The following is a 143,551-nucleotide window of genomic DNA, read 5'->3' as shown; positions in this document are numbered from 1 at the left end:
AACACCGGTACTGTATGTACTGTAGAACTATTGCATGAATCACTAGTATAGGGAATTGGGGGATCTGCTGATGGAGCGTTATATCCAAGGCACATTATAACTGAGAGCCTTACAGCGAGGGAGCACTGTACCGCCTTTCATTAAACCTCTGGTCGACACCCAAGAGAAATCATCATTTTACACCAGAGTCAATGCAGACCTAATGAGCAGTTCAGCCTAGGTGAGGAATTCATGAGCTTGTTCCCTTGAGGACAAGTGTCCACTATGAAGTGGCAGAGGCTCGAATTAATCCATTTAAGCAGCCTTTTGACACATTATTGATGAGACTGTCTGGGAAGGGCATAAAGTAGAATCCAGGTTCAGACCTCACTTGACAAAATTTCTAATATGCATTAATTTCCGTGTCATGTTAGATGCCCTCTTAGTAACAGGCATATGTATAAACAAATACCGCAAGAGTATCAATACTTCATTACAGCAGTGTGTTAACTAGTTTACCGTGTCTGTTGCAATAACTATTACCTATGCCTTCTTCACAATAACAACTCATTTTAATGCCATTCATAATACAGTATGTGCTTACTAATTGCAAACTGTCGGTGACCTTCAATTGCCTTACATCATTCTAACTTTGTGCAATTTAATAGTGTTCCTCCAAAAAAATATACAGTGATTGACCAAATAAATTGCAAAGCACCACAATACAGTTAATAGGGCCACCATGGGCAACCAGGCAGGTCCTGGTTTGACAGGCATTTACATTTTTCTGAAGGGATATATAATCATTCTAGAATTACAGCTTTTACTCAACAAAATGCATGTCAGAGATAGTACTTGGATAACAAATAAATGTGAGGGATAGCCCATTTACACAAATGTATGTGCTTAAAATGTGGCCTACAGTTCAATCAAAGCTCACTAAACTTAAGTCAGGGCCAAAGTGGAGGATATTGTGTAATTTTGCTTGGGATTCATATATAAAGCTAATTATTAGCCACAGAAAGAAATAACACAGTTTAACTTAATAATAAGCATTTATTTGTTCAGAAAATGCTGCTTTTTTGCAAAAGCTGCCTGTCCGTTTTTTTTTTATTTTATTTTTTTTTATTATATGAACTGTCCTGTGTGGCTACTGGCTTGCTGGTGACTTCTGTGCCAACAGTGTCGGAAAGATGTTTTTGGGCAAACAGCTTTACTGTTCGGAGAAACGCAGCTGTCAACACTGAAACCGCATAGAGAGCAATTCAACGCTTGGCAGACACAGGCTGCAAGATCCCCAGCTGGGAAATCAAACCTCCACACTGGCAAACCAGCCCAATTACCAGCAGCCTAGATTTGATTCAGGCCTGCGAGGATGTAGCTCTCTGCGCTGAAGGCACTGGGTTTTACCGCTACGCCATGGGACCATTTTGTTAATTTGAATAGCATATATTCTACTCATTTTAACATAAACAAAACTCTGAAATATCGTTCCTGTGTGTAGCATACAAAATGCTAAGGTGCTGTATTGCATTTATGAACTGAAAAAAATGTACTTGAATCATAAGATGGACAAATAATGATAACAAACACTGTAATACAATATAGAAAAGTATTTCCTACTGTCTTGGGGATAACTGCAATTGAACCATGTTCAAGTGAGTTAACGTTTTTTTTTTTATAAAAACCTTCCAAGTGGTTTTCTACGCGCGGTAGAAATCCATGTGCGTGGAAGAGTAGTGTTTGCTGTTTGTCGTTTTGTTTGTATCCGCTGAGGCAACTTAACTACGCAAATCAAGTAATTATGTTATTGTTTGGCTCCATACACTTCCTAGTTTGGAATGTATGGGCGTCTCCAGTTGCTGTAGCAACAAGGTCACTGCGGGCAAAATGATAGTGAATATACATACATTTCGAGGGGCATGCGGCGACTGAGAAAGCCACCCACGACAATCCCTGCATGGCCAGCGTTAATTTTGTACGTATCAAACATTTTAAAAAATAAAATTTCAAACCGCTGTACAGAATTGTATATAAAATGATGTGTGCATCCCCCCCAATTACTTCAAAACAGGATCTAGGATGTGGCAAAAAAAAAAAAAAAAAAAAAAATACCATGATTTAAAATTTGTTATTAAAAATCTTTCACTCATAAAGTGTTACTAAACCCACAGCAATGTTTAAAAGAAAAGCATTACTTGTTGTTGTATCTTGTGCTGTCCGTACTGCAGCAACATATAGTTAAATATAATCCTGATTGTTTTAATATTAGTATTTCTAAAACACATAGGGAATACATTTATCAACCTTTTTATGACAGATGATGAGCGATTAAAAACAACTAAACAAAGACAATGTAAGATGTAGCCAATGTAAAGTAATGCGCTTCTTGCAGACACTGCAGGGAGTTCTGTAACACTATGTGGAAAATGATCTGGATTCACTCCTCTCACCACACATACTGTCAGTATAATACCACCATTCCTTGACATCAGCTAGTTGGGTTCAATCCAATTTGTATATCTGACACTCAGCAGGATTCTGTATTTAAAAATAATTTCAATGGAAATGACTTTCTGTAGTTTTAGTTTATATTGCATAATTACAATATAATACTTAATAAAACGTACAATAATCTAACAAAATCATGTGGTTAAAATACTATACAGGTGCTAAATATGGTTAGAAAAGTGAGGAAATCAAAAATATCAGCAAGTTAACTAAGCCAACGGAGTCAAACTGAAAATAAAGTCTGGATAACGACACCATCTACAGGTCCGGCAAAATGATAAAGGAGAGAGAGAGAGAGAGAGAGAGAGAGAGAGAGAGAGAGAGAGAGAGAGAGAGAGAGAGAGTTCTTACTTGTAAGATATACTGGTAGATGATAACAAGACTGACAGCCATGGAGATGTTGGCCAGGAATGACAGCACTGCCAGGTTCTTTAGGTCCTGGATGAACACCAGGAGGATCATGAATGGTAGGAAGCAGAGCATGTACCCTCGCAGATCCATCTCCCAGCTGTCCAGTATTACAGCAGTGGAGTCGTTTCCAGGAGAGACAGTGGTCTCAGTACTGTTCCTCAATAAGGCCTCAACAACCTAAAGACAGATCCAGAGGCAGATTTGATCATTCGTGCTTAAAGAGTAGGGTGCTTCAAATGTAATTAGAATTTCTTCTTTAGGTTTCTCTTAATATTTTACAGTGTGTATGGTGAGAGTGGTTCTGGGTTTTGTTAATTTCTCTTTAAATCTGAACTCAGCTGGTTTTGAGCTACTTTGAACAGCCTTCTTCATTCTATTTAAATCAAGTGACCTTTCAACTCTGTCAGCCCCACCTAGTCTGTCTATATAAATGTAGAGCGGGTGGGGCTGTTTTTCAATTCATCTAGTTTTTACAGTTTTTTAAACAACCGGTACTATGTAAATGCTGGTTGATATATAATTATAAAGACCTGTTAGGTTATTTAATGTATACGTAGTCAGTACTCGGGCAGCTCAAACCTCAATGTGTTTTTAAGTGTTTGTTTTTAAGAAAATTCCTCACTTGAAAACCAGCCAGACCAAACACTTTTTGACTACCTGTACTTTAAGCCAACAACAACATCTCACACACAAGATGCTTTCTGTGCTGTCTTCAGAGTGAAGGTATTGCACTGTTTCTGAGCAGACACTGAGAGAAGAGTCTTTGTCAAATCTATAGCCAACAGCACCCTCTAGAGAAAGCTTCTGGTCATTGCACCTTTGAAACTGCACTACATTGCAAATAAAAACAACATTCCCCTTTAATAAAAGGATACAAGGCACGAGTACTATCTACTATACTTACCATCTCAGAAATAAGAAAGCAAGAATAAAGGAAGGTGACTTATGTAATTGAGATAATCTTTGACATTATTCATAACGACACTCACTGTTCAGCTTTACTAACTCAAAGATCACAGACAGAAAAGACAGCAAGTCACGTACATACACATTTTAGCTAGTGTACTGTGTTTGCAATATCCAAAGGTTTCAAAATGGCAATACCTATATTTCAGAATTGTATTACATGAGAGCAACTGTTATTTACGTCATGCTTTCGTCAAGATAAAATTAGATATTAGTGGTGGAGACCAACTGAAGTGGATGGATGGCTGAAGTGGAATGCTGGCTCCAAGGTTTAGCCTGGTTGTGGCCTCCCTGGTGCATCAGCACACACAACGGTGCCGATGCTGGCTCCAGAGATCAACCAAAGTGCGGCCTGCCCAGCACCTCAGCATGGCAACCATCTGGAACAGGCTGGGTAAAGCACTTCTCAGGGGTCATCAAGTGGGCACCTCTCATGTTTTGTCAACTAGTCCACGACACCTCGGGAAGGCTCAACAGTGAGGCTGGTGTTCCAGCCCCACTACCCTCCATTCCCCACCCAACCCTGCACAGTTAACTTACCTTAGCCATCCATTCCTTTTTTATTGATGCTAACTTCATCACCTCTCTTCTGAGGTCCCCAATCAGACTTGTTCCTCCTCAACCAGAGCCAGTTGCTACTTCTCTGCCTGCTCGGACAGAGTCTTCACTATATGCCGCAAGTCCCGTCCACTGAATTCAGTATCTCTAAGAAGCTAGGTCAGGGAGTTCAAGACGAATCCCTGGCAACCCACCTCTACTGGATAAGCCTAGACTCTCCACCCCCACTGTTCAAACTCAATAGCTAACCTCAATGCCGGACTGTCTTCCACTTGTGTACCTCAGTCACAGAATCCTCCCAGGGCACTGCTAGCTCCACCAAGAGAACAAGGCGTGCTGAGACTGACCACAAGTCAATATCAGGTCGAAGGGTGCTTGTAGCAATCTCGTTTGGGAAAATAAGGCCCTGGCCAACATCTGCCTGCATTCTCCAATCTCCAGCTACCTCCAATTGTCACAGGGAAATCTTAGTTCTAATTAACTTTCCTGTTGGTTGCTTTCCTGGACAGAGGAATATTGTTCTCTGTGTTCCCGCTATCGCTGATATTGGCGGCTGTTGATCTTATTACAACGTTCTTCCAGTGCCAATGCCAAGCATCGCAGTACCTAGTCATGACACCAAGTGAAGCGACTCTGGCTCAGAACCACCTTACATCCTGTAAGAACATGCTTCAGGGTAACCAGTGATGAACACAAAGGACATGCAGGGTTCTCTCCTAACAACACATTTTGGTTCTGCAGTGCTGGAAGAACATCATACATGGACCAGATTAGGAAGCTGAACCTCCCCCCCACTGTCCGCAGGTCTCACCAGCCAATCTTTCAATGTTCCAGATTCTTCCATCTCATCCATTCTCTCTGCTTAGCCTGGGACACTGTCACAACACTCCTTACCCTCTCCTCCAGCTTTTGCACTTAATTACAAGTTACATTTGTGCTTTTAACAATTACTTTTAAGAAGTATGGACAGCCTTTAAACCATGCATATCTGTCACTTCATTGTTTCCCGTTTCCCAGCACACTCTTAATTGATAAACATCATCTTCATGCATGACCAGATATCTATTTAATTAAATAAGCATTACCTGTTTTACATTCTCTGCCAGGAACAGAAAATACACACAGCAGAATCCAAGCTGCGTTATCACAAGAAAGAAATTGACTAAGTGCCTAGAGAAAAGAAAGCACAATTTAATTCAAAATCAGATTTCTCCCAATATTATGTATACACACAGTACATGTCCCTGAACTATGGCAACATTGAGACTAATTTGCCAGATGGATGTAACTTCTTATATGAGTTGTATATGTTTGAAATCACAGGGGTGGTAAATAAAACAGGCCTAACCAGTTCTTTAGGGGTCAAGCATGCCTTCTGGTCAATATGGTAGACAGTAAAAAGTAGAAAAACACAGTTATGAGAACAATTGGCAGTCACAGTGTCTCACCTTCCAAAAGTGGCGCCCTTTTTAAGGCACTTCAAAGAGCTCTGCTCCATTGCAAAAGCAACAGTGTCGCTGTACCCTAACGAAGGTCTTTTCAATCTGAAAATGGAAAAACAGAAAAATATCAATATTATACAATGCAGAGGCCATTACCTGCTAGATAACTGACCGCAATGAGAGATTGCGAAAGCTCGTGGCCATGGTGGAACGCATAAATGTTATTATAAGCCGAGCTTGTATGAAGACATGTTTTACTTCAAGTATTTTTACGTTATATTTTGGACTGGCTCTCTTCATTTGCTTGAAATGTATGTACCCGTTGAAGGTGGGTTTCAATATTGTAAAGTTCTTTTAGCTTTTGTAAGATAATGACAACTGTACTAGAAACTTGAGGACCCATAAGTATTGATGAGCATGCACTCTATATTTATAGATAGCTATAGCTTTTTTTTTTCAAACACAATAGTGTTTAAAATAAGCATATTTGTTAAAGGAAACAGTCAGTACGTACTTCCATTTTGAAATGTTGGATCTATTTAGATAGGCTCGGTTCTGGTCCTGGGTAAGAATGCCCCAGATAAAAGTGCTCAATACACTATGGTTTACTACATTATTACTATAGTATAATGTTTGTAAAGTGGTCAGGACAGGCACAAGGGTTGTGGGCAAGGCGAGTGACGCACAGATACCAGTGGTTGCAGTTAAGTGCTTGTCTTGTGCAAGATAGAGAAAAAACACAGGAACAAAACAAAAATACTTCAAATCTGAAAAACAAAACAGGGTCACCTCCAACTGCCAGAAAAGCAAGCCATGTAAGAATTAGGGGTGGGAATTTCAAATAGTAAGATATTCGAATATATCAAGAATAGAAGTTTTGAATAGTCAACCTCTAATTACTCATAACAATGACAGGTTCTCAGAACGCATTAGCAACAACAACACATAGCGACGCATAGATAAATGCACCTGTATTGAAAGTAAAAAAATGATTTAAACTGTAAGCAAGAAATAAGAATACACAGCAGAGGGATTTAACTATAAAACAAGGAACTTTATAAAAAGGACCTTCAAAACATTCACTGCATTTTTAACACCCCTTGACAACTTGTTATAAAACACACAACACGGCTGCTTACTAACAAAGCACAACACAATATGTTTGCTCAATAAAATCTATATTCTTAAAATATAATATATATTATAACATAAAAACCAGATGTAGTGCACCCATACTTGCTGATTCCATAATATAATAATCAGGGCTAGTTTATTTTAAATGTTCTATTTATTTTATTTATTTTGTTTGTTGTGTCAATACTAAAGTGCGCCTAAAGCACTTTTTCAACTGCAATCATATGTCTCCTGCCTCTGTTATTCCTGCCCCTAGACTTGACCAACCACAACACTACCCTTCCAAAGTCCTGAAGTAAATATCTATTTAGTGTAAGACACAGGCACTATGTATTCATACGTGTCCTTACTTATCTAATCAACAGGAACAGGCTGATGTAACTGCAGATATTTTGCAGAGATGTATTTCCTCCAGCTTGTGAAAGAGATATTTAGGCATGAAAAGAGAATACTGTTAAGCTTTAAAATCACAGAAAGAGGCAACAACCATCCCTTTACTTGTACATGTTCTTACTATAAGCCAAGTGTACTTGCAGTAAACACATTTCTAAAAGGAAGGCATTCTTCATGTACACATGGCGGTAAACCTGACTTCAGAAGTACAAATACAAAGTTTCAGACACATTTTCAAATTGAATATACCTCTCACAAAGACAATGGCTGCACCGGACTAGAATATGCATGCAGTGAACAGCTACAACTCCCATCAGAATAAGGCTTATTGGTCCCACCTGAAATAAATATAAAAAAGGGATCAAACAAACATTGCACAATCCTGCTGAGATATCATTCCTGGTGGCTTAGCCCTCAGTTAACTATTTGGCACAATTGCCTATTAGAGAGAGGCCCAGAACTGAATGGCCGGAATTGTTTGGGTATAAATGAAGGTGACCAGTGCCATAAATCAAATCAGTCTTAGCCCTTGTTAAATAATTTTTAACCCTGGCCACACAACGGTGCTTCCTGTGGTTTCCCATCAAAATTCAATTCAGTTGTCTTTCAGATTGTACCAATAATTACCATGCACCAGTATGTTCACCTCGTTGTTCTTTGTGCGTTGTAAGATGCTCTGCCATGACAAACAAATCAACAGCTCCGAGTCACACTTTTTCACATGAGTGAAATGTAAGTAAAATAAAATTTAAAAAAGTAAATCCGTTCTGGAGTAGCTAGACTTTACACTTGTGAATTACTGCCCCAGGTATTAATTATCCCTGACTTTACAGGACATGCTATTCTTACATGAGTAAAATGCCAGGGAGAAAAAAAAAAGTAGTACAGTAAAATTAGGGAAGACTTAGATTAATGGAATTGTCAAATCTCTACCAGATATCTCCAAGAAAATGGAACCATGCATGAAACCCTTACAGATGCACTACAGTATAATGCCACCCAGTTATAAGGATAGTAGTCATCCTTGTGTGCTCCCAAACGATTGGTTCTTACCACAATCCCTGCATTCTTTATTGCGAGAGGAAGGCTGAGGAGACCGGTGCCAATGTTTCCCTTTAACAGATGGATCAGGGTTTGTGAAAACCTGCAAAAGAAAAAAAATGAAGCACAATGGAGTCAAGACAACATGATGAAGCCTTCCTCCAACTAGCTCCAAAGTTTCCTTCAAAAACATGTAACAGATGACTGACCACTACAGTACCTGGAATTGTATCGCGACAGTTTGAAGCATTAGAAAACCATCCTAAAACCTCATGGATCATCGCAGCCAATCATGTTCTGACTACAACGGTCATCATCCTACAGTAGACGGCATCTTAAAGCTAAGAGGACTTTTGAATCTTTAAATGATGATCCAGTCCAAAATCTGATCTAAAAAAATGTTCTCATACACAAAAATGTGTTGTTTTCCATTGTGAATATCTGACCTCACTTTTCTGTTTGTCACAATATCAGTATTACATATACTGAGCATCAAAAGAAACTTATCACTTATATTTGGATAAAATTCACTAGATGTGATTGAAAAATGACAAACTCTGTTTTAGAGCAGGTGCAGTGACTTTTTATTGTACTTATTAACAACTGACATCATGAAGATAATGCAAAATGATCTGTCAATCTTGGGGAGGTGTTGTTACTCCTGGTCTCCCAGTTCGTGGCCTGTCATTGACGGAGCGTGTCTGGTTATACCATCTCGTACACTGCCTTAGTCCAGCCTCCAACATGCCAATTGCACGAAGGCACTGCTCTCTTGACAGACGTTGCATATTGTTTTTTTTTTTTTTTTTTTGTGATTTTCTTTATTGCTTTTATTCAAGCTTGCAATTCAACAGCTAAAACCACTCCATATTCAGTGTCCGATCAACTGTCTCACTAATTAGATAAGTGCATATGCTTCATGTCATAGTCACTCAAGCGTGTCATGGTCAAGGATGACTGGTCAAGAGATTAAAAAGAAACAAAAACATTTAGTCAACGTCCATCATTTATATACCTTATTTTTTTATAATAGTGATAAGTTTCTTTTGATGCGCTGTATATAGCAAGTTAAAAAAAACACTTTATGACAGCCACCGCGGAGGAGTGGCCAGAGGCTGTAGTCGCTCGGAGACATGTTACTGAAGATCTTTTTAGCCCTTTACTGTGAAGAACATTCAATTCCTGACTTTTTTTTATTAAATTTTAGACATTTGCAGACATATTGTAAAGGCAAAGGTGCAATTTCTGAAAGGAATAAAAAAAACCTGTAACAACTACAAACCTAACAAGGAGGGCAACTTCACTTTGGAAGGGAAAAGATGTAGTTTAACCTAGACAACTGTGTACTATTAAAATTACATTAGTCCTCCCTGAAAATGTACCTTTATCTTTGCCTCAAAACAGACAACACGACTGCTTACTGGGCCCAATTTTTCTGGAAACAAATGTAACTCAGGAAACGTAAACACCCCCACCCAAATTGTGTACATACGTAGTGCCCTGGCGATTACCAGCAAGCTCGTAATGTCTCTGCACAGGGAGCAATTCAAAATCCTGGTCATCATCCGAAATCTCTTCAGAACTACATCCTGCTCCTTCAATGAGAGGTGCCATTACATCCATATCTGGAAATCACATGACACTTGTAACTGGGGCAGTGAATGACCTGCTTTCTTTTGAATGCAGAGGTAACTGGATTTATACTTTTGTAATGCAGTCATTTTCTCAATGGATACAAGGGCCTTTCTCAGTTAATTAGCAACATTAAATTGTAAAAGACAAATGTGTGTGAAGCTGTGAATTGATTTTTTGTAACCCTCAAATCCAGAACTAGGTGACATTAAAATGAAGGGGTATTTGGAAAAATCTAAAGAAAGCAATTTGTGCTGTTAATTGGCTATCTTTGACAGCCATTAGACTTCTGTCAGACTCATTTCTTATAAATGATAACAGTTCAGTTGTGCAACAGTATCATAAATGAACATATCAGCTTAAGACACCAGGCTAAAAAGAGCTATATAAAAAAGAAAGAAAAGTTCACTCTGGCAAATTACATTATTTTCTTTCCAGTATCAATTAATAATCTTGTTATGGTATGGTATAAATGGAAAAGACACGTCTAAATAAAGCCCATGCAACACCAGGCAACTTGCACTGGCAACCTTTCAAGCAACTCCAAGGGGCATATTCAGGTACTTTTTACTAAGTAGTTCACATCAAGATTTTTAGATATTGTGACAATTTTAAAATGAAAATTGCTTAAAAATACCCCTAAAAAAACTTTCCCAAAAGTTGTCCAGTGTTTCATGGATTCAAAAACAGTGAACTTATTACAAGTGAAATTTGTAACAGTTCTATGGTGTTTAGTGAAACAGTTCTGTGGTGTTTAGGGATACAGTTCTATGGCGTTAAGTGAAAAGTTTTTGTCAAAATGGTTGTGTTAAACTATGAGCTGTTTTAGTTGCACTCAGATTTAACCATAGTGTTTAAAGTTATAGCTGGAGTATAATTATCTTCAGTTTCTGCCCTTTATAAAAAATACCAACCCATTATACACAACCCCTAAAAAACGTCACTGATGACGATTACTTTACCTAGTTCTTCTCTTGCTTCCATTTTCCGGTGGACATCAGAAGCAGAATGTGATTTGTACGTCTGGTTGTACGGCGGATGAGTTGCTTATTAAACTGCAAAAAAAAAAAAAAAAAAAAACATTTTTGTAATGGGAGTTTATTTGTCATATATGTACGCAACACCCCCCCCCTCGCAATGTTAAGAATATCGTTTGATATCACATTTAAGAAAATCTTAAATTTTTGGATGGTACACATTTGCAAGGTAAATCGGGATTTGAATAATCAAAATGAAATACTCTACCAAAACAGTCTCTTCTGCTGTAGGTAAGACATATATGGTTTACATTTGGTCCTGTATTTGTATACTAATACTCTAGTGTACAGTTGCTATTACAGTACCTGACACGACCAGACGATGAGCTAAACTCCCCGATGTTATGTACACTGGTTCAGTGTTTTGTATAACTGGCAGTTATTTGCGATGGAAAGTTCCATCAAAGAAGAGCCCGAACACAGAGATCGCTCTGTTTGGAATACAAATGCCAGGTTGTAGCTTTGAGGAGTAAAAGGCAAAGGCCTGGACTGTTTTTTGAGCCGATAAAAAATCTAAAATGCTACGCCTACTCTGCATACAAAAGGAAGTGTCTTGGATTTAAAGGGGACGCTTACATTTTGTTGTACTGTATTATTTGTTTATTGTTAGGTACATTCTTAAGACAAAATCGGCATTGATTTTGAGCAGTCCTAAAACCTACTTAACAAATAATCATATATTCTAAAAACATATTTGCGTATTGCTGATGCCGTGCTGGAAATTACAGTTAAGCTAGTGACCAGCAAGTGTCGGGATTCGCAGCATTACTGACTTCATACTGCTTAACATACCTGTTATTTAAAACCTTGGCACCCGTTTACATGACTTTTGAATTATTTTAAATGGACTGTTTTTTTTTTATAGTAATTCTGTTCAGTGGTGTGATTTTTATTATTATTATTTTTTAACATAGACTAGTCTAAATCCGTTGTTAACCGTTTTGCCTGTGACGACCACCCGTTGGTCTGCGGGTTCATTTGGCACATTGCTGGTTCCTCTGTGTTTCTCTGCTCCAATATGTGTGATTCGTGTAACAGTTTTTGTCAGTATTGTGGGTAAACCAATAAAACAAAAATGCATACTGTATACCATTGTTAAAAAAAAAAAAAAAAAAAAAAAAAAAAAACTTCAGTAGTGTAAAATACAATAGAATAAAACCGATCACATATTTACATTGTTGATATAATACAGCACTGGTCTCCAACCCTGGTCCAGGAGAGCCCCTGTCAAGCAGTTTTATAGGCGTCTTTACATCCTCAGTGGCGAAAGATCTGGAACACCTGCTAATATTAACTAATTAAGCCATAATTGGTTCAATTAAATAACTGAGAGACTGGTTGAAACAAAAGCCACAGTAACTGTACAGGACCAGGCTGGAGACCCCTGTGGTGCAGTAATGTAGAGCAATTATTATTATTATTATTATTATTATTATTATTATTATTATTATTATTATTATTATTATTATTATTTTTTTTTATTTTTTATCTGTAGTGCTGTCTTTAAAATATCTGCTTATTCCAAAAATGAAATATACAGTAGTGAAATGTGTTTAAAACATTATTATCCCTGATTAATAGTAAAAATTTGTATAAATAAAAAAACAAAACACCACACAGACATCTCATTTCATCATAGCTGGGACCAACTCAAAACTTTGACAACCAGCTAATCGCACGTAACAAAACTGTATTTAATAGCGTTTTCTTTTTATGAGTAGAAGAAATAAGATACTTACTACAAAAAGCTATTAAATACAGTTTTGTTAAGCGTGGTTAGCGGGTTGTCAGAGTTTTGATTTGGTACCTGTTTCTGTCACTTACCACACCTAACCATAGTATTCCCCACATTTTCCCACATACTGTATGTTCCTTTACCAGGGTACATTTTCACACGCATGTGTGTTTTGATTCACTACTGCTACTGCTCTTGAAGCTGGCAGGTGACATTCAAGTGATTTCCAAAAACACCCACACTGATCAGCAAATGCTGCAGGTTTTTGTATTAAAAGGGAGAGATAGTGGCTGTATTTCTAGTATGTCTTTAATATGAGACAAACACAACTTGCCCCAATGTTCATGAAGCTTTGATTTATTCAAACTGTTGTTTATTCAAGCATGGTTAGTTCTGCTAGATGTATTACAATATTTAAGCCACAATGCTGTTGCACTTTTACAAAAACATCAAAGTAACTTATTTTCATAATTTTTGTTGTTCTTGTTGTTTCTTTCAAAAAATGGTGTTAGGATTTAATATTTATCCCAGAGACAAACCAATGCCTGTCTCTTCTTTTGAATAGTAGTTAATTACATCCCAAAGGCAAGTGAAATTTAAAAAGTAAATAGGACAAGCTGTAAACCTTACAAGATACAGAATTACATTTACATACGGAATTAATTGTGTTTGATTAAAAATGCTCCAGCTCTTCGTCCTGGTGGGATTTTAATTAAAAACTTTTTTTTTTTTTAAAAGCTTAGTTTGTGTAATATCAAAGAAATTGTGGATATCAGTGAACTGCAAAATTAGCTTACCCTTTCTATTTGATTACTTTCTTCTATTTGCAATAAGTGACACTGTATAACTTTTTTTTTTTAATTTCCATTTGCACATTGTATACCACACATTCCTTACAAACCCATACCACTTGGAAGTGGGACATAATGAGTGACCCCATTGCATCAGCTAAAGTGACAGTACATGAATGATCAAGGTTAAATGCAATTTCTTTTCAAAAAATATTTTGAAAAGATCCGCTATCCCAAGAGCCAGGGGTGGTGCTGCTACTGCCGAGGTCCGAGAGAGGAGAGCCATGCTGGCCCCCGCTGGTGCCTGTTTAGGGAGCCAGAGCAGCCAGCTCAGTGTGAGATAAATCAGCCATTGCCATCCCAGGAGCTGTCCCATCAGTTGAGCTACAGTGCGGGACCCTGCTGCAACAGCTGCATTAGCAGCTTGAACCCTACAAGCTGGGAGTGGAGCCACCAGCTCTTTCAAAGTCAAGCAGGGTTCATAGAATGTAGTCCTTCTGTAGGGGATTTGGGTTTTTTTAGAGGGTCAAACAGTCCAGGAGCAGTATCACATATTCTATTTAGTATGCTTCTGGAAGATACAAAGCAGATAGAAGTAAGATCTGTTTCGGTAGCTATGACCTTGAGGAGATCAGGATCGAAGTTGATTTACTACTAACTTTTATTGGCTTGGCTGCTTCTATTAGGCTTCTTATACTGTTTCAGCAAATTGACCTTTTTATCATTAATTTTGAGTAATATAATCAGAAAACTACTTTTAAAATACAAGTCAAAAACCTTAGCAGACCCGAACACAGCATTATCAGCAATGGTAAATATTCCACATATTGTCTGAGTAGCAGAGTGCATTGTCATTCTGCCATGGTATTGCATTTTAATTCCAGTGGGTATTGTTATTCATTGCTACAGTATGTAAAAATATAAATATAATACCACAGTACCACTGCAATATAATTGAAGATCATTTGGTTAATGAAAAATGCTCTAAATCAATATCTTTTTTTTTTTTTTTTTTTTTTTTTTTTTTTAACTGGTCTTCTTTCAATTTAATAAGATAGATCAGTAGGCCTGTCTTATGCCCCCTGAAACACATCAGTGACACTGAAGCATTTGGGTAGGTGTTCCATAATTAAGAACCCACCTACACTTCTTATAAAATGCTCTATGCTTTAAAAGCACCTGGCCCTTGGCATTGAATCTCCTCCTATGGTGTTACTTACAGTAGGTGTTGTGTTCATGATTCAGACCATTATTACCATTATACCATTACAGGCAAATCTGTAGGTCAGAAAGAGGGTGTGAAGGAACCAAACCCTTTTTTTTTTTCTTGAATTGAGTTCAAGACACAATTAACCCTGTGTGTCGCAGCATGCAGCATGAAGGATATATACTGTAAATAACAGGTCAAATTATCATTTAGCAGTACATTTTGCTGTTTAAAAAAAAATTCAGATGAGTAGGTTTGTTTGGTTTGTTTTGTTTTTTGGTTTATTCAGATGAGTTTAGGTTTGTTTTTGGCACAGCCTCAGGATTGTCTTTGTCGATCCTTCTGCATGTCATTTCTGCTTGGGATTAGCTTGGTTAAGCTGTTGAGTATTTGTGTCACAATGGCACAGTTTATCAGGGTCTTTACATCAAAGTGAAATTTGCAAATCAGAAGGCTGGTTTTGGACACATTGGTGTTTAAAATTGCAAAAAGTAAATAATAAATTACATAAATAGAGTCTCAGCAGCAAATGTCTTTTTTTTTATATATATTGTTTCAGGTAATGTAATGGCACATGAAGGACACAAGATGTCTGTCTCTTAACCCCTAAACGGTCTGCCAAGAGTCAAATACCAACAATAAAAAAGCTTTTAATCTGCAAAGTATTGTGCAGTCAACATTTCTCACCTATAAAAAGCATTCATTTAAAGATGACTTTAATTAGTTTGTCAACCCAGAATTATGCAAATCAACTTGTTTAAGTTTTAAATTCAAGCATTTACTGTATATTATAAAAAAGAGACTTAAAAAAAATGTAATATTAAAAATATATACTTATTTTGGATTTAAAAATTAACCCAGAAACAACTAAGGGCACCCAAAGACTGTGAAGCAAATATTATGAATACAATAAAATTGGGATATATTGGTGTCATGTCTTATTTTCCTCTATCAGAAACAGATGGGAAATGAGGCGGAATTTGATACACACTAGAGGTACTAAAAATAACATTTTTAGAAGTAAAGCAGTTAAAACTAATTTTGAGTTAGCACCTGAGCTTGATTGAAATCTATGCCTTTGAAGCTTTACACTTAGCAATGCTCTCCCTACAAACCAAACTGAATTATTTTAATATTCAAAAGAGAGCTTAAAAAAAAAAAAACATCTCCGAGTTTATACTTCAAAGCAAATGAAACCTCAGTAGATTTTGCTGGAAATGTCTTCAGCTTCATAGAATGTACACCCCAAGAGCAGCATTGTTTGATGCAATTATGAACTAGAACATTTCCTGATAAAGTAAAAACAATACCCACTTTATTCAGTTCTTTTTTTGTGTGATTAGTTGAAAAGAGCTAATTAGATTCAGATTAGATTAAGCAATAGAGAAAATGAATTAAAAAATAACACATCAATGTTAGAAAAACATAGCATTATAAAAAGGTAGGCAGGAAAATGCATGTTTTTTTTGCATTTCAGTACACTATCGTTACTGCGTAATTAATCAGATCATATATTGTAAAACCTTACTTCAGCCACATCTATGATTTGATAAATAAGATGATTTGATAAATAATTTCTAAGGTCAAAGTTAGGTCTAAAAGCTTTTGCAGATGTTTGATTCCATTGCTTACAACCTGATGGACCCTGAAGTGGAAGCAGAGCTTATGAAACTACCCTTGGTAATTTTAGTACACTATGTTAACAGTTTTATCAGGCTTTTTCCAGTTATACTATGCATTTACCAAAACTTACCCTGGTTTCCAATGATTATTAATATGCTTCACCGTTCCTCATTCTTTGTAGTGCTTACCTATGCTTTGCCATGCTTTCACTATGCTTTATTACACTTTGCTAAGGTTTTACTATAGCCCGCTTTTATAAGGGTATTGAGAGGATCAAGAGCCAAAAGTTTGATGTTAAACTGTCACTCCCTCATAGCTCCATGGAAAACCCCAGGCACAGTTGTGACTTGTAAAATTATATATATATATATATATATATATATATATATATATATATATATATATATATATATATATATATATATTTGATAACATGACTCATACAGTTATATTCTGTTGGTAATACTGTTTTATACTTTTGTTGTGTTTAGCAAAATAATAAGAGATAATTTGACCCTTGTTTGCTGTTCTGGTTTGCCATTTAGAAATAAAAGGCAAGATGATTTACCCAGAGCAGTAATGACACGCTCAGCCCAAATCTAACCTGGTATATAATTCACGCTGTTCCAGCTTCATTTCCTTTTTGTAAATATACGTGCCTTTTTCATCCTGTTCTTTTGTGGTGTCTGTATAATACCTTATACAATACCAATAACAATATGTGCATGTGGCATCTGGAAAATCGGACACAAAAAAACCACACCCATTAACTATGTTAGGGATGATCAGTCAGAAATAAAGGCTGTGTTTGCATCCCCTGTGTTTCAAGTGATTGTGTTTTTAGAGGACAATTAATACAATCCCCTTTTGAGGACTTTATGTTCCAAAAAACATACAGAACAAAATCATTCTCTAGGAATTGGGCAAACGTCACATTTCCTTTGTATTTATTATGAAAGGTGTACTACAGCTGTGACCAAAAGCTTGAGACATCGTTTATATATATATATATATATATATATATATATATATATATATATATATATATATATATATATATATATATATATATATATATATATAATTTAAGTAATGTAATCAAAGACACTACCAAATGAAATTGCTGTCTACCGGAAGCCATAAAAGTAGAACAGCATTTCAATGTCACATTTTTCCTTCAGTTCCAGCAGCAGAGACTAGGTGCTTTGCCTTGGAATAAATGATCATTTTAAATCATGTCACCATTAGAACCTATTGGTAGCAAGTATACTTCGATATTTTGCAAAGCATTTCAATGCATTGATCATTCTGTATGCAGAAGCACTCTTCAGAATTACACATATAAAAAGCAAACAATTTACAGTTTTGCTTAAAAAACTGCAAACGATTTGCAACTTGCGTTAATTACTTGCCTGCTAGAGAACTTGTACCACGTTGACCTTGACTGATCCATTTCATTAGGAAATTATATTTTGTTCTCGTTCGTAATATTAACTTTTGCTTTTTTTTTATTTTATTTTTTCAATTTAATGGTTTACAATTTGGGCCAAATTGTTCATGTCCATTAAAGCAGCCTTTCAGTACATTCAGTAAACACATAGTTAACATGTAGTGAGCATCAAAAGAAACCTATCACTTATATTTAGATAAAATTCACTAGATGTGATCGAAAAATGACAAACTCTGTTTTAGAGCAGGTTCAGTGACTTTTTATTGTGCTGATTAACAATTGACATCATGAAGATAATGCAAAATGATCTGTTGATCTTGGGCAGGTGTTGTGACTCTTGGTCTCCCAGTTCATGGCCTGTCATTGACACAGTGTGTCTGGTTATATCGTCTCACCAGGTTTGAAATTGCTGGCTGTGAGCACCCAAGAGGATGACCCACAGTATACTGCCATAGTCCAGCCTCCAACATGCCGATTACACGAAGGCACTGCTCTCTTGACAGACATGGCATATTGTTTTTTGTATTTTTCTGTGATTTTCTTTATTGCTTTTATTCAAGCTTGCAATTCAATAGCTGAAATCACTCCATATCCAGTGTCCAATCAACTGCCTCACTAATTAGGTGATTAAGTGCATATTCTTCAGTCATAGTCACTCAAGCGTGTCATGGTCAAGGATGAATGATCGAGTGATTAAAAAGAAACCAAAAACATTTTGTCAATGTCCATCATTTATATACCTTATTTCTTTTCAAAAATAAATGTGTTATAATAGTGATAAGTTTCTTTTGATGCTCGGTATAGATACATGTTTGTTTTTGGGGTTTTTGAATTACAGTATTTTTTCCCTACAGGAAATTGCCCCTTTTAAAAATACAGTATGCAATACATTACTGTATTTTTTTTTTCAGCAAAAACAATGGAGCCTTGATGACATGGTGGAAGGTGTCATCAACTATAGTGTTTTAGGAAAATATATGTTGTGGTTGGTAATGATACGCAGTTATTTTATTTTTTTTTTTTTTTTTAATCAAATACAATTCAAGAAAGGCTATAGAATATTCATCTGCCGATTTAACTAAATTACATTTCATGTTCACAGCACATACAAGATAATCTGTTATATAACCCCATTTAGCTTTTAATTGAAGAATAAAGTACATATTTATAACATAAGTGCCATGCAATTAATTTACAATGGGTTAGGAGCTCTAACGCTAGCCAAAGTGCAAACTTCAAAAACAACAGCTGAAGAACATTTTACTGGTACTACAGCTTGTCATTTCCAGTGGTGAGTCTGACACAGTCAAAGTAAAAAAGGGCATTCTGAGCTGTGCTCTGTATTTGACTTCTCCTATCTGTGCAAATAAGGGTGACTCGTCGGACCACATCGCTTTCCTCCAGACATCAATAGTCAAATGGCTTCCCTACTTGGATTGTAAACCTTTTTCCTGGATCAGACTTGTGTGACAGTTTTGAAATGCAAGTCAAGAGAAACCACAAAATTCATCCACCAGTTTATGTGTTTCATGCCATATAAGTCAGCATTGTCACTATTGCATAACACATACCAAAAACATAAGTATAGACCATTCAATCACACATCTGCATACCAGCCATTTTATCATTTTCAATGAATTTCAAAACTGTTTTCAAAACACTAAATTCATAGATACAAAATGTTAAATAAAAAAATGACAACATTGTTTTGGCATACCTAGGGGGCTGTCCACACATTTAGGACAACAAGGGACCCTAGACTATGTGAAGCTTAGAGAGCTGAGAGAAGCAAAAACTAAAAATCAATTAGAAATTGCATTGCTAGTATATTTTAATGTGCTCTTTTATAGTGCTACCGCTGGTGTACAGTAACAAATATACATAAAAACATCTTAGGCCCAAGCCTTGCAGAAGAATTTATTTGCGCTCCGAACAAGAAAGCAAATGGACACAATTTATCTAATTTTCACTTTTTACCCCAGAGTGGTACCAAATTCAATTAACTGAAACTCACCTCTACAGGTCACAGATATCAATGTTTCCAATAATACCTCTATCACGGTGGCATGATAAAATAAGCCAACGGATGCTTAGAATTCAAAGCTGCAGTGCAGGCTTCCATGCCTTTAGGCTAATATTATACAAATCCATATCTTTTGGTGCTTCACAGTTCTTCAGGTTTAATATAACTGTTACAGGTCAGCTCAATACAATTCACATCACTTTGATACAAATTCCTGCATGCATAAATAGTATCTTCAAAGACTCCCAGGGTATGAAATGGCTGATTTAAAATATAACGAATGTGCAACGGTAGTGCTTAATTAAACCAGGTGAGAAATGAGTGTGTAGATGTTAATGAATCTCAAAGTAGGAAATAGATAGTGCTTCCCTGTGTGTAAAAAAAAAAAAAACAATGGGCCCTTTTCACAAGAACTTTATTTTTGTTGAAATTGAACAAATAGTGAGGCTTAGATCCAGCAAGGTTCCTGTAAGCAGATTTAGTGGAGAACACCCCCCCCCCCCCATTCAACTCTCTGAAGTGTTGTGTCAGAGATGCAATGATCTGTGATGTACTGCTGACCCCTGCAGGTGAAATGAGCGGGTGTGCGCTTTAACACAATGGGTCTGTTGTGCAGTGGATAGAACACTTGAATGGGGAGGTCCTAGTTCTTACCTAGCCTCCACTATGTTACATCAGAAGTCACTGGCAAATTCAACCCTGCAGCTCCTTCCACAGATGCTCAGCTGGATTGAGATGTGGAATTGAATGACAAATGCAGAGGAATAACTTGCCAGGACCTTGCTAACAAAAACATCTCCAAATGATTAGTCAGTAGCATGGACAGCTGGCATAAGACAACCAGGGCAAACTGATTACTGTGGCTGTTGCTATCCCCTTACTGTAATCAAGATATGAAACATACAGAGCCCCATTATGTTCTAATATTAAAGAATGGCATATTACACTGCAATTATATAGTTTCATAGTTCCTTTTAATTATTTTTTATTTATATTTCTTTTAATATTGTATGCCTGTTAAACTGGGTTATTTAACCCAAATGAAAGGGAAAATGCAGGCCTCTGTCTCCAATTCTTTCTACCACCTCACAGTGAAGTGTTTACCACAGACTGTTTTCCCTGTCATCCAGTGTTAATTAACACATTTAACTGCACCACAGTGAGGGAACTGCCATGTTGTTGTTTTTTATCTACAGCAAAAATCGGTATACCCTGAATTATAAAGAAGTACCAAAGAAAACAAAAGATCCTCAACACAACAAAAGAAATGCCAGTAAGAACTGTGTTTCACGCAATAACAACAGGTGTGAAAATTGATTTTTAAAAATGACACGAGCAGTACCACAGTCCACCACTAGAGTGCAATATTGCACTGATCCAAAGCAGTAGGTTAAAGTCAGTCGCTTTCTGTCAGGCTTGCGATTAAGCAGGCAAGAAAAAAGGTGTTCAAAAGTTGAACTTCCACTGTAAATTAGACAGCTTCAGGTAAATAGAGCTTGATATTTACTCGTTTTTGATTTATTATTATAACAGGAATAAGTCATTGTCTGTTTTCTGTGGAAGCAGTATTGATGTCTATCAGACTTTCAAACCAAATTCCGCTGGTAAACTGGCACTTTGCCAATTGTGTCAGGGTGATGTTATTAACTATACTGAGAATCTGCCAGAGCTAGTATAAAAGATATGAGCCTATACTAGACCTTGATGCTGATGTGAAACAGCCATCTGACGTGTCACATCAGTAAATGTATAGTTTGTATCAAATGGAAATAAAGTCACATTTATAAGAATAACACTATAGAATTATGACACACTAACCTCATCTGGTTTCATTATTTACCTACGCAAGCACCATAATACATAAAATCATGTTGTGCAGAACCCGCGGATAGCAATGCTGTGAGTGTTGGGACTCGGGACCTCGCGGAATACTGAGGCTTTGTTCGAGCTGTTATATTGGTCGATGCTTCTTTGTTTCCAGCGCCCTCTGCTGTGGATCATGTGTATTTTTTTATTTATTTTTTTGTTAAAGTGGCAGCGCCAAGAAGTGCAGCAACAGCGGGAAATTGAAAGAAGGCAGCGTATTATTAACTTCACAAACAGATGACTTTTTATCCTCACATCAGTTTAAACTGACCAGGGGTCTGGAGACTGAGTTCTGCCTCTCAGAGGTGAATACGAAGACTGTTAACTGCGCACGGGAAGATTTTCAAGAAATAACAGTGATCATTTACTGAGTGACAGCTTCGTTGTATTGTCCTTTAAATTCTGCCGCAGAAGGTATCTGTAAGTACCAGTAAAACGGTGGAAGTTTAATATTTTGTTTCACCTTTGTGTTACAGTTTGCAACAACACGTTTTGTATTTTTTTTTTCGATTTCCTATCCATTGTTATGCTGCAATCGTGGGAAATTAAAGCAACATCTTGTCAGTACCGTACACACAAAAGTGTATTTGTAGGCAAATTAACAAATATTATAACTTGATATTGTTTTGGCTGTTTATTATAAATAGAAATACGAGTTAGATATCAATACCCAAGCTAAGTACGTTCAGGTAATATGTCGGTTACTGTCTCAGTTAAAAGTATAGTGTTGTGCACAGGTACAATTTTCGTAGATCTTTGAGTGGTTATTACAGTTTGTACAGAGGTGTATTTGTAGGCAAATTAACAAATATTATAACTTGATATTGTTTTGGCTGTTTATTATAAATAGAAATACGAGTTATATACCCAAGCTAAGTACAATTTTTGTAGATCTTTGAGTGGTTATTACAATTTGCACAGAGGCCACTTGGTTGCCCGCAAGAGACCTGCAAATATGATTCGGCTGCTGCTGTAGTAGGACTTCCTGAATTCCTTCCTGACCTTCTTTGTTCAATTTACGTAAATCATTTATCCATGTCAATAATACAACAAACCCTTTGTAATTTTCCAAATCCTAAAATGCACCCTATATGCTATGGAATATGGACAATGGTGCGTGAGCATTATAGGAAAACCCACAGTAGAGAAGTGAGGAAGTATTGCTTGAGAAGTATAGCAGGGGGGTTATCGTCATTTTCTGTTCACCAAGATTATTAATATTATTAGCATCAATAATAATAATAATAATAATAATAATAATAATGAGAAATTTACAGAATGCCTATCAGTATTTAACGTTTTTTTTTTCTTTTTTTTTCCCGTTACCTCCACAGCTCCTGACATGGACCCTCTGATTGAAGGTGTTGCACAGCGTGGCCTTCAAGGGTATTACACATTATATTTTTCACACATGAAATACACATGTGTTTTATTACTGTTCTGCAGTAAAGAGAACCAGCAGCATATGTAGATAGTCTACCAAAGGGCTTTCTAATACACAGTTACTGTCCTCGATGTAGATAGTAGCTCCCACAGCCCTGTTTGTAATCATGAAGGATATGCTGTACTACTGTTCAAGACAAGTACTGAGTAAGCATCGCTCTCTGCCATCTGGGCCAGGGGATCTCAGCTTCTTTATAATGTATTGTTGTACCTTTTTCTCGCTGTTTGATAGGGGGATAAATAACAGTAAATCACACATTGAACACACATCTAACATGACACAGAGGAAGAAAAGGAAATGCAGAGAGGGGGAGAGATAGACCATCAGTCAGGTGGAGAGAGAGGCCTGGGAGGGGAGGGAAATTTAAACTGGGTCAGAAGTGAAGTAGGTCAGAAAGAACTGTAGAACGCACTCCTGTGCAGCTTCAGAAAACTGGCATGAACAGGTAGTGCATTAATTATTGAAAGCAGCATTACTGTTCTGGTAGTACTTGTGTTTGCTCCTTCCTAAGTACTGTATAGGTCATCGGATATGTGTTTTTGCGCTGGCTTTTTTTTTGTCATTGTAATGGCGTAGCTCGCGCACTCACATCACAGCCCTTTAGTATGGCCAGTACTGGAATCTGGTGTGTGATTAGGATCAACACTTCCACTCTAGTTAATTGTAGATAATGATTAACCTAATGATTCCTTTCTAGTGTTGATAAGATGCACAGCATGTTTTCAATAAACCTGACCCAGCTTCTCACAGAGTTTCTGATCTGCGCCTTAAATTTATGAGAGAGTGGACCCTTCTCACAGAATTTTAACTCCTGAGTTAGGTCTGTTTTCATAAACAGTCAGCTTGACTATGCAGGTAGGGTCAGTTGAACACTTGTTCCATTGCATTGTTATAAACACCAAGCAGTTGTTTTTCAAGCCTCCTGTTCCCCTTGCCCCAGGATTATCCCCTGTGAGGCGGAGCTGCAGGAGCTCATGCACCAGATCGACATCATGGTGAGCCGCAAGAGGTCTGAGTGGGAGCGGCAGAGGCAGGCGCTGGAGGCCCGGCTGGAGGTGCGAGAGCAGGAGCTGCTGAGCACTCGCTACTCTTTTGACAGCAAAAACCAGGAGGTGAGACATGAGCATAACCAGTATGGTTATTTTTTTATTTTTAATATTAATACAAGTTCAGATGGGTTTTCTTCGGTATAGTACACCTGATAGTCGCCACACTCGGTTATCAAGCTAGCGATGACCACATCATCAGACACAGCATGGTAATACCTAGGGAGCTACCAATGGTTAATATAATTACACTGAAATGGCCTGCACCACGGTGTAACCATGGAATTACATCAGGTAACAAGTTGATCACAAGCCAGTTATGATGTAATTACTGCATAAGAGAATACATCGTTTGGTAATAATTTAGTTATTACAATGTAATTAAATTACTCTTGTCAACGTAATCTAAAACACTACTAAAATTGGTATTAAATATTCTGAAAATGTAGATGGTATTAATTATCCCTTGTAAATCTGTAATGTAATAAGGTCTGAGTAGCAGTACCTCTGTGCTAAGAGATTAAACACTTTACCAGCAGCTTAAAGGGTGCATAACAACCTTTTTTTAAATTTTATTGTGTTACATGTTCCCATGTGTTGCTACAACTGTTTACGTAAGGTGTTATGTTGTTTTTTTTTTGTTTTTTTGCTTGTTTTTTGTTTAACATTTTGACCACTTTTTTAAAACTTTTAAATTGCAATTATATCAACTGAGTAGACTCTACTAGGCTGCCACTTGCTCTCACTGAAACCGGCGGTGTTGTTAAACTTTTTTTCTTTATGTTTTTCAAGAACTGAATACAAACATATATTGTACTGTACTGCAGTTCTTAAACATGGTAGTTTTTTTTTTTTTTTTTTCTGTACAGTGGTCATTTTATTTTTGCAGCATTCACTGTTTCCCGCCACCCTTGTTCTGACTGATGAGCCTGTATTGTTGTCACTGCATCTCTGGTTGAGTTACTCCCTGAACTCAGTTAGGGGTTACGGTGGCTGCTCAGAACTTACTTGTCCTCTAGTCTGTATCAAATGCATTATATTCATTTTGTTGTACCTGGAATTACAAACAAGTGATCAAAATATTTTAAATATATCACTATACAAACTAAAATAAGACATGGAAAACATTAAAGTCTAAAGAAAGCAGAAAAACTACAGTAAGTTACTGTAAAAAATAAAAATGCTAGTATCTGAATTTATGTCACCGAATACAAAGTATAAAGCATACCACACAGCATTGGAAAAAAAGAGATCCTAAACAGTACAGTATATGCACAGGAAAAGCAAGGCAAACTGCAATATTGCTATAACATAGCAAACGAATATGTCGAATTCAGGTGTTGAATGGTTGCTGAGGAGATGTCTTGAATAAAGGCAGTGATAACACGATTGCTTTATTTTTATATGAATGGGGTTAGCATTAGGCATTGCAAATATCACAGCAAGTTAAGGAACTGTATCGGTAGTTAAGGCTTTTTAAAATATCAAAACACATGTGTCAGCATAGACAAAAAAAAACTAAAGCAAAAAAAGCGACTCTGACACAAATTAAAACATTTTTTTTATGAGACAATATTTATTTCTGTAGTAGGTTGGTACCGACCAGCTGACCTTCCTAAGCAAGATCCATTCAGCCAGGTAAAGCAATCAGCATACAGGCTATACACCTATAGATAGATACGTACAAATACTTTATCATGCTTACTTCAACTTGGCGACACCAACTTTAAGGTCACTAGGGTTACTTTTGAAAGTTTTGCCTCGCAGCTTTAATTATGTAGAGCGCTTTGTGCAAAGATATACACAAATACAGCAAATCCCAATGGACCACTTTGGTCGCTTATTTGATGTCACTTTGTCATGTGATTGCTGAGCTCATTAATGCTCAGAGACAATGGGTCGATCCCCAAGGCAAAGCACTTGTGTCAGTACCCTTCTACGACCCAAGTAAAAACTATTCACCACATATTCCCAGAAGTGGTTCAAAGTTTATCATGTGTATGATTTAAACTCAGCAATTGCAAATACTCTCATGTTTGTATATCCCTCTAAAACCAGGCAGCACTTCTTGTCTACAGAATAACATTATTGGTTACTCACTGGGGAGATCAAAAGCCAGGAAGAAGGAGACCTCATTTTCATATCATAACCTGCCATTTGATTCTGCTGAACATGATCAGTAGTTTCACGTGAAATGAATTGTGGTCAAACTCAGACAGGTTCTGCCTTATCAGTGCACTCCTCCTCCAGCCCCCTTTGTAGTTGCCCATAATCATTTTGCAGTTCATAATGCTTTCTTTTCTTTGAACACATGCGTTTACCTGCTGTTGGACCATCTGAAACTTAGGGAGCATCTTCAGTGCTTATACTACACTACACATAAACACATAAACTGGCTCTGTTCTTTTCTATAACAGATTTCAGATAAAATAATCTGCCAGGTTTTGATCTGTGGTTGTGATCTTTTTTTTTTTTAAATGTTTGTTTAACGTCCCTTGAATAGTGAAGGGCAGGTGCGTCGAAATAAGTAAAAAGTGAAACAGGGAAAGCCTATGCTTTATCATTTTGTTTTTGTGTTTTGTAAACCAGAATTTTTAATGGGGAAGTGCAATTCTACAAGGCCCTGTTAACCTTTAATGAGTTTACAGCGTTCACTGCGCTTCACAATATAGTCTTCGAGACGTCCTACAGCACTTACACAACAGGAAACAATCTGAAAGAAAAAAAAGAAAAAAGGATTGGGCATCAGTGTGGGCCGGGTTTCAAAGGGTTAAGACACTCTGACACTAAACAATAAGCCACCACTTACCAGGGGTTAGTTCTAAAACCACAAGGGACACTGAGCTCAAGGTTTTCAGAGCTCATCTATTTACATGTAAAAACTGCAGGCCCCTGGGGACGAAGCTAGAAAGAAAATCATCATGTTGCAGTGTTCTTTGGGAGTTTTGATTGGCTCTGAATTGTACATCCCTATTTTGTTTTGTGATGTTGGAAGCAATTTTGCGTCTCGGGCACAGCTGTTCTGTACTGGCCTTTAGATTGCAGCTGTAATTGATATTTGTATCCGATGCTACCTTATTCCACAGAGGCTGGTTAGTGTAGCTCTCTCTGGAGGGTCAGAGGGCCAGGTCTCTAGTTAATTGAAACATTATTGTTCCTGTCAGTGCTGTCCTTGAACAACCCAGCCCCTTTGTCGTCTTTCATTTCAGGCTGTAAAGTAAGGACCATTCATAACAAATATCACGGATAGAGTCGTGGGGAATTTCAAGCACTTATTTTATTTTGTTGGAAGTAAATCATTTGATTGGGACTCTAGCCAGACCGTTTTTTCTTCTTCCTAGTTTTAATAATGGTGAGCTTGTTTTCAACCTCAACCTAGTCTAGCTGAGGGTTTTCAAATGGTCTTTTGGTATTGAGGAACACTTTGAGACAATTAAAGTAGGCCAATTAACACCAATTAGCCTTCACTTGGGTAATTGTATTAATAATACCATACGAACAGCTTGATAAAGTCCAACTAACTATTGAGTAAGTCGCCATAGTTGCCTCCACAGAAGGTAACTGTGTAAATCATGGAGGTGTAAACATTTCCACAAAATTTCCGTTTTATTCCTGCTTATTGAACAACTTACTCACAAGACTCTTTGATGACTCAGTTTTCATATATGTTTCTGTACACACCTAATTTGCTTTGCTCTGCCATTTGTAATCGCTTGTGCTTATGTCTTTGTAGGTTGGCAGGCTGCACCATCTGCTGGAAGAGATGGACAAGTCTAATAAAGCGACTGTGCAGAAGTATGAAGAGCAGCTCAATGGGCTTCAGTCTGAGGTATCCCCATTGCAAGAGGTCCACTGGTTCCAGTCAGTCAGTCCGTCAGACAGTACCTTTACACAGCAGGGGAATTAGGTTTCTATTCTGAATTTCACTAAACAGTCTTGAATTCGGAAAACCTGGAAACTGGAATACACAATTCACAATAGAAAAGGAATACCTCTCCTTATTAACACTGTATTCAGGGAATTGAAAAGGACTTTTATTGTTGAGACCTGCTTGTTTTAGTTAATGCATTTCAAGACTGGTTGCAAGTCAAGTCTATTACATCATTCATGATTTGGTGACAGAAGAACGTGTAGGTGCATCTCCTGTTACCTGAAGAACTCAACTTTCACTAAATTGATTTAAAAAAAAAAAAATTGTTATGTAATAAGATTAAGATTTGAAGGTTTGAAGTTCTGGGTGAATATCAGTACCTCTGTGCTATTATAGGTCAATAAATCATAACATATCTCATAAAATTGAAAATACATCTGATTACTAATGTAATTCAGGTGGAACATTAATCATTAATTTTGGTATTCTCAGTTAATGTGGGGTGTCTTAATTATTTATTGTACTGAAAAATCATTGTTAATCATAGTGTCCCTGATAATCTTGTTTCAACTAAAGCTAAAAATGATAATCACAGCTGTTACCAGGATGTTCAGTTTCTTCTCCAAGCCAGAGAAAAGGAACCCAGTGTTACACACTGCTGTGTTTTCTTCATACAGCTTGACAAACTGAAGAGCAGCTACGAAAAACTGCAGCGGCACCATATAAGACATGCGAGAGAGAGCAGCAAGGAAACAGAGGAGGATTCTCTCTTTGAAACTAGCAAGCTGAACGGAAAGCTTGAGGTAAATACATGTCCAATGAAAAAGCTGCAAGAAGGAAGAGCTGAATAGTTTGACTGTGTGATTAGAACTCACTCTGTTTTCCTTCTGGGTATTTTCATTTTGGATATTATGTGCTGGCTTCTCAAAGCTATGCATTCCAAACTGTCATGAGCGCAAGATCAGTTGTAACCTGCAAGACCCTTAATGAAATGTCTGAGCTGTTTATTTCTGGTGTGGCTACTTTACTAGATTTTCTTTTATTAAAAAAAAACAACTCAATTCTCAAAGTTTGAGGATCTAGCCCTTACTCTTTTAATTAAAGATCTGATCGATCCTCTCAGCTAACGAGGTTCCCAGCAGTGCGGTCAATATCCCACCAGTAGATGCCTTCTAAAGCTAACAGAATTGAAGAATCTTGAAACCTGATTTAAATGGATCTAGGGTATTAATACAGAATCAGAGGGTGCCAGTGTTTAAATACCTTACTCGTGTCTCCTGCTGTATATGAATTTCTTCAGCTTCGAACCGTGCTGGCGCTTCACGGTTCTGCTGCCCATGAAGAGACACCTTGACGTCTGTCACGCTCCAAATCCTCGAGCCAGGGAGAGACTCCCGGACTTTTCCAAAAACTGTTTCGCTCAAAAATAAAGGACTAGAAATTTTAAAAAAGGACAGTGTCATAATTTGCATTTGTGTGGACAATTAACCACACACATATATAGTGTCAGGTGATGCCAAACTAGTAGAAGCAGGCTTCAGTTAGAATAGAAGAGGAAAAAACACCAAAAGCAAAGCATTCCTAAGAGTTACAAGGACAATCAAGTCTGGTCTCGATAAACAGTATAGTCATTGTCCTCGTCTCATATTTCTTTTAAATGTAGTTAACACTGGCAAGCACAGCTTAATCCCACTTGAAGGAGCTTTAAGAATTGATCCATGTTTCCTTGCAAGCGTATTAGGTAAGGCTCTTATTACAAACAGCTTGTCTGAGTTTCAATCTGACTAACCATAACCAGCCTTCATTAAGATGCATCTCTAGCAGCATCCTACAATAAGAGCTACATGATTAACATATGTTTTTTTTCCATCCCTCAAAATCATATTTGCAGTGTGGGGGAATTCAGGTATTTTATAAATTTTGAGGCTTCCTCGCATGTATATATGACAAATACACACTGGTCATTTCTGAGTGCTAGTTTGTATTATTATTTTGTTTTTAGACAAATTCAAAAATAATCATACAGCACAGGTGTGAGCTTGGTTGTTTTACTTAGGTGAAGTAACGGCCTGAAAAAAGACTATATGCTCGAGAGTTTTAAAGTGTTTTCTTATTTTTCCATCGCTGTAGTGTTGAAAAGCATTCCATTTCTCATGTTTTTCTGTTGTGTAACAAACAAACCTTCCAGAGTGCACATCTCTACAAAGAAGAGGCTGCATTATTAAAAGCATTGCTGTCTGTTTGGAAAGATTCTGGTTGCCAAGTACTCTCTCTGCTCAATTATTATCATTATTATTTATTTATTAGCAGATACCCTTACCCAGGGTGACTTACAGTTGTATACAAAATAAAATACATACTAAGAATTACAGTACAATTAAGAGCAAGGTACAAAACACAATGACTTCAGTCCTAGTAAGAACAAATACAAAACTCAGTATGATTTGATATCGGGGCAATTCACGAGCAGGTGGGTTACTTTTGTGTTAAAAGAACAAGTGTAAGAAAATCTGTTAATAATGTATTTTATTTAATATATATGTTGTTGTTGCAGAAATTCAGGGCTAAAGCAAAAGAATGGGAAAAGCAGAGAGCCGTATATCAGACCGAGCTGACCTCACTGGAGTCCCATCGAAGAATCCTGGCAGACAAATGTGAACTTTTTCAGGTCTTTATACTGTACATTATAAAAAAACAAGAAAGAAAGAAAATGACATTTCAATATCAGGGCAATAGATTTCACACATCCTACCGATACTGAAAAATAACTCCTAACCAGTGGGACACAGGCACTTAATTCTGCTTTTGTCGGACTGGACAAAGGAGAATATTGGGCTGCCTCAAATAAGTGAGGTTTGTAACCTGATCTCTGTGTCCCAATGTTTTAACATTTGGTTTGGAAGGAAACTGTCTCTCTCCATGGTTTAAGGGAGTTGAGCATGAGGCAGTTAAAGTGGAATTGGTGGCCTCAAACAATAGTTATTTCTGAGCCCCAATGCTTTATTTTAAACAGCAAACTTGTCTGAACTACCAGAGCCAGCTGTCCAATCGGGTGGAGCTACAGGAAGAGGCAGAGCAGCAGCGGCAGTGTGAGGTCAGGGAGCTGAGGAGCGAGTTGGAGACGGCTCAGAAAACCTTGTTGAGCAATGAGGTCACAATCGACCAACTGAGAAACGATGTGCAGGAGCTGACCTCCAGGAGGAGAGAGCAAGCCGAGGAGACACAGCGCCTCCTGCAGGACCTGCGGCAGTCACACACACAGCGCCAGGTACAGTGCCATGTGCTTAATACAGGAGATCCAATTCTACGTTACCCAGAACTCTAGTACGGTCCTAAAAATAAACTTTGGCTCGGATTACATTTTAATTATGACGCAGCTATAGTCTTTAAATAAACTACCAAAAATCATAACCAGCAGTTTTGTGTAAGTTGGAGGAGGGGGAAATATTTAATGGTGGAATTACAACATCTCATTCAGTGTTATTGTGTTCTGATGAGGATGATCAGATACATTTAAATATTGACTTACATTCCCTCCATTTTATAACTTGCTGTAGTGGTTTTTTCATGAAGGCTGACCTGTTTCAAGTGGACTAGGTTATTTACATAAGAATTTTTGACCAGGGGAGTCATGTATCCTCTAGTTGTGAATGAATCCCAACACATTGCTTCTGACTTGTGTTTAGAAAGTGGAGGAGGAGCTCTCAGAGCTGAGGCAGGAGCTACACACGCGAGACGACCTCCAGAAGGCTGCCGACCTGGAGGAGAAGAAGCTGAGGAGGGAGGGGGCAAAACTCAGGGAACGGCTCACCAAGCAGATGAGCGCCATCAGGTAAGCCAGCTGACCCAACACAGGGAGGTTAAGGCGGATTTTAAGATCATTTGAATGGTTTGCTACAGATATTACCGCACATCTTTTAATGCATCAACCATATGCATTATAATAACAGAAATCTCAAAAGCTAGCACGAGTACCCCGATATGCCATGTAAATGTCTTCTGAACATTTGGCATGGTTTTTTTTTTTTTTTTTTTTTTTTTTTTTTTTTTTTTTTTTTTTTTTTTTTTTTTTTTTTTTTTTTTGTTTTGTTTTTTTTGTTTTTTTTTTTGGTGAATACATAAGTTTTGCCATTTTTTCCATAAACAAAAATGAAAAACTTTTATTTTTCCTTAAAAAAAAGCACAGGGACCTGTTTAGCTGACCTGCAGTCTTTCAAAAGTCAGAGAGCTTTGCTGTCATCAGAATTGATTTTCAGAGTTGAATATAGCGGCAAACCTAATCTTTGCAAAATAAATTGCAGAGCACAATAAATCTAGTGCACAAACAAGCAGTTACGATCCTGGAACAGAGATATTCCTGACCCTCTGTGGCAATACTTTTAAGACTTTGTACTTGGGAGTGTGACTAAATGTAATACTGGTGGTGTGAGTAATGACATATTAAGCAATGCAGTCTGAGAATAGAATCTCGCTCCTCTGCTGTCTGTAAAACATATTGTCTCTGCTCAAGTGCACCTGCCTGGTTTGAAAGGTCAGTGTGCAGTCCCTCACACTGGGAGCTGTGACTTCTCCAGCTGCAGCACATGTTACCATATTGTGGGGCTATAGTGTGAACAGTTTTAAGAAATCGCAATATCTTTGTTATAATTCTAGATCAACCTATCCTCCCTTCCTTTGCTGGAATGTTTGTCCTCTGCTGGTTGCAGCCTGGTGCTGATATTCATGTCGTTCCCAACATTTCTTGTGTTATGTAATTGCGCAGGTGGTAAACTGTGCTTGTAAAAAAAAAAAGACGTCTCATCTTCAGTGTTGATTTGATTACAGGATGGAGGAGCAGAGTTCTAAGAATGTGATGGCCACCGAGATGCTGAACCTGAAAGTAAACCTTGAAAGCACTTGTCAGCAGCTAAAAGCTAGCCAGAATAAGGAACGGATACTAAGAGCAGAGGTGACAAGGCTTCAATCTGGGTAAGTACAAAGTCAGAAAATGGGGTTTGTTTTCAGGAGCACACATTTAGTGGTTTAAGGCTGTATTTTTTTCACAGTTATCACGATTTTCATGAAATGTACCCATTGCCATGTAATATGTAGTTCCCCATGAAAATTCAAATTTCTGAAAGAATAGTGTAAATATACATGTTTATTACCGCTATACATCAATCTGTCCACTAAAAGAAGGGGACATTTCATGTGTCTACTGTTTTTACATGTGTTTATGTTTTTATTTTGTTTGATAATTCAGTGATGGTGAAAGTAGAAGCTCTTTAAAAGGTTGACATAAAAAAAACCAAAATATTCTACAATTTAGCATTTTTACTATTTTTCAGGTAAGCACTTAAATATTTAGGAACATTTGTTGAATAAAGAAAATGATACATTCTGAATGGGCCAATGCTATTTTTTGCTTTAATAAATATTATGTTTAATCGTGAAATATCTTGAAATACCTATTTTTAGACTGAAATGCTGTTAAATAAACATTTTTTTTTACAGTGAAAAAAATACGGCCCTAATCAAGTCCAGGGTTCAGCGCTCGCTTATGCTAGGGAAAGTGTACTTTTTAAGAAATAAAGCATCCATAAATGATGTGGACAGCTGGGCATTATTCTTGTGCAACACAAAGAAACAGCCTCTAGTAAGTAACTTATTACAGCAAAAACAAGTACCAATCACAGAGGAGCTGTACTCAATGGGGGAATATATGCTATTCCTCAACAGGAAGAATTGAAATCTGTTGTGGGATCTTGTCCCACCTCTGCCTATTTCCTTTTCTTGTCTTTCATTCCCATCGGATCACATGAAACCGAAACATCAAGCACCCTGGCTGCCCAGCACACGCAGAGCAGCCCTCATGTCCTGTGAAATAAGCCAAATGTTTTTAAACATGTCGTGTTTTTTTTTTAAACCAGCAAATTAAAAACAGGAGACAGGAGCCATTCCTGTAAAACTGAACTGTGAAAATATATATTTTTTTTTCTAAGGCTCGAGGCGTCACACTCCCATTGTATGCAGCTCAAAGACTATCTCAGAAGGACAGAGAAGGAGCTCCACGGGCTAAAGGCTGTTGAAGAGGACAAGAACAATGACATTATCAAGGTACAAAAATACATTAACTGTGTGTTATCACAAAGAGTGGGCACTAGTCATACTTCATACTAATAGCACAATGGCAGTTGGCCTTGCGGACTGTAAGGTAATCAACTGTGAATCTCCAAGTTGCTTTGTCGTGTGGAGGCTGTTTTTGCTGCGCAAGTTTTATCAAACAAAACACTTTTCTAAACAAAAGCAAAACAAACACAAAGCTGTGTTTACAGCTGATCCTGTCAGCTTCTCATTTTCTTTATGTTTAAAAACTTTAACTGGAGTCTTTCTAGCACTCCAGCTCTCCCTTTTTATTTATCTTAACAGGATAATTAAACACTAATTGACTAAAGGACTTTCCCATTTTCAAACCACTACCAAAACACCATCTATGTAGGTATGGAAAGGATTGCACCTTGTCATAGAAATGAAATTAACTGTGCTGTCTAATCATGGTTCCATTACTTAAAACATTAGCCAGCAAGTTGCATTAGTGTTTGATTAGGGGTCAAATAATAGCATTGTACTCAAAATGTTGAAATATTTGTCTAAATCAAAAGCCACAAGCAACTGTACGTCTGCTTTTACAGCTGAGGGATACAGTGCTGCAGCTGGAGGAGTCACACAGGCTGCAGACTGAAGGACTGCAGGCTGAACTCACAAACCTGAAAGCAGAACTTGAGCAGAGAGAGTTTGCTTTACAGACGGCAGTGGAGAGAGCTTCCTCTCACGAAAACGAACTGAAGCAAAGCAAAGGAAAACCAATCGACTATCAGGTGTGGAGAAACGACACGTCACAGCATGGTTTGAAATTAATTGCCCTGATGGGTATAACATAGTTCTACAGAAGTGCTTGTTCATTTGTGATGAAAGTTGGTTAGGACTAAGGTATTTGAGAGTATCAGAATCTGGGGATTTAGGAAGACTTCTGTATTTAGTCTTTTTATACAAGTATATATTTTATTATCAGTTTCACGGCACAAAGCTCGCTCAGATATATTCCTCTTTTTCCGAAGAGGGTCTTAATATCAGACTAGCAATCGGATTAAAAGCATGGTAAATGCATGGATTGTGTATTTGTAGGATACAATAAGGCAATGGGGAATGTATCCTTGCAAACCTTCATAAAACAGTTGGCATTTCACCATTCAACAATGAGTAGAAAGAGATGACATCATCACAACGTCATTTTTTTGGTATAACATTCACATATTTTTTTCACTCGTGACAGATGTCTGGCGGAGCTATTGAAGTCTGTCATGGAAACTCCCTGTCTTGGTTTTGATATGCAAATTATGCTTTGGCATACATATTCCTGTATTTTACTAACCTACCTACTTTCATCTCCTTAGGTGGCCAAAATTCAGCTTGAGGCTCTTAATTTGGAAAACAAGCATTTGAAAGAACTGATTGCAACAATGGAGGCAAAAACAGATATGGTAGTGCAATAGTGTTGTGTATTTTTCTTTTCTTCTGTGTCCAGTTTAAAAAAAAATAGCAAATTAAAAAGCTTTCAGACCTCTGTTATACCAGGGATAGATATTGTGGATGAAATGACATTCCCAGTTTAAGGAAAGTCACTGTTACTCTAACCTGGCTCACAGGAAGGTGTATTGTATTTGCTGTGATTGTGATTGTAAGCTTCATAGTAAGCAAACCTTATCTAAGAAGTACAGATACAGAAATATGGAAAATAATGTGATGAATATTGGTTTTCATCCATTTAGTATATTTCTGTACTGGAAGTTTGATCATTTTGTAGCACCTGACATTCGTTGAGACTAAAGCAGGTGTAAAGCAAATACGTAATAAGTAACAATCAGCAGGAGAACCCATCTTTTATTGATTCATGATTAAGGAAAATCAATTGATCATGGGGGGTTGTTAGTGATGAGAACAAGTTGTTGTTGTTTTAAGACTGAAATTATTTACTCACCATTATAACTAATGCAGCAGTTTCCAGACAAACTTTGGAGTGATTCTGGCTCTTGAACCCAGAGGGTCGCATATTATTTTAAGCATAGAGTCAGTCTTTGGGTTTAAATGTTTTTTTTTAGGTTAAAGTGTGCTTTGATGAATCCAGTCTAGAGGACTTTTATTGAACACATAAGATTATTTCATTGATCAATTGCAGTAGAGTACATTTTGAATTTCTCCATAGTAACTGATACTTTCATGCTGTGTCCTTGCGACAGTGCAGCGTATTAAGATATTGGACTTCTTATCACAAGCCCCTACACAGGTTTAATGTGTTATACCGGTAAGCCTGGCAAAGTTTATTATAGCAAAGTAGAAGCATTGTGAAAGCACTGTCAAGAACTGTGCAAAATGTAGTAAATATAAAATATACTTTCAAGAATGCTATGAGGATCTTGAAAGTTGATTTTGAAATCGTAATCTGCACACCTGTTGATGCTAAAAAAAAGTGTTGTCCCTCCTCCCAATAGCAGACCTTGGGTAACTCTCTGAATGAACTCTGGGGCGATATTCCTGCCAGCAGTTACGCAGAGAAGAAAAACAAGACACTACAGAAAGACCAGGCGCTGCTGCAAGCAGAACCGGACACACCTTCACGAGCCACCCAGGGGAAACACGGTGTGGAGCAGGGAGCCGTAGAGAGGAGGGAACAAGAGGACCGGTAAGTTCAAAGTTTAAAGGATCCATGGTTCTGACACAGTAACATTTACACACTGTGCCAAGCTTCTTCAATCCAGAAAATCAATCAAACTCTAGTAGAAAACACATTTACTAACACAGCTATGGACTGATAATAACCCTGTAAGAATTAACACAATAACAGTTCTTAACCAGGAGATCTGTTCTACCTGATTTTTTTCATCCCTCGTAATCATTGAGAGCTGTGTTTATTTCACTCATAAAAGAACTCCGTAAACAACCTGCTTTCATCCTTTAAGGTCTCGTCTACAGGACTCCTTGAGCATTCACGGAGAGGCCTCTGTATTCCTACACGCTAGTCTATTAAACAAAGTAACCTCCACTCTGATTGAGACAATATTCATGTTATTCAAGAATGCAAGCAGAATCCTGTCCTTCAAGTGTTTATTTGAGTGGAATTTGAATTAGACTCCCATTAAATCACTGCAGACAACAATATGAATACTAAATATCTAATAAAGAGAGTAAGAATTAGAATCAACCAGTTGTACCACTTGGTGGTATATCAAACCTTTTCCCTGAGTCACAAAACATCTCAGTAAAACTGCAGTCCTCGTTTACTTAAATAACTTGTATCTGGTGTCGAGTGGAGCTATGAAACCCCCCATTGATCATTTCCGGGCAATTAAATTATCAACCACATTGTAAGTTTATTATCTATGTAAGACCTTATCTGTTAGACGTTTGCTACACATAGCAAGAGCGTGATCCTGTTTCAGAAGGAGGGGGGAGGTGTCTCTTTCCCTTGGGGAAGTAAACTGAGAAAAAATTAAACACATACACTCGAAATCCATACCTGATAATAGAGCTGCACAAACAGCCTAAGAAAAGCAGCAAGCGTCACAATTCCAAGCAGCTGTTTCTTCACTTGTCTCAATTTGAATGGTAAATTGGCCAATCAACACTAACCTCCCCCACCGGATTGTCAGCACCTGATTTATGTGGAACGTCAAATAATCGCAGCACGACCTGATAAGGCAAGAAACAGTCACAAAAAGTTTTCACACCTATTCTTTTAAGATAACAAAGAAATACAATATTTAAGTCTTTAATCACAGTGTTTGGGTATTTCTAATAAAAAAAAAAACATGTTTAACACTCTTCAGAAATGAATAACAGCAGGTGAAGCTACATATTCAACGAATCAGGTTTCATTTCTCGGCTTAAATACATTTTGCAACATTTCATGTAAATGTTTACACATTCCCAAATTGCAGTAGAAGAAAGCTCAGAGCGGCAGGCGAGGAAATGTGTTTAATTCCTTAACAGCAGCAGCAGCAGGTGGCTGTCGGATCACAGGGAAGTCGTTTTTGTTCTCAGTACGAGACTTGGACGAGGGGAACCATGTTTGGCATTTTCTGTCTTTTGAAATGGTCAAAGTTCTGGTGAGACATTCTCAAGAGTAGTTTTGTTTCACTTTAGATCAGTATTTACCATGCTTACTAACTACTGTTAACCAACAAAGATTGAATTTTTCAACCATGAAGGGGGTGCTCCTTTAAATGATACCTTCCACCCAAATGTATATATTTTTTTTCTTTCATTCAGTGAGAAAAATCTACCTACCTACCTACCCAATGTTAGTCAGATGCCTGCTATATTTATATGGATTACACTGCTATATTCTTTTAAGAAAACACACTGTTTATCTATTCTGTGACCCTTGATTTTGTGGTGTGTGTGTTTTTTCCATTAGTGAAGACACAGGACCCCAACAGGAGAATGAAAATGAAAGGAAGATTGCAACATCTTTGAAATCAAAATTAAATCAGGAGAGCATACCGAGGAAGAATGAAGGAGAGATTGGGAACATGCTGCCCTGGAGTGCCAGTCCACTTGATTCCAATTCCACACACTCACAGTCCTGTAGGCCCACAGATAGACCCAGCAGAGACTTGGCCATGAAAGAGTCAACACTTTGTGAGAGGCTGGTTCTACCTGGGGTGGTGCCCCATCTCCATGGCAACAGCTTAATTGATGAAGAGTTGCCTGATGTGTACATGTTAGGAAATTCACTGGGCTCATTAGAAAGTGAGGAGGAATTCATGTTGCTGGTGAGTTTTCTTACACATCTTTAACCCCTTGAAGTGGAACTGGAATGCAGCAGAATTGTGTCTGTGCTAGAAGGTAGAAAGGGTCCAGGGTTTTGTCTGGTCAGATTTGGGGGTCAGCAAGCTTGTTGTATTGATGTACTTAGCTAATCTTAGACTGGGACTGGTCATAGGTGGTCAATGAATTAGATCAGTTGTGATCAATAATGCAAGAAGAAACATCTTAAAGCTTGCTGTAGCGGTGTACAATTCTGTTGAGGTATAACAGCTTTATTCAGTATATTACACTGATAATACAAATTCAATAACAACGTGTTTGAGTTCCCTGAAGGCATGTTATCTATGACATCATTCTCTTTTACTGTATGAGAGGTAAATGTGACAAGCTATGGATATCCCAGGACAACTCTGCTAGACAATCCTAACAGAACAAAGAAACATGCCCAGAGGGCAGTTACAAAGCCAACAACTGTATATGTAGCTTTGTTATCTGTGAGTAGTTCAGGATTGGAGCTTAGCTCAAAGGTGTTTCCTGAAGTAAGCGCAATTTCTGTCCTAACTGCTTTTTTAATTGCATCTTCTTTTTGTTGGAGGATACAGTGCATCTCTCTCTATGTCCCACTGTGGGACAGAAGTTACACAGTCAGATAATTTTCTTGTTTCTAAAGGTGAAACTGATTCAAACACTAATATATATATATATATATATATATATATATATATATATATATATATATATATATATATATAGAGAGAGAGAGAGAGAGAGAGAGAGAGAGAGAGAGAGAGAGAGAGAGAGAGAGAGAGAGAGAGAGATTTAAGGTGGACAAAATCTGAAATTGAATTCTTACACCTTGGTTAAACTTGATCAAGGATCTATTAAAACAGGTCTTTACTCAAAATCTAGTACCTTTGTCATCTGCACATCCTATCTATACTAAAAGAGCAATTCCTAAAGGACTGGGTATAAGGATAAAAATAATCTGTTCTGATGAAAAGGACTACAAAAAACAGAAAGAAATGTAATAAATCTTAAGAAAAGAGAATATGTAGAACAAATGAAAGAGATCATTGAGAAAAACTGACGAACTCAATAGGAATGAACTACTTGATTATAAGAAAAGGGAAGATAGGGTTAAGAGAGTACCATTAACAATTACATATTCTAAATTATTACCCAGCATTTCAGAAATAGTTTGGAATCATTTACGTATACTTCATAATTCAGAAAAAATGAAAAAAAAAATATTTCTGAAAGCACTTTAGAAGGGATGCAAATTTAGCTGACATTTTAGTCCACAGTAAATATAAAGGGGTTATAGATACATTAAGGGACATCGCAACCTGTAAAAGCACATGGAAAGTGTGCAAACATACTGGTAAAGATAAAAGTCAAATCACAAATAAAGAAAATATTCAGACTTAAAAAAAATCTGTCATGTAAAGATAGCAACCTGGTATATTTTGCATAAAATGTAATAACATATGTAGCAGAGACAGGTACATCATTATATAAAAGAATACAGAACCACCTATCAAATATAAGAAATAAAAAAGAATGAACCAATCAGTTCAGCACTTTACAAGGCACAGACACCCCATGGATGACCTAAAGTCTGTGGCTTTAGAAAAAAAATAATTAGATAATGTACAATATAGAAGAAAATAAATGGATAGAGTAGATACCATCATGCCTGAAGGTTTAAATAGAAAGGAACAGGAGATCGTTACATCATTAGCTACGTAAAGACATTAGATTTGAGGACAAATAAACATGTGGTTACCATGGCATCAAAATGCCAATGTTTGTTTTCAAAAACACTTTCCCTCAATAAAGGTATGTTAAACATACCGAAACGTTTGGAAGTTGGCTCTTTGAGCAAAAACCTTATATATATATATATATATATATATATATATATATAGTTTGTACTTGTTTTCCAGTCTCCATGTCGGAGCTCAACTGCAGCTGAATGGTTCCTCCAGGAAGAAGAGAAGCAGTCGAAAGAACTTGAACGGCTGTTTGATATCTATGTTGATAAACTGAACTGCGACACACAGCAAGCCCTGCAGAAGTATGCTGCGCCTAAACTGAGCTGACAGCCTGAACGCTGCAGCAACACCTTTAACAAACAGCTCTCCCTGGAGAGACCCCAGCACTGGATTTTACTGCACACCTCAGAGCCTCTTAGAAGCACCATAGGAAGCCATGACACCTTTTTATACTCTAAAACATGTGCAGTGTGAACATGTAATGCAGTATGCATTTTCCAGATTTCTTATGTTCCAGTAATTAAATCCCATTACTAGCTTTCTATTTGTAATTGTACACGAAATTATATATATATAAAATCAGATTTGATGGTTAACCATTGCAAGAACCTCCAATGCAGTATTCATCCACCTTGTGGCACTATGTACAATCACATTGGGTGCAATTTCAGCCAGAATGTTTTTTTCTTTTAGAGAACAGCAAAAAAACTATTTTTAAAAGTATAATGTTTTTACCATATTTAATATAATGTTATTTTAACGTTGCAATTATAACATATAGTGTAGTTTTTGTCATTTGAAATATAAACTGTCAGATTGCTTTTAGAAGTTTAAAATGGTTCTCAAATTTTCAAGTTGTCTGTTTACTATATCTAATGGTACATTTACCTGGTGGGTACATTTCCAGTCGTAATAATTTAATATTTCAAAAACATGTATAACTAAATACACAGAATACAAAGTGACCAAGTAGTGTCTTCAATGAAAACTTTGGATTTATTCACAAAAATAAACATTTCAGATTACACTCATATTTCAAGAGGCCGCATAATGAAGGAAGAATCCTTTGGCAGGCATGAATTTGACAATTCTACCATTCATTAAGCCAGTTTAATACAGGCAAGATGATTTTCTCTGTATAAAATGTTAACATCATGGGATACAATATACAATCTTCGCACAATACACAGATTTATTCTTCATCCCATCTCCCTCCCCGAAGACAACATCATTCATTGGAAATTTCAAAAGGCACGTATGAACAGAATGATATACTGTGTGGTAAACTCCTGGTGGTTTTCTTCATTTTTTAAACCAATTAGAAAAAGCATAGGTTGTAAAAGATTGCTAGATGACAGAAATATTAGAGCAATAATGCTTTCAAGGATTTGAAATATTTTCTCAGCGAACTTTCAGATGTATAGGAACTTTGCAATGACTTGTTCCTTTTAGGGAAATGATGAGTTTGTGTTTTGGGAGTATCTTGGCATTACTCAATAGCACCAGGTCTGGTCGCCACGTACACAAACACCACAATCAGAAGCACCACCACAGCTAATGTTGGAAGTACCACGGTGCCAACCTGCTGGCGGGCTTCCTGCATTGCCTGCTTCCTCTCCTTCTTGTCTTTCGAGGTTTCCTTCTTGGCCTTTCCCTTTAGCTGCCTCATTGTTCTCTCAAGGGCTTGGAAAGAATCCTCTGCTAAAACAAGTGGCCGGGCGGGCAAAGCTGTCACCTGAGAAGTGGTGGTCTTGTGTACAGCAGGATTGAATGGTCACTTTTGTCACCTGCCAATGACAAACAAATCTCAATGAATAATAGATAACAACAATAATCCAGATAATGAAAAACTCTGCATCAACAGCAGTGCTAACATTTTAGTGCAGTGTTATTCTGCAATATCAACACTTTGTCTTAATTGGCCTAGATTATGATTCTTATTTTTTTTTAAAACAAACATTTGTAATTGTGTCATTTTGAAAAGCCTGCAAGAACAAAATAAAAAAGTCTATTAATAGACTATGCATCCATTAAAGCTACTCCCAATGAAATAGAAAATAAAAAAATTAAATTTCTGAATTAATGATCATGTATTTTACTCAAAACAAGCTTGTTAACTGAGCCATGTAATAGACAAAAGAGGTGAAGGTTCATACTGTAGCAGTGTTTCGGTGTCATTCATAATAGCACAGGTCTTGTTTTATGGTTACAATTAAGCACTAATGGTCAGGAAGGTGGGCCACTCCACTAAAAGCTACCTTGACAATTACTCATACAGTAATTGAAACCACAACACTGTATGTGTTTTGTCCAATCCAGTAGTGTTTCAAACAATTTGTAAGGGAGGTTACTGTAGTGAAGTTTAATACATTTTGAATATGAAAAAATAATGCCACGTTGTGAATTCACTTTGAAAGTAAAAAAAAAAAAATCTTATGTTCCCCTTAATTCAAAATGGGTCTCTCCATTTTCTCAGCACACACAGTGGGGAAATTGATTAATGACCCTGCCTGTTGTCAGCAGAACTTTTCCAGTCCAACAGAATAGCCTTCTGTGTTAACTGGCATCCAGACAACCTTTGAGTCAAAAGGATGGGTGCGGGTTTAGGCTGTGCTTGTTAAAATTACACATTTGTAACAGGGCTCATATCAGACTGTGTCAGTCATTAATCACTGTCAGCAGCCACAAAAAAAAAAAAAAAAAAAAAAAAGTCTTAAAAGTAAACTGACATATTGCACTGCATCAGCTGACTGCTTCTGAGGATCAATTACAAGATGTTCAATTCCTCGACAACTCATTTCACCTTCGCGACAGTGCAGTACGCAAGATGTTAACACTAAAGTTAGCACAGAACATTATTATTATTATATGTTAAACACTTCTAAACCTTAACTTAGGATTACATTGTAATCACAGATATGAAATATGACAGTTTCATGAAATTGATCTGCCAGCTAATAATGAGAACAGTTTAAACAGGTGGCAGCTCAGGACCCAGGCATTCTACAGGAATTGATCTTTCCCAGGGGTCATAATCACATAGGGAATATCACATCAGTAATTAAAATGAACTGCCCTCACCTTGGGATGCTGATCTACCTAAAAATGAGCATGACCATATCAAGCTGATGTAATCATAATTAAAACTGAGTTGAAGTCTCTTTTCAGTCCCAAGGAAATTGTTGCTTGCCCACAGTACCCCTAATTGAAGAAATGGATACTGTTCAGATAATAAATCACCCAGGGTTAGTGTCACCATTAATACTGATTCCTCTCTCTCTTCTCTGTTTGCAGTTCGATCTCTCAGCCAGACCTGCAGCACATGTATGACATTGCTTTTCACACAAATAAGATCACCTGTTCGAAATAGACAGCACTGTTGATTAGCGTGGGCAGCAAGTTACTATACTGACTCCACCCACTCTCTTCCTGCTACTTTAAGCTGGGATCCGAGCTACTGAAATGCACTAAAGAACAGGTCAATCAACTACAGACACACACAGTAACTAAACTTGTGGTATACTACCTACAGTATTTAGTTCAATGTATATTAATTCTGTAGTCACCTACTACAACAAACATCTCACAGAATTAAATATTGCACCTACACTATTTACCACAATTCATTTAATAACCCTGCAAAAATAAAATGAGGGCTTCATGCAATTATCTAAATTCTTGCCACCGCAACTAGCAAGAGGCAAATGCGAGTGCTGTACAAACGTCGTCTTGGAATACAGTTTAAAATATTACTGTAGCTACAATAAGATAATATACTGAAATAAGCCATCTATTTCTTTAATTCAATGGTGGTTTTTACTGTACCATCTGCATTTCAGCAAAAGTCCAAACAAAATGCATTTCTCGTAGTCTATTTTGAGAAATACTGGATGCAAGACGCTTATACAGTACGTATTAAATATTGCACAAATATAAATTCATAGGTACTGATCAATCTGTCTGATGAACATGCAGCACACTACACTGTTGGGCTAGAAAAAAAAAAATCTACATTTTTTATTTCAAGCAAAAAATGTACAGATCCTCTCTACATGGTGTCTTATTTCATCACAGCGGGAACCTGTAAACTCCGCTAGCCTGGAGAGATAAACTACTGCATTTAATAAACAAGGCAAAAAGAAACCACAGCAGATCATTGCAGTGCTGACGGAATGTGAGAGAGTAGTCAAAGAGAGATCTGTAACTACTCACATTTACATTCTCACAGGGGCAGATACAGCCAGCTTCATCAAGAGGAAACCTCAGAGGTTCAATGCCAATTTCTCAGCTTCTCTGGATTTCTGCACCATACGATTAGTGCAGCATTTCAGTTTCTGGGGACGATCTGTGTACTCTGCGCACTCAGTCCAGAAGATCTCTCGCTTGAGGAATGAAGAATGACACTCAAACTTCACTACATGGCAGCAAGTTCCGACTTATAAATAATACCACAACATTTCATTTTTATAAAATGTTTTGTATGTAGCGGTCAATTTGACAGCTCCTGGTAGGAATAGGTACAGTATGACGGCATTTCATCTCCCTAATTTTTGCAGTTACGAAATTCTTTGTCAGGGTAATTAGTACATATATTATTTCGGAAAAGTCAGAAAAGCACAGCTCCGTATCTTACACATCCACCATAATTTAAATTTTAAAAAACCTCCAATATGACAGCCTTAGTTGTTCTAGTGTTAATTGTTTTCTTAGTTTTAATGACACATTTACTATAAATATTAATTACATTTTTAACCCTTACCAGTCCATTTATTCAGCGCTTGTCAGGTGCGTCAGTTCCAATTTTATTCCACACGCGCTGTTTATTTATTAATTTTTTTCTGAGCAAATCAGGTTTAAAAGGCACTGAATCGCAAAAGGACACTCAGTACTGCATCTGCAGCCAAGCCCCACCCCTTGTTCGCTGTATTTTTCACATACCTCTTCATAGATGTGCATACTCATAAATCCTCTCCTGATCACTCGTTTTATCACCAAACTCCTCAATAATGCGATCCAAGTCATTATTTTATTACTATCATCTCAAAAAGCTCTGCAAATGTCTGTGATTCTTTCAGCGCTGGATGCGGAAGCAGATATCTCCTTTGTTTATCTCCGTGTTATCTCTGTGGTGCATGGGGCTATCAGATACAACCTTTTTTTTTTCGGCCTCATTCATCCTAATGGTCTCACTAGGCCACTGTAAGGTTTTCTCTGCTTTTTCTGGAGAAAAAAATGACTAGAGACCTGTGCTTTACGCCTTTTTGATGATGTCAGACAGGGTCCAACATCGGACTGGAAAGGGAAAATTGTAATGGCGGACTCAGTGTGTCTCCAGGATGATTGACTATCAACTATCCAGGCAGGGATCACGTGACCAACACCCGTCCCCAGACATCCTGTCGTTTCAGACCTATCGTAGCTCAGCGATTCTACTGCCTAGCCCTTCTTCATTTGAAAGCGTAGCGGAGGCAGGTTTTATACCCAGATACCTAAAAAAATCTAGATTTAGATACAGCTTCAGTTTATAAATAGGGAGGGGCTTAGCTTTTAGTTTAAATTTACGGGATTTGCCGCTAATACAATCTTAAAATTGTAATAAAAAAATAAGCTGGACAAACATTAATTACTATTCGTAATTGCATTAAAATTAAAGACTAGTCACAGGTACACTAATAACAACAACGTAATAACAATACAATCTGTTTCATTTACAGGGTTTTGCTGTGAAATAAATCACACAGGCTTCTAAATCCTCCATGTCCTTACTTTCTCACTGATGAACGAGGAAACGAGAGCGCAACATTTTAATAAGCGACTAGATTTTTTGTTTGTATTTGTGTTAATACAGTTATGAACAGCGATTGCAATAAGGTGTATCCATCTTAAATCTATATTATCATTTTATTTGACTATTAGAAGGGAGGGCAGCAAAAGAAAAAATATTATCCGAGTTGCAGGTAAATTGATTGAACAATGCATTCTATTAGCATAAATTTGTACCATGTCAGTAAATTTACAGGTATAGCCTAAGTCTGTCTTAATTATGGCACATCAGCTAACTAAATTATTCTAAGAATAGCACTGCATTCAATAAATTACCTGTTAATTTCAAGTTCATAAGAAAGACGGCCCAACATATCCAACACAGTATTCACTGTAGTACCACTGCTAATTTACAGTAATGCATGGCACAGCATTTTATGTATTAGATTATAAAACTTGCTTTGGCTAAATTCAGATTGCACGCAAGTAAACATTTTCATTTATTGTCGATGTTAAAAGTTGCCTGCAAAACATTAGGTGTCATTAAATAGCATTAGTACCAAGTGTTACTTTTAGTTGTCTTTCACTACAACTGCATATTACAGGGTGCGATTAATCGATTAGTCATCCAGACGGGGTGATTAATCGATTAAAAGAAAATTCCAAGATTAAAACCCCTAATCAAACCTGGGTACAACAATACATTTTGGCAACTGGGTATCCAGATAGTCGTACACCTAGCCTCAACAAAAATATGTAAGGTCTGGTAATTCACTGGGCTGTGGATAACTGGCCAAGCATGGACCTCAAAACAGTGTATCAAAACTATCCAAATGCAAAGCGCTCTTTTAAAGTCTAGTTTTATCATGCACATGTTCTGAATACAGCTGTTAGTGCCAGACATAGCATTTTATTAAGAGAAAGCGGTTAGACTTGAGGGAGGAATAATCTGTAAATGACGGCCGTAAATTCAAGGCAATTTTCATGCTGGCAAACTGAAGAATTCTAAAAAAGGAAAGCATGTGCAAACACAGTCTGTTAGCTTGCAATCAGTGAGCTACTCCTTTGCACACAGAGATAGTCCTGGAGGTGGACACTTGACCAGTACTGACAGCGATTTAAACCAAAAGGGAACTGGAATAAGAGTCTTATTAGTTTAGAAAGCAGAAAAGCTAGAGTAGAATACACAGACACTTAAGCAGAGTTTCTCTTATAAGCATTTATATATTTGAAAGCTACTGAATAAGCTTCTTGCTGGAAAGAGAGAAAAAAAAGCATTATACTGTATTATCCTTTTTCCTGGCTTAAATAATGTACAGCAAGTACAGGTTGTTAACTTTACTCTAAGATTATTGTATCTGCTTCATGCTACCTTGAGCCAGGGAGAAAAAAAAAAAAAAAAGCATCTTAATATACATTTAATCATGAGAGTGAAAAACACATTTACAACACTCACACAATTTTGCTGGGGGACCATAACAATGGATGATCACTAGCCATGTAAACAGCAGAACACAAAACTGTCTAGGTTTTCAAACTTAATAAAAATGCTAGGATGAAATAAAAACCATAAAAGTGGAATTTGAAACTAAGCCCCTTAAAAGATCTCACAAACAAAATGAAAAAGACAAAGTGTCACGTCAACCTGAAGCAACCTCTTTCTAAAACTGAACACTCAGGATTTGTGATTGTTCTTACAACTGTTTTTACTTGTATTTTATATTAAAAAAAAAAAAAAATAAAATAAAAAAACAAGAATGTAATGCACTAATGATGAATTGGTAGATTGAGTTTTAAAATAACAATTAGGCATAGGTTGTATATGTTTCTTCAAGAGCTCAAAAACCAGAAAGGGTTGCTGGGGTCTGCTCTGCTGAATGGAGGAGAAGAGAAAGCCATTTCTCTGACAGCCTACAAACTGCTGCAGAGATGTGGGGAGATATACAGTATCGTGGACCAACTATTCACTTCAGCACCAATTTGCAAGAGGCTATAGATATTAACACCGCAAAACAACGCTGTACCTGTCAGTCAAGCTGAAAACCTTTTTAATAAATCACACATTGCCTTTGCCAAATATATGAACACAATACAGGTGCCAGCTCCATGACTTAAATATTGAGCTTTAGGCCAGCAGCCTTCAACAGCCAATCAGTTCTCCACACAGAGCATACGATTTTCAGTACAAGTCAGCAGCCTCCTTCTCATCCAAGTAAAAATGACAATTGGAAATGGCAGGCGCCTGTGTCAGCTGTACAAGCTGATGCAGCAGAGGGAACTCAAAGAAAAGAGCATCGGCCTTGAAATACCAGAAAAGGTATCGCAAGCACGATAGCATCCTGTCCTTGGTTTTTAATAGCACTAAAACACACCACAAAAACAGACAAAAAAAAGCTACTGAAAGGAACAAAAAGCAATGCACTGCTCATAGGTTCTGAGCTCCTGCTTCTTTCCAGCAAATTCCCAAAGGGTGACTCCACTTAATGACAACATATTCTATATTTAACTACAGCTAAACAGGTCACTACCCACAAAAGGAAGGAAACGCATCACACTTAATGCATATTCAAGCACCACCCTTACATCTGTGCCAAAGACCAAGTCTAGTTTATGATCACATTATGCAATGATAGACATACCACTAGACTGTACTCTATATTGTGACCTATTAAACTATGACAATTTAAATCTAAATTAAAAGAATCTTTGGATCTTTTTTCATTTATATTTTTCTGTGTACACTTCTATTCTGAAAAGTATCACTATACTGAATAAAATAAATCAATTATTATAATGCCCTCCAATTACCCTATAAAACAAAGAAACATTCTTCAATAACGTAAAATGTATTATTTGAGACGTCAGTATAAAACCTGGTGATTGAAAGGGACCAATTCCATTTCTTCTATTATATGTTTTTGTAGGTGTTTGTATTTCTCATTTAACACTTTAGGCATGGCAAGTTTAGCCTATAAAAACATTTCCCTCAATATTTGTTTATTCAAAAACAGTACTTCAATATATATTCTAGCACTACTTGTTATGTGCTTCCTTCCTTGTCTGGGTGTTTGAGACTATTACAACTTGTAAATGGCGTGTTGGATTCACTGGAAAAGGTGTGTAGGAGGTCTATATACCTTCATAATGCAGGAGGGCCGAAACACACACAGCGTTCCCCCCGAAACACCTATCCACTGGCTAGCAATTAGATTTATGAGCATACAGTATGTGCACCATTCGCATACACTGGTTTCAATTTTCTTTTACTACTGAAAAAACTTATGATTGGTGTGAAAAAAAAAGTTATGGGATGCAGTTACAAAAGCACCTACTGTAGGTGGATTTTATTACATTATACAGGGAACACAAATTAAGCCAATATTGTTAACAACCTTGCTACGAGAGGCAATATAGCTCACTGCTCAGTTAACAGGTTCTAAGCTCTCACCCAAACACATTATTATTTTTTTTTTTTATTTGAAGTGCCAGTAAGCAGCAATCACAAACAGCTATAACTTACATAAGCTCTGGCACTTGACAAACATTAAACCAATTGACTGGCAATTCTCTCTATGGTGACAGCTTGAATAGGCAGTCAAAGCTAGTCTGGCTCCTAAAAGTGATTTCTCAAAGAGAAAAATGACACTTTAAATTGAACAGGCCCAGTATATTTTTTATTTATAAGTTGAAGTATAATTTTTTATTGTGGCAACTACTAAATATACTACACACAATTATGTCACTATAGTACTGCCAAACTAACAACGGTTCTAGCCATAATTACTGTATTCATACCTTATCGCTTTATTTTCTAAGAAATTATATTTCTACAGTGCACACACCCAGGATAACTAAGTGGAGTTTCCTTTCCTATACTGCGATACTAAATTATTAATATATACAGTTTTGATAAACAGTTCTAGGTCACAGATGTCGTAGGGAAATAAACTGATAGGCCTTGTGTGACTAACCGAAGATGGTTGGGTTTACACTCACATGAAAATCGACTCCACATTCATGACTATGTGACGCTGTCATGCGAATACATCGTGAAACGACAAAAGAACGTCCTTTGGTCAGTGCGACTAAGGGCAGGGTCAATCTCATGATAAATAAAAATAGCTGTCAAAACCCATGCAAACCAGAGCAGGAATCGTGCTTGTGGCTCACGTGATTTCAGCAGTCAAGATCCCGTTTAACTGCCTGAATCTCAAGTCATTTCCCAGCAAAGCTGTACCAAACCACACACACACACACACACACACACAAGAAAGAACGCATAAGACACTGCAAATGTAAACCTCTCGTATAACCTATTAATGTTTGTATAAATGCATGTTGTTAAGCACAACTAACCAAACTTTTAGCCTCGTAGTAGTAGTCGTATTTTCTTTCTATAATTATTTTAACATGCCCCAGGAACAACAGAGCTCCGCCTCCTTTTCCACCATACAGAACTGGAATGAATTGTTAGCATCAATTGGCATATTGTGCAATAAGTAATGGATATAGTTAACAAAAAACACATGTACAGTATTGCTTTAAATACAGACTTTTGTGTGAATGTTTATAACATTACAAGACATCCATGTTTTATTATAATGTGTGCGTTAAGCACTGTGCTTGGCACTTCTACCACAGCTGCAGACCAGCAGTCACTGGCTTCTCGGAGCAGAGGCAGGGTATAGGGACCAGCAGATGAGTACAGGAACATTAGGATGCTCAGCCTGGTACTATGCCTATAGAACTATCAGTACATGAAGCTGCTCAGGAACCTTGTATGTATTTTTACATATCCCCCTGTTCTCACTCTTGCATTCATGTAAGCCTAATATAGTTTTTTTATTTTATTGTAGTGTAACACCCAGTGTTCCCACATACATTTATAGACTAATTAAATAAAACTTTTACACGTTACGCATATCTTTAAGTAGCAAAACCTGTACGTTTTATTTTATATACTTTTCTGTGTGTGTGTACGCACGTGTTGGAAAGGTAACGAGACACAATCAAGTCATGAATCAATAGGAAATTATATACTGCAGGAGACAACTGCGCCCATTCAAATCTGGAAACATGATAGCAGAAGAGGTATTTGCTTTGCATAACAGTGTGATAGCACTTCAGTGCAATTGAACTAAATGGACTGCAGCCCAGTTGGTGTGCCCACTTGTTTAATGCAGGTGCAATGATGGCAGGTCACGTGTGGAAGGCAATTACAAATAATTCAAACAGTTTACCCAGTTTAAGGAAGCAGAGTCTTTCAGAAAGCAAGGTCATTGTCACTTTTAAACTGAAAGTAAAGCGACAAGAAAGTAGAACAGAAACAGACTTGGGTTATTTGTTTTCTCACCATAAGTGACCAAATGCAGGCCTACATAAAAAATACATTCCTGATTTATTTCATATGACATTCAGAAATGGATTCTGTCAACTACCCTTATGCTTGGTTGGTACAAAGCAATTGACCTTTATTAATGCCTAATTTAACCTTCAGTTCCTGAAGCGCCAACAGAGCACTGTGCAATGCCTTCCAAAGTATATTCCTTCATCGGGATGTTGTAACATAACAATGAATGCAGCTGAAACACTGCCGTTCCATTCAAACAAGTTTGGACAGCAGTTCACACAAAGGTGTGAGCATTCAAGCCAAAGCAGTATTGTATTTTTCTGTGTCTTCAGCTGCAAGCACTATTGGTCTTTCACCATTTATGTGCAATGAAATTTAAAAAAAATATTTTTAAAAAATTAATGCATTCTACATACTGCTGTTTCTATACACAGAGACTTGATTCATGAGGAAATGTGAAGAATAAAACTTGGATTCCTGAGGGTTATCAAAAACAAACGGTTTAAAAAAAAAAAAAATTAAAAAATAATGTTATTGCTTCCCATCTCTCATTTAATGGTGGAGGTGATGATTCCAAGCACCTTCCTAGGTAATTTCTCATCTCTATGTTTAACATTTGATGGCTGTCACATGATGTTACTCTGCTGTTAAGATGTCCAAATGTCTTAACAATCATATTCAGCCACCTACATTAGCCAGATTGTGGGATACAGATGAGGAAATGCGGATTTATTCCATTATCCAAGTGTTAACCTTTTGTTTACTGGGTTTCCTTAAGCTTGCATTTGAAAACTCCAATGTGCGGTTGTGTAACACCCTGAGGTGCTCTGCTCTTGACATTCAATATTACTGAAACTAAAAAAAATCTAAAAACAAAACGAAAGTATGGTAGTTTTTTTTTTCCTCACCAATTACACAGTAGTTCCCAGCAGTTCCCAATTGACACACTTAAATTCCCTGTAAAAAACCAGAACCAGCATCACACTTTATGAATCAGTTCTTCAAAGTGCCTCACTGAATTAATAGATCCTCTGTCTTTCATCAGATTTGCTTGAGGCACATAGGTCATATCATGTTTCACAAACTGTAAAACTGAAGATTTCAATTAAAAAAAGAGCAAGTGGCGTTATTCAATAGGGGGGTTATGTTTTATTCAAACCCAAGCCAAAACTTTATTTTTGTAACTAGAAAAGCCTGAGTCTCAGCAACTGCTAAATACCTGGGTGAATGATATGACACAGCACACAAGCTGCAGGGAATGTGTCACCTTGCCAAAACCTTTATGCTGGGTTTGCTGTGCACCAAAGCCAATGAATATGGTAGTTAAATTTGAGGGCAACAGTGCTGGCATTGGAATCATTTAATTGTCACTGCGATTCATTAAAATCGGCAGCATTCCTAATCATGTTGTTTTACACAATGCCCCTTGCGCTCAACTTTATCCTTTCCATTGACACTTCCTGTACCACTCTGTCACAGTGAAGTACATATACAATTATACTACTGAGAACAGCAAAATGTTATTAAAACATGGGATTACAAGGCAAACAAATAACACACACACATTATATATATATATATATATACACACACACACCACTACCTTAAATAAACTACATCTTTAAAACAACAATACTTTTAGTCAAAGATATATCTTAGGCGTTTGGATGGGCAGATAACAAATGCACACGCCTGGTTAATAAAAAAATAAATAAACACATACAGCAGCAAATAAATAAGTTGTGCTTCTTGGTCGCTATCAGCACTAAACCCCGACAGCCGAGCTGAGCAATGCAAAGGCGAGTTTTGCAATCGTAGCTTTCCTTGCAATAGCCAATGCCAAGCAGTGCAAAAAGACGAGTAACGCAATTCTTTGCAATAGAACGCTTCGTTTCAGCAACGTGCTGCACATAATGTCTTTCTCATCCCTGGGAAATTACCTACACAGTACCCCAAAAAACAAGCAAACCGATTAAATCGACAGTATGTTAACCTGTATATTTTTAAAACTGTTCCCAAATTAACCACCCGCTTTCAGTTAATATTAGTAAATTTAAAACTAAACCCATAGCAACACAAAGCTTAGTTTCACTGACCGTTTGTTGTTATTGCAGTACAGTCTCTTTCTATATACAAAGTACTTTAAAGAAAAAAAGTCATTTGATATCAACTAGTTACCATCATTTGTTACATATATTCCTGAGTTAGGAAAACGTTAATCAAGAAACTAATTCCCGTTTAACCGTGTTTAAACAAGTCACGTTCTTTGTTGGTTTACTTTGAAAAGTCGAAATGATAAAGTCAATATAATTTTAATTTAATGTATTTATCGCACCCACACCTAACATAAGCACTGGAATCTAACCTGTTAAAAAAAAAAAAAAAAAAAAAAAAAAAAAAAAAAGTTGAGGCTTGCCTGCATGTAAACGCAGCTCCTGTGCTTTGCCAAAAAAATTAAAAAAAAATACGGTTCCGATAGTTAATTCTTGGAACTACTGTTGTGGAAATACAAACCCACACAATTCTACTCACCTGCAGCAGCTGTAAAAGCGGGCGATATTTAAATGTATTCCAGGCTTTTCTTTTTTACAACAGTTTCCAGAAACCCTGTACTCTATGGCTTCTTCCAGCTCACTGTCTGTCTTCCTTGGGCTGCAGCCCCCCCTCCTATCACTGATCTCCGGGATTACGTGGCAGCCGAGCAGCCAGTCTCACCCGCAGCGAGTGAGGCCGAAGTTGACACCGGAGCAGCGCTGTCTACCGGGCAGGAGCGGTATAGATCCTGTCTTTTCCCTACATGGGATAGAAGTTGGAGGAACGTACAGTGATGCCAATGTCTGAATGTTTTTAGTTAGAGCACCGTTTAATTTACCAATTAATTTTGATAAATTGTGTGGGGTATATATCAACACGTTTTGGTTTGTGATGCTTGTTGAAGATGTATTTGGCAGCATAATATTGGCGCAGATAACCTTGATTTTTGTTAATATTTTGTTTTTTTATATTCTAGTCAACACGTACCCATCAATTTTTTGGTATATGTGGGTAGTTGGTTACATAAAGACTGCCATCTTACTCAATGTTCTAGTTTAACTATAATTACCAATACAGTATAGCGCTGCACAAAATGATCTCATTGCAGTCAACTTGCGAAACTGCAAATTCATATATATATATATATATATATATATATATATATATATATATATATATACACACACACACACATATTATCATATCAATTACCTGATATTTCAGTTTATGCACGTATGTCTATTTGACATATTTTACCTTTGGCTCTCCGGATAAACCTGAGCTGGATTGTCGTCATGACGCCAGTATAAAAATGACCGCTAGGGAATTACGCCGTTAATTCTGGAATTCACTTTTTAATTCGCCATATAACTGCACACACATGCTTAGCATTTTCAGAATAACAACCAGACACCCACAGCATGCTCCATAAACTCAAGCACACACTTTGCATTATGCTCAGCCCCCAAAATCAGTCACCTATTGCTTCATCCATCAATGATTCTGGACAGCAGCATCCATCAGTCTCCCTCCCTTACACCTTTCAAATCAGAAAGGAATGCACAACACCATCCCGTACTTCAGTTTCCATGTCAAAAGAAGCAAGGGAATAACCATAGTTTACAAACCGGTCTGTAATTTCAAGACATTGTCTGTGTTAAATTTTATGTGAATGATGGTATGAAATGTGCATTTAAATTTATGTTATTTTAGGTTTTAAGGAATTAAAAAAATAAAAATAAATACTTAAATTGGATATTTCTTCCAGCTTCTGATTTCAGAGGGTTTATCAAGGATGGACTGACTGCCAAATCAAAGCAGCAAATGTCACTCTAACTTCTGATGTGAGTTTAATTAGATACACAACTCACATTTTGTATCATGGTATGTAATTAAGACTGGCAGGAGAATCTGGAATGGCTCAAATTGCTATGGGGTTGCTTTGTGAGTTTTCTAGTCATTGACATGTAATAGCTTTTAATGTCTTCCCTCAATCCGCCTTGACAAAGGATCATCATTTTGTTTTTCTTCTTAAAAACTACATACAAGTTCCATATGCATTTTCTACTGATCTTTTTGATTTGGATAATTAAAATGTGCCACACAAATTAACAAATATTGTTTTGTTGAGCCCACACTGTAAAAATGATGACCCACTTCCCACATTTGTTTTGCTAAAAGGACATGGCTTTAATGTATGAAGAAAACCAAATAAATGCAGTTGTAGTACATTTTTTCACAGGTCACATACTCTGCTATAGCTGCCAATCATTTATATCTTTGATTCCCAAAGCTAAAATCATTACTATATTTAAGGTCAATATGTAGTTGGTTTCTAATTCTTGACATGGCGGTACTGATGTTTCTTAATTCTATATCTACTATACTTTGATTTTTAACATACTTCAGGATTTGTATTCTTATGCAAGGTGGAAGGGAGAACTTTAATGAAACAAAATGTAAACTTGCGATTTAAGATGGACGTAAGTACAGTTGTGTTTGCAATTTAGAACTTTAATAGACATAAAATTTAAAAAAAAGCAGAGTTTTAAAATATAGTGCACAAACACTAAAGTGTTACAAAACAGTAGTTACTGTGATAGAGCATTTCTAAATATTTATATATTAATTTTATTTTAAGAGTGGTGACATGTATCGAATGACAATAATCATTCTATCCCTAGTAGAAAGTTGTACACAGTGTGATAATGTACTGAACTAAAAAGACTCAGGTATGAATAACAGTGCAAACTGGTTATTAGATTTGATAAGCTGCACACTTCACCTTCAAAAAGAGCTTAATCACCATTGAATCTATTACACAATACCAAACCACACAAAATGAGGTCCTTATCTTTGACTTTTAAGCTATTAATATAACTGTCTAATGCATTAAGCCACTGTTAATGCAAAATACAACTGATCTTAAAAGATATTTTAGTAAAATAAAAAAAAGCAGTCTAAACATTCCAGCATGGCAGCACTTTGGATAGAAAGTATATCCAAGACAAAAACTAATGACCGATGTTCCACTGGGATAATATGCATCAATTACAATTTTACATTATGCCAAAAATCACTGAGAAGTAGACCAATCTACACCGTCATCTATTTTTATTGTACCACCTAAAGCTTTTTACATCCAACGAGAGTTTGAAAAGCACATGTTTAAGCAAGCAGCATTGTAATATTGGATTTTCCCTTTTCATCCTGGACTTGGTCCAAATGGATTCATTGATCCTCAGGTTAATCACTCCTGGCTTAATGAGGACATATTTGGCAAGGCACTGGCTAGGTTTACAACAGAAAAAATTGAATGGTACACAGTTGGCGTACCTTTGTAATACGATACATTTCCTATTTGCCTGGTCTGTGGCCTGAGGGGAGTGTATTTTAATTGAGGTGGGGTTGTGCTAATATGGTAGAGTTTAAGTTCAAATACATTTGGGACATACGGTATAGTGAACCCAACAGGGTCAAGCAGACAAACTAAATATATATATATATATATATATATATATATATATATATATATATATATATATATATATATATATACACACACACACACACACACACACACACACACACACACACACAATAAGCAAGTGAGTGTTATAGATACGATATAAAACCAAAACTATTAAAAATGCGGGTGATTTTTGGATTATTTGAAACAGGCAGGTGATGTGGGACTTTTTTTTTGGTTGTAATATATAAAAACTCATAGGACTCATTTTCAACTTTGTTAGTATTTATTCTACTACCACATTACCTGAGAAAATATTCAGAATATCTTCCTCACACATGGAATTTATAAATATGTACCCAAATTAGAAAAACAGAAACAAAAAAATCAGAACAAATCAAAACACAATAATTAATTTAGTACACATTGGCATTTATCAAGCAAATCTACATACACTATTGAGAATTAGTATAAATATTACTTAAAATAGTTATTTACAATGCATGACTATACACAAACAAATAAATTGTGATCAAACTAGATATTTTTGGACCCACTAAGTTTCAGTATTTAGCAACAGCCATTCAGTATCTGATCTTTAACACTTCATCTGTTTAGCTCTTAGTTTCTGTAGAGTTTTCTGTTGGGAGGAAAAAAATGTTAGAAACTTGATTTACATCAAGCCAAAAAACTCCTGATTATCAAATAACACACAGCAAACTTATTACTACAAGCGTTACAACCCTTTAGGATCATCATCTCACCTCACAGTCATTTTACTTTCTAGAGGAATAAAAAGGGATTCTTACAGTTGATTTATAATACATAAAATGAGCATTTCTAAAGCGAACATATTAAATACGTACTTTTTGAAATTCCTTTGCCTTTTCACGGTTTTTGGCATATGCTTCTTCTGTCATCTTAATGTGTTTTCTGTGTCTCACCTCATCCAATTGATTATACAACCTACAAAACCAAAAAAAAAAAAAAAAAAAAAAGTCAGTGTATCTTCAGTACATGCAGAGTTACACTTGTACAGTTCACTGATCTTATTACACATTTAAAAAACAAACATGTAATGAATGACACGTTTTAATGTTAAAATAAAATTAACTATTGTTAAAATAAAACTAAACTGCTTGTACCAGCCGTCTGTTTGCCACACAAGTGGTAAGCATTTCACTGTAAATCAACAGTTGATACAATACAGAAGTAACATTTTAAACCATGTATTAAATACATTTTTACTACTGAAAGACAGACATTTTTCTGATTATATAGACTTGATAAGTTTGCTTACATCGGTGCATATTTGCTTCAAATTTTGAAGTCATGTAAACAGTATGTGTGTGTGTATATATATTTTATTTCAGGCAGTCTGGTACAAAATTTGTGTAAAACAAACAAATAAATTAAAACACTGGGATGCTGGAATCCCAAGTTAACGTTTGAAAGTAAAAATATATTGAAAACTAGTACTGTAATGGCCACGCCAAAACCTAAAAAGCGATTGAGGTTGTTCCCTTTCGTTTCGATTCAGCTCCTCAATCATTTGGTTGTATTAAGCCTACACAACCAAACCTCACAGCAGGACACCAGATATAGTCAATCACAAGTTGGGACCCCCCAGAGGACAACTCAGTTCAGGAGAAAAATTGATTACATGGCTGTAAATAAATGGAACACAATACTTCTCTGGCTTTGGCATGAACACTGACTAGCAGAGTAGAAATGTGCGTCTCTTGAGTATATGCTCTGTTCATTTGTCATCATTGTCTTGGCAATACAGTATGCTCCAAGTATTGCAACTGAATTTAATAGCCCCAAAAGATACATTTTTTTTCTTAATCTGCTCAACAGCCCTATCAAAAAAAAAAAAAAGACTCCTCCACGTTGATAAGACCCCATTAATAAAACTCCAGGCAGGTCCTATTTCTAAAACAAAAGCCACTTACCTCTCTGTCCTTCGGTACATTTCTGTTTCATTAGTGTTTCTTTGCTCTGGTGTGCACACTTTCACTTCCCCCACTTTCTTCAACTGACAAACCTGAGCTAATATAAGAAGAATAAAAAAAAAAAAATAAAAAAAAAAATCAGAAAGTTAGTTCAGTGACGAGCAGTCAATACATTGATGATGTAAATCAAATATAAAACCATATTGCTATAAAATCAGAATACAACACATTGTTTAATTTATTCCACTACACTGGCAATTTATCAAGATAAAATGCAGCTGAAGTAACGCAACACACCACAGTTGTTGCCCTGCATTCAGACAGTGCCAACAGCAAGAGTACAACACAAACATTAGACACAATGAAGTAAAATAAAAGAATGGTACCATAGGAAGGCACTTCTGCCCTGTTTTGAGAGTTCTGACCCTTTGGGAGACTTTCAGGAGTCTTTACAGCCAGTGGTCTCTCTCTGGTTTTAATCATTTCTACTCTTTTAGATGATTTCTGAATGAGGTCTTTTTTTTTCTTGAGAAAAATCTCCTGCAAGCTTCCAGGTGAGGAACTGAACTCCACCAGCATCACTAAAAACAGAAAAAACACTTTAGTTCCTAAATCAAAAGCACATTGCTATTTCATCAAGTTTTAATACTATAGCTAACATCAAGTACAACAGAGATTTAATTATATGCTACTTGAGATTATGAGAGTGTGAAAGCTAACAAACTGCAATAAAATGATTCAGTCTATAAAAGGCTTCCATCCGTTTTATTTATCACACCATAAGTTTTGTATTTGAAGAGACACAATTTCCTCCATTCCCTAAAGTCAAAGATTTTCAAAAAACGTCTTTACCAGCATGAGAGGTTTTGCTTTTTGAACTCTGAAATCCTTCTGTCAAAGGTTTAGATTTGTTTACCTGAAAAATAAAAATGAAACCCAGTAATATTGCTGCTACTAGACACAGTGTCAGCATGAGCCAAATCAAACTTCAAACAAACAAGCTGAACTTGAAGGTTTTTTTTTTTTTTCAGAGTAGTTTGTAAAGATCAAATTCAACAACGGTTATAAATATAAGTGTGAATGCAGCATAAGAGACAAAACTCCACAATTTCCCATCATTTGAAAACATTATTCCTCAACTATCAGGTAGTAATAAAATATTATGGGGGGGGGGCGGGTGGAATAAGGTGGTATTCAAAACTTTTTTAAAAACAAGAGAAAAGAAAAAGGGAAAAGACTACCACAGCAGAGACCATCTCAAAAGAAGAGATACACACCTCAGTATTTAACTGTAGATTCTCACTCATGCATGTTGGTTTCACACTTCTATTCCCTGTGGTTTCTTCCATATTGCTGTTGGATAGTTCCTGTTCTAGCATAGTGGTTTCATTTAGGCTCATTAGAGTCAGCTCAGGTTCTTCCAGGATTCCAGTCCCAGACTCAGTCTCCTACAAGACAACATGTAAAAGACATCAATACCAAATCAATAATCCCTCTAAAACATGAAGACAACTAGAATGCTGCAAAGGCAAATACTATCTGCAATCTACTTTGAACCAAACTGAGATTAATGCCAAGTGCAAGGTGTGCGATTAGAATTTGTATTGAAAAATTGCAATTTGACCATTTTACAAAAACAACAAAAAAACAAACAAACACAAATAAAACACACTCTACACTAGTGAACATCAAGTAAGGCCATAAAAATAAATTATAATAACAAATAAAACAAAACAGTCAACTTGGTGATGGTCAAAAAGCAGGCAGGATATTATTTTACCTTTGACAGCAGTTTAATGCACCCTTTTACTTGCCAGTTTTTCCAATACTGAAATCCACACACACACACACACACGTAGCAGAGTGTCCTCATTCATAGTAAATATTGGAAACTGCAGGGTGGTTGCAAGGTTAGCCTGCTTATAATGGAACATACAATCACATAGTTTAAAAAAGAAAAAGGATACAAGCTATGTTAATTACCCTTGACTATTGCCATCCATCATGGAAAACTAAACAGATTTAGGGCAATTTCATAAAATGAAGCTTCAGCCATATATATCAACTACTCACATATGGCTTTCTGAACCAGTATTATGGAATGGTCCCTTGAGTCCAATTGAAATTACTAGAATGCTTTGTAAAACTTGTCCAGTTTAAATCGTTGTAGAGGAACTCTGATGAAAGCTGGCACAATGCATTATGAACAAATGACTTATAAAAAATACAGTACATCTAATTTGGACAACAGAATCTGTAATAAACTAATATTAACTGAACTGAGTGGTGACGGCTAGTGACCTCCGTCAGAGGAAGAACGAGTGGCGTTTAACAAAAGAAAAAAAATTCAGTGTGCAATATCTATATTTTTGCAATAATAATAAACATTTAAATAAAAGCAGTTTTTCAGTATTATTAGCATTATAGACATGGGGATTTTTAACATGATTTCTAACACGATTTTCAGCCTGAACATCACAGATTAACATTGACAGAGAAGTAAAAACTGGTTCATAAACAACAGCTAGGGCACTATGAAATCCGTTTTATTATTTTCTGATTTCAGGGTTTACTTTTGTAAAAAATGTAATTAGGTTGAGTTAATTGAACTTATGTACACCGCAGACACAGTGAACACCACAAAACTGGAAATCTACAAGCTTCCGACCCCCCCGTTCGGTTTCAGTGTGTGAATTGGAGTACAGTAAGAGTATTTTTTTTCTTTCTCCACTCCAACCAAAAAAAAATACATATTTTTTTGGTTTCTCTGTACAAGTCAGTCATTGCAGTAAAAAATTACCTACAACAGGGAACTAACTTGCAGGTTAGTTTTTATTTTCCCAAGCCTTTCAGCTGAGGATTTTCCAGTTGCAAATCATTTGACATTCTGAAAGGCTGTTACTGCATTAGTGAGGTAACTTTGCTTACAAAGAAGAAAAAAAACTAAACAAAACAGTATGTTGTGTCTCATCTTACCATAGCAACAACTAGCAATGTCATTTTATTTTTAGCCAAGACTCCCTGCCTTGTACTCTAGTATGCGTGACAATTAAAGTTTCACATTTTCCCTTGAAATGTGTGATCTCAGAACGCACTGCCAAATGAAAGGACCTGTTATTAGCAATTTAAATTGTTATGGCTTCCCTTCACATTTTATCTGGGAGTATAATCTAGCATGGCCAATGGAGTCTTAAGCAGCCAATCAACTGCATTATCCTGCATTTCACATTGACCCCTTCACAAGACAAGCACCAAAATAAAACATTTACATATATTGCGTTTCTTATCACTGATGATATGCAAAACAAATTCCAATCCTCACTAATACATTAACTGCAATACAGCAGTGCTTTAGATGGGGGCGTTCCTCCAATTAAAACCTGTGCTCAAATCACTCAATCTACTAGTGTTTCAGACAGGGAGTTAGTTATCGGAGGCAAAAAACCAACAACTCTGATCTCCTCCAATTAAAACCTGTACTAAAATCTGCCACTGCTAACAATGTGTTTAAATGGGAAAAGGGAGGCTTGCCTCCCTTTGTAAAAAACCTAAATAAATACGCTCCTCCAGGACCAGAACACCATCTGGCACTGCTAATACTATAAGCAGGTGTCTCCCAGCTGCTGTCCATTTAGAAATGTTAAAATCTAAGGTTAGGTTAAAATATTTCTTACATTTTAGCCAATAAATTCTATTTTATTGAACATTTTTCCCCCCTTTGAAAAGTTGAGGAGGCTCTGCATCCCTTGTCTCCTCTAGGAGCCTCTACTGATTGAACTTGTCATCAGCTTGGTAAGGAAGGTTCTTTTACAATGAGAATTAACCAGAAACAAATGAACTACAAAATGTGTTGAGCAAATTTCTGGCTCCTCAGTTTAAAAGAGAGATGTTGAGGTTTTAGACCACATGTATTAAAGATCATAAACATAAAAATCACAGCTGGGGGGTGGGCCAGGGGTGACAAAAGTGATATTTTACAGTTGTGCCATCTAATAATTCCTAAGGCATGTTATTTCAACTGGTACATGTTCTCTAAAGCATGTAGTAAACATTTTTAGATTTATTTTGATTGGAATACTTACCCACACAGGTATGCTGAAGTTTGACTTAAAAGTGCCCAAATCTTTTGACGTTTCTGTGATGGAATGTTGCTCTACCAAGTCTTTCAGTTTTAATTCATCATCATTTGCTGCTTGTCCAACAGTTTTCTTTGAGCTAGTGCTATGTGGACCACTCTGCTGAGAAACAGGCTTTCTGCAATCATTTGAATGCAGGTCAGACAGGCCACTCTGCAAGCCATTTAAACTGTGCAAGTGGTGTTTATCTTTGACTTTCTCTGCAAAGTCACATTTCAGGGAATCGGCAATTTGGGGCTCACAAAGAACTGAATCGCCTATTGTACTTTGTGTTGATGCCAACTGGTAGAAAGACTCCTGCTGTTGGTCATGTGGGCATTCTTGACTTTGTCGTCTCAGGTGCTCCAAAGATGTTTCAGAAAGCCGAGAGAACTCTGTATCATTCTGAGATATTTCTGCCAGGGCAACAAATTCTTCATCCTGGACCATACCTTGCTGAAGGTATTGACTGCTGGCTGAAGATATCATGTTTCCAAGCCTAACCTGTTCAGGTAATCTTTCTGCTGTTAGGCTTGCAGCAGCAGGGCACTCAACATTCTGGCTATTCTCATTTAGGGCGGAGTCTGACTGCAGACAGGAGGAGTCTGAAGTTGGGTCCACTAAAAAACAAAAAAGGAGATCCAACAGATAATACAGACTTTGCAGATAATAACACTGTGCGAGATACATAAACCACATGGAGATGAGGGTTCCAGGGTAGGTGTCCTGTGATGGCAAAATAGCTTTGTAACACATGATGAGGGTGTGTCTGAAGCTTGCAAAATGGATGTGGTGTACAGCAAGACAAATAACTTATTTAAAAGCTTTTAAGATAGTCATTGACTTTTAAAAATATACATAAAAAAATTAAATGTACATCCAACTGCGAGAAATACAACATATACTGTACCATATATACAACACACAACTACAATTTGAGCTCAGTTCAAGTGTAGAAACCATCATGAAATACACTTAAAATGTATTTCAGTCACAGTATAGTTTACATCACAGCTCAGTATATAACAGACCTGAGATTAATTACAATTATAATTGCAGTTGAAACTTGGCACACCTACATAACTGAAATTATATAATATAAAATGATACAACTGCGTTCAATTACACATTGATTTGTCATTTGATCATTATTTGTCTTTTCAACCACTTCTGGTGACTCCATTTGTTTGTGGAAAATAAAAAAAGGAAGTTATGTAGTATGCTTCTGTATTTGTACCTGCGATTATTGCTCGGTTATTTAGAATAAATTTAGTAAACATGTTAACGTGTGTAGTTGTTTGTTACTTTTTCATGTAATTGTAATAATTATAATTGACCTCAGGTCTGATACACACACTACAATTTGAGCTCAGTGATCATCACAAGAATTGTGTACATAATTTCAGCAACAATACTGTTTACATCACAGCTCAGGAATATGCAATAACTGCTGACCTAGCTACGCGCCGGTTCAATGAAATAATGAATACGGAAAGATAAAATGTTTCAAGGGCTTTGCATCACAAATGATTTATGTAAGCCAACGATAATACCTCTTGGTCCACTTAACGTAGAATGACCCTACAATATATACAATTTTATATACTCACAACAAACACTTACCTAGACACAGATATTAGGGTCATTCCGTATCAAGTGGGTCAATATCTGGGGAGTTCTGCCTCCATCTGTTCTCAATGCGTAAACCATGTCAAGGGCAGGTTTGCAAAATGCCCATCCAGCGATCTCATTTTTAACACAAGAACTCAATGCACAACACAATTATTGAACTGCGTTCAAGTGTTCAACAACAACTGTGTATACTTAATAATAATGTTAACTAAAAATATTTAAACTTACCAGCAGGAGTGTCATCCTGAATACTCCCCACTGTTAATTCACGGCTTACTTCTGGGATCAGAGTTACTGGCCCTGATGGCAACTGCTCTGCATTTGACCAGATTAAGCATCTTTGTACAGAGATATCCGAATCCTAGGTATAACAAATACAATTGTGATGAAACATAAGTAAAAGTTCCTTTCTCTTCAAACTAAAAGAAACACAACATTGATGTAAATAATTTCCAGACTAGTGACATTACTGTAATATTTCAGATATGACCGACATGAGGAGCTAATGTAAACGTACCTCCAAGTGATCCTCGCAGCTGTGTATCCCAGCGTGTCTTTGTGATTGCTGGGATGATGAGAAGGTTGCAATAGCAAAATCTGGTCTTGGTTCCAAAGCCTGGAAAAGCTGTCTCGAGTCATGTGGGGAATTAAGATTGGAGTAAGGTAAATCAGAAATGCGCAGTTCACCTGGAGGGGGTAGAAGGAAGATGCAAGACGAAGGTTACTGTCTGTTGAACAAAATAAGTTTAAGGTCTCACTACAATTGTTTTATAACATTCTTAGATATAGCTAGTCTTTGGATTTAATGTTAAAGATTTTAAACCTATAACAAATTGTTTTATAACAGAATTGAACTACAGAAACATAGTAATAGAGAGCTCAGTTCAAGTGTAGAAACCATCATGAAATACACTTCTATAAAGCATACTTCAGTCACAGTATAGTTTACATCACAGCTCAGTATACAACACACATCAGACCTGAGATCAATTACAACTGTAATTGCACAAGTTGTAAATGCAATTACAATGGAACCTTGGCATACCTATATAATGGAAATTCTACCATATAAATTAAGAGCTCACAGTTCAAATACACACTTGATTATTCTTGTATTTTCAACCACTTATGTGCCCAATTTGTTTTAAAAAAAGTTAGCATGTTTCTGTATCTTTAGCTGCGATTACTGCTCAGTTATTTAGAATGAATATAGTAAACGTGTAGCAGTTTGTTACTTTTTGGTGTAATTGTAATTATAATTGACCCCAGGTCTGATACACACACTACAATTTGAGCTCAGTTCAAGTGTAGAGACCATCATGATAATTATGTGTACATAACTTCAGTGACAATATTGTTTACATCACAGCTCAGGAGTGTGTAATAACTACTAATCTTGATACCTAAAAATTTTTTTTTTTATTTTTTTAAAAAGCTCAAATCATCAATACAAAATAAAAATCATTTTTCAGCTTACCGAGCGTATTGTTATCCTGAACACTGCCCAACGTCAGTTCACTGCTTACATTTGGGGTCTCGCTTGTGGTTTCCTGCTTTGCATTAGAGCCAGTTAAACTCCTTTGAGAAGTAGTATCTGACACCTAATAAATAACAGAATAGACGTCGAACTTTTATTGACCATTTGAAGACTAATTTCTTTGAATAATTATGTTGTAAATAATAGAGTAATAGAAACAGGGAATTCTATGGTTTTAAAAAGTATGCTCCACAAAAACATGCAATGAAAAAAAATCTGTGTACACCAGTTATTTTCCAATATTACTTATGTACTGAATGATATTATTCTGAAGACAATATTGCAAATTGAACCTTGAGATAATGTACTGTACCACAGAGTGCCTTTGCGACTGCATGGATGAAGAATCAAAATCAAGTCTTGGTTCCAAAGTCTGGAAATTCTGGCTGAAGTCAGGTGGGAGATGAAAGTTTGAGTCCTCGAAATCAGAAATATCCAGTCTAGCTGGGGGTGCTATTAAAACAGAAAGAACTGTTGCTGTCTGTATTAACAAATAATAATACAACAACATTGGCATGAAGAAAAACTTCAGTAATTGATCAATGATGTGCTAATGAGGGGCCAGATAATAAACTTCTGACCCCCCAATTTTTTTGTCAAACAAAATATTTACAACTTACCAAAAGTAATATTTCCTTGAATATGCCCCACTGTTATTTCATTGCTTACATCAGGTGCCTCTGCTTCTGGCCCAGTGGGACTGTTAACACGCAACTGTTCTGCACTGAAGACAGTCATATTCCTTTGAGTAGAGGTATTTGAATCCTGAAAAAAATATATAAATGAAGACAGCAAAGACAGATAGATATAGATCTAGATATACAGATATAAAGTAAAAAGGGACATGCCCCAGAATGGAGTACGCAAGGTCAAAAAACAGTTGTACCTCAGAAAGATTCTCAAAGATCCTAGATTGCCGAGATGAAGAGGACATTGAAATACTATAATCTGGTCTTGGTTCCAGAGCCTGAAACTGCAGACTGGAGTCAGGTTTGTCAAACCGCAGTGGAAGATGAAAGTCAGAGTCTGAAATATCCATTCCAGCTGGGGTTCCTATAAAACAGACACAAGAAATGTATGGTTACCATTATTTTAAAGGAGCTGTACCCTAAATGTGAACCTGTATTGCATTTGTTGACAAAATATAATACAAAGCAGCTGGGTGCTAGAAATGAAGTAGTTTTGACCCAGTATGACCACCATTGGTACAAATAAGTACATTGAAAACCTTTCACCATTACCGCCACCCTATCAAATATGTGAGCAATATTCTCATTCCCAGCATCGAGGGATTGACTCAGTTCTTGGTCTATTTGCCAATAATGCGCTGAATTCTACTCCCATTGAGCCTTGATTCTGTTCCATGCGACATAGGAACAGAGGTTTCAATGGCACCAGGACACGCAGGAGAGGAAGTCATGAATACTGAAGTGCTGCTGTGGATTCCTGCTTTACCCGCCCAGTACCTGCCTTGCATACATTTTGTAGCTTGACTCAAAATAAGTTTAGCGTCTCTCCAGAATTGTTTTTATAACTAGTGAGCAACTAATTCTAACTAGAGAAATTTAGTAATAAGAGAGCTCAGTTCAAGTGTAGAAACCATCATGAAATACACTTCTATAAAGCATACTTCAGTCACAGTAGTTTACATCACAGCTCAGTATACAACACACATCAGACCTGAGATCAATTACAATTGTAAATGCAAAATGTGTAATTGCAATTACAAAGCAATTGTAATTGCAGTTGAAACTTGACTCACCTGCATAATTGAAATGATACCATGTAAAATGATACGATTACAGTTCAATTACACATTCATTTGATTAGATCATTCTTGTATTTTCAACCACTTTTGGTGACCCCATTTGTTTGAAAAAATGAAAGCTATGTAGTATGTTTCTGTATTTGTACCTGTGATTGTTGCTTGGATATTTAGAATAGAGTAAAACGTGATAGTGTGTGTAGTTGTTTGTTACTTTTTTGGGGCAATTGTAATTTCAGCAAAAAATTCTGATGTAATTATAATAATTGTAATTGACCCCAGGTCTGACACACACACACTACAATTTCAGCTCAGTTCAAGTGTATTGACCATCACGTTAATTCTGTATATTATTTCAGCGATATTGTTTCATCACAGGAATGTCCAATAACTGCTTATCTTAGTACCTGAAATAAATATAGAAATGTGTCAAATAACCAATGTTCAACTTACTGAGCATATCGTAATCCTGAATACTGCCCAATGTCAATTCATTGCTTACTTTCGGGGTCTCTGTTGTCAACTCCGTGGTTGCCTGCTTTGCATTAGAGCCAATTAAACTCTTCTGAGCAGTGGCATTTGAAACCTAATAAAAACAGAATAGATTTCAAACACATTTGAAAAAGAAAATTCTAGACAGAATTGGTTTATAAAACTTCAATTGGAGACCAAAACCTGGAGAAACCACACAATGAAAGACTGAACATGAACAGACAGCTGTGTACACCAGTCATTTTCCAATACAATATCTGCGTACTGAATGATAGTATTCTGAAGACATGTTAGTCTAACTCTTGTGAAATTAATACTGCAAATTGGACCTTGAGATAATGTACTGTACCACAGAGTGACTTTGCAATTGCGTGGATGAAGACAAGGCTGGAATATCAAAATCGGGTCTTGGTTTCAACGGCTGGAAATTTCGGCTGACGTCAGATAGGAGATACAAATGTGAGTCTTCGAAGTCAGAAATATCCAGTCCAGCTGGGGGTGCTATTAAAACAGAAACAACTGCTACTATCTATATTAACAAGTAATATTAAATTGGCATGAATAAAAAATTATGCTTATTGTAGAGTAGTTTATCAATGATTGTGACTTGCTAATAAGGGGTCACATAATAAACTTCTGGCCCCTGACCCTTTTCTTTACTTCTTCACCACCACCGCCCCCCAATTTTTTGGTCAAACAATATAACATTTACAACTTACCAAAAGTAATATTACCTTGAATACGCCCCACTGTTATTTCATTGCTTACATCAGGGGCCTCTGCTTCTGGCCCACTAGGACTGTTAACACGCAACTGTTCTGCACTGAAGACAGTCATATTCCTTTGAGTAGAGGTATTTGAATCCTGAAAAAAATATATAAATGAAGACAGCAAAGACAGATATAGATCTAGATATACAGATATAAAGTAAAAAGGGACATGCCCCAGAATGGAGTACGTGAGGTCAAAACACAGTTGTACCTCAGAAAGATTCTCAAAGATCCTAGATTGTTGAGATGAAGTGGACATTGAAATACTATAATCTGGTCTTGATTCCAGAGCCTGAAACTGCAGACTGGAGTCAGGTTTGTCAATACGCAGTGGAAGATGAAAGTCAGAGTCTGAAATATCCATTTCAGCTGGGGATCCTATTAAAAAAAAAAAAAAAAAAAAAAAAAACAAACAGGATGTATGGTTACCATTGGTAATTCATGCAGCATTAAATTATATATATATATATATATATATATATATATATATATATATATATATATATATATATATATATATATATATATATATATTTCTTTTTGGAATGCCCTCACCTGATTTTCTCCCAATTTGGAATGCCCAATCACTTTCCCTCGCGGCTCAGAGACCCGTAGGTTCAGTGGGCGTCCTCCAATCACTCGACCAAGCCAGCTTCACCCAGGAACTCGAGACGGATGTCAGTGAGCTACTGACCTCTGGAGGACAAAGCCCAGCCCTGCAGGTGTCTGCTCTGAGCTCACTGGGTGCCTGGCCAGCAGGGTTCGTTGTTGAGTGATGAGGAGAAAGTCCCTGCTGGTTTTACCTCCCGAACTCACAGGAGCGCCAGAGCCAATGCAACGGTGCCTTCCGAGTCCCCAGCAAAGACGGGTCTACTTCGCACAGCCAGGATGCAAACCTGAGCTGTGCGACTCACCATGCGCATCACGCAGCTGCACTTCTACCAAGTGAACTACTCGGGGGGGGGGGGGGGGGGGATGACCCCCCCCAGTTCATATATTTTGTTACAATATTTTTAAGGAGCTGTACCCTAAATGTAAACTTACATTGTATTTGTTGACAAAATATAATACAAAGCAGCTGGATGCTATAATGAATTAGGTAGTTTTGACCCAGTATGACCACCCTATCAAATATTTGAGCAATATTACCATTCCCAGCATCGAGGGATTGATTCAGTTCCTTGGTGTATTTGTCAATGATGCGCTGAATTCTACTCCCATTGAGCCTTGATTCTGTTCCATGCGACACAGGAACAGAGGTTTCTATGGCACCAGGACATTCAGGAGAGGAAGTCATGAATACTGAAGTGCTGCTGTGGATTCCTGCTTTACCCGCCCAGTACCTGCCTTGCATACGTTGTGTCGATTGAAGAGAGACATCTAATAAAAGATAAACACATGCATGCAAGAGTTATACCTGACAATTAAATCATTTTACTTTTATGCGGATACAAGTATGATTTGTAAATCAAGGGACCAGCAAAAAAAACAAAAAATCTAAAGCCAAATGCATACCAGCAGTTTTTATTGAGGTTACAGAACAATGAAAAGTAATATAGATATAAAAGTGTCGTGTGTTTTATTAAATAAGGCTGTAAGTGAACTTTTAAAACTAGCATACATTGCAAATGAACTGCACTTGAAACCTGCTTGTCACATCCTGATTGCTGGCATTTTTAAACAAAAAAGCAACGAGTCCTCAACATCATGATATTGAGCAAATCAGAAACATAGATGACTCGCCTCCACAGTTTGCTGTTCAAAAGCCTGGATTACTATTAAACAACTGTGTTTTTAGAATGGTTGACAAAGCGTTTGTGGGAATGTTGAAATCTGTAGCAACGTCTTTTCTTGTATGGTGGTGCATTATCCACGGCTTCCAAAACATCCCCTTTTGTCTGCAAGGATAGTGCACATTTTTGTGTGAGCATTACAGCAACTCGAAATGCATCATAGACTCTGTAGTTTCCAAACAGCACTACAATACAGTAGAGAGGCGCTAATGTGGATGCAAGTCAAAACATTTCCCCCAATATCCTTTACACTCAGCTGTTCTAAATTCCTACCAACAGAACATTTGTGTTAAGTGAATTTGTATTATAAGAATATAACAACTTGCCGGTACATATAGAATTGACTGTACATATAGGAAAGTGCATTTTTTGAACTGTACCAGTGGAGCTGATATCCTGTTCATTGGTGGAAAGACTTCCAGTAGAAATTGTAGTAGATGACAAGCAATCTTGCTCAGATGTTTTTTGGAACGATATGAAAAGAGGATCCAGATGAGACCGAGGATGCATCACCTACAGTGGGTTTCAAGAAAACAAGATGATTTGTATAAGAACATTGACTTTCTAAATCAACACAACTAGAAAAAAGAAAAACTGAGCTCAGTTCAAGTGTAGAGACCATCATGAAATGTATATATATTTTTTATATACACTTCAGTCAATATTATTTACATCCTAGCTCAGTACAGAAGAGACTGCAAGAACACACACACACACACACACACACACACACACGTGCAAGCACAATCAATTCAAATACACATACACAAGCAGAGATAAAAGGAAAAATAAAGCTTCTCAGGCTCTTTTTGAATCATGCACATTGCTCAGATTTGGCTATTTCTCATCACTGATCCACAATTCAAAAAAGTAGATCTCAGAGAAAACCAAAACATTTCAAAACTGACTTCAAACATTAGGCCAGGCATACAACCAAAAAGCAATTGCTGACCTTATTACTTGATTTAAACCTTGAAATGACGGGTCCAGGGTAGCTTAATACACCTCGCCCAACATCAGCGGAGTAAGATGGCAGATCCACAGCCACTGAATGTGTGGGGTCACTAGAAGGAGCTGAAACATTAAAGCAAACAGCATTGGATAAAGTTTAAGAATAGGAAACTATTACTGGTTTAAAGGCCTGTGGAGGATACAAGCCATTTCTTAGAAGAAGAGAACTGAACTTTTTACAGGGGAAAGAACAGTGGACGTTATCTGTATCCCATCTAAGAAAATCAAAAGATACAATGCCAGAAAGCCTGGAACACTTCCAAAAATACAACAGATCAGTACAGTGGCTTGGACCATAAGCATTAGGTCACACGGGTTTTAAATACAGTATAGCATTCTACTACTCTTTCCTCCAACCTTGGTCTGAGAACGTGCGGGTTTCCATCATCAACATCTCCCTCCATGACAGTCTGCTTAAGCGCCCAGTATCTTTGCTGCTCTCGCTACAGCTTCCTTCTTTGCTTTCGAGAGAAAGCTTTGAGACTCCAGTCTCCTCTTTCATACCTCCATCCATAGCAACACTGAAATCATGTTTATCATCTCCGCCTGTTCAAATCAATTAAGTGTGATTCAATGAAGAGAATATTAAATCATTGCAGATACAATGAATAGTTAATTACAATCCTGGTTTGCTATACAATGTGTGTAAAAGTTGGGTGCATTTGTTCCAGTAACTCTCAGACAGGTGAAAACTGGGGTGAATAAATGAAAATGCAATAAAGATGTTTTAAAACTAACTATAAAGCTTTCAATCTAACAGGAGTTATTTAAGAAGCTCCATTAGTGACCACTGCAGAAGAACCAGAAATATATAAAATGATAACCCTAGCTAAAAAGACACACATTGTTTGCACCTTGTATTACCTATGAGAAGGCTGTCACTTATAGGCGTTTCAACCTCCTGTATTGCACTGAGCTCATGTTGTTCAATGACCTCTAGAAGTCCTAGCCTGGGTTTTGCAACTGGTGGTTTCAGTCGTCTTGAGAGTTGATGGTCTTGGCCATGACAGATATTCTGAGACGTGGTTCCTGTAAAGAAAGAAAGGAGATCAGCTTGTACTTGCACTGAACTGTTCCATACCTTGTCATATTCTACTACTGCTCTTAATTGTAACTACTTCCTGTATCTTGTATTTTAATTTTACTCTTACAGGTATCCGTATTCATGTTTTTGCAATTGCTCTTTTTTTAAATCGTTCTCATCCATTGATCGTACTAACTATGTGCTCTTACTGGACTTTACCCATAAGCAAATATTTTTACTAGTTAAAGTTAAATGCTCTTATTCGAACTCGCTCTTCAATGCAATTATTTACAGTATTCTTTATTTTGCTCTTATTTGAATTTGATCTTATTTGCTACTGATTTTATTGTACTTTATAACTGCTCTTACCTGTAATGTGATATTTAACAATTGTAAGTTGCTCTGGATAAGGGTGTCTGCTATGAAATAAATAAATACACATATCCAAATGCAGTAACTTAAAGAAAGCAGTTCACTGCAATCAAACAAACAAACAATAAACTATGTTTAAACTGCTCTTCGTCTACTCAATGACATTGCATGAATGTGTATTAAATGCAATCGTAAACTTACCACTTTGCATAAATGTCTGATGGTAGCATGAAGGCATTTTATTTTCATTTTCTTGTGAAGGCATATTAGACTGGTGCTCAATACTGTGTGACTCATCAAGTGTGCAATCAGCTTTCTCCAAGGCTTGCAGCATGGAAGACATCAGATTGAACTGTTCTGCTTTACTGGTCTTTGGCATTGCTGCCGTCTGCTTGAACTAAACCAGACAGGATAAGAAAGGCTAAGTATGCCCCAGGAGATTTGCTCCCCCCCCCCCCCCCCCCCCCCCCCCATACACTTTTACATATTTCACTACAACTAAACTCCAACTAGACAGCCTTAACACCAATTCAACTCACAGTAACAGACAAGTTAAAAATCTAAAGGCTACTTAAGACATTTCAGAAGTGCTGCAAGTGCTGTTAAGATCAGCAATGCACCAGATGTTTTGCACAAGCAAGTGGTGAATGCTTGCCAAACAGCTAGGGGAAATTAGTTATTGCTAATCCTTGTGCATCCCTCACAGCTTGCAGATAAAAAAAAAACCAATACATACATAAATAAATAAAGAGCAAGCAACAGTACACTGCTTTGACAGCAGTACACATGGCTATGAATAAATTTGTGCTATAATGGCAACTGAATGCCAAGGTCAAAATTACAAGAATCATATCTAAAATTGGAAAAAAAATATAAGCGGCACACATGAATATAGAAAACTTTTCTAAACCAAGTGCCGAAGAGACAACATTTTCCTTTAAGATCCTTACTGCCAGATGGCACCATGCATAAATCCTACAAATAAAATTTAAAAAAAAAAAAACTGCATTTACAATACAACATTCAGTTAAAATGCCACAGTCCGTTAAGGACCAGATTTTTTTTAAATATACATAATTTAAAAAGATACCAAGGCCCATTATTTTGAGTGTACCAAAGCAGGGTATAAATAAACTACAAACATGGGGAATTAATTGCAACACTACAATATATCTATATTGACATCTACAACACATATGGAAATACAGATGCGGATCTTCTATACCTGCTTGTCAGTGAGAAACATTTTCAGGGCCTCTTGTTGTCTCTTCATGTGTTCCTTCAGCTGGTCCTGTTTGTAGGTCAGCGATTCCTCCTGAACTCTCTGCCTGCTTTGCAGCGCCTCTCGCTGCCTATTGAGCTGCTCCTGTAACTCCCGGAGCTGCCCTTGCCGAGCCTGGATCTCCACCAAGGATGCCAGCTGACTCTCCTGATCACCGGGACTTTCCGAAGGCTTGGGGAATGAAGAGTCCTCAGGATATACTATCAAGCTTCTCTGGCACTGAGGTTCAAACGTTCCCATCAGCAATTCAGGCGACTGAGCTTCAAGAAGCACCACATCGTTCTTTGAAACCTCAATAAAGCGTCCGATGTCTACCTCTGTCATCTCACTGTCAGATGTTCCTTGTATGGCCATGTGCACTGGTTCTGCTTGGGATATTGGAAGCATGGATGGTTCTAAATGCCTCTCTGTGTGTTGCTCCATACCAACATCCTTCAAGGCTCTCATTTCAGTGTTTAAATGAGAGAGATGGGTCTGCATTTGTTGTGAATCTGACCCCAAGGCACCATTGTTAAAATGAGGTGTGGGAATTGGGTGTACGAATAGCATTTCTGGCTGTAAATTATTTTCTGTTTGAGATAAATGAATGCCTCTTAATTCTCCACCTTTTAAGGAACATTCAGAACATTTTTCTCCAAGTGCCGTGAGCCTGCTGTGGAGCGCCTCTCGCTGCTCCTGCCATTCTGGTTTCTGTAAATTGAGAGGGCCAGGAGGCAAATTTGGCTGCTTTCTTTGCAAGGTCAGTTCTACTTCTGCTTTAGATATTAAACCGGAGCTAGTATAAGCAGCACTGAGTTCTAAGGGTACTGTAGACAAAGATGGATACCTTTTCTTCAACATTATCTGGTACTCCTCAAGTCGCCTTCGGGCTTCTTCGACCGACTGTTTATGCAGCCTGAAAAACATCAAAGCATTACATTAATAGAATAGATAATACTACAAAAACTAACCACATAGAAACTGGACAACGGTCATTCAACAAGTCATACAATAAGATAACCAACATAACCTGGTAGCCTAACTTCATTAGGTTATTTCAATGATGACAGCAGAAGACCTACATTAAAGGAATGAGGCGGTATGAAAAGCTTTTATTTAATGTTATAAAATTGCATTTTGGATCGAAAACTAAATTAAAAGAACCAGAGGCACCTGTTAATTAAATGTCTAATATATTTATAATTTAATTTATTATCCCATTTAGTTTATGAATTGTAATACGGTTCAATCAACACATCAATTGCACTGTACCAGTCTTACCAGTCTTTATAGTTAAAAAGGCTACAATCTAGTTATTGTGCATCCCTTTCTTTTCTTGTTTCACTGTAATTGTAAAATTAGCCCAATGAACTGCTTGTCAGGATCTGATTTCTGTACTGAGCTCAATGCAACTAAACCAGCTCACTCAGCAGTATTTAACATACTTTCAAATATTAACATTTTTGCCCAAATAAAATACTTTTGTAAAATATACCAACCGATTTTGCTCCAAGAGACGCTTTTGATAACGATGAATCTTCTGTAAATGGTCATCCTCTAAAGATGGTGGGAAGGCCTGGATTTGCTAAAAGGGAAATGTACAAAATAAATGTATTTTGCAAAACAATAATTGTGGATTATTTTGACAGTGGGTTACACAGTCACATACACAGATATACTGTAGTTAATGATTAGCAGAGTAGTGCAGTGGTGTCTGTTCCATTGTAGTAACTGTGCCTTCTAGTGTTGAATACTTTCCACTGTTTTGAATCATTTTTTATGTCTTGGTATTGAATGTTTCAGTACAGTTTTGCTAGTGCTTTTGAAATTACTGGTAATAAAAATTGGAAAACCTGTCCTTGCTTAAAAGGATGACCCTAAACTTCAAGACTAGGACAGGTACTGAGTGTTGCTCTTTCAGTCCATTCCAATTTAGGACCTTGTTCCAACCAGGTCCTTAAGAAACTTAAGTGCACGCCTTGGTTCATGTAAACAAGTAAAACGAGCATTAGATAGAACTTTCTGCAACTTACTTCAGGAACAACAACAGAAGGGGCATGTTCCTCTTCATAAGGAGCTTGGGAATTAACATTTGTCTTCCGATTGTCCTGCATCCGAGCCTGTATCTGCTCCTTCTCCAGCTGAGCCTTCTGTAAATGAATCTCCAGGCTTCGTTTCTGTGCCTCTAGCTGCTGAAGCAGAATGATTTGTTGTTGCTTCTTCAATTCTAACTCTTCCTCCTAAAATAAAAGGCGTTATTAAACTCAGAATGCTAATCATGGATTACAGTCTCATTTTAGTTAGAGGCTTAACAAGTTTGACAATGATAACCATTTCAGATTTGATGTTAAACACATCCTTAATTCCTTTTTTTTTTGTTTACCTGTTCTTTTCTCTGTGCCGCTGATCGGATTTGAATTGCTTGTTCTCTAGGATGTAGCAGGGTTGTACTGCCAGCAACAATAGGTTCCTCCTCCATTGTTTCAGACACTGAAGTAAAATAACAAAGATGGCAGAAATGTACAATTTTATAAACTATTGTGAAGATGATTATCCTATTCCTAATGACAGACTGTTTAAATAATATACTGCTTTTGCAAACGTGATCAGTCAAATCTCAAGTTGGCAAAGAGTAGTAAAACCGTGCCGGCTTGAGCTTAAATTAACAACTTGCTGTTTGCAACCCACAGAACGGCTTAAATTGGATCTGAATAATAACTCTATGGAAAAGAAGGGTTGGGTGCAAATGCAGTTTAGTAATATGGTACTCTGGCAAAATATATAGATATATAAAAAACAAAACAAAAAAACAGAAGCTTATATTCTCAGGAAAACGATTCCCATCGCCCCTGGATACTTACCCTCAGGATGGTGAATAAGAGCCTGATGCTGTAGCTGATCATCATTCCTCAGAACACTGGAAGTTGGATGTTGTACCACTTGACTAGCTAGTGACCCAGAATCAATTGTCATGGCCTCACTTGCGGTCTCGGATTCCTTTCTGGATGTCCACTGGTCTCTCTGGGTCCTGATCTTGCTAAACAGTTTCTTCAATGCTTGCTTAGAAACAGCTTGGCGAGTCAGATCTTGTTCTGGACCGACTGTTTACAGAAGAAATGAACAAACCTTTATGATGCTTTCAGAAACAAGTTATTACCTAGATAAGACGATAATATCAACAAAGAAAGGTAACAGAATTAGAACTTATAATGTGCTGTAATAGTCACCCATTCAACAAATACTTGGTGAAGGTTACATTCATGGTTAAGCCTGGAAAAAAATCAATGCAATATTATATCTTCTGAAAGAATTTACAAGTTGTGCTTGATAGCTTTAAAATGTTTAAATTCCTGAATAGCCTTGTTTTCTACCTTCTGTTCTGCACGGAAGGCTGACTGGTTCACTTTCCTCACTGCCCTCTTCAGTACCGACTGCTGCCTCAGGTTCCAGTGTCAGATCCAAGTCCTCATCCTGGGATCCTGTAGAAGGAGCTGGCAAAGGCTCGGGCTCCAAGCGCAGAACCAGGTCTCCTTTCAGCTCTGAGGGGGGTGGATAGGTAAAGTTTAGAAAGTTTGTTAGCACTTTTAAAAAGTAGGAAGGAAAAATACTGAAACAACACTCTGTACTACAAGGATTTAGGAGTAATTTAACTGAAAAGATGCAATTAGCTTGTAACACTTGGCATAAAAGTTGAACAGTTATTACAGCATGCATTTCCCAGTTACATTTCACATTATAAATCATAAGAAATATTTAGAAAATTGATACTGTAATTACTTTTGTCCCCAGCGTACATGTCTTCAAAGGCAAACTCCAAATCTCGCTGCCAGTCCTCTTTGATTTCCAGACGTCTATATGGTGGTTCAAACAGTTGTAGAGGCATCTGTGCCACGACCTGTCTCCGCCGGTTCAGGTCTGCATGTTGCATCTGCTCCAGCTCCTTCATCAACCTCTCCCTGTCCTGACGCAAAACAGCAGAGGGCATAACATCACAACCGCTCCTACACAACTGCTGAGACCTAGTTAGTAAACATCTACATCATATTTAAAACTCTTTACTACAAAGAGGCTCCAGTAGTCATTTCAGCTGACAGAGCTGGCAACCAGCTGGGTGTTTGTCTTATTGGTCCAACAGCATTTAGAATAGAGAAAGTAGGGGCCATCCATATAATAAATTTAAGTGGTAGCCAGATACAGCTGAGCAAAGCCAGAACATTAGAGGGCCAGCTGGGTTTGGACACCCTAATTAAATCAGGAAAGATCAGATTCATTCCTGCGTTTACCTGAGCCAAATGGACCATTCGAAGGGCATGACCACCTCTTAGCCTGGCCTTCTCCAACTGTTCTCGTCTCTCTTGCTCTTCTTCCTTCTGCAACTCATCTAAGCGTTTACTCTCTTCTTCTGCTGCTACTCGTGCATCCAACTACGAGGGAGAAAATGAAACCTTTAACTGCACTTCATCAAGCTGATTAATGGTTTTTGAAGAGATGCACTAATATGGCAAGATACTGAGTTTACAAACTTTAAAAAAAAAAAAAAAAAAAAAAAAAAAAAAAAAAAAAAAAAAAAAACACAAGGAACTTATCAAAAGCATACATGAATTCAAAAGTCTGACCTAACACAAATCAGAAGTCCCAATTGTGACACTCCAACATATGAAATTGAAAATCTCAAAAGATTAATATACAATATAAATAACAGATACATTACCTGCTCTGTGTCAACCTCCCTGTTAACACAAGGCTCTGGCAGATGGTAGTGTGTGACAGAGAAACTGTTGACATCGTACATTTTTACAGCAGGATGCTTCTTTACTTCAATATTCTAGGAACAAAACACATTCAGCACTGACTACAGTGAAATAACACTTAGAGGTAATCATTCTTAAAATACAACATTTTCAAGGCTTTCTTTAAACTACTGTTTAGAATTAAAATGCTTTTCAACCGCAATATACACGCTACAAACATTTGGATAATCTTCAGATGATATTGCTTGATTCAATAAATGATACATAACTCTCTGCATTTATTTAATGCACAAAACTTACTTCCAAGGGGTCTTTTGGAGTTGGTAGACTTGCAACTCTTGAAGCTCTCTCTTTTTCCAGAAGTAATGCTTGCTTCCGAGTTTTAATGTATCTATTTAAAATTACAAATAAAAATAAAAAAAATTCATATTCATACATGTTTTACTTGGCAAAATAAAAGGCCAACTGTCTAAATAAATCAATGTCTAGTTATTTTTTTTTTATTGGATGATACCAGAGAAACATAAGCTATTTTCACACTGGCATGCTCTACTCAGGTCATGACCTGGTGTCATGTAGGTCGGCTATGTGATTTCACACTTCTTTTTAAAGAAGCAGTTTTGACCTGGGTGACAGAAGCAAGTAGACAATGCACATACTCAAAGAGTGTGATTATATTATGCACAAGGAGTTTCCAGAACATTGAAAATAATAAACGCTGACATTTTATCAGTGTATGTTCCAGCTCACCGAGTTTGTTCTTCCAGCTGTTTTTGTCTTTGTGCTTTTAAGTCTTTTAGCGCTTCTTTGTGTCTTTCCTCTGCTTTCTGATTGCTTGCTGCCACATTCCGTGCAATGGCTGCCCAGTCTGGTTCCTGCAGGGTTAGTCAAAGAATTCAGGACTTCATAATATAGGATTGTTTGGCTCCCGAGTGGCACATCCAGTAAATGCATTCTGCGTGGAGTGCAGGGTGCGCCCGATAGACTGGAGATCGCAGGTTCAAATCTATGTCATTGCCGACCGTGACGGGGGGGTTCCTAGGGTGAAGCGCACAATTGGCAAAGCACCTCGCAGGTAAGGAGGGATTAGGTCGGCAGGGGAATCCATGGTTCACCACGCACCGCACATCAGCACTTGAGGGTCTGCAGTGGAGCCATTCAGATCTGTGTTGTTCTCCAGCACTGTAGGTCTGGTGGCTCCGCTGTGGATCCGCAGTGCGAAAAATGACAGATTGGCAGGAACACGTTTCGGAGTACCCGTGTTTCAGCCTCCGTTTCCCCTGAGTCGTCTGGGGGTTGCAGCGGTGAACCGGGATAAAAATAATTATTGGGCATTCCAAATTGGGGAGAAAACCAGGGTAAAATTAAATTATCCATCTGTTTCAAGAAGCTTTATTATCCTGCATTTAAACAGCCCGCTAATAGAGGTGAAATTAGCTTCATGCTTACTGGCTTAAGTGCATCGAAATACAAGACAGTTGCTTACATTTTCTTTGGCTCCCCTGTGGCCCTCTCCCACAGCTTCCAGACTGTTCAGATAATGAATTTCCAGTGCCCTGGCTTTCTCAGCCTGTTCTCTCTGCCATTCCACTCTCAGCTCCTCTGCTAGATTCTGGAGCTCTCGATCGCGACGCTGTTTGACCTCCTTCCTGACCTGCAGCGCAATATACCGTTCCTGCTCACGAACCTAGGAGAGAAGCCATTGGGCATATTAAACAACTGTAGTACACTGACATAGTGCCAACATTCAGGTGTATTACAGCACTAACATAAGCAAAGACAAATATTTTACAGTGCTGCAAACAATAAAAAGACTTACAACTGTAGTGTTTTCTGTTATGCCTACCTACTGTACCATACTCAACATATTCCTTCTACCATTGCAGTTTCAGGTTTACATTAAGGTGACAAAGCACGCATTTTTTTTGGAAACATGCACATTCACTTTATTGGTTGGTGCATCAGCTGCACTAACAATATATTTTAAAGACTGAATTTGTAGCAAAATGCAGAATAATACCACCTTCCATGATGGCTGTCTGCCATGTTGACAAACAACAAAACAACGTAGGAAAAATAGAGATTTTCCTGGTTGAATAAAAAAAAAAAAATGAAACTTTAAAAAACCCTGTATGCTGCATGTGCATAAAGATTTTATTAAAAATGTCACCCCTGTTGTGTTACCGAGTCCATATTGATATTGCCACACTCTCAAACTGTTCAACTGCTAGACCACATCCAACACAATCTCAACAACACGCCTACATCCACGTTGCTATATTGATCATTTAATCGAGAACTACATCAAAGCATCTGTATGTGTATACTGGTCTTATCGACATACTATAGTATACTAGCCTGTACAGGCCATGGCTGTAGAATCTTGATTCTCAGACAACAATGTCGGGGACGTGCAGTGCAGCTCGCTGCTGTTTATGTCCGCCTGTATGTGACAACGACTCTTGCTGGTTTTTTTTTTTTTTTTTTATAAAATTACAGAATGATATAAATCTGTATTTGATGTATCCGTCTCACCTGTTGTAACCTCAGCTTTCTTCGTCTTTCAAGTTCTTCTTTTAAAATCTGAGCCTCTTCGTTGGGACTCAAACGTAATTTCCCTACTTTTTTCGCCACTTTCCTCTTCATCTTTGCTGCTGCAGTGAGGCAAATACAAAAGATAAAAACAATCATTTAACTCCAATGCCAACTTCATTGAGATAATATACATTACCGGCTTGTAACCGTATAACTCTACCACACACTATACTGCAATATTGTATTTATTATTGTATTGTCATCGTGCTGTTTCTAGGTCACACACTTTAAACATTATAATGAAAATGAATCCCAAGCTAAACGTAGACTTAAAAGACATAGGTCATCGGTTCTTATTTTTTCCAGAACCACTCACCAGGATTTATTCCGATTACTTTTGTTATTATTATTATTCAGCTTCAGCAAATCCAACCAAACACATCAATCAGCAGCTCATGTCTTTCAATAATATGTAAACATACAGCATTTCCCAAACGCACACCCTGAATTAAAACTGTCTAAACAGACTCTACCTTGCGATCCTTCTCTGAGTTTCTGTGTAGTTTTTAAACGGCAGTTTGTCGGGGAGACGTGATGTCACATCCTGCATTTTAAACAGCCCGCTAATGGCAATGAAATTAGCGGGACGCTGAAACTGTTCCGTAGTTCTGAGATCATATAATTTAAATGCGTCTCTGTGACTACTGTAGTGTAGAAGGAAAATATTTTTGTTATCTGGCGCTGACTGTTCAACTAAATATTTTAGAGATCGTAGCTTTACTGTATTTAAAAGTTACTGTATGTGCGCTGCAGTTTATTGCGGTCGTTTCCTGTAAATTAATTTGCAATTTGAATGGGTTTTGAAGTTATTATTTTCCCGAAAGAAAGATCAGTATCTTTATTTTGTATGTTCGTAATGTATTCGCTTTTATTTTACTTGTTAGTTTGTTTTCTGTCTCACAAAATACTGTCGATAATAAATCTGAATTATTGAATTCATGCACAGTTTGTAAAAATTATTCTGGAACTTTAAAGTTCAGTTGCTTGAATTCGCACGGAGCGCGAATGACTGAACACACATGAAAGCAGTAACAGTAGAGCATCATGGGGGTTGTAGTCCTGTTGTTATTACATAGATCTCCTGGTCATCAAATGTAGTAGTTTGGAAATGGTTGTTTGAGTACAGTATGTACATTTAAAAAAAATGAACGAATAAACTCCTGCATCATACAAAAACCTCTATCAAACCCACTAAATATACCAATCTCGCGAGAAACAGAATTAACGTGTTACGCGAACTTCTCGTGAGATTAAGCAGCGGAGTGTCTGTGAATGTGAGTACAGTGTATTAATGTTAACAGAGTAAAACAACTGCAACATTCAATTAGTATACATGGAAAGGGTAAACTGCGCTGCATTTAGTTATGGGGATAACATTATGCGGGTCATTCCTTCTTTCTGTAGCCTTTTTGTTAAACACCAGATTCGACGAAACTGCACATACAAGCTCTGATGTTTTGCATGTTGCAGCTTAGGCTGTATGTATTTACAAATGTATATGTTTATGTTTTGTAGAATAACACTTCAGAAAACGCAAACAAAAGAAAAATACACTATAATATTTGCCAGTATGCATTGCTTGTCAGTGCGATATGTCATTGCATTTCTTCGCGGAGTAATTTCGCTGTGGTATGGTGGAATCGGCTTTTTCATACTAGTTCTAAAATTATAAGGAGCAAGAATACAAATACAATAAATTAAAGCTTTTAACAGTGATGCAAATTCACTTCCACCCACTATTGAGCTGATTATGGGACCAGTATTATGTATGTATTAATCTTTACAATACCTCTTACAAAATTGTTAGCATGCTGTGTGATGTGGGACTAAATTTAACATCAGGACTGAAGAAAGAGAAATAATCAGCTGCCTTCGTCCATTACAAATACTATTTATGCCAGTATAGTGTTTTGTGTGGGGCTGTTTATTTCTTTAGTTTTTACTTAAGTTAGAATAAGTCCTGTTTCTGTTGCTTTAAAGACTACATTGTGTAATTTATTTACTGTCTTCTTTTACAGTTTAAAAGTATAATTATATAATCACCAGACTGGTTGAAGATGTCTGGAGGTCCTGCGGTTCAAATCAGCATCGAGTCGGCCTGTGAGAAGCAGGTGCAGGAGGTGGCATTGGATGGGACGGAGACATATGTCCAGCCCCTGTCAATGTCTCAGAACCTTGCCAAGCTTGCCCAGCGAATTGACTTTGGACAGGGATCCGGCTCGGAGGATGAGGGAGGAGAGGGGGAGGCAAGGGGACAGGAATGGGGGAAACAGGAACAAGAAGAGGATGAAGGTGAGGGTTGTCAGTTTACAGTAGTTATTAATATTTTTCTAAAATTTCAGTTCTCTTATTACTGGTCCCCTACCTCCTAAACACCTCCATGTAGTCCTGAACTACTGCCAAGCTACCCAGTACCTGTTTAGTAACTTAATGATGTGCTTTCTGATGATTCTTTATAGGGGTTTCTGCGTCGATCATTATCTGCCATGCTTGCTAAGAATTCCAGAAAACTATTCCTTAAGTCTAATATAGAAAGCACATAAGCTTACCGTTCGAAGCATTTTGCACTAGTCTGTGCAACATTAATATGCTCCCATCTCACTTAGCCATTGCTTAAGTCTCGGTCACCCCTTCTTTTAGCTTAATTTGCCTGCCATATTTTCAGAATTCAATAGTTTTTTTTTTCACGTACCGCCTTACACTTCTGATTCCTAGACCGAAAGCGAAGTCTTGCTTATTTTTGTTGGTTCCCCAGCAACAGTAAAGTTCCAGCCTTCACTCTGGCCCTGGGATTCTGTGAGAAACAACTTAAGGAGTGCCCTCACTGAGATGTGTGTGCTGTACGATGTGCTCAGTGTGGTTAAGGAAAAGAAGTACATGACTCTGGATCCTGTCTCCCAAGACAGCGCTGTTGGAAAGGTTCCATATTTCTGTTCTCTTGTAACATGTTTAAAAAGATAATGTGGAAGCTTAAAATACATATATATTTTTAACAAATGCACAAATAAACAAGTGTGTGTTTAAAAAAAAAAAAAAAAAAAAAAAAAAAACAATAATACAAGGTTGTCATCCTGTATTATCATTTCATAATGAGATATTGCAATAACTAGCCTTGTGTTTGTTGTTTACTCCATATCATTCATGGTCTGTGTTATTTTAGACTCCCCCAGTTTTGCAGCTTCTTGGTAAGAAGAAATCCTTAGCAACAGCTGCTCAGCTTCTCTTGAAAGGAGCAGAAAAGCTGAACAAGTCTGTCGCTGAGAACCTGGAAAACAGGCGGCAAAGAGACTTCAACTCTGAGCTGCTCCGGCTGAGATCACAGTGGAAGCTGAGGAAGGTCAGCGACAAAATCCTTGGGGATCTCAGCTACAGGAGCGCAGGTTTGTAATTCACTGCAGGTCTTTATCGTTGCTAAAATACAAATGTAAAGATGCTGGAAGCAGGCATTGATAGTTAGGTATGGTTCTGTTTTCCAGGGTCGCTCTTTCCCCACCAGGGCACTTTTGAAGTAATAAAGAATACAGACATTGACCTTGATAAGAAGATTCCAGAAGATTACTGTCCACTTGATGTTCAGATTCCTAGTGATCTGGAGGGATCGGCTTATATTAAGGTAAGGGCAGGGTTTGGAGATCGGGAACTGGAATCTAATCTTGAGTTGTTTTCAGGAATCGAATCTTAAGATAAACTTTTTTTTTTTTTTTTTTTTTTTTTTTTTTTTTAAAAGGTCTCCATTCAGAAACAAGCTCCTGATATTGGGGATCTTGGCACCATTAACCTTTTCAGAAGACAACTAAAACCTAAATCAGGTATTGTAACCAGTCATGGTGTACGAACCTTTTAATTCTTAGATTTACTTTGCAAGTGTAATGTCGTGATTATTGTTCACATAGTGCCATGGAAAGATCTATCCTGGACCCACGCCAATATTGGGATAAGAATAAAATGCTCTCCAAGAAAAATATAAAAATATAAATCTCAGTTCATGAAACAAACCAAAAAAAATCAACATTTATTTTAATTATGTATCCATTTTAATAGGGTATTAACACATTAATAATTAATTAATTTGTTGAGCTTTCATACCACCAAATAAGTACATTAAAAATGGTAACATCAGTAAGTAGTATTTTATTTTTTTATTTTTTTTTGCAATTTAAAATCAAAAAAGGCTTTATTGAAAATCAAACTGCACATTTTTTTCCTTCTGAGTTGAGATAAATAACATTGTTGCTATAATATTGACAGGTAAAATGCGCTTCTAGTCATGAACGCTTTTGTTTTGTTTTCGGCAGGTACCCAGCCCTGGCATTTGAAACTGGAGGCTGCTCAGAACGTCCTTCTCTGTAAAGAGATATTTGCACAGCTTTCCCGTGAAGCTGTACAGATCAAATCCCAGATCCCTCACATTGTTGTGAAGAATCAGATTATCTCCCAGCCTTTTCCAGGTAAAATGAATAGGCCTGGAAGCTTGCTTTCATTAATAAGTATAAGAATATGAATAACGTGAATATTTTGAGAAACTGAAAATAATTTAAAAAAAAAAATGTAAATCCCCAACGTACATTTGCACTATTCAGAACTAGAGAGTACTGGACCAGCAACCTGTATAAATCTAAATTTCCAGCCACCAGGAGATAGAACCCATAGATCTTCCATAAAAGTTGGTGGTACAGATTTAGGTAGCTTTGTGGCCCCGACCAGATTAACTTTTGTTTTCCGAAGCCAAGAGAAAAGGTGTTTTATAGCATATTCAATAGTGTTTCTGAAAATGGAATGACATCATTAAACAAACAAACAAAAAAATTAAGGATATTCTTTTTAAAATACATTCTTTAAAAACCGTATTCAACAATTGCAGATGGATTTTTTTTTTTTTTAATTTTCAGGTTTGCAGCTCTCCATTTCCTTGTGCCACTCAACTGGGGATAAAAAGAATCAGAAATCAACTCCAGAAAAAAACAAACCAGACGATCACCTTTATGTGCTTGAACACAACCTTCATCAGCTAATGAGAGAGGTAAACTATTCTGTTTGGCTGAAAAAAATTGTACAGTCAGATCTACTACATTCCTTGTGTTATTCGTAGTTACTCCTTTCAGACATAATCCATACTTCACTGACATCAAGGTTTTCTGTTTTTTATTTGTAAACTGCCTGTCCTTTTCCCTTGCAGTTCCACAAACAGACATTGAGCTCAGTTGTTATGCCCCACCCTGCAAGCGCCCCCTTTGGAAATAAGAGAATGCGTCTGGCGGGGCCCATGGCCTACGATAAAGCTGAGATCACTTCTCTACAGCAAAGTGAAGGGCTTCTGGAGAAGATCATCAAGCAGGCAAAGCATATCTTCCTCAGGAGCAGGTCAGTGGTCTGGATTTGCGGTTGATTTGCTGTTTGCATTATAGAAAGAGAACACATGGGTGATTCAGTTGATCCAGCATGTTAAGGATCTAAATACCACCACAGTTTAGAGCTTTCAAATTAGACCCAGCTTATGTAAGTCAAATATCTAACTGTAAATGTGAATCTCTTGAGAGCATCACTGTCTTTTAAATCTCTGTAGAGTTTTTAATGATTTAAACATCTGCAGAATTTAGATCCGCCATAGTGTATTTCAATTCAGTGGACTCCGTGGTGGTCAGTTTGACATAACTGTAAGTACTTGCTGTTTTATTTTCAGAACTGCGCGTACCATTGATAGCTTGGCAAGCCGCATTGAAGATCCCCAGATCCAAGCCCACTGGTCGAACATTAACGATGTGTACGAATCCAGTGTCAAAGTATTAATTACTTCCCAGGGTTATGAGCAAATATGCAAGTAAGTCATGAGTGAATATCCAGGACTTTATTAATCGGTTTTGAAAAGGGATGAGAGAATGGTATTTTGATTGGCATTTGACTAAAAGTCATTACACACATTTATCAGAAATACTGATGCACCTTGTATACTTTTTTACTTTTTATTATGTGTTCACATAAACAGGGCACTTAGCATGTCTGTACTAAAAAGAAAAACACACATTTAGAGGAATTAACCCAAACAGTGCATTATAATTAATCAACACTAAAAAGAGACTTTGTGTCGTGGTTTCTCTCCAAGATAGTTTAAATAGAAGCTTGTTTGTAACTTTTTTCTGGAAGGTCCATTCAGCTGCAGCTGACCATTGGAGTGGAGCAGATCAGGGTGGTGCACAGAGATGGACGGGTAATCACACTGTCTCACCAGGAGCAGGAGCTGCAGGATTTCCTCCTTTCCCAGGTAAGCACACTTGCATCTTGGCTGCATTGTTCACGGCTCCACCCAGTGTGGGGTTTCAGAACTTTAACTAGGTAATTGAAATGACCAGGTGGCAGGAGTTTGAACAGTAGACCCCGGATAAATCTGCTCTGAACATATCATGAATAAGCCATACCTGAGTCTGTAGTTTTACCAGTAGAAGTTGTTTTTGCAGGTATAAGGGAGGAGTAATGTATTTACATCAAAACTCATGACTTGTGTTCATTATATAATGTAAATGGTCTTTCTTTGTAATAGACAATTAATAGAACTCATGCCACAGAGTGGCTGAGTGTTGTAACTACATTTAATTATTTTTAAAGGGAAAGAAACATCTAAACGTTCTGAGCACAGCAACAAAAATCAATCTCCCAAACAAACTTATTCACACACACACACACACGTTTTTTAAATGTATGTTTTGTACAGATGTCACAGCACCAGGTTCATGCAGTGCAGCAGTTGGCCAAAGTGATGGGATGGCACGTGCTGAGTTTCAGTAACCATGTGGGTCTGGGTTCAGTGGAGAGCATTGGAAATGCATCAGCAATAACAGTGGCGTCATCCAATGGAGAGTATTCTATTTCAGGTAAGAGAAGAGAATATAAAGAACACCTCCAGATAAATAAATAGTTTTGGTGTCTTAGAAATATTCTATACAGGCATACCTAGGACATGATTACCTTCCAGTTAGTCATGGTGAGTGAAGTTATCTTTTCACGATAGATTCCCTTGGGTAATGATTTTTATCAAATGTTCTGACATTTTAAACGTTTGTGTGAACTCTATGGAGTTCGAGAAGTTGCCAAAACTTTGAAAAAACATACATGCATTATAAAATAGATCCATAGATAGGAAACTTTAATGTGGTACAATTCTGCACTCAGTGACTGAAAGGGATGTTGAGATTTTATTTATTGAAGTTTATTATTGGATTAATGTACATTGACTAGCAACCATCTTTGTATTTCCAAACAATGACGTGCTAATCCTCATCTTGTTACACTTGTCCGATTACAGTGAGGAACGGACCTGAAAGTGGCTGCAAAGTGATGGTGCAGTTTCCCAGAAACCAGTGCAAAGACCTTCTGAAGAGCGACGTCATCCAAGATAACAAATGGAACTACTTGCGCGGGCCACACAAAGAAGTGCACTGGAGTAAAATGGAAGGACGCAACTTTGTGTACAAAATGGAACTTTTGATGGCTGCTCTTACCCCTTGCCCTTAAAGCAGGCTTACACTGGGAGGTCACAGCACCTGAGACATTGTTTATACCCAAAACCATCAAAATGTAATGTAGGTGTGATAAAAGGAACATGTATCCAAGTGGGTAGTTCGTTTGTTTACACAGTATTGTGTGCCGTTTATATGGTTGGGTCTCTTGGCAGCTGTAGTTTGCAGCCACTGTAGTGTGTTTGGTTAAGGACCGTGTCCTCAGAAACATACTTCAAGAGTTCAAGATTTTTGCCTTGATGATTTCCAAAGTAATGTATAACTTTACAAAGCTGCCTCTGATGAGGTTCAGTTTCACCCTTTACACATCCAACATCAGAATGTATTTAAACTATTGCTTTATCACTAAACAAATATTTTACTGGCAGCTCTCCAAGCTGTTTCTGTTCCTGCCTTCATTCTTGGATTAATAAACCTGTACAGTGTTTAGTTGATTGAATTAAAAAAGGACATGGATGGAATGAAAAGCAGGAATGGAATGGCCATGTTACTTAACCTTTGTATAGCTGACCATAGTTAAGTAATATTTGGAGTTGTACTTGTGTTTGTTTGTTCAGTTTGACCTTTACTGCAGCATTCATCATTCCAAAGTTATTTTATTCTTAGTCCAAACTTGCGCCCTTCTCAGAAAAAGATCCACATCGTTCTAAGGACATGTGTGGGTGGGCTTTTAAGATTCACCAATTCAGGGGTCTCCATCCTTGGTCCTGTAGAGCTACTGTGGCTGCTGGTTTTCCTTTCAACCAATCTCTGTTACTTAATTTAACAAATTATTGGCTTAATTAGTTAAGATTAACAGGTGTTCCAGATATATAGCCACTGATGATGTAAAGATACCTACAGTCTAAAACCTGATGGCTAGGCGCTGTCCAGGACCAGGGTTGGTGACCCCTGCACCATTGTGTGAGAGATCACCAAAATATTCAAAACTGTTGAAATACTAAGCCTGGCAGTTGCCATTGTTCCACCACTGCCACCAGGCTTGTGTCCTGTTCATAGCATTCCCTACAAGATGGGTCATCCAACTGTTTGTTTGTTGACAAAACAGACTAAAGTCTCAATTCAATATAAGCACAGTGTTTCCTGACCACTTATACTTTAGATGACCAAATACAACGACTCATTCTCTTTCACATTTCCCTCATTTTCTCATTACTCTCTTTACCTTGTCTTTCTTTGCACATTTCTTGTTTTCTCCTTTTTCCTCACAACTTTTATTTAGCTAATTGTAACATGTTTTTCATACAATAAACTTTTTGTGTAAAAAATAAATAAAAACAAACTCCTATATAGCTGTAAAGCTTTATTTTACAGCTGTAAATGAAACATCACAAGCGTAAAGTATTGACAACTCTACATGCTATATTTTGTTAAGGTAAAATTTCTTTTTTTCAATATAAAGAATGTAAACATCCAACATGACCACACCAGGAACGAAGTGTGCGTGTTTACAAAACAGCAGTGTGAAACTAACCATGTTTGATCAGAAACAAAACAGGAAGTGACCCGGTAATGAATATTAGCTGTCTTCAAGTTGGATGTAATTCATTCTCTTTCAGTCATTTTCTGAAGTCCAACAAATAACCCATCCCTCCTCACATTTGAGGCAAATTAATTCAGTTCTTTTTGCCCCACTATTTTAGTTCAGCGTGTGTGCTGTCCCTTCCAGCTCTTGTCTGTCACAACGATATCCTTTTATTAATGTTCTCTGCCTTTGTAAGCACATCTGGGTGAAAAAAATAATTGCAGACTTTGAAAATGAAAACAGTGTCAGTTTGATCAAACAGACTGCAGCTCTATCTCTTCAGCTTCTGGAAATAATAGAGAAAACATTACAAGGATGTTAGTGAATACAAATAATACTGTTTAATATTTCAATCTTGAACCAGTCTTGAGCATAACTATTAAATACTGAAATTTCAGGCGCTGATCCCGGGGGAACGGAGGGGACAAGTACCCTGCACTTTTTTTCAGGCTGAAATACTCAAGGAAGTTAAATTCAATGGCCATTCGACTAGCAGTCCTCAGACAAATTGAATAATTTGTTAAAATCCAGGTCATCCAATAAAAGCCCCATGAGGTTGTTTGCAAGTTATAAGTCAGCAAAAAGAGCAGAGACATTAACCCTGGGCTCATCGATACGTTTCAATAGTGGTGAAGCAAACGTGTGTCTGGTTAAATGCCTCTCAAAAGCAAATCCTCCCTGTTTGTGTCTGAAAATACCAAAACAACAAAATACCTTTTCTTATTTTGTGTTTCCATCTCTTCCTCTTAATTATCTGCATACATTTTTCCAGCAGCCACACTAAAAACATAGAAAATCCTGATATGGCTACCAGAACTGTAAGGATAGCAGCTACAAAATGTAAATCCTCATAGATGTGCACTAGGGAGAGAAAAAGAAAAGGGTTTATTTATTACTGGTTACGATTACCATTGTTATGCACTCATTCTCACATGATTGACAGATACTGTTATTAGAAAGTCAGCTAGAGAGGGCTGGATTCAGTGTACTGTCATTTATCTGCACTTAGGAGGCTACACATAGTGTCCTATTTGTCCCTCAGCTAAAAATATAATAGAAAAACAACTTTGGCCTCCATTGGAAGTCTTTTGAACCCAAACTAAATACATCATACATCAGTTTTACAAGGATTCTTTTAGTGGCTATATCTAATCAAATTGATTAAAGGCAGCCACCGAACACATCAACATTTTTAAAGTCATTAAATCGATGATATTACCATACTTAAATGTGCTTATACAGAAACTGTTGTGGTTTAAATGTTTAGAATGCTTTTCAGTGATATTCTGAGTGTGAGCTCTACAATCTCAGCAAAATATATTCCAGTGGGGATGCGACTTATAATGTACTTTAACAGTCTATGTTATTAACTTATAATGAAACAGATGTACCATCAACTTTCAGAAAAATGGCAGCATCTTTGCTTGTTCCAAAATGGTCTGTCACAGTTATCACATAGTAACCAGTGTCGTTTTCACGCAGGTTTAAAATCTGTATGGAGCCATTATTGTATGTGCAGAGTCTGTCTTTATAAGACTGCGAGATGTTCGGTTGTTTTTGTGGCTCCCAGACAACAATGTTTTGTATCTTCCATATTGACAGAACGCTCCACTGGACTGTGGGAGTCCCTTGGCATAAGTATTCAACAGACAGCAAAGCACTTTCCTCCACTGTGGCGTTGATAACCTGGTTAGGGATTGCTATAGTGACTCCTCGGGCTGCAAAACAGAATCAGTATAAACACTGTTACTAACCTGCAAAAGCAAACAGTGTAGATGTATAGGACTGAGGACTTGTATTACAATGCTGTTCATTTATTGAATATTTATTTTTAAGAAATATTTTTCTTATCAACAGCTCATTCTTAGGCACAAATGTTGGTTTGTTGTTAGAGACATAATGTTTGCAGACTACATGGAAATCTTCAAACAAGCAAATGAAAAGCACAGGCTTTTTTTTTTTTATGTAAACCTTCTGACCTGTCAACGGTAACACTGGAATACAGTATAGGTAAATAGGTTGCATTAATGGAATTTCAAACAGATATGGTCTCTACTAAACTCCTTAACAGATTATTGCAAAACAGCACCTTTTGGACCATTTATGTTTGATTGTTGTAATAGTAAACCACATTGAATTACTGCACTAGTATTATAAATACCAGCATATTGACAAGGAGAGTACTATGCTGTGCATCGTATTATGATCATTGAAGTATACCAGTACAGTAAGAAACTTTATTTTTAGTAGAGAAAAAAAAAACTTTATTTTAGTAGAGAGAAAAAAATAGAATCACTGAGTTTTTGCTGTAGGCTGTTCGGTGAAATTGGACTTGTAACCCCTATTACATGAAATCTCTTCAGAGACATGTATTTTACCAGTGTACAGATAAACAGTGCACATACAGCTTTTATAAGATTAAAAGCGAAGAAGCTTTTAACTTCAGTAGATAGGAATTTCTGCATTTATACACTCTTCAATTCAGTTCAATTCATTTGCTTCTTACACATGATATTTAGTTTCGCTCCAAAGACCTGCAGGTTTTATTGAAAGGATAGTGGTTCAGGGCTCCCAAGTGGTGCATCCAGCAAAGGCACTCTGCGTGGAGTGCAGGATGCACCCTATAGCCCAGAGATCGCAGGTTTCAATCCAGACTGTGTCACTGCCGACCATTACTGGGGGTTCCCAGGAGGCAGCGCACAATTAGCTGAGTGCCGCCCGGGTAAGGAGGGCCTAGGGAGCTATCAGATCTGTGTTGTTCTCCGGCACTATAGGTCTGGTGGCCTCGCTGTGGATCCGCAGTGTGAAAAACGACAGATTGGCAGAAGCACGTTTCGGAGTACGCATGTTCCAGCCTCTGTTTCCCGAATTTTAGCGGTGAACAAGGATACAAATAACAAACTGGGGAGAAAACCGGGGTAAAAAAACCACTGGCAACGACTAAATTAAAAAGAAAAAGGATAGCGGAGGTTATAAAATACTGGTCGGTGGCAGTAATTCAAATGTAATCATCTACAAGTGAAGTGAACCTCTTTTCACTGCTCATTATTACCCAGTTATAGTTAAACTTTTATCCCCGTTAATTTGTCACGAACTTGCACCAAAATTAAAATGTGGCCAATTATAGAGAATACTTTTTAAAATGTTACAGACGGCACTACATCTAATCAGTATTTCATCCTATTTGCATTTCTTTTTTTTTTTTCTTCTTTTCTGGTTTACTGCAAATTCTGTACTTGCTTTATATAATGGCTGATTCTTTAAAGCTGATCTTCCAGTAATGCTAGTTTATCTTCAGTTTTGGCATGTTTTTTTTTTGTTTGTTTTTTTTAATACTCATCAATCACCAGTCAAGATTGCAACTTTATAGGTTTTCATTTCTATAGCCCAAGGACTGGTTTGGTAAGATTATCGTGTGAATGCATATGCAGCAGAGTATATAGAATAACATATACACTTACCCTGTAAAGAGTAGTCCACAAAGAACAGGATGAACAGCAGTACTGGTACACAAGTGTCTTTTTCCCACTTACTCATCAGAATCAGTCCATCTACAAACACCTATATACAATTACTGTCAGTGCGCCCTGCAGCTTTTACAATCTAAATCCCCTTCTAGAAATGCAAAAAAAAAAAAAAAAAAAAAAAAAAAAAATCATACTAGCTTTCCCTACCGAACAGGTTTCTCTGAAATCCTCTTGTACATTTGACAAGTGGGAGGGGACCATGCTTAGCAAGTAAGTTACAGGACAGCTGCCAGTGTCACACCCAGTAATGTAATATGAATTGGGCAGGTCAATGAAAACCAGGAAACTTGACTGGAGTTTGATGCTTAGTGATGCAATTACCCCTGTGTGCTCCATTGAAAGCTAAACTAAGTTGCAAAATGAATTTCAAATTAATGAATGTATTGGTTGATCACTTTGTTTAAGAATTCGATCGCACTTTCCACTTTTTTATTTATATATTGCGCTTTTAAATGCAGTAGTCGCCAATTGCTTTTATAATTTTTTTTGGAATAGCCAATTATTTTTAGTCTCAGCTCACCGCTACCACCCCTGCGCTGACTCAGGAGCGGCGAAGACCAACACACTCCGCCGTGCGAAGCGTGTGCTGCAGCCGATTGCTTCTTTTTCACACTCCAGTCCCAACATACAGCCACCTCAGAGCTACAGCATCGGAGGACAACAAAGCTCTGGGCAGCTTTTCAGGCAATCCGAAATTCAATTGTGACGTTGTTTGACGTTTTCAAAAGTCTGTGATTTGTCGAACTCAAACCAAAGCATTTACTGTAATTTTGTAAGAAAGACTCGGCTGTGCCCCACAATCATAGTAATTAATGTATGATGTTAATATGGTTTTAGTAGCACAGCTTTAAGTCCTGCGTTGTGCATGTCACAGTGTCTGAACTGCAATCACAGAATTCATTCAAATAAAGATTAAAAATACTGTTGAATGGAGCCGTGTTACATAATTTGTCACTGGACCCCCCAAACAAATTTAAATCAAGACTGAATTACACATGCATATTATTAAAAACGAATACCAGTACATTTAATAAACATTGCCTATCTGTTTCAAACATTATTGAAAGGCTTCCAATATGCAAAACATCAGCAAAACTATGAGATCAGAAATACTTTAATTTCGAGTTTGTGGAAAAAAAAAAAAATGATCAGATGATTTATAAAAAATGGATATGTGAAGGAAAAAAAACACAAATGTCCCAAATGTTAAATGTGGTAATAAAATGGTTAATTTTTGCTGGACACAATCTATAATGGATCTTTATTATGAGAAGCATAGAAGACAGCAGTATATAAACTGTAAAGACACCGATACAGTATGATACTGTACATTTATATTCATCCAACTGTAATAGGAGACAGTATGATGGGTGCATTCAATATGAGCACTCTCCCATGGAGGCCTGTGACAGATGTTATCAGTTATAGAATGGTCTGTTAAGTTTTAAAATGCCAGACAAGACATCCTTGGATTTAAAAAGTTGCTTTAAGCAAGGTTTTGCTATTATTCATTTAAAAAAATGTAATTGCTATTTCTGTATTTTTATAATGTAGAGTTAGTTACACCCCCCCCCCCCCCCCCCCCCCAAAAAAAATCTTGAGGCATGAGTCAGATTCCTCAAGTTATGTTTTTCTACTTCAATAGTTTATTAGAATCCGTTTTTAAAAATCCAAAATGATAACGAAAATATGACATGACCCTCACTGAAAGCACTCCAGATTAGTCAAAACTGGAATACAAAACAATAAGTAAGCATTAGATAAAGAGACATAGACAACCATACATTGGTTAAGGGTCAGGCCACTGTTTTACCAACAATTTAAACTTATAGGTAGAGCTGGCATAGTGTGTACATTTGCAACAACATAGAAGCAGATCTGTAGTCTAGTCACAGACTAAAAAGGTATATTTACTTAATGTCTTTTTTTTTTGCTTGTTTTAAATTAACTTTTAATGTTTGTAAAGAAATTACAAAATGAGAAACAAAAATAAAGATGGATTATTATTATTTTTTTTTTAATATGAAACTTTTCTTCATGGTCACTATCATGGAATTGCCCATGTAACTCTTTCTGTCCATTAATGCTTTATTTTTCATCACATCTCACAAACATCTTTATTGGAATTACTAGAGTAAAGTGAATCCAAAACAGTCTCTTGATACATGAAATATCCCGTGAAAAAATGACAGTCTTGAAAAGGACAGTTCTTTGGGTCATTTTTGACAAATGTAGTTGACGCATGAGTAACTACACTTGGAGATTTACCATTAGGCCCACTGTATCACTCCCTTTATGCTTGATCTTCATTGTTAATTGGTGATAGTTCAGTTTCTTTGTCTGATTCTTTCAGAATCACATCTTTCAGAATAACATCAGTTTTTTTATTTGCGTCAAAAATATCCCACTTTTCGGGCAACAGGCCCCGTTTAAACAGCAGTGATGTGAGACAGGAGACAGCAACAATAGTCAACAGGGAAAGCAGCATAGACAGGGTTTTGAATGGAAAGAGCTGCACATAGCCGCCATCTATGAGTGTGCAGCCTGGGTAGTGAATAACAGGGGGGATGTTGAAGAATGAATCACCCCCTAAAAGTCTCAACGTCACTCCCACCAGGTACCCCACAACTGAACCGTAGCCATTCGACACTGGGATAAAAAGGACAGAAACAAGTTGAGGGAAAATGGTACAATATATTAGCTCTTCACTCATGAACATCAACCCATAAACTGAGGAGGTTGTCATAGCAAGACACATGCTAAGAACTCCAAAGAAAAGCACAGCAATTTTGATCACCCACATGAGTTCTCGGTCAGATGCCTGCAGAAGAAAAACAAAAGAAATAGTAATTTTTTGGTTGCTTTTATTTTTCCAAGGAAAATTGCCTAATCAACCTATTGGATATTATGTTGGCTTCTTCACAGAGATGCATTGAACAGGTTATTTTACAAACAAATATTTATAAACAAAATATAAAGTAAACAGTGATGTCACTGGCATATATCTACAACTGTAAGTACAAAATTAGTGCCATTAGTCTGTGAGTGAAAGACATATGGCTGCCCATCTCAAAGTGATAAGATAGACTTCAAGTCCAAGATTCATGCTCTTCTCCAACCTCACAAAGGGAACCCAACACAAACCCCCTTATACAATGGGGTCTATTCACAAAGCTTTAACATACAGGTAGAGATTTACAGAGTAAAGTTTGCAAAAGACCTATAGCCATATTCACAATATATATATATATATATATATATCTTGAATATTACTTTAGAACCATGAAATGAAAACAATTTAATGAACATCATACTTTGCAATCTATCAACACAGACTTCAACGAAGCCAATTTGTAAGTGTTTACCAACTTTGCACTAGAGCAAAAACATTCTTATGAAAACAAAAGCATGTATCGGTTATTAAATGTCCACACCATCGGGCAATTTATGTAATTTGTTTAATTCGAACTTTGCACATCTCAAGCTATTTGTATGGTCCTGTCGTAAAGACGGCTGCAGTGGTTGACGTCAGACCAGAAACCGGAAATAAACAGAGAGGTGGAGTTTGGTGGAGCTGAGCGAATGGTTTCGGGCACTTTGCCACAGGTCCCCAGAAATTTGAATTAAGTGGCGTTCACTGTACATATTCAGCTCTTAGTGAAGGGGTTAGTTGTACAAGTCAAGATGCATTCTGCCTCACTACTGAAGAAGAGTTTAATTGGTATAGTTTGAAGAATATCTATTTCGGTATTATCTTCTTTAATTGTTGTGACCAGGACAATGTAAGATGCGACAGCATGATATTGGTGCTCAAACCTAAGCCTGTTGTGGCACCAAGACACAGGATAAAATACAAATACATTTGAAAGCTTCTGTAATATACATTCCTAATTTAAATACAAAAATATATAGGAAATAAAAAAAAGGTATGATTTGGGATATATTTCGGTTTCATGAGCGGTACATTTTCTTGTGTGCGCCCCCCCATCCCCCCCCATCCCCATCCCCATCCCCATCCCCATCCCCATCCCCATCCCCATCCCCGGAAATTGCGGGGAGGTAGTGGTTTCGAACCCTTGGTGTTCTAGCCCATAGCAAACTGACCAGATAGGGCTGCACAGAGAGGACATTGCCAGGCTCACCTTTTTTCTTATGATTTTCTTATAAATGTTGTGGGTGAACATGGAGCTGGAAGATAGAAGTGTGGAGTCCATAGATGACATCACCACAGCGGCGATCGCTCCGATTCCGGCGATGGAGATGTAGATGGGGCATAGGTGCTGCAGAGCGATGGGCATGATTACACCAGCCTCTCCTTTCTCATATGGTGAGGGTAAACCATAGCTTGTCTGGTTCCAGTCTGAAATGTGAGGAATTTATTATAATAATATTCTTACAGCATTACCCCTACAGGGCATGCAGTATTATTGATGCTGCATTACTACAGTTCAATGCAGTTCAACTATTGGTAATAAACAGTAAAGCAGTCCAATGCAGTACTATGCAGAAAAGTTAGTGTCAAATACTTCATGCCCGATATACTATCAAGAAAAAAAAATACAATAGTGACAGATTGAATAACCAGTACTGTAGCATTTGGTGCTTTGGATATGATCAGGTAGCAACAAAATGGGTAATAAAGGCTCCTTTCATATTTAGCTTCTAGAGCAGTGGTTCCTGAAACTGGACAAAAGTCATATTAGTTTGTTAACCCCAACTCAAAATTACTCTGTTCCTTCGCACTTTTTAAAAAATTTCTCTTCTCAAAAATGGCCTGTGTCTTAAATTAGACTATAGTGATGCGCTCATTAAAAATCACAAACAAAAGACATGACTGCCCAAGTACACGAGCAGGAACATGACTTACTGCCTGAGGAAATACAATACACCCCACCCACGCTATAATGCCCTTTATTATACCAACCTGGCCCCTGTGCGCACTGGATGCCACCTCCACAGTGAAGTCACAGTGTGCGTTGTGTAACTATGCCTCTTAAACAATTATTCTATGTTAAAACAAAGCCAGAAGCTATATTGACTATTTGAAAAAAAGCAGCAACACAGGCATACCTGTCGTATATTTTGTCAAAAGGTACTTTTTTGGCTTGTTCAGCAACCATGCTGCAAAGCAAAATTGATTAAAGAAAAAAAACTGAGGATCTGATGAGTTTGTCATATCAGATTCGTGCATGTTGGATTAAGATTTGGTACACTTCAACAATTAGTTAATTAACAATTAGGGTGTACTGTACTGACAAACACTTCAGTGCCCGACTTCAAATCATCCCTGACTTGCAGCCATTTTCAAAGAAGCATAGCTTCCTAAGGAATGGAAAAGAAGCTTTGTTTAAAAAACAGTATCAGCTTGGATAGATTGGAAATGCTGATCAGACTACCCTATTTTTTGACATGCCAGGCAATACCACAGTTAACAAAAAGAAAAAAAAAATATCAAGTAAAATTCGGACAGGAAATGAGAAGCAACGCACCACTGCAACGCTCTGTATTGCAGGATGGCCACAAATTGCCGCAAGACCTTGTATTCTTTTATGCGTAATTGAGGTTGTATCTTTATAAATGCATCTTTATTTGAGGCTTTATTTTTTCATCAAAATTGTGTGGGAAATTTGGGCTATGTCTTAAACTCGAATGAATACAGAACTTACTTTAGGATCTGGCTATAACAAATAGCTGGACTAGAATAGGTCTGGAAGACAGCGTTGGGGGTAGACTGATTCCAGAACTACCATTTTAGAATGACGGTAGTAAACATGTTTTGCTGTTTAAAGAAGTGTTTCCAAATACCTTCATGGTCTGACTTCTAATGAAGCAGAAAAGTGTGTGTGTGTATGTGTGTGTGTAATATATATATATATATATATATATATATATATATATATATATATATATATATATATATATATATACACACATATACACACACACACACAAGGATGGGGAATACTTGCAGAGAAGACATGTTAAACAAATTTCATGTACATCATACAGTACCTGTTGAAGCTGCTACTGCACCAATTAGCACAGAAGGGAAACCCAAGAAAAAGCACAACACTCCTGCAACATAGCACATTTTTTGTGCCTGTGCAGAAGATGCTGCTGCCAGAAGTCTTTGATAAAAGCACTGATAACAAATGCCAGAAAGAGCCTAAAAAAGAAGATTCATAATTCTGGTTAGTATAGATTTCATACGTTGTGTTCTGTGTATGCATTGTCAAGTGTGTGTATATATATCTCCTTTTTGGGGTAAGTGAGGTTCAGTTCCCCAACCTCTATGGCCGCCACCATCCGCCGAGGGGGGTTGTGACCCCTTGACGACCCCCAGCCACACACTTTATTCTTTATCAGCTCCTGCTCTTTATCTTCCTCAAGTTGAGACTGGGCTCTATTTCCAGCTCGCTATTCTATCATTCCTTTTCCAGGTTCTTCAGTGCAAGAGCTTATTCCTCCTACACCACTGCCGCTCCACAGAGCCTGTCATGGGCTCCGCCCAGCCAATCTATCTCATGTGTTTTCTGGTTCTGTAGGCTGTTGAACAGCCTGCCTTCGAGGCCGCTCTCTCTCCTCTGGCCAAGAAGGCTCTCGTCGGTCAGGAACCTCTTTCCTTTCCTATCCTATCCCCTGAGGCCACTCCTCAAAACTACCTCTCCAAGTAATGACCTTTCACTTAAGCTCAGGTTCTCGCCCTGTGACTTACTGCTCATGCTGCAATGCATTCATTATTTCAACACTACACATTTCTTGGAAATAATGACTCCCCTCAATACAGCAAATCACGTAATTGGACCCGGTCTTGGGTATACACTTAGATAGTGTTTGTTTCTGACAAACTAATTAATTATAGTAGGATTGTTGTGTTTAGGGCAGTTATTTAGGAATACATTGACATAACAAACAGATACCTTACCAAAAGAAAAAAGTCATCTAGCCATCTCCATAGATCCACCAGGTCTATTTTACCAAGCCAGGGGGCTTGATATACTTTGTTAACAGCAGTGTTTACAATGTCTGTAGAAGTTGGATTTAGCATGAGGAATGGAACACACAGCCACTGTGGTTAAAAAGGGGAAGGGCAGACAGAGCAATGAGAAGCGCAATTATAATAATAAGCCACTGGATGGCAGTGTGCATTGTACAAGAATCCAAATCAAAGCAGAAGCAACAGTTGGCCATTGTGTGCTACTGTGCAAGTTACAGCCCCACCAAGTAGTCTTGATGTCATGTTTTCTCACTGACCACTTGCCAAGGGCACCATGTACAGAGAGTATAGTTTAACCCAAAGAAACAAGTTAAACCAATTAAATGTAAATGAATACAGTATGATGCATATTACTAATCCACACTGTCAGCATGCAGTGCTGTACATTGTTGAATTTGTACTAGCATTATAAGATTTACATCTTCAACTATTATTTGGGGTAGAGAAGTATTCACTAAAATTCATGGCACCATTTTAGATTTTCTGTGTCAGATTTCTATGGAGTTACAAAATTAAGATCGTAAGATCAGTACTTACCAGGCTGACAACTATCAAGATGAGCTGGATAACATCTGTGTAGGCTACAGAGTACAGGCCCCCCAGTAATGTATATAGTATTGCCACACTAGCAGAGATTAGGATTGACTGATAGGGTGCAATATCCAGTATTATCTTCATTGTTCCCCCTAGAAAATAAACAGAGAGGTTTCAAATAGTCAGATGTCTACTGTAAAACAATTATACCAATACAATGCATCCTCCCAAAGCTGCCATCAATCACAGAGGAAAAAAAACATGACAGAGCAGCCTTATGTAAACATGTACATTTTAAAATGTGTATAAACATGAAACTCCATAAATCTCTGGGATGCTGACACTTCTGTCCCAAGAATATCCTAACCAAATCACTACAATTTTATAAGGAGTTCTTTAGAGATGCTAAATACTTAAGAGTGACAGACTTATAGGAGCCTTCACCATTTGTCGCTATGGCTATTCATCCTCTGATACTGGAATGAACATCAGCTGGACACATGTTTGAATCTGGCACTCAGGTCTTAATTTTGCCCTTGGAACATGCTTTCCAATACATTATTCGACCTCATGTCTGGATAAATAAGATTATTCTGGTCCTATTTGAAAATGGCTAAACATAAACCTACATTTACTATACCATTACCAAGTAACTAAATACAACAAATGACCAAAGCGATTGAGAAACATGCACACTTGAATGGTGGTTTGAAGATATAATACATGTGCAGTTAAATGCTTTTACTGTACCTAAAGCTGCAAGAGTGCAGGCTGACCAGAATACTTCTGACAGTATTGCAGGAATGCAAAGCACAATTGTCCATGCATTTCCATATCTGAGCTGGAATGGATCTATCATTGTTACATAATTCCTTTCTCTCATTGGCTTGGCAAAGAAAAATCCACCTGGTGGGAAAAAAAAAAAAGTTATGAATCCCAAATATCCTATTGAAACTTATCAATAATTCAATTAAACTTCGTATTTTCTAGTACTGGAATGGACACAGTTTTCATGTTTTAATATTCAAAATCCAGATGAATATTCAACTTAGCTGAAAGTTTAATCAATTACAAATCAAAGAAGGAGAGATAAACTGAAGATTCACAAATGAATTACAAATTAAACATTTTCCCAGTAAATATGAAGTTGTACTCGAATCAGTTCATTTAGTGCTGTCATGTAATCAAACAGTAATGTAAAGTGAGTAATACACACATTGTTAGAATAGGTCCATTTCACACTGGCACTCCTACCCGGATGCCTATCTGGGTTCTGGCTACCTGGGTCACAATCCTGTGTAGTGTGAAACCACATACCTGGGTCATACCCGGGTTGACACGCTTTGACCTGGGTCGAGCGAGACAGAATGCAAGATGGGCGTAAGCAGACGAAGTAAAAAACAGCCACACCTGCGTGAAGATTTCACTAACACAAGGAACATTTCTGTTTAGCCATATTTTTGTTGACTGAGACACACCATGAGCCAGATTGCAGCAGGGATGAAGAAACATTTGGGGCTATGTGTACATCAATCTACTAGCTACTGTACCCCAGATTGACCCTGCTTCTTCAAAAATAGCTTATCTGCATGACTACGAGTAGCAATCTGGTTAAGGTCCGACCCGGGCAGAGCACGCCTGTGTGAAAGGGGCTAGAGACTCCTTATGCAACCTTACAAAATCTATATTTCTGCAAGTTACACGTTTCAGGTATGCCAAGTCAAGTTGATGCTACTGGGTATTGTAAACATAGGATTGGGTTGAAAACCATTTCCAGCTGAAACAATAAAGCAAAAAAAAAAATAAATACACTTGAACTACAAAATCCTGCACATTAGGATTATCATGTCTTGGTGTGCAATACTGCATTAGGATGGGTGATAATTCTAACAGTAAGACATTTGCATCCTTTTATTTTATTTATCACAACTATATATATATATATATATATATATATATATATATATATATATATATATATATATATATATATATATATATATATAGGGAGCAGCTAGATATCCAAGGGATCTCACCAACAAACAGGTTAAATGCAAATGCAACTAGTCCATGAACCCAAAGTAGGCCCTTTGATGGATCATAAACCAGTTCTGCAGTTCCCATGATGTAACCTCCTCCAACCCAAGTTGCTGAAAAATAGAGACAGAATATCAAGGTGTGGGTTAAGAGAATATTTGCTGAGCTGACTAACTCAAACAGTATGGGTTTTCCAGTGTATTTTATTTACAGAAAGACAAATGGAAGCAAAGAGATCAGATCACCCGTGAGCCAATTTGCAATTGTGCCACTTTGTTGCACGTGCTCATCCTCCTTCAGCCAATTCCACTGTCCAAGCAAATGCCTTCCTTCTACGAGGCTTCAACATATTACCTCCAGTATATGAGCATATCCCCAATTTCAACACCGAGTTGTATGTGCTACAGGTGATAGCAGATACAGATGGTCCATTCTGATGATCTAAACAGTAGTTAATAGAATTTCCCTAAAAACAAAACTGCCAGTAAATGGCATTTAGATCATTCACAGGCCTGAATGGCATCATTTAGAATTGAACAAGTATATGCATACCTACTTTGTGAATAAATTTATCTATTGCTGTAGGAGTTACCACCTAGAATAACATGCAACTCTGCAATTGGTATATAAGAATTATGCAATGTAGTTGTTTTGTAATGTATAGCTTACATGAATAAGCTGCAAGAATTACCACACCTACATATTTGTGAATGAAAAACAATAAATATGCAGGGTCATGGAAACTGCATATAGTAAGCTGGTCTTTCATACAGAATTAGCACTGTGGAATGCAGCTTAGGGCTTTGTTTGCAAATCAACTACAGAAGAATGGATTGCATTTCACTGAGGGCATTACCCACCAGACAGTTTAGACCAGCAAGAGTCAAGGACAGAAAAAGAGGGTACTTTGACACCTGTATCACTGACTGAATACGATTGTAAAGTCTTAAGGATAGTGTTAAAAATGTGTAACCACTCTGTTCTGAATGTGTCTATCAGAAGCAAGCACATTTTAAACAGATTAGTAGTATAGAAAACAAAACCCTACCGGTCACAGTGAAAATCCCGACCCAGAGAGTCATGTTTCGGCCCCCAACCATGGCCACCTCGCTTTTGTTTCCCGTGCATTTCTTCTCTTCTTTCTTGGATTTTCTTGAAGCCCAAATGCCAGTCGCCAGAATGAGTATATAAAACACAATTACAGCAATCAGACCAGGGATGTTGACTGCCATCTTCAAACACAGAGACTACCTACAGATGAAGACAAATCATTTTGTTTAAATGACAGCAAGTTCTGAGAGTGGATTTAAAATAATAAAATAAAATAGAGCTAACAGGAATCATTGAATGTTAATGGTTGTAACCATGGGAACAATAAAATAAAAGTACTACAAGTGCTTCATATATTGATATTGTTGTAATGCAAGTAAAATTGTACAATAAAACCAGTGTTAAAACATTTTGGGAACGCTCTTTGTTCAACTGTATAGCTGAACATGGACATGTTTAACCACAATTCATGCTAACCAGGGCAATTCAAGTCTGACTGATTGGGTCAGTAAGTGGCTTAAAGGGTTTTGATTAAATGTGTATTCACTTGTTGACGCTTTAAAAATATAAGTGACGTGATTACATTAATCAGGCTTTAAAAATTGAGCCAAAGTCCTATCCCCCTCCCCCACCCCCCTCCCCCTTTAAAATATAAATATATATGATTGCGTTTTTAAAACCAGCAAGAAACCGCACTAGCTTTTAAGATTTAATATATTACAAAACCATAAATGAGTGTTGCACATTTATTTAAAATAGAAAACACTGGTAATGTTATAAATAAGGTTACCAACTGTCCGGTTTTGGGCCAGACATCGGGTCCGGTTCTTGCGATGATTATTATTATTATTATTATTATTATTATTATTATTATTATTATTATATCTGTTAAGTTTGAGAATTACACTTAAATGTATTCTGCAATCAGTCATTGAATTGGAGTCGCGGTACAACTGCACGTGAATTAATAAAGTGCAATTCCCCGTGCGCACATATTATTGCATTTTACTTGCACGTGAAGTGCTGTGCAATCCTCGTGCCTAAATACAAATATACATTTTAAACACTCGTGTTACACAGACCCGTTTATAAAAATACACACAGGGGCTGGGCACTTTGCCACACTCCCATATGATATGCGTGCAGTACCTTACACCTTTCTCTAGTAAATATCATTTGCCATGTGTCTGCCCAGTTCTGAATCTTGTCTAGATCATTGTGAATGACCTTTGCTGCTGCAACAGTGTTTGCCACTCTTATTTTTGTGTAGTCTGCAAATTTAACAAGTTTGCTTACTATACCAGAATCTAAATCATTAATGTAGATTAGGAATAAAATAACGTTCTTACCTGCAGCAGATTGCACTATTAATTTGCGCATCTCGCCTGTACAGACTTAAGTACAAATGGATGGGACCGTCTGAAACCAATAAGAAGACACTACAGGACTTGATCACCACATTGCATTCAAGCACCAGTTGTTCCAGTTAGACCTGAAAATAATTTAAGATAGGGCTTCCCAGCCCTGAATGTATTTCCTAACAGGTTTATACAACCCCCACTCTGAAACACATAAGTATTGTAATTAGCAAAGACAGCACAAATAAGGTGAAAAAAGTACTTTCATTCTGGTACTTTTATGGAAAAATACTGCGTTAGACTTTTGCTATTATGCCATCAGGAACACAGCCAAAATGCAGTAATTCTGGGTAACAAGTGAAGGAGAAGTGAAGTTCTTATTTAGCTGCAGTTTAGCAGCATAACCTTAAGCGTGCTTGTGATTCTTACTGTTTATCCTTTACATTGTAATTAGTTTACCCTTCTGTGCATCATACTATATAAACCAGGCACTATCAGCTTTCTAGTTTCCTTGCAATCCATAAGGGTGGTCATTTAAACCTACATTGTTGTTGTTTTTAATTTCTTATAGATTGTTAATGATCTTTTTTTTTTTTTCTACCTCCCACGTTCTGACAAGTCTCCTTTATCATTTTGCTAAAGTTTTCCACACAACATTAACACTTTTAGTCGGGGTGAAACCAATTTTCTTCCCGTGTAACAAGATCTTATAACTGTCATCTGCAAGCTTGGTTGTAACGCAAATAATAAACACTGTAATGGTTTTAGAATTCTGCCTGTCAGAACGATACGTTTGCTTATTTTTTTTTGTGTACGTAAGGAAAGTATTTTTTGTGTGCGTAAGAAAATAAGCATTCTTTGAGAAACATGCACATTTAAGATCAGCTGCTGAGCCTAGGGGTGTGGGACAAAGAGGAGGGACAAGAATGCTGTACATCAACTCTCCACTCAAGAATAACAATCCATGCAGTGAAGCGGATGTCAAAGCATGACCCATGCCAGCAGCTCCACAGAAAAGCAGTGCCTTCAGCTTCCACCAAAATAACATTTTTAGCAACTTTCATCTGACTGCAATCAGCTGGGCTGCATGTCAATTAGAAGGTACCTTTAAAAGGAGAGTATAAAAGGGATTCAGGGGTTGAATGCACCTGTACACTGTGTCTCTCCTTGCTAATTGTTTAATTCCCACATGTAGTGGTTTTATTGTATGGTTAGGGGCAATTGATTTGGTAAACCTGTAACACTAACGTATTTGTCTGCCAGTATTAAATAAATTAATCAATTAATTAATGTGTTGAATTCAAAACAAGAAAAGCTGACCTTCCATCACCTTTAGAATAAGTACCTATCGATGGCAATTAACTTCTGCATTGAGTGTTTTAAAAGCTGATTATAAGCGCATTTTTCTCATCTTGCGCACTGACGTTCTTACTGTCGTAATGCTGCACAAAGGCTGTAAACTGACAATGAAAATATATTGCAAAGCTAGCAAACGGAACTGTGTAAATGTTACCTTTCCTTAAACCTAACTCAAGAGCTGCCGCTGTGGAAACTGGGATATGTATTTCTTTGTTGGATTTAATGAGAGTTAACATCTTACCCAGGACTACAATCCCACAATTCTCTGCAGATATGACATATTTCTAGAATCGTATCAAGCGTAAAAGAAAGATTGCTTAAAAATATCAGCGAGTTTGTTAGTTTGATCACAAGAGGTTTGATATTTATCAATACTGTCAGATTGTTAGTTATGGATACTCAAGTGTGTAAACTAAGGAAATCGAGGGTCTGCGTTATTTTTAAAATATGTGTTTTTTTTTTTTTTTAAACAGTTCTAATAAATATTGAAAATAATGAGGTCTTTTTTCTTTGCATCCAGTATTATTAATGAACTCCTGGACCTTGCACTGATGATGGTTCTTTTTCAGTTGATTTAGAAAGTATTTTACCCCCATTTATTTTATTTCACGGCCAGTTTAGTTCACTCACAGCAACATCAACATCAGTGGCTGCCTCAGATCTCATGATCAAGCCTGTTGCTTCGTTACAGCCAGGAGCTTCAGAGCGGATGTCATGGGCTCCTGGGCCCGGGGGACAAAGGCCAGCCCTGCTGGTATCCTCTTGAGCTCCCCAGGCACCTAGCAAGTAGGGTCTGCTGTAGCACAGGGATAAGAAATAGAAGATTTGCAACTTCACACAGCCATTGTGCGAACCTGTGCTCCTGTGACTGACTGTGTGACTCACCTTGCACATCACAGGAAATAACTTGGGTCATAAAGCATTGCTATAATTTTTTATTTTGTTGAACCCCTTAGGATTTTTAAAATCAGTAGTGAGTTTCACAGTTATCTTAATGGAGAATGTTCTCCTCTTAAAAAATAGAAGTTAATAAAAAGACAGCAGTCAATGCTTTGAAAATACGCCCCTTGTGTGGGTTATATAATGTACTAAGACCACATTCACAAGAGTACTTATTATCTAATCAATGATACATTATCACCTGGCTTGAAACACTGTAGGGTCCACTCCATGTGAAAAATCCTGCCGGCAACCTGACTCTTTAAATCTTTTTACTCAGGCACTGTAACCTTTATAGTTAAAGTTGCAGTCACAAATCTAACAGTTAAGAAAAAAAAAAGTGAAAATAGCTTGGACCCTAAAGGGTTTAACAAAATGTTTTGTTTTAAAAACAAGATAAGCAGGTTTGAAGGTTAATGTGGGCTCTGATTGCTAATAAGAGCTAACAAGTTTGTAAATACTACTTGAAGGGTTTCAACACCTTGACTTTGAAAACTTCAGTTCTATACGGCATTTACACAAAGTACATTGGTAACTTGAGAGGACTGGTGGTTTCAAATGAAAACAGATATTACCCTTACAAAAAAAAAGAATCATACATCATAGCAGTCCTTTTCTGTTTGATTTTATTTTTCCCCAATAACATTGTCATTGTTAATAGCTGCTAGTTCAGTGTTCTTTCAGAATCACATCTTGCAGAGTAACGTCAGGTTTTTTTTATTACAGCAAAAATATCCCACTTTTCTGGCAAAAGATCACTATTAAACAGCAATGAAATTAGGTAGAGAGCCACAATACTCAACAGAGAAAGCAGCATAGACAATGGAAAGAGCTGCACGTAGCCACCATCTACGAGTGTGCAGCCTGGGTAGTGAATAATGGGGGATGTTGAGGGGCGACTCCCCTCCTAGAAGTCTCAGGGTCACCGCCACTACTAACCACACTGAAGCACCGTAGCCGTTCAACATTAGGATAAAGAGGATGCAAACAAGCTGAGGTGAAAGAATGACATCTGAGAACTGTCCACTCAAGAATAACAATCCATACACTGAAGTGGTTGTTAGTGCAAGACCCACCCCAGCAACTCCAAAGACACCTTTGTTTCACATGCATTTCCTCTTTCTTGGATGATCTTGAAGCCCAAATGCCAGTCAGCAGAATAAGTTCATTAAATACGATAACAGCTATCAGACAAGGGATGTTGACCGCCATCTTCAAATACAGCCTCTACAAATACGGACAAATGACTGTTGCTCATATACATGGAATTAACATTTTCAGGTAATGTGATTCAATTAGAGAGATAAATGTAATGATAATGTTCCATGTGTAGTGAGGAATTAGGAATCTATTATCTGCCGCCAGTATTTCAGGAGACCCATTCTCATGGGACACACCCTAGAGGAGTAAGGGGAAGGAGTGGAGTGTCTGTAAGCTTGTCAGACAGAACAGCTAGAGTGAGTGAGTGACAGCAGCAGCACAGAGCTCCATGTATATTACTGGAAAAGTGTGCTTTCATTTTACACACACACAACACAGTGTAAAGGATTCCACAATTTATAATATTCAGATCAATTTACCATCTCAATTATTATACTGAATATAATGTGTACCATATTTGAGCAACGTAATACAGGGGTGTATGGAAATAAGGGTTACAAGTGTGCATTGGCATCAGAAAGCCTATTAATACAAATACAATGGCACACAGCAGCATATTAAATACCAAAGACAGCACCAGTCTAGTGAAAAAAAAAGTGCCTTCATTGTGGTACTTTTATGGAAAAATACTGGATTAGGCTTCTGCCATCTGGAGCAAGCCAAAAGGAAGTAATTGTAGGTGACTTGTGTAGGAGAGGTGAAGTTATTATACAAGTAAGTTAAAGCTTCAGTGACTGTTAAGTGCGCTTGTGATTCTTCTGTTACCGTTTATCCTTCACATTAAAACGTGCATTACTGTAACAGAAATCAGACACTATCAGCTTATGCACATACATACATATATATATATATATATATATATATATATATATATATATATATATATATATATATATACACACACACACACAGTACTGTGAAAAAGTATTTGCCCCCTGTCTGATTTTCTGCATTTTTGTATATTTTTGACACTGAATGTTATCAGATATTCAACAAAATGTAATATTAGATAAAAGGGACCCTGCGTGAACAAATAACACAAAAATTTGATACTTATTTCATTTATTTATTAAAGAAAGTTAATGCAACACCCAATGCCCCCGTGTGAAAAAGTAATCACCCCATTAGACTCAATAACTGATTACGCCACATTTAGCAGCAATAACTGCAACCAAACGCTTCCTGTAGTTATTGATCAGTCTCTCACAGCACCGTGGAGGAATTTTGGCCCACTCCTTCATGCAGAACTGCTTCAACTCAGTGACATTTGTGGGTTTTCGAGCATAAACTGCTCGTTTCTGGTCCTGCCATAACATCTCAATGGGGTTTAGGTCTGGACTTTGACTAAGCCATTCCAAAACTTTAAATTTATTATTCTTCAACCATTCTGATGTAGACTTGCTTGTGTGTTTTGGATCACTGTCTTGCTGCATGACCCAGCTGCACTGTCTTGTATTTGTAATTAATTTAGAAGATTTTGTAGATTTTATTTTTCACTTTGACATTATGGACTTTTTTGTGTTGATAAGTGGAAAAAACTCCTAATTAAATCCATTTTGATTCCATGTTGTAACAAATAAAATTTGGAAAAGTCCAAGGAGGATGAATACTTTTGAGAGCCACCGTGTGTGTATGTGTATATATATATATATATATATATATATATATATATATATATATATATATATATATATATATATATATATATATATATATATATATATAGAGAGAGAGAGAGAGAGAGAGAGAGAGAGAGAGAGAGAGAGAGAGAGAGAGATAGCCACTGTATATATGTTTTGTTGTGGCATAATTCATCAATTAAACTGTAAATTAACTTACAAAACACGGGGAATGATTATGAATATTTGAATATGCTGTTCATAGTTTATAAAAACACATGAGAGAAATAAATACAATGAAAAACAATTCCTTTGTACTGTCTGTTAGCAGATTATCCATTACTGCTGAATGAATCCTCTCAATCCCTTCACGCGACACCAGTCTGCATTGAAAACAAGGTATGTTAGCAACATTCTTATTACCCTCCAATAATATAATTAACACACATTATGGGGCTCAGGAATAATCTCCACCCCAACCTTATTCCAACACCCTGACCTTTAACCCCAAACCCTAAATGTATCCTTAACTCCTAAACTAACCCTCCCCCTATCCTATTCTTGTTCCCTTTCCCTATCCCTAACTCTGTCATATAATACCTATATCCAGTGTTTGTTTTCTTTTATGATTTTATTGTTCAACACTTACCCGTCTTTGCTTCTTGCAAGTGCCACATAAACATCCACAGAGCCCGTTAAGCACTTGAATGAGGCACAAGACCGCCTCAAGTGCACTGATCGCCAGGAGGATTGAGAACAGGGTGATGTTCCAAAGGACCACATTTTTAGGTTTCTTACAGATGTCCCATGCAGTCTGATTAAAAAGGTAGCTCTCCCTGTCAGTAGCAGAAATATCAGATAAAACACATTGCACCATTGTTTGGATCAGGAATCTAGACAGCTCCCTCCTGTAATAAAATTGACCAACCCTTACTGAATTTTGGGTGTTGTATCAATCAGAATGATTAATTGGATGTTGTTAACTTTTGATAACGTAGATTGATCAGTATCTCAATTTTGTCTGATAGCTGATGGCATCAGGAAAGTAAGTACCAAGGTAATGCTAGATCATCTGTGTTTTATTACAACTGGTAAACAGAGCCTTTATGTTATTTTAATGCTTTGCTTTGCTCGCGTTTAGTTTTTTTTAAAGCTAGACATGTTGTCTTGCTTTTTTGTATTCATTTACCGTGTAGTAGTGACATGAAATGGAGCTTCCTGATTGGTGGAGAAAGTTCTCTAGGATTTCTAAGTAACTTTAACGTATCTATACGCCATTGATTTACAGTCACCAGGCTCACTTACTCCAGTGTCTGGTTTTTGAAGGGGTATACATAGTCCCCATCCCCTGTGTCACAGAGTGGACCCTGCTCTAGACCCAGTGAGGACATGATCATGCAGTACACCGCTCCAAAGACCCCCAATGCAGACAGGAGCATAGACAACAGCATCTGGGACAGACACACACCAGAGACAGAAAGAGGAAGTCAAACACTGAACATCTTGTGAGGTGCGGTAATACACTTGTAGGACATCTGTCATTAAATGTAAAGTCTCATTGGTGCCTTTTAGGAAAATGTCCAACACATCCTGTTGTAATTGCATATACAACATCTGAAAAGTGTGCTTGTCTTTACTCATTATAGTTACCTGCATGTTCTGACTGCTGTGCTGCCTGGAGCTCACTTTTCATGCAGAGCTGGAAAGCCCAAATAAAAGCCAGAAAGCCCAAATAAAATGCATTTGTGTGCACGTTTAAACTGTGACCAAACCATCTTGTCTGATCTAATTTGGTTGAGTTTTCATGAATTCAGTCGGTGTCAAGCACACATCCAATTTGTTATAATGTTTTTCCCTGTGGCTAGGCTGGGATCCGATGACTTTCATCTGGTCATTCTATCCTATGGGACAAGCTGCACAGGCTCTGAAACAGAGGTCAAATCAATTTATTTTGTCTAATTTTGCCTTGTATTCAGGCTGTGGTCAGTCCTGGCTTGAGGTACTGATTGTACTTTGCACATGTTAGAGGGGATCTTTTGACAGCACTACAATGTAATTTATCCAGTAGGATTTGTCCTGGAAATGAGAAGCATGTACTTATAGCAGCAAGCCAAGACTCATTAAGGACTCAACATGCAGTTACACAAACTGAAAAGCCAAGGGTCATGCAAAGACAGAAGAAAGTGCACTGTTAACCAGGAAAGGAGAATGCAGGTAAGACGAATATGATCGAAGGGCAAAGTTTCACAATTAAATCCCATTATTGAAAACCACATGGCAGTGGTTCAGCTGGAATAAATTTGGCCTAATAAGCCACCACTTCCAGTATGTGAAGACCAGCATGAATCCAAGAAATACATGTTTGCAGTAGATAAGGTGCGATTTTGCAGGTTTGGCAGATATGCACACACACACACACACACACACACACACACACACACACACACACACACACACACACACACATATATATAGTTATTAAAAACCACAACCCTCAACATTTTAAAATTAGTTTTGATCCCACTCTTTTTCCTGCTCTTACCCCACATCTGTTTGCACAGCAGCCTTGCCCTCCAGCACCCAACATCAAAAAGGCTGGCAGATAGACCTGCAAACAAGGATGAAAAAACACTTAAAAAAAACACATACTCATGGCCAAAAAATAGCAAGACAATTGTCTCCCTGGTAATTGCCTTGAGACTTTAATAATAATAATAATAATAATAATAATAATAATAATAATAATAATAATAATCACCATGTACACATTCAGTTCTGGTTAATTACCGCCAAATGCCCTATGTGCATATGTTATTGCTTAAACATATTGTGTGTCCTAAATCCTTAATAGCTTTAGGAATTGTCCAGTAACTAAACATTCTGCGTCTTCAGACACAACAAAGGGCTAAGAGATGAGGCTGTGGATCCATGGTTAAGAGGCTGTGTGGTCCAGTGGTTAAAGAAACATTCAAATCCCAGGTCAGCTACTGACTCACTGTGTGACCTTGAGCAAGTCACTTAACCTCCTTGTGCTCCGTCTTTGGGGTGAGATGTTGTTGTTGTAAGTGACTCTGCAGCTGATGCATAGTTCATGCACCCTAGTCTCATATCTTGTAAAGTGCTTTGTGATGGTGGTCCACTATGAAAGGAGCTATATAAAATTGAAGATCATTATTATAGAGGAGTCAGTCCACAAATATTTTATCGATGGCATTGTTTTAATGGTTTGAGACCACTGCTAACTAAAACCAAGACCATAATGCCTGTTAAACCCCCTCTGTGCCAGGTACTGCTTAGCCCTTGGAAAATTACCAACATCCATTTACATGCATACAGTGCTGAGGGAAGCTGTGCAAATTGCAGAGTTTCTGTACATTCCAGAACAGTGGAATTTACCCCATTTCAATGTCACCCCGCTCAAAAGAATAATTCTTTATAGGTAAAAAGAATTTAGATGCATTTCTAGAAAGCTAAAAATTAAAATATATTAATAAATATACCTACAGCAGGGTGTAGAAAAGTAAAATCAGTAAATAGAGTGCAGAAGTTTAGTTGCCATATAAGTTGCTTTTTTTAAAAAGTAATTAATGAGAGAACTTACCATTAACCCAGCTCCTAGGATCCCATGGAAGTACCAGACAAAATCGGTTATCTTATCTGCATCAAGCACCTCTCCATTAGGAAAATACAGAAGAATATTGGCTATGATAGCACATAACCCCAGAGGAAACAGCATTCTTCCAATGCACTTTGAACACTTCCCTGTACACATGCTCGAAAATTACTAGAATGCATGGAACAAAAGATGAAAGTATACATTTAATTACAGAGCCAATAGGGTAATAGTGAAAACACTTGCTTTACAAATTATAAAGTCACATTTCTGTGAATTCATCATTGTATTGCACCATCATTTTTCAACCCATACTTTTTTAATGTCTTGTTTCTTTATCAATTAAACATAGCTTTGCTCTCTTTCCCTTTACCTGCAGAGTTACACACAGTTGGGACAACTGTCAAGGTTTATATATAAAGTTGCTCTCTTCCCCTTTACCTGCATGATACCAGTCAAGTCTAAATGTGTGTCAAATATATTGACAGTTATATTATATATATATATATTAGTACTTAGATCGAATCTACTTATATATATGAGTTTGTGTATGTGTGTGTGTGTGTGTGTGTGTGTGTGTGTGTGTGTGTATATATATATATATATATATATATATATATATATATATATATATATATATATATATATATATATATATATATATATATATATATATGCCATAATAAAACTAGAGAAATAAATAAGAGCTTAAGTGTCAATATTACCAGTTAGTGATGTTTTCCCAAAATGTAGTTCAATAAGAAATCCAGTACTTTTGAACAGAAGCCTTGAATTTATTTCCAGTTCATGCTACCATTTGACGACTGTCTCCAATTGGAAGATTGGAATGGAATCACTAACTATATCTCTTACAGTTTCGAGCTAACTGTGAAAACCCTGAACTGTCATTCGCTACTGCATTTTGAGTCAGGGAGTGATGTGAATAAATATCTGGAGACAGGCTCTCCATTGTACTTTGGGTCAATGCCCCCATCCAATTCCAATGATTAACTACCGTATCTTAACACATGAAATAGCTGGTGATTAGTCATAAGCCGAGCACACAGTGGTAGTATCACAAAAAATTAAAAAGTAGCCCATCTCCTTAATGAATTACTGGTCAGTTTTCTGTGTGCTCTTTTGGTTTCATATATTGGCCCAGGTGCCTCTAATAATGGCCGCAAGCCAGGACTCGTTAGGGGCTTCCCAGGTCTATTGAGCTTATCCATTATTCCATTTGCAACTCCATTCTTCTCTAAATAAGAACCCCCCCACTCCCCCACCTTAATGACAACAAGAGCAATTGTACTGTTGAGCTACAGCAGATGCACACCCAGCTTGTTAGCTTGGAATGCAAACATATTATAGACTCCAACGTCATCATGACATTACCCAATTCTTGAGACGAAATGAAAGCAGGTCATGGGGTAGACCCTTGTTTATTGTTTTGGGTGGAACCAGGAATGAAACAAATCAGCCCGTAGAGGGGAAATGTTCCCAGTCGCTTCTCCCGCTGCTCCATGGACTTACCGGAGACCTACTGTTTTTTTTTGTTTGTTTTTTATGGCTGTTTCAAAACATTTATAATTCTATTATATGGTAAAACCATATTGACAGTGAAATGACTGTGCTCAATGTAGATTAAAAAAAAAAAAAGTTTGTCTATACCCATAAAAATACAGTAGTAACAGTGGTCAGAATATTCTGTGACTATAGCAATTTAGCTAATATAATTCTCGGATATGGTACCATGAATGGTGAGTTCTGTATGTAAACTATTCTGTATATAAGCTTGTTATAAATACAGGTTAAAATAGGAAACTGGTTACATCTTTTCTGTATCTTATCAGTGAAAGTTACTTATTCACCCTTCTTGCATCATTCCACTTCAAATAATTATTAGGAATGTTAAAGACAAATACAAGTCACTGTAATAATCTGTATGGCAAAATCTATACAAAATGCTTACAATGGTAAACATGCTACAAAGCAAACAGACTCACAAAGTTTCACAAACACATGCAGTATGTTGAGCTTTGACCTTCTGGCTGACTCCCCACAAGCTGCTGAAAAAAACCCTACTAAAGCACTTTTTGCACAATTAGCCCGCATCGTGTAAAGAGAAAAGTAAATAAATTGAACTGAAGATTTTTGGACAAAAATACTGTAATAGCTACAATCCTCTAAAGAGACACCTCGTACACTGAACTTGGCTCAAGTAAAGTGGGTACCCCGAGGGCACTAACGATACTATGCCCTATTGTTACAGTGCCCCTCTAGTGAAAAAGTAAATGCCTGTCATTCTTAGCCTGCTGTGTACAAACTTGGAAACATACAGTATGAATTAATACTTTTACTTTTGAAATAGCATCAATTCATATTGAGTCCTTTCAAGGGTCAATTTTCATAGCTTAATACCAGTCCTCCTTTCTAGCACCATCCAGCAATTTGTATTTATCTTATTGAAATTTGACAAAAGTTTTGGTTACCATGCATGCAGTTGATATCATAAATTAGTACAAACCATACATGTTTTACTATGCTTTCACTAACATGCAACAGTGAGTAGCAACAATTACTACTGTAGTGGCTTAACTGGAACTGTACTGTTTCAGATATTCTTTATCAGATTGTTAGGCGTTAGTGTTCTGCTTTTTGTTGGGCATCATCTGTGGTAAGTGGAGCAGTAGCAAACAACAGTCAAAAATCTATTATTTTGTGTTTCCTCTTCCCTTTAAGATCTGCAGTGCATATCTCTTAAAAAGGATGAAGTCTGGATATTCTGCACTAGCACAGCAGGAAGTCCAGTGGTGCTACAGACCCAGGGCTTGGAAACTGTGATGCCTGTCCCCAGTCAGAACTATTTACACTGATGTTATATATAAAACCACGTGAATGGAAACAACATTCACAAAAACACCAAGAACATTGCAGCAGCCAAAACATTTCAGTGATTTCATTATTAATCACAGTTATTTATTTGTATGCACGATTACCAGCTACATATTCTTTAGCTTCATCCTGTGTAGTTAAAGTTTTGAATTCTCAATGTCCTTGGTACTAAAAGCAAAATAATGTGTGTGATTTGCTCAGTTTCTGAGTAATACTTTATGGGTTACAGCAGAGGGTGTTACTTGATCTTGTGTGGTGGTCAGAAGACAGAAAAGCTATAGGTTTCTACTTTTGACCAATTAAAATGTCCTGTAAAATATTCAGTTCATACACAAATGTAGAATATTGCTATGATTAAGTACAGAGATCAATAAGTTACGTTACATATTATATGGCTATGCGCACATTCATTTCAACATGCATACATTTATATATGTTAAAGATACATACATTTTCACACATCATATTAATGTATACGTATACACATATTATACTATTACAGTATATAGCCTAAATGATACTGTTATAAAGAGTTTACAATTGAGGTCAACTATTATTTAATAACTGACTTGTGGTTTCCATATTTTGATAAAGCCATTTATCTTTCCTCTGTCCACCTGCAGTGTTTACTTTGTATTACATTAATCATAGAACCTGTTTGTTTCAAATATTTAAGTATGGATTTGTACTACTATAGTTATATACAATGTTATATAATGTAAGTGTTATTGATGGAAATGGGTTTATTGCATATGTCTAGGTATTCTTGACACGACGTCGGTGTCCTGAATGGTCTGGGCGAGTAAAAATGACATTTCAGATAAACATAGCTGGTAAGTGAAGGTGTTGCCGGATATGCTGGAAGCAGCAGGCCTAGCATTGTGCATTGTTAGTTTAGAGCAGGCAAGTCTGCTTCCATGCAGTAATTGAGCCTGCTCACAAACCGTTTCTGTATACCTGTGATTAGACACGCAACCAGAGATGGGTTATATTTATTGGGGCGCTCCACCTCATTCTGTGTCTGTCAATACCCCCCTCACACACCTTTCATTTGTATTTGAATGAGCACTAAGCAATAAAAGCCACAAATGTTCCGTTGCTGTGGTGAGCGGTTAATAGTTCAGTAACTGCAGATTTCAGCTGCTTTGGAAATGTTGTTTTTCCCCCATGATTTTATCAATGATTTAATCTCGTCCCCCCCCCCCCCCCCCCCCCCCCCCCCCCCCAAAAAAAGGATTGCAGACTTGTTTATTAGTTTATTTTGTTCGTTTGTCATTCTCCATATTTTATTTATTCATTTTATCTCGTAGAGCTCAAAGAATGGCATACTCGGATAAACTGAATGAGGGCAGTTTCAACCACCCCCGATTGTGTTAGAAAGTTGTTGTTGTTTTTTTGTTGTTTGTTTTTTGTTTTTATTTAGCGTCTCCTTGGCAGTTACACAAGTTACAGTTCCGTCATTATCTTTTTTGAAATGTGAAGCCTGAGTGGACAAGGGGCGAGTCCGGACTTTCTAGGATTATGCAATCAATGCCAGTCGCTACTGAGATTACATTGCTGCCTGAGCGCTGAGCATTTGCCTTCATGAAGACTGATCTACCGTTATAAATACACCGCTGTATCATGAACACATCCCAGCGCCCCTGGGTTTTCTCGCTTGTTGCAACTCTCTGCTTCACTTTAGTACGCGTCAACGAATGCAGGACCAGAATCTACTACATAGGAATCAAAGAAGAATCCTGGAATTATGCACCGAGTGGCAAAAACATTATAAAGGGACTCAGCATTGATGAGGACAAGTGAGTATTATACTATGAAATATTTATAAAGATCAGTATTATTGCCGACGTCCACCTTTTTAGTCAGACTCAGCGATTTTGTTTTTCACTTTGCGCAAGTAATATGTGTTTTATGAGGAAGACTCTAAAATGAATGAACCCACTGTTCTTATGCGAAACGGGCACGGTAGAAAATACCAAAATAGTAACACTTACTCACCTAAACCGGATGCATGATGGACTAATAATAACAGTACATATATATATATATTTCAAATCCCACCTCTGCCACTGACTCACTGTGGGGACCCTGTGCAAGTCACTTAACTTCCTTGTGCTCCATCCTGCGGATGAGATGTTGTTAAATCAATGTCCTATTGTAAGTGACTGCATATAAATGCGCAGTTGGTCCACTGTAAAAGGTGCTATATAAAGATATCATTATTATTTTTAAAAAGTGTTGTTTTTTTTGGTTGGTTTTTTTACTTATCCCAAGAAAGGCCCAGGAGGCAACAGATTGTTCATTTTTCTATTTGTTAAAAAATAAATAAAAGTTAGATTCACGCTTAAATGAAAATGCGCTTAGTATATGTTAGGTGACAGCTATTGCAGTTTGAAAACTATAGTGAGAGTAATTGCAGCCAGACAGAACAGTTAAATAAATACAGGACCCAAAGTCATTTTCAGATTGTTTTTTCATACTTTTTAAGTACAGTACTGCTGCCATATCCCAAGGCTGAGATGAAAAATGGAAACACCAACTTAGTATGTATTATTTTGCCGTGGCAGAATTAACAGTGTGCAGGTGCAGGTGATTAAAAACAGACAGACAATTGTAATCCAGGTGCAAAGGTTTATATTTCTTTTATGTGTAGTGCCTGACGACAAAACAATCAGTAAATAATAATGCAGGTAAGTAATACAGTGGCGTCCACTACTTACGTTATAATCCCCTGGTTGGTCCCGAAATAATAGCTCAGTTATTGTATCCCCACATTAAATACAAAACATATACACAGGAGCGGTTAGTGCGTGAATTGGTGATTGTGGTACAAATACAGTTTAAGTAATTGAGAGCTCGGGTGGAATGAAAGCCAGACGACACTGTGGCTCTCCAGGAACTGAGTTTGACACCCCTGGTTTATAGTAATACGAGTGAAGTGCTGTTCTGGGTTTGCGCTGGCCTCTGGCGACAGCTCCGGAATGTGTTAGCTGTCTAGTGAATACAAGCAAACAAATAGACAGAACAAAAAATAATCCGCATTTTGGTGGTCTTTCCCTGCACGATGTACCATGTGGTACATGAAGGGCTGCAATACCACCGAGCTATCCTGGCATTGCTGTCCTTCATTGTGTATTACCACTTGAGTCTGGCGTGGTCTGTGACAAGATCAAATGAATGTCCCAGCAGGTAGTATCATAAGGAGTGAGTAGCCCATTTAATGGCCAGACACTCCTTTTCGACTACGGAGTAGTTGCGCTCCCGAGGGAGCATCTTTTTAATGATATACAATATCGGGTGTTCTACTCCGTCAACCTTTTGGGACAAGACCGCATCCAAACCCACATCCGACGCATCAGTATTGAGGATGAATCTCTTGGTGAAATCTGGCGTGATGAGAGTGGGGGCCTGGCAGAGTCTTCGTTTAACAGCATCAAACGTCCCCTGACACTCTACAGACCATTTAATTAAATTTGGTGCACTCTTTTGGTGAGGTAAACTAAAAGATTAACCACCTGTGGCATACTCAGGGATAAAGCGGCGGTAATAACCGGCTAATCCCAGTAGCGACCTCACCTGAGTCTTGGATCGCCACGTTTACCAAAGCCTGGATTTTTTTGTTGACAACAAGTTGCACCCTTCCCCATTAAAAATCCCAAATATTGAGTCTCTGATTTGACAAACATGCATTTTCCCAAGTTAGCAGAGACTGAAGGACGGCTGTAACCCTAGCCAAATGCTCTCGAGAAGTGGGGCTGTACATAACTACATCATCAATATATGCTGCTGCATATTCATGATTTGGGCGTAATACCTGGTCCATCAGTCTCTGAAAGGCAGCGGGTGCAGCATGATGACCAAATGGCACAGTTTAGAAATGAAATAGCCCTTCAGGGGTCCAGAATAGAGATACACTTGGGCTTTCCCAGTCTATCTAGAAGTTCATTGACCCGAGGCATAGGGTACTCATTGAACTTGGCAATAGCTTACACAGAAGTGGTTGGTGCCGTCTTTCTTGGCCACTATGACAATAGGACTGTACCACTTGCTCCTGGAAGGTTCAGTCACCCCAAGTTCGAGCATGTCCCATACCTCCTTGCGAACGCCAGTATGTGTGTGACACCTGGTATAGAGATAATGTCATATTCAACTAAGTTAGTTCTGCCGGGCAAGTCAGAAAAAACATAGCTGAACTCCTCAATATGCTTACGCAGCTCCTGTTTCTGATCTGGAACCAATTGTTCCCCCATCGAAATGATTTTAGTGCTAGGGGTCTCTGGACAGGGCCCTAAATCATCCTCTACAATGCCTGGGGTTATAAATAAGGCCACCCTTGCCTTCCAGGGCTTTAATAAATGTATGTGTTAAAATCTCACATTCAGTACGGCGATCGGGCTGTCAAATTTCATAATTTACCTTTCGTATAGCCCGAATCACTTCATATGGCCCGTGCCATTTAGCACATAATTTTGATTCTGAGGAGGGAAGCAGCAGCATTACCTTGTCTTCTGGTCGAAAGGTTCAAGTAAATGCATTTTTGTTATAATGCTGCTGTTGCCGGTGCTGATCCGATTTGAGGTTGTCCTGGGCCAAACGACATGACCAAATCCAGACGCTCTCTTAGTAGGAGCCTTTGTGCTCCTCCCACCCCTCTCTCAACAGATCGAAGATGCCGCAAGGCTGTCGGCTGTACAAGAGCTCGAAGGGGGAGAACCTTCTCGAACTCTGCGACACCTCTCACAGCAAAAAGGAAGTAAGGAAGAAGCGATGCCCAATGTTTTTGCTCTTGGTTTACAAAATGTCTCAGAATCTGCTTTAGGGTCTGATTAAAATGTTCCACTAAACCATCCATCTGTGAACACTAAACTAAACACATTTTGATCTTACAGACATGCTTCAGTGTACCTGCAGCAAGGGCCACACAGAATAGGAAGCGTGTACAAGAAGGCTGTGTATTCGGAGTACAGAGATGGCAGCTATACTCAAGAGATCCCCAAACCCAAATGGCTTGGGTTCCTTGGGCCAGTGCTAAAGGCTGAGGTGGAAGATGTGATAGTTGTCCACTTGAAGAACTTCGCTTCCCGGCCTTACTCCCTGCACCCCCATGGTGTGTTCTACGAGAAGGACTCTGAAGGTAGGGTGATTTCCTTTGTTTAATAATACTGGAATGAAGGTGGAGGGTCCAGACTAAAATAGGATCTGTCTAAGAAAAAACAATATACAAATGCAAAATAAATATTCAAATCAGCATTATATAAAACTTCCACGCGAATGTCTTGTCACCTCTTACAGCAAGAGGGCAGTAAGAACAGTACTGACCGACAGTGGCATCATTACTGAGCTGATTATTGTACTCTCTAGACTAAACAAAACGTCTTTTTGATGTTGTGTTCTTTATTTTTTGTCTTGGCGGATATGTTTTTTTCTAAATGGTTATTTTAGTACAAGTGAACTCTTTACACAAAGTTTCAGGAGATTTTGAAGTCTTCAAGGACATTTCCTGCCACCATGCTTGCTTCTGATTGGTTAGTTTATTCATCAGAAGTGTAAATACTACGTCTGTTTTTATAGTTTTTAAATCAGTGCATTTACTTGCTGTCAACAGACTTAGTCATGCTGTACTGTTGTTTGCCCTATAACTAGGGTGAATGTCACAATTGAACTCTTAGCCCTAAACTTATCAGCTAAGTTATTTACTGTAACGTTTGTATAGATTTGGCAAATTGAATATAGTAGAACATCACTAATGTGAAACTGAAATTGCAGGCATGTTCTTGAAATATATAAAGTAGTTCCGTTGTGTGCAGTGAAGTCTAATGACTAGTGGCTGGTCAAATGTATGCAGGTTATCTGAAATGCAGCTGTTTCGACTAGCAAAAACTCTGTTTGGCCTTAGTTTCTTTTTTTTGTGAGCAATTCTGTTCTTAGTCAAACCTCCAGACAGCAAGGCAACATTCACATGAAATGAGTGGGTTTAAAAAGCAGTAAACTAGTCAGCCTGTTGGTTTGGGCAGATCCTTTCTGGTACATGTTTACATAGCCTGTGAGAAAATGCTGTCACCACTGTGTGGGTTTTACTTGGTGGTTTAATAACAGTGCAGTGCATATTTAAAATACATTTAAAATATTGAAATGCATTGCGCTGGGTTATATGCAATGGTGTATTACTGATGTTTCACATGGGGCAGTCTCAAAAATGAAGACTTTATGGGCCATTCTAGATAATAAAAAATAATTAAAAACACCATCAGTTTTGTAGCTAAACAGCATTTGGTTTGCTTTTCAGAAAACACTGAAAAATACACTTTGGAGTTCCTCCAATTGGACAAGGCCTCAGTACAGCTCAGTGCATATGTTTATATCAGAAAGCATGGATATCCATGAAGTCAATTCGAAAGAGATAAAAAGACTGAGAAAACTTTACAATGTTGGGTATTTATAACTTTGTAAACAATTGTTGACGCCACTCCCATTTGTCTTACTTCTGTCCAATGATAGGGGTTTCCACTCTATCATTCCACATTCCCTCTGCGGGGGAAAAGGGAGGGGTTGCATACCACCAGGGCGATTCCATCTTGTCTTTCAGTTCCCCTCCCCCATCTCACACTATCTCTGATAATCTCCTGTCTTGTGGCATTTAGCTCAGATCTGTGACAGTTGTGTTAGGTGATGCAAAACTGCACGTAGCTGGTTTTGCCGATGGGAAAAGAAAGAACTCGAAACTTACACAATACTGTATAGAAACTTAATATAAAAACATTAAAGCAACTGAATTAGTAAGGATATTAAAATGACTATAAAAACACATTCACACACAATTTAAACATAATGATTAAAAACAACTTAACTATAAAAGACACCCATACATGTAATGTAAAACTTATAATTAAAAACATAATTAATATCTCATGCAGAAAGCCATCACTACAGAGATACCTTGATGAAACCTGACCATTAACCCTAACTCAGTTCTGGTAAATATTTAGTTCTCATTTTGTCTTCTAGGTGCACTGTATCCTGACGGGACATCTGGAAAACAAAAGAAGGATGATTCTGTGCCTCCAGGAGGAAGTCACACCTACACCTGGCGAGTGAAGGAGCAATACGCCCCCACTGAGGACGATCCAAACTGCCTGACGTGGGCCTACCACTCTCACAGAGATGCACCCAAGGACGTTGCCTCAGGACTGATAGGCGCTCTCCTCACTTGTAAAAAGGGTAATTTCCTTTCCTTTCTTAGACACTCTTTTTTTTTTTTGTGACAATCTCATGCCTTAATCTGTACAATGATTTAAACTGCTCTGATATTACACTATGCAACACAGTTTTTGTTCCTGGGTAGTAAGTGTTATTTCCTAATTGTAAATGCCTCAAAAGTATAGAAAATGGCTATTATTCCCCACAAACTTTGCTTTTGTGACCAGGACAGTGGTATTTCAAAATATCACTATTTCCAATGGGAAAATGGGCAAATGTGTATCTCTTCGTTCACATAAAGTCAGAAAAAAACAACATATGAATCCAAGTTAACATGTATTTATACTAAAGTAATACAAAGATGACTACAAAAGATTTAGAAGTGAGTAGTTTTTCGAGATTTACAATTATACTGTATTTACACATACACAGCGTTATCAATAAGGAAAACCTTATCCATCAATATTATTAATTGTGTCGCCAACTTGAGCCTTGATGACCTGTACATTAATACTGAACTGTACATTAATGGTGTGAGTCTATCTGCATGCCTGAGTATGAAAAGGTAGGGAGTAATGGAACAGGAAAAGGATAAAGAAAGGAATTCTAAATTTGCAGGTTTTCACTGGCTTGGGTTGTTTTGTCTATGTGTTTGGCATATACCTGTGGATTACAAAGGTGCTAAATTAATAACATCTGTGATAGCTCAAATCCTTTGCAAATGTATATTATTTGTAGAGAAGCCAAATATCTGTGAGCAAGTGATCAGAGTAGTTTAAAATGAGATTTTTGCTCAGTATCTTTAATGAGGAGACTGTTATCTGTATTTAGCCTAGATATTTATTAAGAAAGGGATCCAGGAGGGGTAAACTAACCTATTACCCAGGCCAGTGTACCCCAGTCATTCTGCATTTTATTGTCTGGCTCAATATTTGTTGGAGAGGAGTGTATAAATTTGTGCAGTAGAAATATTCTCTTCTTGTTTCAGTGCATATCAGCAGTATGTTTAATTGTGCTTAAAGCAGTGCGGCTGTTTCCTCTCTCACAGGTGTCTTACAGGGGCAGTCCCAAGATCGGACAGACGTTGACAAAGACTTTATCTTGATGTTCACTGTGGTGGATGAGAATCTGAGCTGGTACCTGGATGAAAACGTAGAGGCGCACTGCACAAACCCCTCCACCGTTAACAGGGATGAGGAGGAGTTTCTGGAAAGTAACAGAATGCATGGTATGTGTTTTAAAACATAGGAATGTGAAAGACACAGGAGCTTGTTTTAACACGTCCATGGAGTAAGCACCAGAACAATTGCATTGCCAGTGGAGATCACTTGGTAAAGAAAGTGCAGCACACTGTCAGCACAAATCCTGCACCAAGGAGAAACTGCTGGAAATCAACATTAAAAGTACGAACTGTGCATTGTAAAAGCTTGAGCAAAAATATGCTGAAACACATCCATGCAATATTGCAGTATTCAGCCTTTTGCAGAAATCCGTCTACAGACACAAAGTGAGGTCAAAGTGGGTATAGTAGAAGAATCTGCATGAACGCTGGAAAGAAAGGCTAGAATGACAGGAACTGAAGTCCTTGGGTTGCAATAGGGAGGTGCTATTCAGGGATTTTAAAATTGGGGAGAAAACCAAACAAAAAAAGAAGATTCCACTTGTCATATAACACATTGATTAACCATATAAAATGCCTGCTCCTTGAAAGGTGAACCTGTAGCGCACTGTAAAACATTCAGAAACATTGTCTACTGCCAATTCTAACAATATGGTGCTTTGTAATACTGCACAGTGTGGGAATGTGTATTTATCACTGCTGACATACTTCTCTGCTGTAGCTATCAATGGCTATCTGTTTGGAAACCTGCCTGGTCTTGAGATGTGTGCTAACAAGAAGGTGTCCTGGCACATGCTTGGAATGGGGAGTGAGGTTGATGTCCACTCTGCTTATTTCCATGGGCACACCGTCTTGGACAGGGGTCACAGAAGTGATGTCATCAGCCTCTTTCCAGCCACGTTTGTGACCGCAGAGATGATCACAGAGAACGTTGGGAAATGGATGCTGACCTGTCAAGTTAATGACCACATACAAGGTACGCAGTGGCCGCAAAGCAGTTCTTAAGAGCATAAGTGAATAACACTAATCTAGACAAGTGCAAATAAATTAATTATCTTCTAGAAAAATTGTAGAATTGTAATGTTCACATAACACTAATATCTTATCAGAATAAAAAAACAAATGACCTTTAAAGATGCAAGAAAAATCATGTGATTACAAATGCATTAACATGGGTCTTGTTTTCCAGACTGTTGAACTGGGAATATAGTTAACAAATGACAGAATTGTTTTTCAATTTTTTTTTTTTTTTTTTTTTAAATGGAACATGATAAAAAAAAAAAAAAAAAAAAAAAAAAAAAAAAAAAAAAAAAAAGGAACAGGCAAAAAGTTAGAATGCTTTAGAGAAATAAGTAACTGTGACAGGCTGGCAAGTGGATAGAGGCCCATAGACAGACTGCAGTTCAAAAAAATACTACTTTTATTATAAATATACACAAAATAAAAGGGCACAAGGGCCAAAACAAAGGTATTTAAACACAAATAGAAAGACACAGAACAAGGCTTACAAAAATAAAGGTTTCCAGGCTGGGTGATGCCTTCACTGGATCAGAAAATACAAAAACACAAAACAGCAAACCAAAAAACCCAGCACACACAAACACCAACTTGCTTTCTCAGCTCCCTCCTCTCCCTAATGGGAAGCTGAGGCCTCCTTTTATGTCAGGTGGCTGGGTGCTGATTGATCGTTAATTACTCTAATCAACCCCAGCTACCTGAACACAATAAACCCAGGCAGGTAGGGGAAATTAACCCCATAACTGCCAATTTATAAAGGGCAGAGCTCTGCTCTGCCACAGTAACCCTTAAAAAACTGTTTCTTTGAACATCTCCCATACTGTTATTTATTTTCTTTTATCCAGCTGGGATGCAGGCGCTGTATCAGGTGTCAGAATGCAGTGCCGGAGTTCACAAAACGCCCTCTATTGGCAAAGAGAGGAAGTACTACATTGCTGCTGAAAGTGTATTGTGGAACTACGGTCCTTTGGGTTACAGCACTTATGATGGTCTAGCACTGAATGTTACTGGAAGGTAATTCTGTGAGAGCCTGTGTCACTTTACTTCACTGAAGTCTTGTCTGGAAATGTACTGAAGTGGATGATGACTCACTCTCGCACACCAATACCAAAAGCACTGAATGAATCAACACTGGGGCCCATTCACAGTGTTTAACTGCTTGCTACAGTGTGACGTTTTAAAAGCACAGCAAGTGTGGGTAAGCGGCCAGGCCAGGACTCATTAAACAGGCTGTTGAATTTAAATTGGTTGTTCTCTTTTATTTTACATTTACTGGAAAAGATTAAAATAAAGGTGAAAAAAGAATCAATAAATTCAAAGAATAGTTTATGAGAGCAATGGAGATTCTTTGCTCTGTGCATATGGAAAGCATCTCTCTAAATTTAAAACATTATATTTTACGGATTTCTACAATAAGTAGTAAGGCCAAGATAAAATATTTTGATATGATTAAAAGTAACACAAGGGAAAAGATGATTTTTACATCTAAATTAAACAGCTGAAGTCTGGGAAGTAACACCAGCTCTGCCTCTGCTTAGCAACCCTGTGTAATTTGGAACTGTGTGAATTGCCATTTTGTAGTTGAAAAGAATGCCAGAACAGATTACAAAATGAGATCCGGTTTAATAAATAACATTAAACTCTCAACACGTGTATACACTGAAATAACTCCAAAGAGATTACATTGTGCCATTGTTTTTCATTGCAGTGAGTCTGAACCGTTCTTCGGTAAGAGTGGGGGCAGGATCGGAGGAGAGTACATGAAGCTTGTTTATGTGGAGTACACTGACAAGACGTTCGCCACGAAGAAGGAGCGGACCAGGAGTGAAAAACACCTTGGGATCCTTGGTACTTGCCTCATATATTAATTTTGTATCCATATAGTTTACTCTCCTGTTAAGTGTAAGTTGTGTGCTATGTAGACTTTTGCTTTGTTAATGTCTATGTACCAAATAGCTCCACCTGCTCTATCATCTGCTGGGATGCATATAGTCTGTCCATAGCAGATTGACATACGTGTGTTGTGATTATATTTAATAATGTGCATAGTGTTGGTGCAGACCTTATTATCACAATGAAGTTTCTAGGTGAACCTCTTACTCATAAGCTCATTTCTACCTACCATGAAAGCAGGGCTATTCAGGGGTTGCAGTTTAAAAACCTAATTTTCTGTTGCGACTTCACACTCTGACCTCTCTGTTAAGCTTAGCCCTAAATCGGTAACAGTACTATAACCTTTTAAAAACAAACATACAAACTGTTGCCATGCAATCACTGAAAAGGCTAGCAGAGAGCTGGCAATGATGGTTTGTGTTGTGCAGAATGTTGGCAGAGCTGACAAGTTTTTTCAGATTTTGTATAATTTGCTGCCCTCTAGTGGATAAACTGTTTTTGTAATATATACGTATATGTAGTTTGTTTGTTTTGATTTGTTTTAAGGTCCGGTTATCAAGGCTGAAGTTGGTGACACAATTTTAGTGGAATTCATGAATAAAGGGGACAAGAATTTGAGCATTCAACCACATGGAGTACACTATAGCAAAGGATCTGAAGGCACAAACTATATAGATGGTAAGTCTTTGATTAAAAAGCTGAGTCTTTATTAACTTTCATTCATATAAGGCCCCAGATAGAGTTAATAAAAAAATGAACACCAGCCATAACATTGCCAATAGGATGAAGGGTGATTCAGATGGCAAGATAAAATGTGTTTAAATTGCTGTCTAGTGAATCATCAGCAATCTTCAACGATTTCTACCTTCATTCTTGGAAATGTAAGCCTTGTTTCTAAGTTTTGTCCAGTACCTGTGCATTTATACAACATTAATGTTCAAGCTCCCTTGGTTGCTTTACAAAAAATAACTCCATGACAGGTAAACGGGATGGAAGTCAGACCCCATTGCTTAGCAGTGTGATCCATTCCTGGTTTTATTATGAGTTTAATAAGATACACCTGAGCTTGTTACCTATACACTGTGGCTAATCAGGCTCATAATAAAACCTGGAATGGGTGAAACTGCTATGCAATAGGAGTCTTAATTTCATCCCAGAGAATATTTACTCTCCTAACAGTGTATAGAATATTTAATAACGTAGACTTGCATTACATCTTCTTCTTTTCTCTGTTTGTCATTGACGTGCACGTGAGGTTTTGAGAAACCCGGATCTCATGTTCAGCCCAATGAGATCTTCACTTACAGATGGACAGTGACAGAGGGCCCTTCCCAGAGCGATCCGAACTGCCTTTCCTACCTCTACTACTCAGCAGTCGATCCTGTTCAGGACACAAACTCTGGACTCGTCGGGCCTCTGCTAGTGTGCAGGAAGGATGCACTCAATGAGAAAGGCTTACAGGTGACGGCACCCTGAAAAAACTAACAATTTATCGGTTACATGGATTGTGAATTGTGATAGGTTAAATGGCTGGATTCCTACACTCTGACAGGTTGAGCAGGTAAATGTAAGTCATAAGCTAATATACAGCTGGACTTCTTGATTCTAGCTGTGGTTCTGGATCAATTACAATACAAACTTGCGCTGTGTAACCTCTCAGCTCAGCAGTGTCAGTGCTAATAGCAAAACAAAGAAGTGCTTTACTTTTTAAACAGATACTTTAATATTTATGAAAAGTAATTAACACTGCAGTCTGTAAATTATCTGGGATCTTAATATAAAGAAAACTATTAAAGGACTAATAACGCCTCTGTGTATCATTAAATCTGAGATACTGGATACCCAGTTGTTTATTGTTTAAATAATGTATGCTCATTAAGAATTTTTAAATATATGCATATACAGTGAGTTATCATGTCCTACGTGCATCTCTTTTTTTACATCTCGTGCAGTTTGGGCACGTCTCTAAAATTAGAATCTAATTTCAAAGTGGTTCTGTATGTTCAATGCACTGGGTGACATCAGTATATGATGGTATAAGATGTACCTAATTAATGGTATAAATATAATTGAACAAACAATAATTGAACTGCTCACTCATGTGGTACTAGGTTTCCCCTTATAAAAGTTTACCAAAGTCATTTTGCACTGTTGTAATTTTGCAGTATGCGTTTCCAGTAGCTATACTATGCATCTAGCTTATGTAACCATAGTTGTCCATGTTTTGAATATGCTTTACCTGTTTGAGCTTTACAGTGAGCTTATTGCAGTGTTTCGGGTTAGCGAATCCGGCTTCACAATGTCAGAGTGCTCTTGTGCCTGGTTTGTCATCCTCGCTGAGAGAGGTTTCAGGTGACTTGCCTCCTCAGTGATGTGTTGATTTCTCTTTGGTTCAGAGAGGGGTTGATAAGGAGTTCTATCTGCTGTTTACTGTTTTTGATGAGAATTTGAGCTGGTTTCTAGAAGGCAATATTGAGAGGTTTGCAGCAGAGCCCTCCAGTGTAGATCAGATGGATGAAGACTTTCAGGAATCCAATCAAATGCATGGTATGTATTCATTAGAATATAATAACAAGTTAAAACCTCTCTAAAGGACCACCTATCATATATTCCCTAACGTATAGTTTATACAGTGTATTGTACATGAAAGTATCATTATAAAAAACAAACACTGTTCTCTAAAGACTACTTTTAGACTTCCTTGAATGCTTGCCGGTTTCCACTTTGCATGTGTGTGTGTGTGTGTGTGTGTGTGTGTGTGTGTATGTATGTATATATATATATATATATATATATATATATATATATATATATATATATATATAATATATATATACTATAGTCAAGTACATTCTTTTCTAACTGTTTAATAACATTTGTACTTCCAAAATGTAATCACTGTTCGTTATTTAAACACCCCCGCAGCACTCTGCTTGTGGGTGTAAAATGTGGAATGTGATATATCTTACATCCACTAGGGGCAGAGTGTTGCAAGGAAGACAGGTTAATGCATCATGTACTTGGAGATCAGACACGATTCTGAGAAATCTATTGAGGCCACAGTGCTGCTTTAAACTTCTGGGTTTTAAAAAAGTCACTAGGATGTAAGCCTTAAAACAGAAATGTATACAAAGTGAATACATTAGTTAACTCTGATATTCCATATCCATACCACATTGCACTTAAATTTGTTGCTGTTTGTTTGGCACTTGTATAAAGAGCCTCCTGGTACCTAATTATTTTGTAAGCTTGTTTGAGTATTTCTCTTGAAAGGCACTGGTGTACATAGCACAGCTTGTGAATGTTGATTTTTATTGAACAATGCTTTTTTTTTTGTTTGTTTGATGTATTTCTCTTGCAGCGATTAATGGATACATGTTTGGTAATATGCCCGGCTTGGACATGTGCAAGGGGGACAACGTCTCCTGGCACTTGATGGGACTGGGGACTGAGGTAGACATTCATGGGGTCTATTTCCAAGGAAACACCATTCAGAGAGGAGGAATGACAAGAGACACTCTCAGCCTGTTCCCCCACACCTCAGTCACTGCAGCCATGCAGCCTGACACTAATGGTAGGGCTCCATGCTAATTACTGTTACTCATAAGAGCTAAGAAAACACATTCGAAAGATTGGCAGTTAGCACTCATATAAACACTAAAATTGTGTTGAGTTTTTTTACATGATTGTTTTTCAGGCAAATTTGAAATAAGCTGCAGGACCAGCGATCATTACTTGGGGGGAATGAAAGGGTTTTATTCTGTGCATGACTGTGGCAACAGGACTGTCCCACACCAGCTGTTTGGCTTCTTGAGGACATATTACCTCGCTGCCGAGGAGCTGGAGTGGGACTATTCACCGGACAGGAGCTGGGAGTTGGAACTACACAATGCCTCTGTGGAGGAGAGGTGAGAGCATTTCACTTGAGTGTATATGGGGTCTATGCAATGGATCTATAGAACTGCAGATCTAATGCCACACGTAAAATCATTCAAATCAGACTCTTTGTGCACCAATGCAACGCAAATCAAGTGTTATAGAAATTGTTTTTAATAATACGTACTCCACCTGTGATGGCCTATTTGAGAGACCATAGACAGCAGTATTTAGATCAGCCGTTAAGATCGTGGTCAAAATCTACAATTTGATATTCTTTGTAACATCAACTTTCTGTTTTGTGTCAATCAAAATCCTTTTATAATCCTATATATTTCTATTGTGTATACTGTTAAGTTTAGTTCATGTTGGTTTTCCGGTTTTTAAGTATAGTGTTAATTTCTCTATCACCTGTAAAGCGCAGCTTGTTACTTCATTCCAGTGATGTTGAGTGAAAGGGTAAACCTGAGAGCTTTGCATTTGTTGTTGTACAGTTGTAGAAGAATCTGTTTACAGTGCATTAGTCCAACACGCCTTAATTATGGGGTATTATACAGGACAGGCACAAGTAAATGAAGTAAAGTCTGCAGGAACCAGATGCATTACTTAAAGTCTCTGCTAGTATTGCTCATTGTATGCACTAGTTTCTCAAACCAGTAGAGGGCAATATTTTAACAACTCTGTGTGAGTCGCAATCACACAAACACAATGCATTACCACCTTTGCTTTATGGCAAGCCAAACGATCATTTAGAGATGTCTGTAAATCATTTGCAGATATCTTTAAATAATGTTTTACTAGCATAGTATGCCAAACTGTCATCTAGCGATAACTCTAAAATAACTTATAGATATCAATAAATCATTTTAAGGTATCTTAAACGACTTCCTGTGAAAATGCTCTATGTTTTGAATGGACTTCCTGTTCATTTAGAGAGCTCTATAATGAACAGGAAGTTATTTTTTCCCTAGTAATAATAATAATAAAAACATTTAATATGTAGTTATTGTGAAATCCAGGCATTGATAGATGTATGATACTTTTAAGCTACACAAATGAAGTGATATGCGCATAATTCTTCATACTCCACTGTTGGAGTCTCTTTCTTTCTCTCGCTCTCTCTTTTTGTGAATATAAAGCAAGTTTCCCTTTTACCTTTGCAGTTACGGTCACGCCTTTGTTGGTAAAGGGGAAGATCTGATTGGTTCCAGGTACAGAAAGGTTGTGTACAGAGAATACACCAACAGCCAGTTCACAGAGCTGAAAAAGAGACCTCCACAGGAACAACACTTGGAGATATTGGGTACTGTGACTCAATTGAATATGCTTATGCCTCTTTTCCCTGTATAACCAAGCCGCGCCAGACCGTAGCAAGCCCTGATTATGCAGTTAAGGGGAGCCTGGGTTGTTTTTCCACTGTAGAGCCGAGCCGAGCCGTGCTACTGATGTCAGACACAACGAAAGACAGTTTTCATTAATTATTGCTATTAATTAACTCAGTTTGCCAAAAGATGCACATAGAAATGATGTTCAAAAATATTGCTATATTTTGTAAATATATGTAGGAATGTCTTTATAATCAACACATTTACTGATTATATGGACTTACTAAAGCTCAGTTAGTTCTGTTGAAGGTTTTAAAAATATGTTTTGCCAAAGATATCCCGTTTTAAGGATAGTTGTTGTTTTTTGTTTGAGTGCTTAAAAAAAAGTCGTAGTTGTACGTATGGTACAGCTGTACAGTATTTCGTTTGACTATATTTTTGTAAGTTGAGAATTGTTTTATTTTCCGTATTTTTTTTCATCTTTAGATTAATATAATAAAGGTCAAGGATGAGATATTTGGTAGAATTTTGTGCGAGTTAATGTGAGTTAAGTGTATCGTACCCGCGGTTTATATCCATTTGCTTTAAATTGTTAGAAAATTCAGCATAAACTTTCTAATTTATGACACATGACTCCAGCTCTTCCTGAGCACTTCTATCTGCTCACAGAGAAACTACAGCCTGCACTTCCTCGGCATCCCAAGGCTGTACTTTTCTGTCAAAGTCGCTGCCCACCCTGTTTGTTGTTTTTTTTTTTCCTGCAATGTACTGACTGATGCAACGCAATGACAAAAATCCTTAACCTCACCCCTGGCTCGGCTCGACTCAGAACCAGATTCAGATCTCTTATGAGGCCGGAGTTTCGCGGTTTGGTTCTCGCTCCTCTCCACAAATAGCCAGTGGATAACCACTCGTATCCGTACCGTACCGAGCCCTCACGGGTCGGAGTTTGGGATTTGAGATCTCGCCTCTAAATCACTGCAGAATGAGCGATTTAAAAAAAAAAAAAAAAACTCAAGAAATGTCTCTTCTGTTCCGTACCACATCATAAATCATTATTGCGGTGTTACCTAGACAATGTGGGCAGTAATCCTTGCACTATCAGTGCACTAGAGCGGACATTTTGAAAAGAGCTTTGAAACAGACTTTAAAGTTAGAAGTGTAAAAAGTTATCAGGATGTTAACAATGAAAAGAAAAATGACAGGTGTGCAATTTAAACAGTTGTAGCAACATGTGGGGACGTGTAACACTATACTTTTCAGAACCCCTCTACTTACTCGTTGAACTACCTTCATTCAGCATTTACATCTCTTTTTTTTTTTTTAGATTTAGTCGCATAAATAATAGTGTGCTTTTGTTGGTTCCAAAATATAAATATATTTCTGTTTTTTTATAGGCCCAATAATAAGAGCAGAAGTTGGAGATGCCATACTAGTTGTTTTTAAGAACAAGGCCAGTCGCCCTTACTCTGTTCATGCTCACGGTGTGGAACGGGTCAATTTGAATAACACACTTGAAGTGCCAAATACTGAGCCAGGTAAGCAGGAGCTAATCGTTTCCATTTCAGGCTGAATATCTCTTTTTAATGGGCTGCTGACCTTAAAACTCAAAATATGAGCCCGTTGTAACATCACCACTAAAAATGTTTAATTATACCATGTTTTATGTTCTTATCCCTATCGTGATGCAGAAATATCTTTTCCAGAAGCCTGTCTGAGTTTCAAAGCTGTACGTTAATACCCACATGAACACAGATTCACAAATTGTTTACTCTTAGTTGATCATATCGGCGAAAAAGGGTAAAAAAATATCTAATCTTCAGATTAGATTACCACCTTGAATAAAAAAACAAACAAACAAACAAAAAAAACTAGTTCTCAGAACAATAAAAGCGACTGATAAAGTTTAGATCTGGAAAAGTGAACTTTCTGCACCAGAAGGTTTTGGCCCTCTATGAACAAGACCAGCAGTGTTATTCTGGTTAAAGAGACACACAGGATATATGTTTCACATGAAAATACTGCATGTGCATTTTCATAGGAAATGTACTTCACTTTGTTTTTAAAGTTAACAGGGATATGCAATCTGAAACAAAAACACATTGGAAATGTGAAAAAAGACCAAGTTATCAAAAGTGCCCAGCCATTTAAACTGGAGATATCAAAAACACAAGCCAAGTTTCAAGAAACCACTGGGGCAACCTTGCCCAGCACAAAGCAAATAGGCACAACTGTAAAAGCGGTGGGTGTCAAGGTTGCCCCAATTTTTTCTACTAACTTGGCTTGTGTTTTTGATGCAAGTTCAATCCACTTTTATTGTGGCTGAAAAACACAAGACACAAAACACAAACACATAATACTTGAATGGGCTATATTTACATCCTGAGACATTCAAAAAAAGAAAGACATAGTACTGCAGTATCGACGTCAAGTGTTCGTCTAGAAGGTTATACTTGACCTTAGACCCTTATTTGAGTCCTGTGCACCCCGACCACTTTCAAACAAAATGTCTTGTTTTAAATCACTCGACAACACCCACAGTTGGTGGTTTTTAGGCATTTTTAACAAATCTGTCTCTGTGAAGATTTATAATCATCCTCAACCAATGGCAGCACAAACCAAGTGAATGAGACAAATAATCTTTGACTCTGTGACAGTTTATGAACTACTTGACCTAATGGTCTCGTAGTTTATGACGTCACATAAACCCTAGATGGAATTATTTTCCTGTAACTCACTGAAGCCCATCTATTTTATATTCATGTTTAGGAAGTAGTACTCAGGGAGATGGTGTTGAATTCTCAAAATGTTTGTTTCATTTGAAACTACAGAGAATTCACAGCACCAAAATAATAACCCTATGTTATAGGTTTGGCACACTTACAAACTGAAGGTTATAGTTTCAAATCCCACACATGGCAGACCTTTTTTTAAATATTTATATTATATAAAATATATTTTTTGCAGGCAAATGTTCCATTTTAAAACAGAAATAAATCTTTTAATATAAATGATATAGACGTCACAATAAGTGTGTTCCCTAGTAAATTTCGATGTTGACAAAACAAGTTAACTGTCATTAAACTCGAGTGTCCTGTAATATACATAATAAAAATCTGCGAAAAAAAATGTTGGGAAAAAAAGAAGGAGGAGGACATTTTTACCTTATTGGTGGCTTATTTCTCTTACTGTATGACAGGTATTGACTTTTATTTTCTACATTTCACCTAACAGTGTTGGGAACATACAAATTAAAAGTGAAATAGGGCTTTTGGCTGATTTACTTTTGCTACGCCAATACCCTGAAAACACGTATAAACTGTCCTTACTGTCTCTGGCAGTTCTTGCTGATAACTTGATGCGAGAAACTACCGTTCCTCTCAATTGTCATGTATGTACTACAGTAATATTATACGGCACACCATGGCTAAAATGTAAAAAAAAAAAAAAATCTGCAAATGTAATTTCTTTTTTCATTTTCCAGAATATATTTTCACTGACTGGCACAACACTTAAACATGGCTCTTACACCTAAATGTATTTCTTCTGTAACAAGTATTAGGCCCCTCACTTAAATTCTATGCAGCACAGACTATATGTGGCCCTAGAGGCCCTTATACCTGCTGCACATGAAGTGATCTTATACTGTGACATTAAAAGTGATCAGTCTGGAGAAATTCTATAGATGATAATACATATGATAATTTCGTATATATATATATTTTTTTTTTAAGGTGACATAAAGATGTACAGATGGAATGTTCCTGAAAGATCCGGCCCTGGCAGATCTGACCCCAACTGTTTAACTTGGGTTTATTATTCATCAGCTGACATTGTGAAAGTAAGACACTTCAATTCAAGGCACAATCCACCTATACTTTAAAAAAACACTGGGCATATTTACACCTGCTTTGAAAGATGTACATTCATCAGCACTTTAACAATCGCTCCCTTCATTGAGCCAGGGAGAAGAGCTAGTATGACCTGATTCTGAGATAAAAATGATAACAGTGACAATGACTGGGAGAAGGGTTGAAATGTAACTAAAGCCAATTCTTGTGTCATTTCAGGACATGTACAGCGGTCTGATTGGACCACTGATAACATGTCGGAAAGGAGTTTTGAATGAGAAGGGTCTGAGGAGCGACGTGGACAGAGAGTTTGCTCTTCTCTTCATGGTGTTTGATGAGAACAAGTCCTGGTATCTGAATGAGAGCATTCAAACATACCTCCATAAAGACCCCAAGGAGGTTGAAAAAGACGAACATTTCTTAGAAAGCAATAAAATGCATGGTATGCGCAAACACAAAAAAGAAGCTATTAATCCTAAGGCAACTTATGAAATATATCAAATATAGCCAAAATGTATTCCAAGAGTTTGGACTTTTATAAAACACAAGCTTATTGAAATAAATTCGTGTTTTGTATGTAAAGGCAGTTTATAAAGCCTCCAAGCGAACTGATTGAAGCTACAATATCCTGAAAATATATATCCCTTGGTATAAAACCTTTTTAATTAAATGGTCGATTTATTTTAGAAAATGTATGTTTATAAATGCCACATATCTTATTTCAGCAATCAATGGGAAAATCTATGGGAATCTTCATGGTCTCACAATGACTCAGAAGGAGAAGACTGACTGGTACTTGCTGGGAATGGGCAATGAAATGGACATACATACGGTTCATTTCCATGCACAGAGCTTCATCTTTAAGGTGCCATTCAAATTCAAACGATAAACTTAAAATAACAGTACTGTGCTTATTTTTGCATCCGTAGCTTTGTATACAATCGTATGATAATCAGGGGTAGGTGTACCAAGATGGGCCAGTCGCAGCGTAAACATACCGCAATTTGCATTTTCATTGCGACACTTAGCGAAGTATACATTTTGTCGTATACACTATGAGAAAATATGTTATGAAAAAGCCGCAATATTCCAATTTAAATATATGTTGTGTCTTCTTAGCGAGATCTGTATTGCGAGAGTCGTGCGACATTGTTCAGATAAATAGCGGGCGCCGAGTTGTGGTTTGCTGCAGCAGAGGGTGCCTGAAGGATAACATCGCATTCTGTTCCGTCTTCATTTTACTAGTGTTGGGACAAATATCCGACTATTCAAACAAAAAAAAAAATTGACATGTATTCGGATACAAAAATCAGATGTTCGTATTCGCTACAAATGACAAAAATACCTTGCACTTCTTTACGGTCTCACCAGAATTTGCGTGGCAATTTAAGAAATGGCAAATGAAAAAGAGCTCGGTGTGACATATGAGATTAATATACATATATAAAAAAAAACCACAGAATCAACACAGCGGTTCTTGAGACGAGTTAAAAGTTTTAGACAGCAAAAAGTAAACAAACCAGAATATGCGCGTGCACCATTGTGATCTCTGGAAAGCCGTCTGGGACAAAAACTGCGCAGTGCTGCTTTAGAGCGAACCAGAATCTCATGGGACAGAAAGAAAGGCAACCGCGTCGTTCTGAAATGCCTCGCTTAAACAATACCCAACATCCTGAAAATGTTGTGTAGTGATTTATTTTATTTTTTTTAATAAACTATATATGTTGTTGTGGAACGTACTAAACAAGAACCAAAATTACAAATAAAGGCAGTTTAATCCCATCAGATTTTATAGTGGAGCCCCCACCTTCACCGCCCCTTGCTAAACCAGATATATTTGTCCGACATTAAGAGGTGTCGGGTTTAAAAATATACAATAAAATCGCACATACATTTATAGTGCTCGGTGTGTTTGAAATGTTATCCTTTTTTTGTAAATGGTGCACGCTTGATCAAGAAGTTGTGGATAATATTGCATTATTCGGTTGTGTTGTTTGATTTTGCTGACTACAGACAGACAAAGCGCATCGAGCAGACGTGTATGATCTCTTTCCCGGAACCTTCCAGACTGTGGAGTTGATAGCAGCGAACCCTGGAACCTGGCTCCTGCACTGCCATGTGGCAGATCACGTCCACGCCGGCATGGAGACGACATTCACAGTCGTCAGCCAATCGGGTGAGTGTGTTAGCAATGAGGCAGTTCTAAATATCATCACAATTCTTGAGTTATTTAATGAAATACTGTTTTTTTTTTTTTTTTTTTTTTTTTTTTAATTAACTGCCAAATGAATGTTTGTGATTAGAATAGAATAGGATGCAATTATAGTGTGTGTGTGTGTGTGGTGTGTGCCATGTAGTGTGTCCGCCCCACCCTCCCCGTACAGTAAAAAATATAATTTTAAAATTGTTACATTGTCACATTATTTTTTACTTTTAACAGCTGCGGGTGAGTTGAAAATCAATTTCTTTGGGAAGAAGCTGGGCAATACAGAAGCTAAAGCAGCACTGATCACACTCGTCATCTTAGGATTACTGTACTGATTCTTGTATTGATCGCTTTCCTTACTCTTTAAAGAGGAGGAAGTCCTGTTTTCCTGTTCAAAGATCCGTGTTGCCAAATGATAATCTATGAACTAGAAAATGAGACTGTTCTGGCACAAAATAGTTCCTAGTGCACTCCAATGTTTATGCTGCTAATATTTTTAAGACTCTTTTAAAAATAAATATGGCCTTAGTTATCTAATATTGAACACTCTGCAACTTTGCACCTGGTTTGTGGTTTTCAGATTCTGTACCACAGTTTTAGGTTGATGTGGCTGAATGTTTTCAAAGGGAAATGAATGCACTAGACATTACAAAAAAATTATATATTTTTTAAGGAATGTGTGTTAATTGATTGCACTGCACAATAACAGATACAGAACAGGTCTGAATTCCAGTCTGGTTCTAAAGTATAATTGAAGAGTGTGCTGTTGTAACATGTTTAACTGTGTATCACGTGGAATGATACAGTATATGTACAGTGAGAACTGGAGGGACCGTTGGTACTGTATTTACAAGGTTCCAACATACATTATTGCTAATGCTGCTGAACAAAGCAGTGTACCATTGTAATTTATAGATGGGTAAATGAAGCATATAACTTGAATGCAGTGTTAGATATAGTGTCTGTTTGTAAAAATGAGGCTGCATTTAATAAGTTAAGCATGTGTTAAATTACTTACCAACAAAACTCTTTCTATGGTTGCAAATCACTTCTGCAACACAGTACCTAGTTATTGTTGTGTCTTATTATTGCTTATAATTGCTGTGTGTACAGTTACTGTACATTGCATTTTTGTTTTGTTTTTTTGTTTTCCACTGATTTAAATTTAACACCATTTTTTTAAACTTTAAACACATTTTGTTGTTGTTGTAATAAATGCATAATGATAATATAGTATCATACCACAAAAGTGAGTGGCATTTTTTCTAATAAAAAAGTTCCCCTCCAAATATTCAGAATTTGTATTTCATTTGTTAAGCCAGTTCATTTCGTTATTAATATATTGACCTGTGTCAGCGTGTTTGAGTGTTATAATATAACATTTGGGTCTAGTTTAATGATCTAAAAAAGGTGAATATTAGTACACGCTGCCAGTTAACATAACAGTTATCATACTAAAACACAACATAGGTAAAAGGAGATCCCTTTTTTCCTCTGGCTGCATGCAGTTGCAGGAGCATGTCTTTATTTTTCACAGAATGACAACCTGTGAATTAGGGAAGGGCTGTGTTGCTGCAGCAGAAACTACTATATCTGTATCAGAATACGGTTGTAAAAAACAGTCTCCAAGGAATAATATTGTAGTATAAAATTGAACTTGAATGTGGAACACTGTAGCTTTAATTGTTAGTTTTACTGCAGGACACTAGGTGGAACTATAATTGAAAGCCTACCACAGCTTTGCGTGTAATTTTCTTGATCAGAAAAACACAGTATGGACCTAAAAACGGGACTGTACAGGACACACCCTGAAACAGCCCTGCTTCAGGAGAGACAATGACCATGAGACTGAACAGCTCCACCTGCTGGCCCATAGTGAGGTTTATTTCATGGCATTTCTTTTTGGTGAAGTTTCTTCGAGCCAGATATAGTCTGTTCTGACTGTTCCTCTAAAATATTTGGAATTAAGCTGTATTACATTTGAGAAAGGACATATCTGTGAGGAAAATGAAGGTTAAGCATGCCATGAAAAGTCATATGGCTACTTAGCAACTTAGTTCAACTATCGGTAGCTATATGGTTACATTGGGGCTAGTAAATATGGGCAATTATTTGTAACATGAAGCTTAAAGGTGATCTAAACAGGTACAGAACATAGAACAAGAATTACGTCAATTTTATGACATTTGTCATGTGACCAAACATGCGGGTATGTCTGTCCCCTACCTGGCAATGTTGCCGCATTGTGACTATAGGACCGATCTCCAAAACTACAAGAGAAAAATGATATGAAACAAGATTCCTTTTCTTGTTTGTTTTTTTGTTTTTGTTTTTGTTTTGTTTTTGGGGTTATAAAAACATATTATTGAAAATGTGTATTATACAATTTTGACAATTAAAGGGTTAAATAAGATACAGTAAAGTCACTATAACATACAAAAAATGCATTATTTTTGCTGTTCACCCAATAAAAACCGTATGCTTTATTGCATCAACCGATCTGTGATATTGTTT

The 143,551-nt window shown here is 37.4% G+C and overlaps 9 protein-coding genes, 1 long non-coding RNA gene and 1 other non-coding gene across 18 annotated transcripts in view; 5 read left to right on the top strand and 6 right to left on the bottom strand.

Annotated features, from left to right (window-relative positions):
• slc36a4 (solute carrier family 36 member 4) overlaps positions 1-11,626 on the bottom strand; it is a 24,718-nt gene extending 13,092 nt beyond the window's left edge. The window contains exons 1-8 of the mRNA XM_041232600.1: positions 11,411-11,626; positions 11,030-11,122; positions 9,928-10,060; positions 8,448-8,538; positions 7,644-7,732; positions 5,874-5,969; positions 5,511-5,595; positions 2,842-3,078 (exon numbers count right to left, since the gene is read on the bottom strand). Coding sequence (XP_041088534.1) covers positions 2,842-3,078; positions 5,511-5,595; positions 5,874-5,969; positions 7,644-7,732; positions 8,448-8,538; positions 9,928-10,060; positions 11,030-11,051 — 753 coding nt within the window. The 5' untranslated portion in view covers positions 11,052-11,122; positions 11,411-11,626. The remainder of the gene's footprint in view (positions 1-2,841; positions 3,079-5,510; positions 5,596-5,873; positions 5,970-7,643; positions 7,733-8,447; positions 8,539-9,927; positions 10,061-11,029; positions 11,123-11,410) is intronic.
• A 10,357-nt stretch (positions 11,627-21,983) lies between these two features.
• Positions 21,984-24,351, top strand: LOC121302733. The gene is made up of 3 exons (XR_005947721.1): positions 21,984-22,219; positions 23,134-23,185; positions 24,184-24,351. It is a non-coding gene; the product is annotated as an uncharacterized LOC121302733 (long non-coding RNA).
• Positions 24,352-28,038: 3,687 nt separating this feature from the next.
• Positions 28,039-32,085, top strand: LOC121302654 (deuterosome assembly protein 1-like). The gene is made up of 5 exons (XM_041232685.1): positions 28,039-28,118; positions 28,838-28,963; positions 30,715-30,828; positions 31,174-31,428; positions 31,847-32,085. The coding sequence occupies exons 1-5, from the start codon at positions 28,053-28,055 to the stop codon at positions 31,994-31,996; spliced, it is 711 nt and encodes a 236-aa protein (XP_041088619.1). The 5' UTR covers positions 28,039-28,052; the 3' UTR covers positions 31,997-32,085.
• A 660-nt stretch (positions 32,086-32,745) lies between these two features.
• Positions 32,746-41,433, top strand: LOC121302700 (centrosomal protein of 63 kDa-like). Of its 2 annotated transcripts, XM_041232788.1 has the most exons (7): positions 32,746-33,128; positions 34,142-34,256; positions 34,832-35,017; positions 35,594-35,680; positions 36,689-36,879; positions 38,614-38,971; positions 40,913-41,433. In XM_041232788.1, exons 1-7 carry the CDS (start codon positions 32,986-32,988, stop codon positions 41,066-41,068), a joined length of 1,236 nt encoding a protein of 411 aa, XP_041088722.1. In that variant the 5' UTR covers positions 32,746-32,985; the 3' UTR covers positions 41,069-41,433. The 2 variants fall into 2 exon arrangements, with proteins under 2 accessions (XP_041088722.1, XP_041088723.1); XM_041232789.1 differs by lacking the exon at positions 35,594-35,680.
• Positions 41,434-57,520: 16,087 nt separating this feature from the next.
• On the bottom strand, positions 57,521-82,976 carry cep295 (centrosomal protein 295). 6 transcript variants are annotated; one of them, XM_041233115.1, is made up of 38 exons: positions 82,747-82,878; positions 82,371-82,489; positions 81,322-81,522; positions 80,586-80,710; positions 80,136-80,226; positions 79,796-79,909; positions 79,368-79,508; positions 78,862-79,045; positions 78,456-78,623; positions 77,946-78,185; positions 77,468-77,574; positions 77,118-77,324; positions 76,584-76,669; positions 75,897-76,000; positions 75,049-75,860; positions 74,025-74,220; positions 73,292-73,456; positions 72,785-72,973; positions 72,369-72,490; positions 71,797-71,929; positions 70,773-71,003; positions 69,835-70,001; positions 69,573-69,717; positions 69,203-69,354; positions 68,815-68,947; positions 67,483-67,649; positions 67,217-67,361; positions 66,910-67,049; positions 66,537-66,660; positions 65,577-65,746; positions 65,288-65,420; positions 63,395-64,047; positions 60,590-60,760; positions 60,165-60,228; positions 59,699-59,893; positions 59,313-59,409; positions 58,224-58,323; positions 57,521-57,997 (listed from the first exon to the last, which is right to left on the bottom strand). In XM_041233115.1, the coding sequence occupies exons 2-38, from the start codon at positions 82,479-82,481 to the stop codon at positions 57,956-57,958; spliced, it is 6,525 nt and encodes a 2,174-aa protein (XP_041089049.1). In that variant the 5' UTR covers positions 82,482-82,489; positions 82,747-82,878; the 3' UTR covers positions 57,521-57,955. The 6 variants fall into 6 exon arrangements, with proteins under 6 accessions (XP_041089049.1, XP_041089047.1, XP_041089046.1 ...); XM_041233113.1 differs by lacking the exon at positions 82,747-82,878 and adding an exon at positions 82,904-82,976 and having other exon boundaries at positions 75,049-76,000; XM_041233112.1 differs by having other exon boundaries at positions 75,049-76,000.
• Positions 72,213-72,272, bottom strand: LOC121302958. The gene has a single exon (XR_005947743.1). It is a non-coding gene; the product is annotated as a small nucleolar RNA U2-19 (small nucleolar RNA).
• Positions 82,977-83,619: 643 nt separating the features above from the next.
• Positions 83,620-91,159, top strand: med17 (mediator complex subunit 17). Its single transcript, XM_041233270.1, has 13 exons — positions 83,620-83,704; positions 84,449-84,722; positions 85,186-85,349; positions 85,591-85,810; positions 85,907-86,043; positions 86,158-86,239; positions 86,726-86,878; positions 87,320-87,450; positions 87,607-87,791; positions 88,111-88,248; positions 88,572-88,689; positions 89,137-89,296; positions 89,728-91,159. The coding sequence occupies exons 2-13, from the start codon at positions 84,488-84,490 to the stop codon at positions 89,934-89,936; spliced, it is 1,932 nt and encodes a 643-aa protein (XP_041089204.1). The 5' UTR covers positions 83,620-83,704; positions 84,449-84,487; the 3' UTR covers positions 89,937-91,159.
• A 144-nt stretch (positions 91,160-91,303) lies between these two features.
• LOC121302921 (V-set and transmembrane domain-containing protein 5) lies at positions 91,304-95,072 on the bottom strand. The gene is made up of 4 exons (XM_041233271.1): positions 94,928-95,072; positions 92,858-93,184; positions 92,181-92,327; positions 91,304-91,752 (listed from the first exon to the last, which is right to left on the bottom strand). The coding sequence occupies exons 1-4, from the start codon at positions 95,001-95,003 to the stop codon at positions 91,721-91,723; spliced, it is 582 nt and encodes a 193-aa protein (XP_041089205.1). The 5' UTR covers positions 95,004-95,072; the 3' UTR covers positions 91,304-91,720.
• Positions 95,073-96,601: 1,529 nt separating this feature from the next.
• On the bottom strand, positions 96,602-107,086 carry LOC121302664 (high-affinity choline transporter 1-like). The gene is made up of 9 exons (XM_041232700.1): positions 106,961-107,086; positions 105,610-105,812; positions 104,561-104,674; positions 103,275-103,430; positions 102,528-102,676; positions 101,919-102,062; positions 101,006-101,159; positions 99,136-99,353; positions 96,602-97,814 (listed from the first exon to the last, which is right to left on the bottom strand). Exons 2-9 carry the CDS (start codon positions 105,791-105,793, stop codon positions 97,287-97,289), a joined length of 1,647 nt encoding a protein of 548 aa, XP_041088634.1. The 5' UTR covers positions 105,794-105,812; positions 106,961-107,086; the 3' UTR covers positions 96,602-97,286.
• Positions 107,087-112,282: 5,196 nt separating this feature from the next.
• On the bottom strand, positions 112,283-116,583 carry LOC121302681 (transmembrane 4 L6 family member 1). The gene is made up of 6 exons (XM_041232748.1): positions 116,386-116,583; positions 115,649-115,831; positions 114,590-114,655; positions 113,353-113,498; positions 112,697-112,883; positions 112,283-112,430 (listed from the first exon to the last, which is right to left on the bottom strand). The coding sequence occupies exons 2-6, from the start codon at positions 115,817-115,819 to the stop codon at positions 112,416-112,418; spliced, it is 585 nt and encodes a 194-aa protein (XP_041088682.1). The 5' UTR covers positions 115,820-115,831; positions 116,386-116,583; the 3' UTR covers positions 112,283-112,415.
• A 3,450-nt stretch (positions 116,584-120,033) lies between these two features.
• On the top strand, positions 120,034-142,326 carry LOC121302807 (ferroxidase HEPHL1-like). Of its 2 annotated transcripts, XM_041233042.1 has the most exons (19): positions 120,049-120,351; positions 123,442-123,686; positions 125,558-125,770; positions 126,798-126,977; positions 127,591-127,845; positions 128,732-128,900; positions 129,595-129,734; positions 130,326-130,457; positions 131,035-131,240; positions 132,176-132,326; positions 133,141-133,353; positions 133,477-133,687; positions 134,819-134,958; positions 136,378-136,518; positions 138,715-138,821; positions 139,051-139,273; positions 139,557-139,696; positions 140,845-141,007; positions 141,272-142,326. In XM_041233042.1, the coding sequence occupies exons 1-19, from the start codon at positions 120,176-120,178 to the stop codon at positions 141,370-141,372; spliced, it is 3,306 nt and encodes a 1,101-aa protein (XP_041088976.1). In that variant the 5' UTR covers positions 120,049-120,175; the 3' UTR covers positions 141,373-142,326. The 2 variants fall into 2 exon arrangements, with proteins under 2 accessions (XP_041088977.1, XP_041088976.1); XM_041233043.1 differs by lacking the exons at positions 138,715-138,821; positions 139,557-139,696; positions 140,845-141,007; positions 141,272-142,326 and having other exon boundaries at positions 120,034-120,351; positions 139,051-139,209.
• The last annotated feature ends 1,225 nt before the right edge of the window (positions 142,327-143,551 follow it).

The sequence above is a fragment of the Polyodon spathula genome, chromosome 30 (assembly GCF_017654505.1).
Source record: "Polyodon spathula isolate WHYD16114869_AA chromosome 30, ASM1765450v1, whole genome shotgun sequence".
In the NCBI taxonomy this organism is placed as follows: domain Eukaryota; kingdom Metazoa; phylum Chordata; class Actinopteri; order Acipenseriformes; family Polyodontidae; genus Polyodon; species Polyodon spathula.
This window is presented reverse-complemented; position numbering and strand designations above follow the sequence as displayed.

What these genes read in the sequence shown, in the direction of transcription:
- LOC121302664 (XM_041232700.1), bottom strand. Translation starts at nt 105,793, where the DNA reads ATGGCAGTCAACATCCCTGGTCTGATTGCTGTAATTGTGTTTTATATA. An exon ending in TGCATTTAACCTGTTTGTTG is followed by an intron (nt 103,431 to 104,560) that starts GTGAGATCCCTT and finishes TTTTCCCACCAG; the next exon opens with GTGGATTTTTCTTTGCCAAG. An exon ending in TAGATGACTTTTTTCTTTTG is followed by an intron (nt 101,160 to 101,918) that starts GTAAGGTATCTG and finishes CTTCTTTTTTAG; the next exon opens with GCTCTTTCTGGCATTTGTTA.
- cep295 (XM_041233113.1), bottom strand. Translation starts at nt 82,481, where the DNA reads ATGAAGAGGAAAGTGGCGAAAAAAGTAGGGAAATTACGTTTGAGTCCC. An exon ending in CTCCAAAAGACCCCTTGGAA is followed by an intron (nt 79,910 to 80,135) that starts GTAAGTTTTGTG and finishes TTTTGTTCCTAG; the next exon opens with AATATTGAAGTAAAGAAGCA. An exon ending in CATGTACGCTGGGGACAAAA is followed by an intron (nt 78,624 to 78,861) that starts GTAATTACAGTA and finishes CACCCCCCTCAG; the next exon opens with AGCTGAAAGGAGACCTGGTT.
- LOC121302807 (XM_041233042.1), top strand. Translation starts at nt 120,176, where the DNA reads ATGAACACATCCCAGCGCCCCTGGGTTTTCTCGCTTGTTGCAACTCTC. An exon ending in GGAAAGTAACAGAATGCATG is followed by an intron (nt 126,978 to 127,590) that starts GTATGTGTTTTA and finishes TCTCTGCTGTAG; the next exon opens with CTATCAATGGCTATCTGTTT. An exon ending in AGTTAATGACCACATACAAG is followed by an intron (nt 127,846 to 128,731) that starts GTACGCAGTGGC and finishes TCTTTTATCCAG; the next exon opens with CTGGGATGCAGGCGCTGTAT.
- LOC121302700 (XM_041232788.1), top strand. Translation starts at nt 32,986, where the DNA reads ATGGAGGAGCAGAGTTCTAAGAATGTGATGGCCACCGAGATGCTGAAC. An exon ending in GTGACAAGGCTTCAATCTGG is followed by an intron (nt 33,129 to 34,141) that starts GTAAGTACAAAG and finishes TTTTTTTCTAAG; the next exon opens with GCTCGAGGCGTCACACTCCC. An exon ending in TGGAGGCAAAAACAGATATG is followed by an intron (nt 35,681 to 36,688) that starts GTAGTGCAATAG and finishes TCCTCCCAATAG; the next exon opens with CAGACCTTGGGTAACTCTCT.
- med17 (XM_041233270.1), top strand. Translation starts at nt 84,488, where the DNA reads ATGTCTGGAGGTCCTGCGGTTCAAATCAGCATCGAGTCGGCCTGTGAG. An exon ending in AGGGATCGGCTTATATTAAG is followed by an intron (nt 86,044 to 86,157) that starts GTAAGGGCAGGG and finishes TTTTTTTAAAAG; the next exon opens with GTCTCCATTCAGAAACAAGC. An exon ending in GGTTATGAGCAAATATGCAA is followed by an intron (nt 88,249 to 88,571) that starts GTAAGTCATGAG and finishes TTTTTCTGGAAG; the next exon opens with GTCCATTCAGCTGCAGCTGA.
- LOC121302921 (XM_041233271.1), bottom strand. Translation starts at nt 95,003, where the DNA reads ATGAGTAAGTGGGAAAAAGACACTTGTGTACCAGTACTGCTGTTCATC. An exon ending in CATTTTTCTGAAAGTTGATG is followed by an intron (nt 92,328 to 92,857) that starts GTACATCTGTTT and finishes TTCTCTCCCTAG; the next exon opens with TGCACATCTATGAGGATTTA. An exon ending in GAAACACAAAATAAGAAAAG is followed by an intron (nt 91,753 to 92,180) that starts GTATTTTGTTGT and finishes TATTATTTCCAG; the next exon opens with AAGCTGAAGAGATAGAGCTG.
- LOC121302681 (XM_041232748.1), bottom strand. Translation starts at nt 115,819, where the DNA reads ATGTGTACAGGGAAGTGTTCAAAGTGCATTGGAAGAATGCTGTTTCCT. An exon ending in GCTGTGCAAACAGATGTGGG is followed by an intron (nt 113,499 to 114,589) that starts GTAAGAGCAGGA and finishes TGTCTGTCCCAG; the next exon opens with ATGCTGTTGTCTATGCTCCT. An exon ending in TTCAAAAACCAGACACTGGA is followed by an intron (nt 112,884 to 113,352) that starts GTAAGTGAGCCT and finishes TGCTACTGACAG; the next exon opens with GGAGAGCTACCTTTTTAATC.
- LOC121302654 (XM_041232685.1), top strand. Translation starts at nt 28,053, where the DNA reads ATGGACAAGTCTAATAAAGCGACTGTGCAGAAGTATGAAGAGCAGCTC. An exon ending in AGCTGAACGGAAAGCTTGAG is followed by an intron (nt 28,964 to 30,714) that starts GTAAATACATGT and finishes TTGTTGTTGCAG; the next exon opens with AAATTCAGGGCTAAAGCAAA. An exon ending in ACAAATGTGAACTTTTTCAG is followed by an intron (nt 30,829 to 31,173) that starts GTCTTTATACTG and finishes TATTTTAAACAG; the next exon opens with CAAACTTGTCTGAACTACCA.